At 44.3% G+C, this 142768-nt stretch overlaps 4 protein-coding genes across 6 annotated transcripts; 2 read left to right on the forward strand and 2 right to left on the reverse strand.

Moving 5' to 3' along the window:
* Nucleotides 1–688: 688 nt before the first annotated feature.
* On the reverse strand, nt 689–18940 carry LRRC40 (leucine rich repeat containing 40). Its single transcript, XM_059821819.1, has 15 exons — nt 18790–18940; nt 17948–18129; nt 17366–17439; nt 16288–16417; nt 15781–15904; nt 14814–14956; nt 13546–13718; nt 13156–13246; nt 10613–10658; nt 8382–8490; nt 6510–6617; nt 4783–4893; nt 3037–3114; nt 2089–2274; nt 689–1079 (listed from the first exon to the last, which is right to left on the reverse strand). The coding sequence occupies exons 1-15, from the start codon at nt 18938–18940 to the stop codon at nt 974–976; spliced, it is 1812 nt and encodes a 603-aa protein (XP_059677802.1). The 3' UTR covers nt 689–973.
* A 2535-nt stretch (nt 18941–21475) lies between these two features.
* On the forward strand, nt 21476–42951 carry SRSF11 (serine and arginine rich splicing factor 11). Of its 3 annotated transcripts, none has more exons than XM_059821686.1 (12): nt 21476–21661; nt 27568–27701; nt 31675–31784; nt 33819–33911; nt 35419–35468; nt 36922–37049; nt 38057–38138; nt 39303–39434; nt 39885–39974; nt 40562–40696; nt 41373–41511; nt 41625–42951. In XM_059821686.1, the coding sequence occupies exons 1-12, from the start codon at nt 21534–21536 to the stop codon at nt 41817–41819; spliced, it is 1416 nt and encodes a 471-aa protein (XP_059677669.1). In that variant the 5' UTR covers nt 21476–21533; the 3' UTR covers nt 41820–42951. The 3 variants fall into 3 exon arrangements, with proteins under 3 accessions (XP_059677669.1, XP_059677670.1, XP_059677671.1); XM_059821687.1 differs by having other exon boundaries at nt 40601–40696; nt 41622–42951; XM_059821688.1 differs by having other exon boundaries at nt 40601–40696.
* A 3088-nt stretch (nt 42952–46039) lies between these two features.
* Nucleotides 46040–74540, reverse strand: ANKRD13C (ankyrin repeat domain 13C). The gene is made up of 13 exons (XM_059822005.1): nt 74189–74540; nt 67858–67899; nt 63049–63153; nt 61945–62030; nt 60414–60459; nt 58647–58713; nt 57009–57153; nt 56115–56246; nt 55046–55207; nt 54212–54291; nt 52578–52676; nt 51827–51927; nt 46040–50687 (listed from the first exon to the last, which is right to left on the reverse strand). Exons 1-13 carry the CDS (start codon nt 74538–74540, stop codon nt 50557–50559), a joined length of 1548 nt encoding a protein of 515 aa, XP_059677988.1. The 3' UTR covers nt 46040–50556.
* Nucleotides 74541–79064: 4524 nt separating this feature from the next.
* CTH (cystathionine gamma-lyase) lies at nt 79065–96374 on the forward strand. The gene is made up of 12 exons (XM_059821842.1): nt 79065–79226; nt 80962–81043; nt 81585–81680; nt 84492–84601; nt 85260–85391; nt 87401–87458; nt 88262–88339; nt 89526–89678; nt 89892–90013; nt 91818–91870; nt 93083–93221; nt 95648–96374. The coding sequence occupies exons 1-12, from the start codon at nt 79065–79067 to the stop codon at nt 95666–95668; spliced, it is 1206 nt and encodes a 401-aa protein (XP_059677825.1). The 3' UTR covers nt 95669–96374.
* The last annotated feature ends 46394 nt before the right edge of the window (nt 96375–142768 follow it).

Genomic DNA, 142768 nt, shown 5'->3' on the forward strand with positions numbered 1-142768 from the left:
GCACCCACCCCACCCACAGCACCTACGCGGTACGTACAGCGATGCGGCACTACGGACAGTCAGCCGCTGCCGCTCCGTGGTCTTACGGCAGCGCTCGGTGCAGCCTGAAAACCAAACCAACCAGCACACGACACCCCAGCAGCGGGAATCCGCCTGGTTCCTGCTGCGATTCCAGTTCCAATTCCTAGGCCTGGAGCAGTCTAAGAGAGAAGCGATGGACCTGCAGTCACAGGGCAAGCAGCATCAAGCAGCCCTTCCTTTTCTATAGTTAATAACCATGACGCGTTACTGTCATTAATAAAGGCTAGAAAACTTAATTACAGCTTATATAGTATGCTTAAAAAGGCCCCAAACATACATCCAACAGGAAGCATTTATTGTTTCAGTGCAGCTACCAACGTCACATTTTGTTTACTTTTACACGAGACAGGCGTGCAGTCTGCCGCGCATCTCATACCTTATCCTTATCTTCATCTCACAGTTTAAGGGTTCAAGCATTTTATCACACACAGACCTGCAGCCCATTTTTTGAGGCAGCAGTGAAGAGAGACTACATATCTTACGGGAGATTATAATACAGGCATACAAAAATCAGAAAGTTTACTTCTGCCTTTTGCTCAAACACGTTGACAATTCTTTTTAAAAATTAGCTTAATTGTAGAAAAAAGATTGCCGCTATTACTGAAGGCAGCTTTCAATGGCATTCTTTATTACAACAAGTGTAAACATATGTTGTGGTATTTTAAAATGCGCTCTTGGAACATGCAGCCTGGAGGGGAAAATTGTTTCATAGGTGAGATCTTTAACATGCAAACCAGAGACAATATTACAAACTCTTTATGGCACAGGCCAGGTTAACAACCAGCTGACGAAGGAGGAGGAAGGCAGTAAAACCATACGGCGCTTGGTCGGACAGGGAAACACTTTGCTTGTACTTTGATTCCCGAGTCTGCCAAGGAAACGGGCTAGTGCATCAAGCAGGAATTCGGCTTCTCAGGTACTCCAGCACGGCAGCTGTTCCTTTTGCCAAAATGGCTGCGCGGGGAGTGCGGAATGGATTTCCTTCTAACAGAAGTGTCCTGGAAAAACAGGAAGATTTTGAGTTACTGGTATAAAGGTTTTTTTTGTACCACCCATTCATGCACTGCACACAGATTGTTGAATCTTTTGAATTCGTAACTCATTCCTCTTCTTTCTACTAAAAGAATTTTAATTTCTGCTTCCCTAGTTCACACTAACTTATCTTCTTTAGAGACATCTGAATTTTAATCTATGCTAATAAAACAGCGGCGGTATATTACTGTAGACACACAATACACATGTACCCTACTTCTTCAGCAAGAGAAAGAGAACTTCTGAAATACATAAAGGGCACAATAAAAGGGGAAAACGATGCTGAATTGTAACCCTCCACTTCCTAGCTTAGCTGCTAGCCCACTCTGCTTTGGTACACATCAATCTCCGGAGGTTTTTGCTTGGGGGCGTGGCAGTGGCGTTTTATTTTTGAAGTCCCTCAAGAAAGCATCCTTAAAGGGGAAAACCACAGGGACCAGTAATTTGTGGTCTTTGAGATGACGGACTACTTATGTGTAACTGTCTTCTTTGAGCTGTATTATGTAAGGATATTCAAAGTCACGTCTCTTTATGCATTATTTAGAGACTGTTATCCTGTCTCTTTTGTAGCAACGTGAGTTACGCAGGCAGGTAAGGAGCTAAGCGTATTAACTGACAGAGAGGGCTACGGCTCACCCACCCGGCTAAGGGGGCTTGTCTGTAGGCGCACTAGCAGCGTGTCTGGACATACAGGCAAGGTAACTGACTTCGACTCTAACAGCAGATTTACACAAACCAACGCACCCTTCCCATTTTTTTGAAAATCATGAAACAACTCCCCCAGTTCTCTACAATACTGAGGAAATACGGAAGAGATTGCATTGTTTTACAAATGGTAAGAGAGCGCCCTTTTATGCACTGAGACCCACAGACAAATATTCTGCCAATTAGTACTTTTTCCTCTGACAAAACGTGCCCTGAAGGAATTGGTCAGAATATATTTTCATAAAAGAGGTCACCACTTAAGACACACACCTCAGAGTTTCACAGTTTCCAAGTTCTGGTGGCACCTGGAGGAGGTCGTTGTTCTGAAGGTCCAGTGTTCCGAGCTTGTCCATCTTCTTCAGCTGCAGAGGGTCTATGGACCCAACCTGATTGTTACTGAGCAGGACAGTCTCCAGGGCTACGATGCGATACAGGACACTGGGAAATACTTTAAATCTTCAGTGAGAAAAAGGAGGCAAACCAGTCAAAGTCAGAAATAGGGCATTCAAAAAATTAGCAGCCTTTAAAATCAGACGGCATTTTAGTTTTATTTAAGGTAAATGCTTAAACACGCTGCTCTGAAAGGAGAAAGCATCCATCATCTTACCTTGCACGCGGTGAACAAGCTGAACGAAACGTGCTCAGTGAGAGCTCAGCACCTCTAACGGAGCTGCAGGCCACCCAGGCTCATTTGACAAGACCGGCAGGTCACACGGAATGCGACTCACCAGTGTAAAGGAGAACAACAGCCGGTTGTTCTCCCTGTACTTCAGAAATGCCCTGCTGAGTCAGCGGAACGGCGCTTCCGCCCAGTGCTGCGTCCCCGCTGTGAGCGGCAGCCGGCAGTAGCCGGTGGTCCGCAGGGACACTGCTGGTTCCTGCCGGCCATTCCCCTCATACTTCCCCATCATTCGGAACCGCTGTATTATGGATGCCAAAGGGTAGCCCTGTTGGTATCCATTTCTTGATATATTGTTCACAAGATTGCTTAATCCCTTTTTTAACCAGTTGCTACTCTCTCTCTCCAGAACTTTTGTGGCAGAAAGTTCCAAAAATACACCACCCATCGGGTAAAGAAGTACATGCACTTCATCGGTTTTAAGCTCACAGCTGGTTGATCAAGTGCCTCCTCATTCGTACATCACAGGAAAATCATACTGAATTTGGCCCAGTTCTTTTTATTATTGCATAAAAAAAAAAATCTAAATAGTTGCTCACCTATTAAAAGAAAGATTTATAATTTGCAGTCTTGTCAGTGCCTCCATTTCCTCAGGTAAAGATGTCAAAAAATTATTTCTGTGTACCAAATGAAGACAAACAACAATCACTAACTTCTACAAAGTTTTAGTTAAGAATCCACAGAGACAGAATATGCAAATTTATCAGGGCTAACATGCTGTCTTAAACCAATTAATTGCTTCATAAATGGGTCAAGACCATGCTCAAGTACAGATGCTTGCTCATGCAAGCCAGGTTTGCACTCTCATTTCTGCCAGTAGGAGATTTAAAAGTCTGTTTTCTAAAGATTCCCAAGAGTTTCAAAGCATCTAACAACTCCACAAACCCACCTGGCTCAGCTCTTCGGGTTTCAGAGGAAAGCTTACAAAACTGCCCAGATGTCGGTGCCAAACTGAATCAGTAGAACCCTAAACCTCTTCAAAATTTATTTTGCCTGGTATCCAATTGCTGTAACAAACTCATTTATGGCTACTGTTACCCCAGCGTCTCCCACAACAGGACGCCTTTCAGAAGCTTCTTAAATACAGGGAAGACAGGGGTTTGTAAGGACAAACAAGGTATTTCCCAAGTGTGACACAAAGAGCTGTTAGAGGAAAATGAAGACCACTCACTAAAAGATGCCCAAACTTACACCTAAATTTTTAATCACTGAGATTGTCAACCTCATTCCCTCATCCATCTCATATGATCATCCATTTCTGCAGTCTTCAGCCTAACTCCTCCATCAGCAGCACGTATGTCACCGCACCACAGAGCGGCTGAGGCTGGCAGGGACCTCCCGGAGCAGGTGGCCCAGGACCGTGTCCGGCTGGGTGCTGGATATCTCCAAGGACGGAGGCTCCACCGCCTCCCTGGTACTCGGTCACCCTCACAGTGAAAAAGTGTTTCCCGATGTTCAGAGGGACCCTCCTGCGTGTCGGTGTGTGCCCCTGGCCTCTGGTCCTGCCCCCGGGCACCCCTGGGAAGAGCCTGGCTCCGTCCTCTTGGCACCCTCCCTGCAGGTGTTTGTACAGGCGGGTGAGACCCCCCTGAGCCTGCTCTGCTCCAGGCTGAGCAGCCCCAGCTCTCCCAGCCTCTCCTCATAGGAGAGGTGCTCCGGTCCCTTCAGCATCTTGGTGGACTCTCTGCAGGCACAGGCAGATTACTTTAAACCAAACCAAAGAAAAAACCTGTGCTACTGTTCATTTTGTGAAACACTACAGATAATAAATGCCAGCGAGCTGACCCTGATGTCCAAACAAATGCAACGAGCATTTTTCAGAAGCAGAGAAGGTAAAATGACAGTAACTAACTATCTATTGCACGTAAAATACCTACAGACAGCTTCAGCTTCAGGCAGCACAAAAGGGTTTGTACCTTCACTGTACTATTTCCCAGCCATCCTCCAGGACTTTTTGGCGTGGGGGTTTGGGGTTTTTGGGGGGAGGAGGAGGGGCTGGTTTTAGATAGCAACTTAACATCTCCGAGACCCTTTTACGACTGAGACAAGGCCTTTCATCACAGCAAGTCTCAGAGCTCGTCCACTTGTGTTTTGTGTTTTTCTTTAACCAATGCCTAAATCTAGGCCACTTGCTATTTCAGATCTGCCGGGCATTCAACTGTCATGGAGGCATTTTGGGAAATGAAAAATTATTTCAGTACTGCTATTCCACTGTAACAGATGGCTGGTTAAAAAAGGCATGAAAATAAGTTACCGAGAAAGGAAGTCCAACACACGTCACAAACCTGATATCCAAATGTGTCAATTTATGGAGCGTGCAAAGCTCCAAGGAAATAGATGAGATTTTATTGAAGCTAAGGTTGACATCACAAACCGAGTCTTTCAGCTCCACAATCCTGAAACCCAATATGAATATACTTTTATTATGTAAGCTCAAGTTTGCATTCTATTTTCTAAGTTATTGAAAAAAACTTGCTTTATTCTACAAATAAAGGACACACTATACTACTCGACATTTCAGAAGCAATTTTGTGGAGTGAAGATAATGGAAACTTCACCTGTGAAAGCTGCCTGTCCAGGAGTCTTACACTTGATGTAAAGACAAAGCTCAGGATCACTTTTCTAGTTATTAGGAGAGTAAATTTTCTCTCAGTGATTGGGAGAGTAAATTTTACTGCAAAAGGCTACTCGCTTAAATGCAGTTAAGAGGTTTTTCAGAACTATGGCACAGATGACCATCACTGCCATCTCCTGCCCCGTAAATGTTTTAACAAAAAGGCTATCCATCTTCTTTAGCAGTCAAACAAACAGAAAGAGATTGTTATTTTATTTCCATCTTTCAGTTCTGTTCCACTGTTCTGCTATGACAAATTCCAGGAAACACAGCATTGGCTGCTTCTCGTAAAAGGGTATTATATTAAGACGTTTTGGTGTAAAATATTTAACAGCTCAAAAAGTTAGCTGTTGAATCCCTGTAACAGAATCTCTGTTTTAGCCCTAAACCCAAAAGGTAATTAAATGAGCTAAATACTCATCTATCTGGATTGCCACTGAATTATCTGACACCTAGCAGCTGCACACCTACACCTTCCTCTTCACTGGATGCAACAGCCTCTAATACAGCGAAAAAGCATGGGAGGCACAAGCATTATCTCACTGAATTGATTTTCTACAAATTGTACTGAAAAGAGACTTTTTCCTATCAGAAAGAGACCGCACCTCTTGAAGTTCTATGTGCTAAAGGTTGAATGTTCAGCACACTTTGGTTCAAGAATGGAAATAAGTTACCCCCACAAATGTGGCGGTATCCTTAAAAATCAGCTTTCAGGATTTTCTTGGGCTACTAGAGATGCAGTAACCTTCCTCCTTACACAACAAGACTATTTCTTCCCATTAATGTCAACAGAAAGCTTTTCCTTGACCGTGGATGAAGTAACAAGTGCAATAATATCAAATGCTATGTGATGGGACACAAAACCTATCAAGAAGAGAGGCCTGGAAATTGTACAGGCTTCCTTAAAAAAAAAACACAAACAATTAAGCTGTCTGAAGAAACTGAATTTAAATAGAACCTCAGCTATAGAACAAAGCTATCACCCAATAAGTGGTGAATCCACACAGAGTATCTTCCTGTGGGAAAAAGGCCGCTTTGCAGAGAAAACAATACTACACTGTAGTCAAGTACAGCACTTCATTATTATAAGAAGTCACATCAGTCTCCCCTCATTCAACAACGCTTAGCAAAGCAAGATGCAAAACAACATTGAGTACAGCCAACCTTCTTTTTACTGCAGCCTTCATGCTCACCACTGAACCCACCCGCATGCTACTCGTACTAGAAATGCAAGTGTATTATTCAGCATCTCAATTACACTTTCATTTTGTGTGTGAGTGTATACACACACACACATAGCATAAAGTGTAAATATACTTGACTAGGAAAAACACAAGATGCTGAGGAACAGAAGTAGAAAAGAAAGCAACAAATAGGGAATGACCTTTACAAAAGTACCTTGGAGGAATTTCAGTCAGCTGATTTTTGCTGAAGTTGACAGTGGCGACAGGATTGCTTCTGACCGCATTGAACATTTCATCAGGAATCACAGCTGCCTGTTTCTCACTAAACAATGAAAAGCATTTAGCTGAGTAACACGAACAAGTTCATCATTTCCTATTTACTAGCAAGACATTTTCATCTTCTTTTAGAAAAAGATGAGTAGTAGAATAGATACATAAATATCTACAGTTTCAAGTCCTTGAAGGACTGTTAATCAGAAAGCTACCAATCACTGCACCATGCTACACGGCATCTGGGCGGTATCATCATTTCACACTGGCACCCTGAACTGTTATCTTGCTTAAGAAAGACAGGTAAGAGCTGAGTTATGTCACTACCTCAACAAACGTGCAAATGCTGCACACTGGGCCAGAAAGTGCAGCAAGATTGGCATTAAGCAGATTTCCCCCACTCAGCTCAGAAAACATCCCCAGCACAGTGATGTGTAACTCGGGTAACTACTCAATTTGGAGCTCCTGAACATTTGTGGTGACCAAAGTCATCCTGGCCCTTTCACCACAGTGAGGTCCCTTCCACGTTCCAACTCTCAGCAGGACTATGCACTTCACCCGGCAGGTCTCAGCAAACAGGGTTCCCTTCCCCTTTCCCAACCTAACAAGTGACATTGTTGGTTACATTTAAGAAATAACTGAAGACATACTGAGAATCACAGAATCACTATGGTTGGAAAAGACCTGTCAGATCACCAAGTCCAACCACCAGCCCAACCCCACCATGCCCACTAAACCATGTCCCGCAGTGCCACGTCCACACCTTCCTTGAACACCTCCAGGGATGGGGACTCCACCACCTCCCTGGGCAGCCTCTTCCAGTGCTTCACCGCTCTCTCAGGAAAGACATTTCTCCTAATATCCAGCCTGAACCTCCCCTGGCGCAAATTGAGGCCATTTCCCCTTGTCCTGTCACTTGTCACTTGGGAGAAGAGACCAACACCCACCTCCCCACAACCCCCTTTCAGGGAGTCGTAGAGAGCGATGAGGTCTCCCCTCAGCCTCCTCTTCTCCAGACTGAACAACCCCAGCTCCCTCAGCCGTTCCTCATCAGACTTGTGCTCCAGACCCCTCACCAGCTCCGTCGCCCTTCTCTGGACACGCTCCAGCACCTCAGTGTCCTTCTTGGAGTGAGGGGCCCAACACTGAACACAGCATTCGAGGTGCAGCCTCACCAGCGCCGAGTACAGGGGCACGATCCCCTCCCTGCTCCTGCTGGCCACACCATTTCTGATACAGGCCAGGATGCCGCTGGCCTTCTTGGCCACCTGGGCACACTGCCGGCTCATATTCAGCCGGCTGTCCATCAACACCCCCAGGTCCTTCTCGGCCGGGCACCTTTCCAGCCACTCGTCCCCAAGCCTGTAGCGTTGCGTGGGGTTGTTGTGACCCATCGATCCAGCCTGTCCAGATCCCTCTGCAGAGCCTTCCTACCCTCCAGCAGATCAACACTCCCGGCCAACTTGGTGTCATCTGCAAGTACTGTATGTAGTATTCGCCTACTACAAGATGTTCTGAGACGTCATGAAAATTGCTAAAGAAGTTTAAAAGGTACTAAAAGCACCTGAAGGTCCTAAGCATTTCAGTGAGTTAAAAGGAATGTTACTGCAGAATATTTGATAATACAAAGAAATAATTAAAAACCCCTGCAATTCAAATCAGCCTATTCCTGGGCACACAAGTTAAAGTGAAAAATGCTCAAATGCAGCAGGATTTGCAGGCAGTTTGGTATATATGATGAAGAAAAAAAAAAAAGGCAAAAACTAGGAAAGGGTTCTTACAACTTTAGAAATAGATAATATTTCAAAATACATACCTATATTCCAATAATTTTAGTGAAGTTATGGCATGCATGTTAATCCTTGACTCACTTGGAAGAGTCATGGCTGTCACAGGAGGCTCTTCATTTGGGCTAGTTACATCATCTAGAGATAACAAACGTATATAGTCACACAAACTACAGGCTGCAGTCAGATATGGTGTTCTGAACGACCTAGATGGAGAGGTTTAGTGTTCCTAGTCACCAGCCATCACCCTTTTTAACTATTCCGGTATTCTGGCTCAATTGCATATAATCTGATTCAGATAATTTCAAAAATTTTCTAGTAAAGGTTTTTTTATAATCTTGGGTTTCTGGGTTGGTTTTTTTTTTTTGCGGGGGGTGGAAGGGAGAGGGGTTGACTTGGATTTTGAAAAAATAAGTCTGGAAGCAACAGAGACATTCCACTAGCAGTAGCTAGCTGTTACGTTCGGCAGTAGCGTCCAAGGGGCGGGGAGCTAGAAACAATGATAAACAGGGAAGTCAGGCTAGAAGTGACGATCCAGATCACCTACATCCAGAACAGCAAATCTGACCACAGCAATAGTTAAAATATTAGTATTTATAGAAACCTTCATCCTACCCTCTTCTGCAGGGTTCCTTTTGATTACTATCTACAATCCACATGAAAAAGCTCTTGCTATGGCAAGGCTACTTTGAATGTTTAAGAAATGTAACAGATTAAAAGTGTTGTTCTGCACATCTGAGCTGTGGCATCACATCCTAGGGATCCACACACACCTAAGTCAGGTGAAGCTTAGCTAGAAGTATGATAAATCCAACTTGCACTAAAAGAAGTGGAACAAAACTCCATGGAAATTCAGCAGCATTCATGAATAGAAGTCTACTAAGAACTGCACCCAACCCCAATTAGTTATCCTTTCATTAAGGAAGGTCAAAAGGGTCAAAAACAAGTAAAAAATGGTCTTTTTCCAATTTAAACCTCTACAGAAATAGGACTGCTGCTGGTTTAGCTCCAACTTAGATGCCATAAGAGGTAGAGAAAACTATAGGCATTGTTATACATGCAAGACATTAGCTAATTTTATTATCCACAATTATATTATCTATTCTAGTTCACCAGGTAAGCTGCTGAGTTTGTACTCTAGCATCCAATTAATTTTTGTCAAGCTAATAGTATGTCAGATTTGCATGGAACCTGACATTTTGAAGTGATTTTATACACTGCAGTAACCCAAATAATGTAATACCGCCATCCTCTGGCAGATGGAGAGAAAACCCCTTACAAAAAGAGGAAAATTCACACATACCACTTTCAATGAAAGTTGCCTACATGTATCATCAAGATCCCTTCTAAACTAAGAGGTTAAGCAATTTTTTTGCCATTTAAGTACAGCATAATCATTTCCATATTATATTTAACATGACCCGTGAACTTGGTCACTTCGCCTACTGTATGTCTTGGAATTTAAGAAAGATGAAAATTTCTAAAGATCATCAGGCAGAGCTCTGAATCCAAGAGAGGATTCTGCGAAAACATACAGCATTTGTGCAGGGAAGTAATCCCCTTGAAATATTTCATCTGATTTTCTGCTTTACGACTTTTTCATTATTTCTATAGGGAATATTGAGATCAAGACTATTAGATGGTAGAAAGATGAATTCTAACAGGCCAGTATTAGAATGATGTTTAAAAATAATCAGTTACTTTCTCCCCCATAACTTGTTACATTCTTAGCCAGCTACGCAGTAGGCTTCATGGCATCACCAAGACTTTAAGGCAGATTTTTTCATGCACATATTTTCTGAGAATCACAGGACTGTACTGCCCATGTTATTACATGAATGAATAATACAGAATACCTTTGCAAAATCTCACCTATACTTCTATACTGTGACCAAGCCAGTAGACAGATGGCAAGCTTAAAAAGAAGAACCCCTTATGTAAACTTCCCATGATGTTCAGGGAAAAAATAAAAAAGCTACTGAAATTCCTTATGCAAAAAGCATAAAGGGACCAGGGGGAAAAATATCTAAGATTATTTTTCTAAATTATAATCCTCAATAATGATTGATTGTTACGCTGTATCTAATAGGATAAGAAAAAGAAACAGGTCTGAAATACAAAAGCAAACTGTTGAGTAAAGAAAACTTTGTTATTGCAGGATAACTGAAAGCAAGTAGATTGAAACAGCTACCCTCCATAGGTTCTACTTTAGTTTCTTAGAAAGATTCTCTTTAAAATGCAATGCAATAGAGCAACATACCTTGGATTTTGCTTCTTAGATATTTCAGAAGTTCCTGGGTGCCTTTCTTAAAAAAAAAAAAAAAAAAAAAGGCAATAAGCATTTGCCAGCCAGTATTTATACAGCTCTATGACAAAGAAGAACAACAATTCCAGTCACACAGGTGGAGCCCACAGCATTGCTGACTATAAAAGGCACCTAATGCTTCCTGTAGAAAAACCCCCTTTGCAGCAGCTAATGAACTTGCTTATTTCCAATTTTGTTTATTTATTCCAGCTGAAAATTTCCAATCCTGTGTCACCACCTCAGGCTCCACATTTTTCGCTTTTTATCTAAAGTAGTTAGCCAGTTCCAAAAGCAAGGAAAAAAATGTTCAAATAAACTTAATCCTCTCTTTAAAAAGGTCTAAAGCAACTATGCTTTGGAGAAGAGATTTAAAATTTGTGAAGGAAGCTGACTGTTCAGTGTTCTGGTAACTTTTTATGTCCAAAATTATAAACTCTGGGAAAAACACTGCAGTTTACCTAATTTGCACGGATTTTTAACAGCTGGATTCTCCCATGATTTGACTTTCAATCCTCTCATAGCAACTTCTACTGGTCAGACACAGTTACTATCTGCATCACCTATGAGTAAATAAGCATAAACTGAGCCATAGCTTTTATGATAAAGCTATGTTTTCCTTACGATTCTACATGCTTCTCCTCGATGCTTTAAAACCAAGGACTGACCTGAAGCGCTGAGTATGAATTAACATTTCTCATTCTAGCTGACAACTGTATTACACACAATAAGAGACTGACTGATCTGAATGCAGAGGGGATAAAGGGAATGTGGAAGTGGGAAAGGAAGGAACTCTCACAAGGAACCTGGCGAGACAACAGAAGACAAAAGACTGAGAAAGAGAGGCCGGAGGAGACTGGGAGCGACTGCAGGCATGACTAGGCGTGGCATGTGCCGAGCTGAGCAAGACAAGGGAAGCCAATATGGAAGAACCTGGAAACTTTCAAGGAGAAGGTGAAGGTCAAACAGAAAGCTGACTAACAGTCACGTGGCTTGCGTAGAGAGGAAAGCAGACAATGAGACAGAACTCAACAGCCAGGAGACACTATGTTATGCAAAAAGGAGAGACTAGGATTTAACAGAAACTGACTGGAAATTCATCAAGAAACAAGAATGGGTTTGGGACTTGAATGAGAGGCCTGAGAAACAGGAAAAGATGAGACTGAGCAGGGATGGACAAGAGAAGAATCTGTGCCTGCTAGACTATACTTACTCACCAGTCCTTGCCAATCCTTAATCACCTGGTGCTAAGAAGTGCCTGGGGAACCCTACAAGCTTTATCAATTACTCTAAATTAAGTGGGAAAAAAAATCTAGATAGGCATATAAAATTCCAGTTATATGAATTTACAGTGTTGGTAATGGATCAAGACAGTGTAAGTATAAAAGGTCATAACAGAATCCTTGTACCTGTCGTTTGCTACAGATTTGAAATACACACAAGAAATTACACACATCTACGCTCCTACATTTCAAAGACAGCAAATCCTCAGAAGCTAGGGAATACCAGAACTAAGGTAGCCAGGCAGCCCAAACTCAGACTCCTTTGCATGTATATTTTAAGCCAACTTTGAACTCTGGAATCATGTATGACTTCCGTCCATGAACCCCTGCTCATTAATTTAGTGCATACAATGCTCATTTAATCAGATACACGATGTTTTCCCTCTTCTAACAGGTATTACAAAATTCCACTTCAACAGAGAGCCTTCAGCGTTGCTTATTTTTAGAGAATCCCATTGCCCTGTAAACATTTATTTTGTAACACTGGCAAAAGCACAGAAAGAAGTAATGTATAGCACCAACAAGAAGAGGGGCCTGCTGGGGAAAAAATAAAAGGGAATTCTATAGCAGCAGTAGTGCCCACGCTCCAGCCTCCCTGCTGCCCTCCGTACTTGTTTTCTCATGCACAACTCACACCTTCACTTTGCCGGTTACCTACAGAGAGAACGCAGATCTGAGGTGTAGGTTATCCATACAAAAACATAGTACGTCAGATTGTCATTGCTCAGAATGCATCTGCCATCAAATACGCTTTGGAAATTAAATCCTAGATCCTTAATTCGGACAAGCAGGAAATGAAAAACAAAAATCCACGCTCATGTAGGAGAAGCCTGATGTAAGGTACTCGCCCAGCACTGCAATGAACTGCGACTGCAACAGGATTAGGCAGCAGACAGCTGCCTTATCCTTTTTTTCCCCAAACATCCATTGCTTCATTTGCAATATATATTACAACTTTGGTAGCAAATCAGAAACAGGTCCTATAAAGCAACAACCTCCTCTATTCCACAGTCCTCATGATCTTATTATGCATTACATCAGACTCCTGTGGAAAGAGTACCCGAACCACAACACACACAAACGAAAGAGATGGATTCAAGTTGCCCAGGGTACTTGAAATCTGGATGTTTTCTAATTTTTTAAAATGTTTTGTCTACACAATTTGGATAACGCACATATGCGACATAACCAAACTTTATATACTGTCTACATGCTTACTTGCAGAAGGTCTCTTCGAATGGTTCTCAAAGGATTTCCCTCTAATGCCAGGAATTTCAACTGAGGAAGGTTCCCCAATGTGTAAGGCAATCTGCAGATGGAAACAACTCATTTCAAAGCAGCTTCAAAACAAATTCTAAAGAATCTGCAACGGTTTGTCAGATGGCCTGGTTATTCCGAAGCTCAGGTTCAAATAAAAAAGATAGAGAACATATTACATTAAAGAAAGGCACAGTCTGATCATAGCATTTACACAATATAAAAAGGGTTCCTTCATTTTAAGATTGTGTCTTTTTTTAATTACATTTTACAAAGTGAAATACATCAGCTATAGAATTAGATGTCACTAGCTATGCCTCATCACAGACATAATGCAGTTTTTAATATTACCTACTGATATCATTGTTGGCGAGGTCAAGTCGCTCCAGCTTCTGAAGCAAAGTAATTTCATCAGGAACTGATTTTATCTTGTTGTCTCTAAGTTCCAATACAGAGAGGGAATTCAGATGCTTCAGATTCTCTGCATTTAATATTTCAATCTGATTTTCACCAGCATGTAATTCCTATGGAAACAAAGATCACCTACAATTATGTTACTCTAGTAAAATTACTTTATAAGTTACTAATCTCCTAAATCATGGCACTGGCCAAACCATAGGGTGACATGGAGAAAATACAGATCTTGATTCCCTTTCATCTGCTTATGAAATATCAAAGCCTCCAAAGATCCAGAGACACAAGTCTGAACTTAGCTTTTCTGAAACCACCACAGAACCCTCAGCTTTGAGTTCCATTTCCAACCTAGGAATAAATTTGCTCTGCATTTGTCATGAACTTGTCAACGACTTCTTTGCTCAAGAAGTTTCTTAAATTCCAAGTTGAAGAGGGCAGCGCTCCATGTCCCTATTGGAAACCTTTCACTTACAACGGAAAAACTGAATGGTTCTTTAGACCAAAAAGAGCATACACATGCTGCTGGACATAGTAAGACACTGAACTTCACATACCAACAATTTTGTTAGAAAATGCTGAAATAGCTTGGGATTATAACTGCTTAGTTCAGAGTTATGCAGAACTAAGGAGGTGTCTGCATTCTTTGATGAATTTGGACATTGGAAACAACACAGCCATACAGGCATTCAATTGGCCCAATCATTTTTCTATTAGTTGAGTAACAAATTTCTGATGTTCTGAGGCTGGCAATTTTCGATTTTAAGACTTATTGGGAATGAAGGGTACAAAATACTTGGAAGATCTGACTATGCTAAAAGGAAAAAAAAGTATACTTTCTCTGCAGTTACAAAGAAAAAAATATAGTGAAAAAGTAAATTTATCTAGAAAATGTTCCTAGAGATAAAAAATAACTGTTGCAGGCAATATTAGATCTAGTTTTTCAGTCATTCCTCTTCTAAATATGTCTTTTATTTTCCAAATCTGATGAGTACTGCTGCAAATTTGTTTTCCAAATGACCTTAAGATTGACCGATGTGGACAGTAAGAATAATTGCAAATGGGGATGTAGTAAAAAGAGTTCTACACACAGAATTATAAACTTTTGATCACAGCAATTCACAAAAATTTGTGTTTAAAGCAACAGCTATTATTTTAAAAGTTTACAGCAAATACATTTACAGTATACCAACCATTTCAAACCTTACCTTCAGTAATTTGCACGAGGGAAATTCTGGTAAGGAACGTAATTTATTTTTTCTCAGATAAAGTTGTTCCAAAGATGCCATAGTCGCTAATTTAGAAGGTACAGTTTCCAGGTAGTTTTTAGTACAATCCAGTTGTCTTAAGCCTATAGGAGTAAGCGTGCAAGTGACAAATGGGAAAAAAAAGAGAAAATAAAAGTTGTTTTCTACAGAAGCATAAATATCCTGGGTTTTAAAATAAATATAACAACATTTTGCCAATCAGAATTCTGGAAGAAATCAAATCAGTTAGCATCAACATTTCTGAAAGCAAGGCATCCGCTTTTTGTTTGTTCTTCACAGGACATTCTGGAATGCCTTCAATGACGCTGCCAGATACTAGCTCTTGTCAAGCAAGGGTCTAATATTGCAGACCATCTCAGAAAGATCTCCAGGTAATTTCTATCGCATTTATAAAAGCTGGCAGTCTACTACTTGTTGCTGTAGATCTGCCACAGCTATTAAATATGCATTTCATACCAAGCACTAGTCAGCTTGGTATTTAACATTCAAATATTAGAAGTCAATTTTATCACTGTCTAATTTGTGGGGTTTTTCTCTCCAGTAATTTCTACTATCCCTCATTTATGCTTTATTTTCCACTCAAAATATGTAATGAAGAAAAAAAAATTGTCAAAGTTCTTATTGCAGTCTTAAGGCTAGTAACTTCTAAGCAGAACAATATTAATCCTTACACTTTTCTGATCATTCCGTGTCCCATTTATCGAGAAATATGAACCATAAAAGTAAACAAGTTTGATATACAGTAGCTGTAGCTGATTTTTTTAAATAATTCTGAACTAATATTCTTGAGAATACATTAATTCTTTAAGAATATATTTTTAAAATCCTGAATAATACATACTACATTTCTGAACATAACTACAGAACTGGCTGTACGGCATTTAATAATCTGAGGAAACTAATTTACTTTTCATCGCACTGATATCTGCAGGCAGGTTCTTGAGTTGATTACAAGCCAAATTGAGTCGCACTAAGTTAATGAGCAAAGCAAAACTTGTTGGAATGTCTGTGAGACGGTTGTTGGACAGATCCTGAAGATTAAAAAAAGAGAGAGAGAGGTTAGAAATAGAGATGTTTAAAATATCCCACGAGTACTGCTACTGCAAAGTTAATTACTGGAAGAACATTAAAATTAGATGGCTGACATCTTCAGGATCTCCCTGGCAGAATTGTGAATGGAAGAAACAAGGGATTTGATGTTTCCTAAAATATTTGGCAAACCAAGAGCAAAATTTGGTTTCAAACAAACAAACAAAAAAACACCGCCATGTAATAACTGACAACCTACATATGTCATTAGAATATTCACAAAGTTCTGCCATCTAAGCTATGGGTTTTTTAATTAGCAGTAGCAAAATATCAATAAATCAGCCCTTCTGCACAAATAAGTATTTTTCAAAAAGTTGTAATTTACTAGTTCTTCTAAAGTGACAAGCTGTCCAAATCCGTCCGGCAAGTGACTCAGCTCATTGTGATGAAGAAGAAGGCTCTTCAAATGTGACAACTGCATCAATTCTTCTGGGATATTTTTCAGTTTGTTGTGGCTAGTATTAAAACATGGAACACAAAGGGAAAAAACAGTTACTAAGTATTTTTAAGAACCTAACTGCATAAAGAACACTTCTGCTACATATGATGCAATCAGAGTTACAACACTTGCATCAGCTGGATTATCTTAGCCACACACAACCTGTTGAAACACAAACTCTTCAGACCCTTGAGCAAGTACGAAGCACATCCAGCATCAGATACACTGGCTATTCCATGCTGGCATGGACTAACTGGTAATTACATCTGCACTGAGACAGGCTTCCGCAAAACATTCTCACACAGCAGCACCCACATAGGCTTGCTGTTCAGGGTACCGTCGTCACCTTTAAGAAAAAGCTGCCTCTTACAACTGTGACAGCCCTCTACAGTGGATTAGTTTCCTAGGAGGAATTAATTATGTTTGTTTATTTGTTCAAGAATACTTTTAATCCTCATCTGAATTTACAATATTCCAGATGGATTTTACATTCTTTTGGTTTATGTAGTTCACACACACAATGGCAGCATACCCTCTTCATCCCTGTGCACAAATTTACAAAATTACTCCAGTAAACAGAAGAATTTGAACTTTCCAGCATGAACAAGATCTATACAATTATTTCCAATGTATACCATTCATGACAAAAAGCATTTTTGTTCCTTTAAAATTGCCAGACTGAGACACATGAATGTAGATATTGCTTTTGTGCAATTATTCAAAATACCACTGTTTTCACCTTCCAAGTGAGACTGTGACTTTGAGTATCAGTGAAAATAATTTTAACAAACCTAAGACCATTAGTTTTGATCCAAAACTTACGATTCTCAATATACTAATATTCTCTAGTTCAAGATCTGAAATTAATTTTCTGAAAGAAAATGTGATATACTGCAATCTCTCATTCATACTATGAAAGTCACTGCAATATTTCTCATGTTCCAGTTTTGTAACATGTACTTACCTGACATCAAGTTTTTGAAGATTTTCTAATTGTCCTAAAGCAGAAGGAAGCGATGTCAGCTGATTATCATGCACCTGGAAAATAAAGCTTTTAGAATGCAGTTACTTATTCGTATCTTGTAGGGTTTTTTTTCCCTATCCCAGGAACAAATCAAACTAACCTCATAGACAAAATACTTTTGCATACAAGCAATAGCTACATATATGCCTCACTGCAGTATCCAACAGCAGCATGCAACTGCCAATCTGGCAAAACTCTATTTGATTGATAGTAAACGCTGAGAGATTAGATGGGTGAGGAGGTGTGTGCAGGAAAGGTAGTTGCACCCAGTAACAGCTCTTCCTTCAGTGTCCATAATAAAACTTCCTAGATCTTTCTACAGAACAGTACCCACTGCCAGTGTATAAACTGGTATATTATCCGAGTGATCTGTAACAATCTTTTCTTTATCCTGAGAATACACCAACGCCACTTCCACACATCCACCACTGCAGGAAAATGGAAAACAAAGATCTAAGACCACGTTTTCCCACCTCCTACAGAGAGAGTACAGTCCCACCATAATGGGATCATTGTACTTACGTCCAGAACAGTGAGCGCAGGCAGAAGTTTGACATCCTCTGATAGACACTGCAGTTTGTTTGAGGCGAGTATCAGCTTGGTCAGATCTGTTTGCTCCCACCAGCGATCCGCAGCACCAAAAGAGAGGTTTTGATGAGCTTCCTCTGGAGTATCCAAATTTATCCGCCACACATGTTGAGGCACTAGATACACAAACATACAGGCATCAAGTAAATTCTCCTGATACTTACTCTCAAAACTCCACTGTCATAATGCTTTTCATACATACACACGCAGACAGTCAACTGTTTTTCTAGAAACATTTTTCCCGAGCTGACGATAACAAGCTGATGGAAATCTGCCAGCAACAGCCAAAAGTAAGTCGCGCTGCGAACAGATGGCAGGGAATACTCATTGTTGTTGCTCCCTTTGAACTTTCCCTGTCCTTCCCTGGTGGCATCGCCAGCCGTAAACCCAAGGCACAGGAAGAACACCAAGCCGGCGGAATCGGCCAGCAACGGCCAGCAAGCACGGCGCCTGTTCCCTCATCAGCTGAAGCGTGTGTGGTTTGCTGGAGAGCCGAGGGCTCGGCACAAGGACAGCCGCTCTCCCCCGGGCTCGCACCCCGCCGCAGGCCCGGCCCCGGCCCTCCGCGGCGGCACCGCCGCTCCCAGCGAGGCAGCAAACCCGGCTTAGCGTGGCCGAGGCGCGGGGAAGAACGGGTGTAACCGCCCGCTACAGGGGAGGGCAAGGAGCAGCGCGTCCCCGCCGGCCCCGAGCTCGCCCACACCGCCCCAGGGCGGCAGGAGCCGCGGCGGGATCTCGGCCGCCCCGCGGGCCCGGGGCCGGCCCCCCGCGCTCACCCTCGCTGAGGCTCCGGCCCGACAGGTTTAACTGCCCGCTCTTCCGAGCCGCCCGGATCAGCCCCTGCGGCACGGCGGGGCCCGGCTCCGCCGCCGGCCGCCTGAAGCCAGCGCGGGGGTCTCCCGCCCGCGCTCTCCCAGCCGCCGCCATCCGTCGCCAGAGCCAGGCCGGTGCCGCCCCGCCGCCCGCCGAGCAGGCGGGGCCTGGCGGGGCCCCTCAGGCGCGGCCCCTCCGGCGGGGCCCCGGCCCTGGCCCGGCGGAGCGCTGGGCGGGCCACCGCCTCCCCCGGGTCGGCGCGGCGGCACGGCCCCGGCCCCGGCCCCGGCCCCGGCCCCAGCCCCGGCCCCGGCCCCGGCCGCCGCCATTTCCCGCCCGGCGGTGCAGGGTGGAAGCCACGACGGCGAAATGGTGCCCCGACAGGGAGCGGGGCCGGCCAGCAAACCCCCCTCCCACCCCGGAGAGGGTTCACCCGGTGCTGCGGCTGCAGGCCCAGAGGGGCCGTCTGCAGCTCCCCGAGGGGCTGTTGTTGGTGTACCAGCCTGCTCCGACTCCTGCAAAACTGAACGGCCAGACTGTCACCTTTGTGCAAGATGAAAACTGCCGTTTCCATACTGATCTCGGCTCACAGCTGGGCTGTGTACGGTTCTCGTCACCCAGATCAGCTTGCAGTGTTGGCTGTAACTCCCTCCAACAACTGCGAGGACAAAGGAGAAGTCCTGTCCCCTCAACAGCGGCGCTGCCCTGAAGAGCAGTCTGAACGTTTGGTACGAATCCACGCAGCCTGTGCATGGTGCAAGACTAGAAACTGCAGTTGACGACACAACGGAGGATGTCAAATTCTTACTAATTATTAGAAAGGAGACTCAGCAACAAATCAGCTGGGCACGCTTATTACGCAGATCTCACTTCCCACCCTTCTCCCCCATTTCTTTTTGCTGAGGTCTTCACCTTTGTCACAAGTGTGAATCCAGATCAAATAACCTGGGAATATTTTATACATAGACACGAGGTACACCAAATATAAAAGCACTTTCACATCAACTTACTGTTTTTCCCTTTAGCCCAGAGTTTGCAAACTAAGTAAAAATATTACAGATTGAAAAGTTCTGGCTGCCTACCAATACTTCAGCTCAACAGGGAATGGTCACTGCTTCTACTGTTTAATCCGTGAGTCAGATCGATGTTTGCCCAATCCTACCGGCAGTTCCTGGTGAGAAGTAAATGACAAAAAAAGGAGTGTTTCCCCCGTAGTCATTGAAGTTTTTAGCTGTAGCTCCTTTCAAACACCAGCTTTGTGTTTCAAACACTACCCTTTTTGAAAAAAGCTTCTACTAGTAGTTCCATTGAACTTAATTAGTTAAGGACCAAATACCACATTAGGTAAATAAGCATGTAATTCAAGAAACTGGCATACTTCAGGCACTAGCTCTTGACTAAGAATTTTGGCCTCGTTACTTTTTTACCACTGTTCCTTAATTCCCGTTTTTTCTGTCTCCTCTCTCTTTGGGAGTCACCAGGCAGCACTCCGTAAGGAAACGCTGGGTTTCTGAACTGAGTGTTAAAAAAAAGTGCTGGAAAACCCAGAGTTTTGAATGAAGTTGTCAAGTCAAGTTCATGTTTGTTCCCACAAGAGGAAGTTGGATTTGGAAGGGCCAGAGTTAAGCAAGCTGAAGCTGGCTCGTAACAGGCAGAAATCAGGACAATGGATGGGAAGGGCTGGGGGTAGGGCTGAACTTCCTGGAATTATTAATATTCATTACTTAAAAATCACTTTTATGGACTTTGGAAATAAATGATTGCTTTATTTACGATTATACCAGGAGCAACAGAGCAGAAAATGCAGAGAGGAAAGTACATTCATCTCAGTGAACCCAGGCAACAAAACACCTATTCCACTCATCTCTATGTGAACACAATTAATTCATGTACTAATTGACCTAGCCAGTCTAAAATGCAGCAATTTTAAGCTTACAGCTCTGAAGGAGCCAGCAGCATTACCAAGCCCATTCGGAACACCTCGGGCAGGGCACTGTTAGCAACACGGCAGCCCAGCTAGGGTTGAGGCCTCTGAGACCCACCCGCCCCTCTGGACTGACCAGAACAACTCTGGAACCCCAACCGCCATCTGGATGAACTCTCGTGCTACCGCCACAACGGACAGTTTGGGCTCAATACTCTCAGTCAGCATTAGGGTCCTTCAGGCCCCTCAGCCGCTGAGGCAACAGGCAGGACGCGCACGGAAGCAGCCGCAGCCCCCTCGCGCCTCTCCCGCCCCCAGCCAACCCCCTCCCCTCTCCCGCTCTGCGCATGCGCGGCGCGTCCCGCGCGCACGGAGCGGGTAAAACGCATGCGCAGAGGCGGAGCCGTTTCTCCCCCCCTCCTCGCGGGGGTTGGGGCTTAAGTGCGCACGCGCCGTCCCCGCGCGTTCCCGGGAGAGGCCGGGGCCACGCGCATGCGCAGGCGCGGCCGCTCGGCGCGGGCCGCGGGCTGTGAGCCTGCGTGGGTCCACGCGCTGCGCGCAGTGCGCTTGCGCGGGGGGCGGCGGCGGGGGATTGTGGGATACTGCGGCCCAGGCAGGCTGGTGAGGCGGGCGGCGGTTAGTGCGCGGTGGCAGGGCCGGGCCGGGCAGGAGGCGGCGGCGGCGGCAGCAGCGGCAGGAGGAGCTGCAGCGAGGAGCTGCTCGGGCCTAACGCGCTCTTCCTCTCCCCGATGTGTTTGTAGCAGCGGAGCGGGCGGCAGCGCAATGGCTTCAAGCAGCGGCACCGACGTGATCCAGGTCACCAACGTCTCCCCCAGCGCCAGCTCCGAGCAGATGCGGACGCTCTTCGGCTTCCTCGGAAAGATCGAGGAGCTGCGCCTCTTCCCCCCCGAGTGAGTGGCGGCCCTCTCCTCTCTCCTCCCCTCCCCCGCGAGGAGCGGGCCCCTTCCTCCGCCTCTCCGCGGCCCGGCTGCCGCCTCCGCCTTCCCCTCCCCTCCCCCAGCGCAGGCCAGCGGCCCGCCTCCTGCTTCCATGGCGGCCGGCAGCGGGCTCCCGCCGCGGCGAGACTGCCAGGCCTCGGGCTGCCCCCGCCCCCGGCTCGGCGCTGACTCGCTGAGGAGCTCGCCCGATCGTGAGGCGGCGAGATCCCCGCTGGCCCCCGTCGGTTGGCACCATGTGGGTGTGCTTGGGGGACTCTTAGTGAGGCGAGTCGGAGCGAGCCGTTTTCTATGCCTCTGCAGCCTTCTTTCTTTTCAGAGAGAGCTGCTGTAAGAGTTTACGTGCTTGTTACAATTGTAATTATTCACATGGTTACCTTATGCACATATGTGGGGAAAAGACAGTAATTTATGGCATGCAATTACATGCGAGATTCCTCCTGTCAAATGCGCATTTTTCTCTAGGAGCTGTTTGTTCTAGGGCTGTCTAGCTAACTTCTGCTGTCTAGCCGACCTCCAGAACTGTTGGCAGTTTGGTTGGCCATAAAACTAAAATTTTGATCTAAATATGCATTCCTTGCAAAGAATTCTCTGCAAAATAGGCAGGTAATCACTAACGTACAAGTAATACACATTTATTACGTTAGTTAGGTGTTAACATTGATTATTGTCATGTCGGTTTGATTTGTTTTACAGAACTTAATGTCATTAAATGTTGATCTTTTGCATATGTATTATGTAAATAAAAAGGTTTCTTTTTGCCATGATGAGCGAGGATTGTTTGGAGAAAAATCAAACAAGAACACAGTCAATTATTTTTAATACCCAAGACTATTTGAATTTTTTTATTTTGGGGGGGAAAAAAAAAGCTATCATAAAGCATTCTTTTTTTTCATCATTGAGTCTTCAATCCGTGCTAGCACAAATCCAGGAAAATTCACCCGTCCTGTTAGCTGGTTATATATGCAAATTCAGAAACAGTATTTCTGGTTTTCTTGCAGTTTCTTACTTTGGGTCAGATTTTGGTAATTTCGTGTTGGAAATCGAAGCATAGAAGGAAATGGAATGTGTATATAACTGAAACTGAGGGTCAGTTCCAGACAGAGTTGTGTCGTTGATAGCTGGGATAACTGTATTTTAATGGCAGAACCATTAATGCTTGGCAGCCAGCAAAGTAACTCACCTTTAAACAATGCAGTTATTTGATGTGCTGCTTTGTATTTTAGTATTTTATCCTGTTTTTAAGGAAGGTTATTATAGGTGAATTTGTTTCTGAAACTTTGTAGTTTTGGATACATATTAACTAATCTGTTGAAAGATTACTTTTGTAGTATCAGAATGAAGTGCTCTACAAAAAAATCCCCAAAGCCCAGCCCAGCAACTCTCCTTTTACCATACCCCAGACTGTCTATACATTCCTAATTTGGCTCCTTTGCACAAATGTGCAGTGAAATACTGGCCCTGCAGGACCCTGCTCGGTACAAGCATTGCATCTGTCTTGGGGTTGTGCGCTGGAGAGAAGTCCGTGCTGGATATGTTGTAGAGCTGGGCTATGGGAAGACAAGAGGTGGCTTCAGGGAGGTCTGTGTTCTACCCTTGTGTCTGTAATGTTGGATACTAGTTAGATACTAGTAGATACTAGTCTTGAGGGCAAACTTACTGGTTTGTATCCTGGTGTAAGTTTGTTTCTGTAAAAAGACCGGGCTCCTGCATTTGACTGCTGACTTCGGCCTCCTTTGTTCTGGTGCTGGTGTTCTTGTCACTTCAGCTGGGTCATTTTGTTGGTATAGAAAAACACCGAGTTGACTGCCTTTACAGCTGCCTCGATGAAGGTTCTGAACCGAGGGAGAAAAGGCAACAAGATGCAAATAACTCCAGTAACCCAGGTGCCAGATACCTCAAATTGGATGACCAAAAATTCCTTAAAACATTTGGCTTAAATTTCTTTTATATTTCAAAGCCCTAAATGAATGAGAAGGATAATACTTCTTCATCCTGTTGGGATATTGTGAAGATTGCTTAGTATTTATGAACAAGTTATAACCATAGAAAAGCCGCTGAAGAAATTAATAGGGACAGGAAATACAGTGTAACTAAATAGGCCTTGCGCAGAAGGTAGTGAAAATATTGAATAGCTGTTGAAGTGAGCATTATCATATATCTTCATTCTAGAATGTATGTCTTGGTGGAAAAAAAAGCATTTTTGAAAACTGTATGTAAAGGTTGTGCAGTTGATACTAGACTAGGCACTTTTTCAGACTGGGCTTAATCTTTAACCTTACTATTTTAAGGAGGTTTTGTGTCATTTCCTTTGTGTTGCTGTCCATACAGAGATGCCAAGGCCTTTGGCACCTCTAGACGCACTGCGAGTCTCTGCTGGGGTGTTCGTGGATCTGATCTCAGGATGCTTTAGAGTCTCAATTTCATTTCACACTGAAGAAGTGTGTATTTTCTAATAGTGCCAGGTTCTTTTATCTGTTTCTTCTAAAGCCTTTCTGTTCCTTCTGCATTAAACTTCAGGTCCTGACTTTTCCCTGCTTATGGTGTTCATCCATTTTTTGAGGGGTACAGGATATAAATTATAATGTGTAAATTCCCTCCATAATCTGAATGTTTTTATGTCTCAGATAATACTGGGATTCTTTCTTACATATAGTATTTCTGAGTAGCCAGTCCCATTTCCATTGTTCTGCCTCCTTATTTGATCTTCCTCTCGGTCACTCTGATTCTGCTGTCCCCTGTAGAAGTTCCTTATGCCCACAGGCTTCCAGATCAGGTATAACTTCCTGAGCTTTTCTACACTTCTGTTTCTCTTTCTCTCCCCTCATCCATCTCCTTATCCCAGTTTATCTAATCAGCTGTTGCAAGTTTCATATTACATCTTTAATCCACAACCAGCACTGTGACTTCTTCCATTTTTCCACCTCAAACTCTTGCTTCCCTCCTTCTGCTGGCATTTGATAGAGAAACCAATGTGTTCTCTGGTCTTGCTCTTTAGATATGAATGATCCAGTCAAATTTTTATGGACAGAGACTTTTACCAAGAAAAAAGCACATCTGACAGAAAATATGGTCTACGGAGTTAAAGCTTGATAAAATTAGGAGTGTACTTAATACTAATTTCATATGTTGGATGGCATAGTAATTGGCAAGATCTTTTGTCTTCTCTAATAACAGATGATGAAAGTTACACAAGGACTCCAGAATACTGGCATTACTTGCTATTGCCACTGGTAGTTGGTCTGCTGCGAAAAGGACGACAACTTCTGCTTCCAAGTTCTTTTTTGGGGGTTTTGGTGGTGTTTTGTAAGTGGCAGAAATATCCCTTAAAAAAATCAGATTTAATATTTAAGATGCTGGTTGCAATATGAGGGAACTTTGATGGAGTGAATAGTTAGAGGTTATGAAGGTTGGGTTTCCCTGTTTATCTGCCATATTTCAGAGTTTGCTGTACTTCAGAATGGGTACACTGTTTGGACACCAACCACAGTAAATCGTCATGTCTCTTAGCATTCATTGGCATGATGTCTGGGATCTGAGAAAGAATTACTGAATTTTTCAATTTCTAGTGACTTAGAATAATGATGGCCTTTTTTTGGTAACTGTTGAGAACATTCTGTTCTTGATGAATTTCACTCAGCCATAGCTTGGATTTTAGAGTGACTGGAAATACATTTTTAAAAATGAAATACACTCATGGATATTAAATGTCAAGCTGCATGAGCATAGCCTTACGTATTTTCAGTTGGTTTTGTAGATTCAGCTAGCTGTACAGTTTAGCATGTAGTGGTAGTCATGTATATAAACAGTATCTATTTCGTTTCATGTGCCCATGTTATCACAGACATTTTAAGAATGTTTGAAAATATTGTACTGCATTTATGTACTAAATTGTTTAATTTTTTTAGGACTTATACTAGTATACCATTCAGGTATGCCATAACTCCTTGATTTACATTTCTTTAAAATTTTACTACTGTGATTTTGTTAAACACTGTCTGCTAATGGTGCTTTGGTTTTTAGGTTTTTGTACAAATGGGTTAAGAAAAGGCACTCTTTTGGCAAGGTACTGTGTATCCGTAGATACAAAAAAGGTGATCGTTTCCATTTTGCTATCTGTGCCATTTATCGCTACAGTGTTACTTTCCAATATAGTAAATCTGCAAGATGATGGATGAAGTGGATGTTTCTAACTTTAATATTTTAAGATCTGCAATACGCTGGCTTCAGTCTAGTTTTTAACGTCAGGTTAAATTTGAAGTACGTTAAAGTGTGTTCTGATAGGCATTTAGGGCAGTTCTTGAGTTTGCGTAACTTGCATGTTGGACTGAGCCTGTGCTCAGTGGTGGTGAAGGTTAGATAGCTTTTGGCATTTGCACTAACAAAAATAGATCTTGAATGTCTTGTTGATGTCAAAGTCGTCCTTTCTCCTGAATTGTGACAACTCTGCACTTCCAGTGCTTAAAGACTTGATCGACCGTCTTCAACTCAGATAAAATTGTTTTGGCAGTGGGGTGCATTTTGAAGAGCTAGTCTTATAACCGTTTCTGGGAATCTGGTTAGTAAAGGTAGATCTTTGTCATGAAGAATTAGTGAATATTTTTCAGAGCTACCTCTTTAGGCTGGTTTGTACCTCTGGTGCTTGAGGGCAGAACTGAACAGCACACGTACCCTGGCCTCGTTTAGGAGCTGGAGTTTTAGGACTCGCTACGGCTTGCAGTACCTGCCCTGTGCCTCCTGGAGGCAGCTTTTAACTCATCTGCTGCACACTTGTGTCTGCATAACAATTTTTCTTGCTGTCTTTTGGTTTATACATCTCATTAAAAGAAAATCTGCACCATTTTCAGGATACATGGACTTTTGAAACCCATTCTGGACCTTTACCGGGTTGATTCTGCCTCTGGTTTTGGGGGGTTTGGTTTGATTTTGTTTTGCGGAAGGGGAGGGAGGCACAGTTGTATGGCCTACAATTCTTTCCTATTGGTGTAGGAAATAGATATTTCTGTAGTTTTTTTTCAAGTGACTCAAAACTTCTGCATTCTTTTCTGAATTTTCCATGTCTGGGATTTTTTACGCAGCTCTGCTGGCAGACGCTCATTTTGAGCTGTGGAGTAGGTACAGACCTATCTTGTAAGGTGGTATATGTTTCCTCATCGGTTGTTTTGGAACTTTTCACCTATTAGTGAGATTTCAACTGTAGTGTTGCCTACCTGAGCTTCTTGAATTTCTTTGTGTTTAATTCTGTTACTGCTGAATGATAGACACAGGTTTAGCAGTGTACATCCCTTCAGAATGAATTTGGCAGTTTCTGTGTGTGTGAGAAAAAGCATGATCAAGTTTGGTCTCGAAGCTTTTATGAAATTGTGTTGATAAGTAGAATCATAGCGGTCTTTTAATCATTACCCTCTTTGTTTCATAATTTACCTTAATAAGTAATTTGGGGTCTAAAGCAGTGTAAAACTACTGGTTTTGTTAACTGATGCGGTATACGTAGTAGGTAACTTCATCTTTCTTGAGCAAAGTTTTTCTTTGTCTCCTTCCCTTTTCACAGGCAGGTCATGAAAACTTAATTTGCATTTAGGTGACTGGTCATAGATACATTATGCATAATAGAGTTAATGTCCAATTACAAATGAGGCAGTAAAACTGTTTTTTCAATTTTACAGTGAATTGGTTTCATGCAGTGTAATTTCATATCTGTGCTCATGCAAAATGGTGTTCGATACAAAACCTGAAATCGCGTTCTTCCATAGTCCCCTGTGACTTCCAGGTTTGGTGAAAGTGGGGGAGACAATAGATGTTACAAGTTTCATACTGTCAGACTTGCTTCCATCTAAGTAATTTATTTCTTTCTTTTTCAGTGATTCTCCTTTGCCTGTTTCGTCGCGTGTCTGTTTTGTAAAGTTCCATGATCCTGACTCGGCAGTTGTGGCCCAGCATCTGACAAACACTGTATTCGTTGACAGAGCGTTGATAGTCGTACCATATGCAGAAGGTTTGTGAATTGTTTAATGGCCTATGAAGCCACCATATGATGGCATTTTATTCCAGTATAGCTCACAAAAATGAGGATTAATAAAATGTCAAACATATAAGATATTCACATTTTGAAACCCTTGGTATATTGCCATTGGCCCATGGATTAAAGAATTTTTTTAATCTAGTGACACTGAATGAAAGTGGAAAGTTTACCTCTTACTGGTTTTGTGTGTCTTTAAGTTTAGAATATTAACGTTTTAGACAGAATTATTTGCAAATTTTGCTCTTTATCAGTCTCAATGAAACATTTTCCTAAACAGACTTATGCAAACAGGTCAGCATTTTAAGGAAATTTTGGCTTAATAATTGTTTGCCACTTTCACATAGGCGTAAATCTCTTCATGAGAATGGTTTCTCCCTCCCCAAGAGTGCATGGGAGAGTAGATTAACATTTCTTTGAGATATGCTGCCACTGCATTTAGTTGGGAACTTCCCTGAAAAGGCACTCACTGTCATTGTGAAGTCCAGTATACCAAGGGTTTAAATAATTATGGTTTAATTTGAAAGTGAGCTCTTCCAAGAGGTGCCACATGGGCACTGGTACTAGTTTTTTGTTCCAAGTTTTCTTGTTCATCCTTGATATATTTGATAGAATTTCACTAAATAATAAACTCTTCTCTCTGTTATTTGTGTGTGTGATTTTTGTAGTGGAGAAGGCAAATGCAAAGCCCTTCCAGATGACTGAAAAACAGTGGGTCCTCTGCAGCTACAGGGGATTCTAGACATTAACTAAAGGCCAGCAAGCACTCAAGTCCCCAAGTGTTTTCCTGGTGTAACCACTTGTTAACTACATTTTCTCTTCTTCTTTTTATTTTTACATTTTAGGGTGTTACAGTAATTTGAAAGGCAATGAGCAGGGTTTTTGGAACTTACCTTAAAAACAAAGTGCTGAGAAGACACCTCTTCTTACAGAAGTCTTATTAAACTCTTCTAGACTTGCTTTAGAAGTAATTGATTTCCATTGTACTGTTTCTTGATTTACTTCTGAAATAATGGATTTTCCCAGATCGCTTGAATTAAATAAAATCTCTGCAGATTAAGTCATACTACAGTAATAAATCTGGTACATGGCCTGGGTTCAGACCTATAATCAAGACATTGAAATGTTGTAGGCTGTCTTTTGAGGCCTGGGGAGCTATCTTGTCTTTGTATTCCTTAAAAGATATGAAAGCTTAATTTCTGGAATGTAGGAATCTGCAGCATGACCTTTGAGTGAGACGTGCTGCTTTTTGAGAGTACAGAACACGTTCTGAAATTGTCATTGAGTTACTGCTTCTGCTTTGGCTAGTTTAGGTATAATAGCATAGTTGAAGGCATCTTGTGCTCATCTTTATATTAAAGCATGATGAGTTAGTACTGAAATATTCTCCAAGGCCCATGGTGAAGAATGTTAGTGTTTAACTTTTCCAATAAGGATGAAAATATTTTTCTCTTTGTCAGTCTGACTTTGTCCATTGTGCTTGATGGTGGATAAATCTGGCACATAGAGAAATCTGCCCAGTAGTTTTGGTTCTGATTGCGTAAAGAAAATGAAATTAATAAAGTAGAATATTTTAATGGGCCTGTTTAAATCAAGGAGTTCCTCATGGGCTGTTTCTTGTGGTGTTCTAGTGGTTCAGAATGTTGATGTTTTTGGCATAATGATGTGGCATATCACAAGAGATGTTCAGCCAATAAAGTTCTGCCCCCTGGTTTTGTAATCATATGCTTTTGTCCCTGTACTGGAGCATAGTTTTCCCTGCAAATGCATACTGCCAGGGTCCCAATTCAACAAGCTGTTTAAGCACGATACAGCAAGATTCTTAAAACCATAATGAAATTGCTCATGTGCTTAAAGCCAGGCATATGCTTAACTACTGTGCTGAACTGGGCCCTTTTATCTTTTATTTTCTATTGTGATAATTCTGTATTAATATTGCCTGTCACTAAAGTGAATGTTTATTATCTGTTTAGTGCAATAATTATCCCCTATATCACAAGCGCACTCCAGTTTTAGCATACACAGACATTTTGGTGTTGGCTGTTGCTTTGTGTTATAGAACTATACACAAAGTCTACGGTAAGGTTTAGTATTTGTAATTTTCACTGTGATATTCCTAGATTTGGAAGGAACTCTAAGATTAAAGATGGCTGGGGGGGTATTTAGGTTCTTTGGTTAATGTTTGTTTCTTTTGTCTGTTTCTTTTTCTTTCATTTCTACACATTCATGCAGTATTTCATGGTTCTAACAAAGCAGCAGTAAAAAAAACTCTTGAAGCATGAAAATTAACTGGTGAGGGGCCTCATTGCTTTTTTTAAAATTGTAGTTTATTTATTTCTAAATACTTTTTTAAAAAACAATTAGAGGATCAGATGCATGATTTTTTTTTTAATGGATGCAGATCTTCTATGAGGTGTCTCAAGATAAGTCTGAGGATTTGTATTTAGATGCCAGAAATGTTGTAGTTGCACTAATTTGAAATGTTTAGATATAATTTATAAATATCCTCTGAGACATAATTTTGCATGCAAAATTACCCCATAATCTCTCTGTAGGTATGTTAATATATTTATGCATTAATGCCCTTTATCTAAATGACCTTTTTCCCCCCTCTCCCTCCATAACTTTTGGTATCTAAATTGATGACAGCTCAATGACACAAGCAAGATAACAGTGCTGTGTATTATACATTTGTTTATATTATCGGCACTTCTCAGTATAGGTGGAAGGAACCATTACCTTTATTTAACAGTGGTTTTTCTTTTTTGTTGTTGTGTTTTACAGTTCTTTTCCCTGGTTCAGCCTGAACTATATACCAGGCCCTGCTGAAAATACCACCCAACAGTTTTCTTCTGCAGCTTATCCAGTTTCTCTTAAGTGCCCTGTACATATTGTATGTTTTATGATGAGATGCAGTTTCTTAATATGTATTACAGAAACACTACTGGTATTTGCAAATATATAGTAAAATTGTTTTATTGAACTCTCATTTTGGGGGCTTGGGCACATTAACAAATTAATCCATCTGTATAGGGCTTTTGCTGTTGGATAGAATAAAAATACCTACATAATTACTTGTTTCATAGTAGGACCCTTAAAATTATATGTGCAGAGCAGGCAGTAAAATAAGACACTTGTCTTAGTTGGCTGCAAGATTTTGGGCCAGAAGTTTCTTCTGAAATGGCAGTATGTAGCAGCATTCTTGGTACAATAAGCATGGCACATATTGGAACAAATGCATTTTACTGCACAGGTAAGGAATGTGCCGCAATATACTGTATGTATGCACCCATCCACCCACAGACACACATACACAGCGTGTATTTGAAGATCTGCAGAGACTTTCATTTTCATTTGACAAGTCAGCAAAAGCCCTACGCTTGATTCAACAAAAAATATTTCCATACCTTCTCTTAAGTTTTACAAAATTTATATGGTAGGTGTAAAAGAAAACATAGTGAACTGTACCATATTATTAACCCCTAAATCAAACTTTTTTTGTCTTGTGTATCTTGATTTTTCTGTGTGCTTTATAGTGAAGCAGCCGACACGAGTCGTTGTTCATAAAACAGCTTTTGAAAGTTGAGAGCACACCCCTGGAGAACCGACTGTGCTTGCTTACGTTTGGTTCATGACTTAAAAATCGAGTACAGGTGATGAAATCTTGGCAGTGTTAACAAAAAAGTAGTGTGTATTGTGCTATTTTTTTGCTCTAGAAACTTAACCATTTGTAGAGAAAAAGGAACAGTCAAATTTTCACACATTGAAGTTTCATTCTGACAAAAAAATTAATGATAAATATTAATAGACATCAAGCTTTGTATTTTAGCCAACATAAGTACTTTCAACAAACTCAGGTGGTGTATCAGGGAGACATTTTCTGGGTGTATTTGTGTATTTTCTGCCTTTAAAATGGAATGCATTCTAATGCAAGGCTGTTTCTCTGCAGGAGTTATTCCTGATGAGACTAAGGCTTTGTCTCTCTTGGCACCAGCTAATGCTGTGGCAGGTCTGCTGCCTGGAGGTGGACTCCTGCCTACTCCCAACCCACTTTCTCAGGTAGGCTTTCCAGTTAGACTGAAGTCAAGGGAAACGATTAGGTGTATTCTGTTAGATTCTAACTTACTTTCTGTTGTTTTATTCAGGACAAATAGACTGATGTGCTAATGCTGATTCCTAGAATGTTTTTGTTTATATACCTTGATGGATTGTTACAGCTATCTGATATGAATTGTGGCAAAACGGTGATAAGTTGCTAGAAGGGATACTTCTATTTCCCTAATATGATGCTTCTGGTATCTCAGGGGCCCTGTGTTTATATCTCTCTCTCATCCCTCTTTTATCCATTGTACAGTTACAGACAGATTTGACAAGCAGTAGAGATCTCGTAGATTTTAAATTCGTGAAGTTCAAGGAGTTGACATGCTGTGGAGATACCCTCTGTTAATGCTCCAGCCGAGGGGAAAAAATTGTAGCCTGTATTTGCTCGTTATCTAAATACACAAGAATTCCTGTGGAAGATGAACAGTAAGAATAAGACGTTATGGAAGAAGTTTCAGTCAAAGCATGTATCTTATTAGAGAACAAAGAATCAAAGTACAAGAGGCAAATTAATAAGAATAAAGTTTCATTAATTCTGCAGTTCTCAAATCTGGTTCTTCAGCTTGTGCTTTGCTCTTCTTTGTGTAAGCTGTGTTATGATTTCTGATTGCATGAAAGATGTACTTGCCATTGAGTTGTTCAGAAGGTCTCTTTAACCGTATGTAGAGGGAAAAGTCTAAAGTTTAACTTTGAAGCTTGAGGAAAGGAATGGAAGAAACAAATACTGTCTTAAAGATTTATTTCACTAAAAACTGTATGTATATAAATTCCTGAAAATGGTTGTTTGAACCACCTTAATTTTAGTTCTGTCACTCTGAATCCCAGCCTACTCCCAATCCACTTGATGGTAGAATTTAACACACCCATGTTATGGAAGATCATGGTGGATGGTCAGCTCCTTTTGACTATTACTGGGAGTTGGGTATCTAAGCCGATAAAAATTATTTTGAGCTGTAGTTTGTGTTCACCAAAATCAATGTGTGGGAATGTGCCTTTTTCTTTTGACACTGCACGGAGAAGCCTGTACAGTTTCAAGAGATCAGCTAACTGAAAAACTCATTGTCAAAAAGTGGAAGGTTCTGCTCCCTTGCTCTTGACTACGTGCTCTTGCTGCTGCTTTTATGCTGGCTCTGGAGCTGATCAGATCCTTTTGTGAACTATTGTGTTAGCTTGATGCAGACAGCACAAAAACAAGTTCTCTGACAGCTCAGTGGGTTGAATTGGTTGACAAATGAGTCTCAGGTGCCAGAGCAGTCAGAAAGGAGGCAGTGAGAAGGAAGGAAGGGAGATCAAGACCTCGTAGCAACAGCGCAGCATTTGATTAATGTAAGATCATGTGGTTTTTAGCACTGTGTGTTTTGTTTCAGTGTATGTTTTGATCTTCTCACTTTAAATGGTCAAAAAATTAGGTTCTTTTATGAGTCTTTGAGATTAATTTCTAAAGGAATTCAGATCTATGCCATCATCGTACTTACACTTCCAGTAGCTTTTCAACCCATTTGCCAGTTTTCACCAAATTTGTGAAATTTGCAGAGATGTAATAATGTTATATTGTCTTTTAACATAAAACATGTTAATTTCCATTCTAAATTTATTTGGACGTGAAGTAGTTGGCTCAGAAACTTTTAGTGACTTTTCATTTTAACTCTGGAAAAGAATTTCATTTTAAACTATTTCTTGGATGTAGTGGAATGCTTTACTTTTTTTACTTCTTTTTTTTTTTTCCCCCCCCTCCTACCTGTTGGGATGCAGAGGAAACAGAATTTAATTTTGGAATATTTATAGGGAAAAAATCTTTCATATACCAAGCTTTGGAATACCTGAATAAGAAAAACTAAAATTCTGTCACTGACCTTAGTATAATGTTTCCTGTAGCTAGAAGCCTAAGTAAAACCCAGTTCAAGTTTCCACATGTGTGATGCTTGGGAATCTTCACCTAACAGCTTTTTATCAGCTGAATATGGCTTTGTCTAATTGCTGTCTTTGTTACAGATTGGTGCTGTTCCTTTAGCTGCTTTAGGAGCTCCTGCTCTTGATCCTGCCCTAGCTGCTCTTGGGCTTCCTGGAGCAAACTTAAACTCTCAGGTATGTCACGTTCTAAAATGTTCTTTGTTGTCCCTAGCGTATATGTAGTTTGACTAGCATACATGACGCTCTTAATGTTCGCCAGTATATTTTATAACAAGCTGAAGATCTGGAAATACTATACTTAGGTTTGAAGAAGTGTTAGAAAATACTACTTTTTATTAAAGGCTTGGCTCAATGTAGTCTGCATAGGCTGCTGGTTCTTTAAACTTCCTAGAATTGTTACAGAATGCAGACTTTGTTTCTTGGCATAGCAGGTTTATATATGAACACTTTTCTTTTGCTACCCTCTTTTCTGTTTTAAAAGTAATTTTCATTGATAGCAGTTTAACAGCCACTATCTGAAAAATCCAATGATTGATTTTTCTGAGCACCTGTTTGGAATAAGTAGTATCTGTAGGAGTATCAAATTAAATGCTGGAAGGACCTAAAAAATAATTTGGAACTAGTAATGAAATACTTCAAATACGTGTCATTATCAAGCTATGAACCTGTCTTACACTAAAAAACCAATTGTTTGACTTGTTAATTTTGTAGCTGTAGAAAATACCGAGGAGACTTTGTTAGACTGTAGTCTTTTTAAAACTGAATAAAAAAAGACTTTAAGTACTAAGTAATAGTGAGTAGAATATTGAGTTTATATTAAAGTTATAACAACCAAATACTGTACAGAGAACATGTTTTACAGGTACAAGAAGTAGTAATAATTTAACGCATTGCTAAGAAATCCATCATTTAGCATTCTCTTTATGCATGCCATGTGTAGTAACAAGCAAATAATGGTGATAATAAAATAACAAATGAAAAAAAATAAGCATTCTATAAATGCATATTAGAAAAATATAAATTTGGTATGGTGAAGGATTGTTTCCTTTGTCCATTAAGCCAGCTGATTCTAACAAACTGGGTTCAGCACATGGCTGCCTCTGTATAAAGAAAATTAGTGTGGACTAAACATTTTGTTGTTAATACACCACTGGTACAGGACGTGACTAATTGTAATAATATCTGGATTTTCTTAAGAGCTGTAAAATACAATTTTTTTGTGGAATTTTTAGAGCAAAGAAGCTTTTGCTAATTGTTCATAAATTGACATAGAGGATGTCCCATGGACAGGCAACTTACTTCTCTAATGAGGTCGCTCTTCTCTTGAAGTAACAGAGTGAAGTAACACCTGTGAATACCAGAAGTGTATTTTTATTTTAAAGTGCTTTGATTCTGTCCAGGAACGGACCTATGTTTGGTCACTGTGGAAAAAAACAAAAGTACTTAGGCACCACTGAAATGCGATGTTCACACCCTCACCACCATCCGCAAGGTTTAAAACAGAACAGTATGCCTTTTCGTCCATAACTTGTTTGGGGTGTGTTTTGTTTTGTTTTTTTCACCTATAGAGGCTTTTTGCTTTAGCCACTGCTGAGGGTACATTCAGGGAAGATAATCTTCTTAAGCATACACATCTTCCAACATGGTTTTAACTTGTTGTTTTTTGTTTTTTTTCTCACAGTCTCTTGCAGCAGATCAACTACTAAAACTTATGAGCACAGTGGATCCCAAGTAAGCATCAGTGTTTACAAATGTTTGTATTGCAGTACATTTGATTGTGGGAATATCTGTTGTGATTCAGTATACAATCTTTGTCCTGCTGGTTCTAATTAAGGTTGGCGAAAACTAGTGTCTTGGGGATGTTATGCAGACTCTTTTCTGTGGTAGAGAGAAGAGGGGGAGGAAATGAAGATTATTCAGCCTTGCATCTACGGAGTAACACTGATTAATCTCTGGGATTTCATTTTGCTAGAGACAGAAATTCAGGTTTTTGTATGTCATTTTTGTCACTTCTGTGTCCGTAATGTAAAGGTGCAGCTGGCACCTTACATCCTGCAAGGCTGAAATGAAAGGGCTATGGTTGAGAGTGACCCGAGACCAGCAACTGTTGTAAAAGACAGTAATAACAGTCTATGTATGTTACAGCTATCAAAAGATAACAAAAGGCAGCATGTCTTATTACTTGGTAGAAAAAGGGAGCAAATAACAGCACAAGTATTTGCTGATTTTTATTTCAGTATTCAGAAAAAGGATAATTTTATTCAAAATCATGTGGCATGGGGACAGCAAGTAGGGAAGGATTGTAGCAATTAACATGCCGTTAAGCTGTTGATAACATTGCAATAGGGTGATGAAAGCATATGCCATTGGAAAAAAAGGTATTAGACAAATTAGTAGATGAAAAGCATACTAAATGCAAAGAAACGACATCTGCCTCAGAAAGCCCTTGCACTGCAAATTACAGGAAGCTTTGGAGAGAATTCTTTCAACTCTCAGCCTCGGGAAAGCATATCGATGTGTGCTTGCCCTGCTGCTGTATTAGCTAAGTAGACTTCTTCTAACCCTGTTTGGTTCGTTTTTAATACTGTTCTGGCATATTGTTCTCTATATTAAATTGATGTTTCTGTAAGCAGGAAATGCACAACTGATGGAACAAAATAGTTACCCAAGATAATGAGTTAGATAAACATCAGTCAGGTATATTGGGTATACCTGGTTGGCTTCAAAGCCACCTTGTAGAACACGTCTTCTGAACTTTAAATTTCATCACTGTTTGTAGGCTTTTCAGTATGCCTTAGAAAACTGGAAATGGACTTTCTACTGTGTAATATACTGTTTCCTGTGGAGTTGCTCTTTCAGGTGATGAGAATTGAAATTGTGTTGTACAGAAATGTTATGAAAAGTGTCACTAGAAGCATATCTGTGCAAGACAATACAAACTTCCCTGCTATTTGCAGTTTACTGGAATTCTAAGAGCCGTATGTGCTAGTATCTTGTGCCACTGTTTTCAGCACAGATATCACATCCTAGACTTAGTACTCTGTTATCTGACTGGTAACAGAACACAGGCAGATTCTGATTCACTTAGATCAGTGACTTTGAACAGGCTGCAAACTGACAATGGAGGCATGTATTTCCTGGATTCGTCAATACTGAGTTTCTAAAATTCTTTTTTATTTACCAGGTTGAACCATGTAGCTGCAGGTCTTGTGTCACCAAGTCTGAAATCAGATACCTCCAGTAAAGAAATAGAAGAAGCTATGAAAAGAGTACGAGAAGCACAGTCATTAATTTCTGCTGCTATAGAGCCAGGTAATTTTAAATAGTAGAATACCTCATTGAATTCAAGATGGAGTTTTGACGTAGTATATGATAAAAGCTGATGGTCTGCAAAATACTGGCTTAATGCTTTCATGTTCTGTAGTGACTTAATTTATAGTTGACAGGTTTTTAATTGTCCTATAGTGTGAGTGCGGCATGTGTCCTGCAGAATGATGCAGGGAATTAATCATCTGTTGTTTTTCCCACATCTCGATTGGAAGATTGTGAAATGCTTGAGCTTCCCCTGTTTGAAGTTCATACTGCCACCTCTGAGATTTCATTGGAAACAGCAAGTGGCTCAACCACTTGACCTCCTAGTGATGTTTGTTCTTGGGGATGGTTTCCCTTCTTTTAATTCCTGATCTGTGGAATTTTGTAAATAATTATTTTAAAAATTTTTTTGTAGCTTATTTCGGTAGATTTTATTTTAGAACAAGATGCAGCAGTTCATCCGCAAATGTCAGATCCACCAAATCTGAGAAACAGTAACTTGGAACACTAAAAATAGAGTTTTGCAGCCTCCTGATCATTTTCAGGAAAGAAAATAACAGGAGCTCTATTATATACCAGAAAAATGTGCTGATTGTTTTGCTTGAGGCTTTTTGTGGGAAATTCAAAACAATTTGGGAGATTCTTTAGTCCACAAAATGGCAGAGACTCTGAGATTTTTAACTGCTGCATTTTAAGCTGCCCTGCATCTATCATCTTTTAACTGACTTATATTAAACATTTTCTGAATTCTGACTTCTTCAGTTCTGCATAAAACTTTATGTTGGTTTTATGTCACATACATGTCTTTGTCATGTGTTAATTCTTTGTGTCATCTTTTGAGGAAACGGATAGATAAGCCTTAATTTCAAATGTCAAAATACTCCTTAGGTTTTCTTTATCTTGTTTATATCTATAGCATGAAGCTGAACTTCCTTTCCTCTATAAAATCTTTTTGAATACTGAAATAACATTGGGGGTTTTACTATGCTTTTCCTTTTTAACTCCAGACAAAAAAGATGAAAAACGAAGGCATTCAAGGTCAAGGTCACGCTCAAGGAGGAGGAGGACACCTTCTTCATCTAGACACAGGTAGTTAGCTTATTTACTTTAAAAAAAAAACCCATGTAGCTGAAACAATCCCTTCAAAAGTACTTCTTGGAAGTGACACTTCCCTCACGGAGGCTGACAGATGGAAGAATGCAAATGGTCTGAGGAAAGCTGAGGCTGTGATTTGGCTGGACTGTAGTGTGAGATGGAGGCCTACCTCTGTTTTTGTAGAAAGCGTTGGAGAGAGATGATAGCACAAAATACCTCAAAAATACCTTTAGCTACTGCAGAAAGAACTTCAGGACACATAGTCCTAGCAGTGTTTGGACTCTGTTTTTATTTAACAATAAATTATTTCTTGTGTCAGATAAGAAAAACCTTAGCACAGACCCTTGGTTTTTCACAGCCCTCACTACTATGAGCACCTAAGCTATTGTAGACTGTCCATTTTACAATAGTTCCTTAAAGCTTTGTTCGTTCTTCAATCTCTTTCCAGTGTGCTCATGTGGTATTTATAATTTGTCTTAAAAACAAGTACTAGGAGGCTTGTCTGAGCATTGTTACTTATCTGCATAAATGTTTACCTGTTGGGCTGTTTGCTTCTAGCATGTGCAACAAATTCAGCTTAGTGGAAGTATCTGGGACAAAATTTTTTCCAGCATTTTCTAGGTTATGATTTAGCTGACAATCAGGTCTGTTCGGATATCCTGACTAGAGATCTTAATATTGTCCTACCCAAACAGAAACACATACGGCTGATTGATGCCATTGGCTTGTCAACTCCAATTAGACAGTGCGTGCCAGTGGTCTGTGCAAAGCCATTTTAACTATGGCCTTCCCATTTGTACTTCTTTGCTATTCGCATATTCAGTAATTGGCTTGTATTTGGTTTAGTGTTCTAAAAATTTCTTCACGTTTCAACATGACTTACCAGTTTTCCTCTACAATAGGACTGAGATTTTCTTAAAAGGAGAGTAATAAGAGAGCTGATTGAAACATCATTGTTCTTTGACTTTTAGCATTTGTGCACTTCCTTTTTCCATTTCCTTGGTGGACTCAATGCGACTTTTTTGCTGTTTTCTATGTTCTTTTTTCTGTTTTCTGTATCATTGTGCATTACAATACCATTAGCACTGAGCAGTTTGATTCTGAATAGTATATCAAATTCCATATATTTAACTCCCATGTACAATGTGTTACTGGTAGACGGTCAAGAAGCAGATCAAGGAGAAGGTCCCATTCAAAATCGAGAAGCAGGAGGCGATCTAAAAGTCCAAGGCGAAGAAGGTCTCATTCCAGAGAGAGAAGCAGAAGGTCTAGGAGCACATCCAAAACCAGGTAGTTGCTTCAGTAGATCTATTCTATTTTCTAGAAGTTAAATTATTAAATTTTGGTGCTTAATTAAAAAAAAACACCACCAAAACCCACAAACAAACAAAACACCTGGGGTAAAATGAACTAGTGGCTCTTCTTAAAGTCACAGTCTCTTCTAACATCTTACAGAATTATATTACACTTGCCCTGTACATGTGCACAGTTAGTGTGCACAGATTTTGTGCTGTTCGTACACAGAGGCTGTAAAAGAGCTGTCCTTTTATTTTGCTGTAGATAATTGTAATCTTTTGTTTTCCATTAATATAATGTGACTGGCCCCAGAAATACTAAACAGTATATGCTCTCCAGTGTAGTCATCATGTCTTCATTCATTTTACTACATAGCAAAAGTAGTGAATGCTACTTGGATAGTTTGAAAGTGACTTAAACTTAAAATCTGTATTTTACTAAAAGGGATAAAAAGAAGGAAGAGAAAGAAAAGAAACGTTCGAAAACTCCCCCCAAAAGCTACAGCACAACTAGACGATCAAGAAGCACAAGCAGGTAGAGTAACAAGAGAGCTTTCCTTGGTCTCTTGTTTCCAGCATGCTTTATCCACTTTAATAGAAAGAACGTTCTTGTACGTAATAGGGTGATGATTCTGTTGTGGATATATTGGGTATCTGCACAAATGCATGTATACTCTCTCTACCTATGTCTATAAGATGCTTTTTTTCCCCCCGATACTGTAATTTTCTGGAGGTATTGTTTGAGCTTAGAATAGTTTCTACTTGCTCTATATCAAAGGGAGTATGATACGTTGAGGTCAGTGTTAAACCCTTTCCTGATTTAAGGAATAAATACATGCAAAATGTGTGCCATTCTTTTCTAAAAAACTTCCAAAATTAACTTGCAATATTAACAAGAACAAACTGTTCTGTTTCTGCGTGCAAAAAGAGTCAGTAGCCCTCATACAGTCTAAGCTGGCAGTTTGTTCATGAAGGTGGAGGCAGAACAGGAAGCAACTTCCTCTACTGATCAGCAGCGGTGTGGGCTTTGCAGTACTGCTAATAGTGAACATTCATTTGGAGTTACACGTATTTACTACCTTTTGAGCAGTGCTGGTTTTGGAGCCAGAGATGTATTTGTAGCTTAAAAAAAAAAAAAGCTTTGATCTCTCTTTCCTGCAGAGAAAGACGACGTAGAAGAAGCAGGAGTGGGACACGGTCACCTAAAAAACCCAGGTCTCCTAAAAGGAAAATGTCCCGGTCCCCATCTCCAAGAAGGTCAGTAAGCCTCTTGGCTAAAAACAAAACAAAACAAAAAACCAAACAAAAAAACCCCAGTGTCTCGGTGGAAAATTCCCAAGATGTGAACTATCGCAAAGATCACAGTGGGGTAATTTTGAAGACGGTGTGTGTTTTGGTTTGTTCCTTGTACCTAGCCCGTAAGTTGTCGTCTTGAGAGACAGTGGGTCTCTGCTGCCTGCTACTGCTTTTATCGTAATTTAATCAGCTTCAAGCGTAGAGCTTCTCTGTTCGTGCCCAAGCACTCCAAATGTGAGGTGTTCCGGGGTGAGGAGTGGGAGATACCCAGAGTTCCCGGCCCGTTTGGCTCTGTACAACCGGAGTCAACTGACTTTGGGGTGGGCCTGGGCATTTTGTGATCCTCTCTCCCTGAACGGGGAACTTGAGGCGCTCCTTCACAGAACGCTATAGTGTTGCTGTTCTTAGCACAGCGTTTCTCAGACTTCGCTTTGTGGTGGTGGTGTTTGATCCAGAGCTAAGAAATCGGGATGTTGGGCTATTTTCTGGAAGTGAATGGTATATCTTAGTTGCACACCGCTGTTTCTCCCTTTAGATTTGTAATGAGCTATGGGTAACAGCCTGGGCACGGTCTGCGTTCTAGTTATGGAATGGTGCGATTGTGGTTTTCATTCTTCTATGTACTTTATCATTGTAGACATAAAAAGGAAAAAAAGAAGGATAAAGACAAGGAGAGAAGTAGAGATGAGAGGGAGCGGTCAACAAGCAAGAAAAAAAAAAGCAAAGACAAAGAGAAGGATCGAGAACGAAAATCCGAGAGTGATAAAGATGTGAAAGTATGTTTTAAAAACGTGTTTAACTTCACTGCCTGCACTGTAGTATTAACCCTAAACCGACAGGGACTTTGAAAGCAAGTTTTACTCTTTTTTTTTTTATCTCTGCAAAGCAGGTCACAAGGGATTATGATGAGGAAGAACAAGGATACGACAGTGAGAAGGAGAAAAAGGAAGAAAAGAAAATGGCAGATTCTTCCTCCCCTAAAGTTAAGGAGTCTGCTGCTGATAAAGGAAGTGGAGACTCAGCAAGGGAATCCAAAGTAAACGGGGATGATCACCATGAAGAGGACATGGATATGAGTGACTGAATTTTGCCTTTGCAGTGAACAGAGCTGCAGACGTGCATCAGTGTCATTCCTGTGTGATTCTTTTATGCTGTACTTGTTAATCCTAAATCTAGATGTATACAGCTCTTAAGCTATACATGGTTTGTAAATCTCCTGATACTAACTCACGTCAAAAGCTTTCTAGAAAGGTAACCATTCTTGTTATGGCCGAAAGGGATTGCGTAGCCAAGCAATTTTTACTAACTTGGTGATGCTTCAAGCAAAAGTAAAAAAGCTGCATGCATCTACAGCAGGCATGGACTGTTTGTTGTATGATCTCCTTTAGTAAATCAGCTCACTTATGATAGTGTTTCTAGAATTTGATTCATTGCAGTAATAGAGCAGTATAGGGAATGCACTGACTGCATGTTGATTGTGGCAGAAACATCCTAAATGTTCTAAAATCCTACAACATACGGTGGATCTACTTGAGGGTCTTAACTGTGACTACACAAAAAAATTGACAGTCCAACTGAAAATAAGCATTCTGATATAGATAGTTTTATGTTTTGGGGTTTTTTAAGCCATGTGGCTGGGGTTGGTTTGTTTTCTTTTGTTTTTCCCGGTGGGTTTTGTTTGGCTTTGACAAAGTTAAAATGCACTAACCTTTTTGAGGGCTTTTCTTAGTCTGTCGGTTCAAATCCATCTCAGGCGAGCTGTAATGGTTCTTAGCTTTTCTTCTGGAGCCTTGGGAAGTGAAAATCTCTGCTTGATGAGTGCCCAGTGATTAAAGGTTGATTTGTGCAGTTTTCATAATCCAGGTTGTTTCATTTGTTAATGAGCTGAATACATTGCGAAAAGGTAGTGCATTTTAAAATTGACCTTCGTACGCTTTTAAAAGCAAGTCTACTTGATAATGTACTTTTTACTTGATCTCAAGTTGTATAAACTAATAAATTTGTGTTTACTGTCACTGCAGTAGTAATCTTATGCACACAGTGATTCCATGTTATATGCAAAGTAGTTAGGCAAGCTGTTTTCTTAGTTACCGAAGTTCAAGAGCTTTTACTTTTGTGCAGATAAAAAGACAAAAGTAGGCTACAGTCTGTGCCATGTTGATGTACAGTTTCTGAAATTGTTTTACAAAACTTTGATAATAAAACCCTTAAACTTATACTCGTGTTCCTATAAAACTCGACTGGTATTTATTTACAGCACTGAATGTATGAAACTTTACCTCATTCATTTAGAGTATACATTTTTCTTCGTCTGCCTATTTTAAAAGACCGTAACAACTCCGTCTCTTCAAAAACTGTAAGTGCAGTGACAGAGCTGATGAGTCGGCCATTTCAGCTCTAGTTAAGTACGTTATGCTAAAGAAAGTTATTTTACTTTTGGGGGGAGTGAAGGGAATGGGCTTAAATGGGAATCTAGAGGTATTATGGGACAAGTACCTTTAAAAACAAATACATATTTGTAAAAATTTTTTGTATTTTCATTGAAATATGAACATTCACCTCACCTTCAGGATGGCAGTGGAAGACTAGCAGGAACAGGAAGCAGCGAGTGCTTTGTGCGTATGAAGGAGCTGCTAATGTCAACTAAAAACTTAGTGGTTTAAGCTGGTAACTTTTGGAACAAAGCTGTAAGTCGTGCTTGAACTTATTGAATCTGATGAGTCAAACCACCTTTTTAAACTGTCCTGCCCCAGGCAAGGTGGAACTTGCCATTTAGATATGCAGAATTTGTAGAAATGTGAATTTTTGCCAACTGTTTTGAGTATTTTGTCAATACAGAGAGATACTTGTCATACAGCCAGTTTAGGCTTTTACTTCTAGTGGAGAGTGAGTGATAGTTCTTGTAATAAAACGAAAATAGACACGGACAAGGCGCACCACGTCTTCATAGATGTGCCTTTTTTCTTGCCAAGATATCTGTATGTGAAGTACAAGAACGTAAACTGATTTATAGTAATAAAGTAAAACCTCCTTGATCCTTAGGCTTGTTGTGAAAGTCATTCGCATGCTGTAATGAAGGACCCAGATGAAGGACTGAGTCGGGGCATTGAGCTCAAGATGGTGGATCCAGGGCTATCTGTAACTAAGTTCTGTTGTTTCTAGTTGATTTTACTAACAAACCAAGTGTGTGTTGTGTACTGACTGTGTACCTCCGGCTGCCCAAGCCCAAATACACACTGGAGAAAGAGGGGTGTGGTGTTAGACCACATTTGCTAATTGTGCACGCACAACCTTGCCTCGTCTTGGTTTGTTGCCCTTCAGGGCCGGAGCACATAGTGGCTGAGCCCGCAGAGCTCAGGGAACCGCCTGTACCTCCTCATATGAGCCACTGCCCTCCTGCATCGCTTGAACCTGTATGACAGCTTCCTCTCCCACGTCAAGACACGCCATGTTGCAGTTAGAGCACTGAGCTGGAAGAACAGCTTCATTTTAGTAATTAGAAGTTGGATTGCTAATTATTAGGGAGCATAGCCTCGCCTGCCTCTGGAGCTGAGGCTGTCCAAAAGTCATGTACCATCTCTGCGTTACTGAAGAAGTTTAATCCTGATGTAGGAGCAGCTGCTCCTGCCCTCTGGCATTCACACAGGTGGATTTCACTGACAGTGGTAACTTGCAGGAGTTTTTCCACTTTAAATTGTAGTGAACCAGGCAGCACCGGTTGGCTGTGGAGGCAGCACCCATTAGTACTGGTCAGCTGGGTCACAGAGAGAGGATGCAGAGTAACTAAAACTGGCTAATTGTGAGCTGAAGAGCAAGGGGATGTGGTTGTGTTTCTCCCCAACCAAAGAGGGGCAACTATTTTTAGACCAAACCTGAAGTTGTTGGAACATGCCAGCTAGGAACCACAGCTGCATAATACTCTTTTGTGGGTTGCAGTTATGAAAGCCTGTGCTGTATTAGATGTTTCAGTAGTTACTGTTTCTGCTACCAGAGTTCTTCAAACCCAAAACATTTTAAATTCAAATAGGATTCATTTTTGCCTGTAATGCATCAGCCTTATGTTTGCTGTTGTCAGATTTCAGCTTTCATGCCAGCTGTTCCATTTGCACATCAGCATCAAGGTGGCCAAAAGCGGGTGACCTTGAGGAACGAGACCTCTTTTCCTCTAAAATGAAACTAAAAATGCCGATAGTGATTTTGTTCCAACTTCTCAGGTACCCATCAGCACACAGCTCATGCTGCAGTATTTCATTTGGAATGAAGGTATACGACAGGTTTCATGAGAACAAAGGAGCACAATCGGATGGAAAAAGTTATGTTCTGCTGTTGACGCTGCAGACTTCTGTTTCAGTCGTTGGGCCGTCATACACAGGTGACTGACTTACCGTATGCAAAAGAAAAGTGTCTTGCTCAGTTGTACCTTCCCAGGCATCAATCTGGAAAGACCCTAGCACCCTTTAAAAGTACTTCATCACAGCCAAGGCCAGGCTTGTAGCTACCCACACTACTTAATGGTGTGTGGTAGCAACATAAAGGCTCCAACTGCACAGTTTACCAAAATCTTTTGTTTCTAACTGGTAATGTTTCAAGCACTTTCTGTAACTCCAACCACGAGTTCTCCTTACCCTTTACAAATTTGAGATTTTAAAAGTTACCAAATCGTTAACTCTAGAGGGATGTCCTGATCTCTGCTCTGCAAGCTCAACTTTTGATGCTTGCAGGAGGGAAGAGCAATTTCTAAGTAAAAAAAAAAACCCAAAAAACCTTCCACAAGGCAAAGTGAAACTTGAAGTTCCAGGTTTTGCTCTCCAAGTCACCCCCAGTTCTTCTGAGAGATTGCTGTTATGACCAGTTGTCATATCTTGTTATTTAAATGAATGCATTTCAGGATTTCCGAGATAAGATGCTTGTAATCACTGAACACAGGTCAGCAAGCTTGAAAGGTCTCCCTCCCTCCCTCCCTCCCAAGTAACTACTCCTAAACTGCTGCCGCCCTCGCTCTAGGTAAATGCCAGAGCTACTGCCCCTGTCCTTCCACCACTGCTACTCCACTGTGTACTAGACAGTCTAATAACATTCGGAGCTTTACAGAGGGTAAAGAACAGTCTCCAATGAAAATGCAGGATTTTATTTAAAAAAAGACCAATAAAATGCCCTTGCAGAACGTGGCAGCGTGAGCTTGTCCCCTCAGATCGAATCCCTGCTCAGAGCTGCATGTCCACAGTGTATAAATATCCTGAAAAGTACTGTGACAGGAGAGCTAAAACTTGATTTTCACATTGAACAGTTTCAGAATCAAACAAACAGCATATTTTGGTCTTTATTCTAACAAATGATACAACCAAAAATTACTATTAGTGAAGGTAAGTTAAAAACATGGACGAGACAACTAGTAAAATGCAAAGAAGTGACATTGTTTCCATGATAATTACAAATTGTAAGGAAAATAAATGTGAAACTGCAGCATTACAGGAAATTTGTTAATACAGATTAAGTAATGCAGTCATCCTTGCATGAATTACAAATCAAGAACAAATACGTTTAAAAAAACAGTTGCTTTGAATATCAACTTAACAAGGTGGGTTTCCAGCACAAATATATCCAGAGTTTTTTGTAACAAATCATTTCAATACATAAATCAAGAATTGCAGTAAAGTGAGTACAGTGACTACAACAGCAGCTCCTTGAAAGGAAAAAAAAACGCATTCCCTTTGCCACAAATTAAAGCAATATTTTGGAAGACCAGTAAGACAGTTTGGTTAAGAAACAACCCCAGGAATTCTTTTGCAACAATTTCTTATTTCAGTTTACCAAAATTAATGGCTGTCTTTTAATACTTATTCATAAAAAAACCTCTCACAGCCATCAGAAAATAAAAAAGCAAGTGGTGAGATCAGAAAGAACCAACGCCCCAAGCTCTGAACTGAGGCATCTCTCCCACAGCCCTGGTACTGAGGTTTCCTCCTCCACGCGTGTCGCTCGCACCGTTGTCAGCTTCACCTCAAAGAGCAGCAGGGTGCCAATGCCCATCTTAGTACAGTGATTCTTACCCAACCTGTGCAACCCCCTTGTTCATCCCGCTTGTCTTAACCATGGGTGATACTGCACACCCCGGCTGCTGCATCCAGAAAGGCGGTTTTAGTTCTTTAGTATTCTTACATTCCAGGGTATCTTGTTGCAGTGGAACTCCCTACACGTGCACCAGTCAAATTAACAAGTTAAAGCTGACGTGTTTCTTGCTGCGCAGCGGTGATGGGACAACCTCTGTAAAACCACTGTGGATATGTATTCACTCTACAGGGGACCAAACCTTCCCTTAACACCCAACATGGTCTTAAGGAAAAGACAAGGGGAAAACCAAAAATGAAGTTCTGCTAGATCAATCCTGCTAGAAAAAACAAATTTCCAAAAGATATCCGAACAGGAGATCGCAAGTGGTAAGGACACCGGTGCCCACAGCACAGCTGCGGACTAAGGCTCCCTCTATACTAGAAACACTTCACCCATCCACAGCGCTGGCCAAGCTTCGGTGCAGACACATCCACACCGACAAACACGCTCTCGCTGTCAGTACAGCACAAAACCCCTTGCAAGCAAAACAAACGATAGTGGATAAAACATTTCTCTCAGTGTGGACAGTGTCAGCACTAAAGAACTGCACCAGCACAGCTACGCTGCCAGGATCACATCTCTTCACGCCTGTGGACTGTTAAAGTTGTGCCAAGACGCAAGTCCCTAAGGTAGGCTCAGCCTAACATCATGCTCGCTAATGAGGATTTCTGCAGCGTATCTGTCAGGAAACCATGCCCCAAGTGTCCCCATGTTTTAAGTTTCAAAACTCATCACTAGGAATGTTTCAGACAGAAAACACATCACCCAAAGTTGGAAGGAAATGTACCGAGAGACAGTTCCCCGAGTCTTACTTCATGAGGCTGTCAGAGGAGTCTGAACACAGTCACTGAACTGGAGAGGACAACCTGGCTGGAGTCAGGTCATTCAGCTCCACAGTAAGAAGGAAAGAAGGAGCAGGGTATGTTCACCATAATAATGTAAAAAGATACAGTCAACCAAACCTGTGTCCACTCTTCTCTGCTGACACTCCCAATTAGAGCAAGCCTTACAATAGCAACCCACTATAAAAAGTTTCTGCAAATCTTAAAACATATCAAAGTTAGTAGTTGCGTAATCATGAAGGTTAAAAAAACCCACAAAATCTGCAGCCGGAGTCCATGGAAATCACAGACAACATTTCCACAAACTGCAGCAGGCTTTGAGTCAGACACCTCATTTGCCACCAGAAGACGACATGGGCTGTTCTGTAGGCAGATGGAGATATACATGTTTTCACGTGAGGCTACATAAAAAGCTTTGTTCTTAAAGATTTTTAAGTCTAGAATCCAGTCCATTGCAGTTGCTGTATTGCCTAAACCATGTAGCTCCAGCTACATGTTCGCCTTCCTACATCAGCAAGCTCTGTGATGTAATTTAGAATAACCAAAACTGCAGAGTTATATGAAACACATGGTTCTTTCCCTGGAACACCGAAAAAACTGACTTCTAACATTCACCGTAGGGAGAAAAGTTCTGCATTTGCTGACACTTCCAAGCAACTCGGCACTCCTGTACGGCACCTGCACCCACTTCAGTTTCAGCCCCGGCACAAGACCCGATCCAGCAGCACTACACAAAACATTCTACCCTGCAACGGGCACCTGTGAAAGAGGGCGACAGGAGAAACCTGTATTTGGCCCCACTGACGTTTAATCCTGACCTCCAGCACCGACAGGATAATTCAGTCTCTACATACATTCAAGCCTGGTCTCTCACGGTAAGGATAGCAGCTGTGTCTAAGGAGGAGCACGAGGTGGGTGTCAATTTATACCACAGACGTAAAACACTAGGAATTCATAATGACTTGGAAGAACAAGTTCTATCATTCCTACCGAATGTTCAACATCTGCTACTGATACAGTACTTCAGAAGTAGTTACAATTCTACATTTCCCATTGCTTTTTCCCCCCCCTATAGTTTTATTTTCAATTTGATTTTGAATTAATAACTCCAGTGTATCGATCACAGCCTGCAAAGTAAACGTTACTCACCTGTCAAACTTGCAGGTTTATAGTGATGCTGGAAGAGGATCAACCTCAACTTCTGATTTTCAGTTTATCTGTACTTTGCCGATAGTGATTCACTAGGACTCCACTGATGGAGTGGATTCTGTACTTCTCTAGAGCAGCCTCTTTGGGTTTTATACAGACGGATTCCAGAATTTTTTAAAGAACGTCTGCTTCAGACATGTATTTCCACGTTCTGTCGATGTGCCTGACAAGTCAGCTTTTATTGCCTTGTGATAGGCCGTCTCTGTTTATCACCTGCACGGTTAGTTAGGTTGGTTACCTTTACTAAGCATTGATGGTACTCTTTATTATAAAGTTTGATACTTAACTCTATTGATTTCCAGAAAAAGTTTTAACTACAGTGCACAAAGAATATAATTTTGAAAATATTTACATTTTTGTACAATTACACCACAGCACTTTAATCTAAATTTCTTAATACAAACAAATAGCACCATTAGCCTTTGCACAAATTCTTTCTAACAAACCAAAAAGCTGGATTATTGTCAAATTAGGAGACTGGAACCACTTGGAATGAGAATAAGCTCACGAAGCCAGAGTACTGAAATGCCTACCTATTCGAGATATTAAAAGGAAGGAAATTAATCCGGAAACAATCCTAAGCATTTGCAAATAAAATCTTCCAATGTGAGCCCTATTCAATGTGCACTACAATTAAACTAACTTCAAGAGAAACTTTTTCTTATATGAAGATTTATGCTTGAGCTTATTGTTCTACTAACTCTTTATATGCATCCCATGTTTCCGAGTGGCTGCTGAATACAAATACAAGATAACCCCACTGATGTTCAACCATTACGGAGCAAGTCTCCTAAGTGAGTGTGAAAAAAGAAAAGTAGTAATTTTAGCTCATGAACCTCCGAGCATGCTTGCCAACGCAGCATCATGGACGCAGCAGGGACTTCCAAGCCAGTGTGATGAAGAGAAGTTAAGCACAGAGCCAACAAAAGGAAGATTAACAAGCAGCTCAGTGCAGAAATGAAGGATTCAGAGACATGGGTAGCACCACAATGGATTGCACTAAGGTGCTAGAAGAGGTACCTTATTCCCTGCAGAGCAAATGCTATTTCTGAAGTGTACTGCAGTATGAAAATGCAAGTGTTTAATGGTTACCATTTGGTTCATTCGTCTACAGAAAATGCATTCCTTCTAATATACGTTCAACTAACATTCAAATTACTGAACTATACATAATGATACATAGTTTACAATTCATGAAAACAAAGCTTGAAAGAATATAATATGGTCATCTGAAGTACTGTGGGATGTTTTATAGGGCTAATATCCAGCTAAGACATTTCAACTTTGACGCTAATGGTCCAAGAGTGCTTTTTGTATCACCAAGAAATGTAAAAAAATTTAAAAACGAATGATAGTCCTCACAGCTGTTACGTATTCTCAGTGTCATCGAGGTGTCAGACTACCACGCTTGCAGTACTGGATGTATAAAAGTGTGAACGACGCGTCAGGAGACTTGCTGTAAATCAGGAACTAGATTAGATGCCCATTATAGTGAGTATCAGTACACCAGTCATTTGATGCATGTTCCCTTTTCTTCTGGATTATTAAGTTTATCCCTTCCTTTATGACCCACTTTTCTATATCTGTAAGCTATTTGCATCCATTTGCTCTCACTGCGGTACGCTGGTATTGTTATTCACCATTAACCTTCCAGTTTAGTTAGAGATCAGGAAAACGGCTGGGGTCCTCCTTGTAGTCATCAGGAATAGTGAAGATGGATTCATCAAATTCATCGTAACGGAACTCCTGAAAAGTCACAGTGGCTGTGATGGTGGGAAATACAGGAATATCTAGATAGGAAGCAAAACGGTACAATGAAGAGCAAAGAAATACAGGCTTACCAATAATTACCAACTGCTACTTAAAGATTTGTAACTCCAGGCTTGCTAAAGATGTGGAAGCTTCTTTAGTATTCTATACAACGGCAATTCAAAGCTCTTAAAGGAGGTTATTTCAGAATATATTCAGATATCCTGAGCACGGAAACAATACCAAACTCAATACACCGTTCAAAAAACTGTTAGTATGATTAATTCAGTGGTTTTCCTTTCTTGACGCAGACTGACAACATCAAAACCAAGGTGCTGTGAACATACAGCTTGATCTATTAAAATAGAGGACACTGGCCTGAAGATGGCACAAGACAAAATAACCTTGCTACACATAGGCTTTAGTTGAGCAAATCGACATGAAAAGACGAACCTTTTTAATGTTTGCTTTAAAATATAACCCTTTTCCAATTTGAATTGAGGTTGAACACTTAAGAGTTATCCTCAATAAAACTGGCTTGCCCATGAACTAACTGAATGAGCTACGCAGAAATTCAACCCTCAATAAACAGAGCTGTGCAAATGTCATAGGAGGTAGAATATAGTCCAGTCAGAATTGTCTAGCGTAAACAGTTTACCAGTATGCAAGAAATCTGGTAACACTTAGAAAAGGTACTACTACTTTTTGGCGGTTTATGCTGTAATAACCTATACCACGAATAAATTGCTTTACACATTTCCATTTCTTAGAAGTGTAATAGTTTCCTATTTATTTGTAAGTGAAAAATATATCACCAGTAATCCTTGAGGAAAAATAAATACGAAAATGCTACAAAATACTTAACTCATGACTGAGATCATCCTTTAATGCAAGCATAATTGAGCATATCTACATTACTCTTAGAGCAAGACCCTAGCATTAGGAAAATGTGAATTACAGAGCTCTCTTCCTGACTAGGACTATATTCACCTTTTGCTGCAGATTTCCTACCTCACATTATTTCCACTAACTTAACTACATTCTTCTGGAATCTACAGCAACACACTCTTAAGTAAGAGAGTTCTTTTCCAAAATTCAGCAGAAGTTTTGAACATACTGCATGAGTAAGTACACACATTTTGGAAATACAAAGCCACAGGAGTCGTTGTAGTCATCTTACCTAATTTTACAGGAAAGCCTGGTGGAAGCTTCATTTGAACAAATTCTCTAAGTTTGTTAAAGTGCTTGAAGGGTGCAATTACTTCTAAAACATTCAACAATCTGAAAAGCAAAACAGATTTCATTACAAGTTCTTGTTTCACAAGCTTTCCCTCTAGAAAAGCATGACCCAAAGAGCAAGGTGATAAACAAGGAGTTGAAAAATTACATCATGCTTATGTATCTATCTCCTTAAAGCTTCAGTACCAGCATCCTCACACTCAGTTCTTAGTGATCCATATCGTATTACCATAGGTGTACAAACAAACATCAAGATACTAGTTTCTTGTCCTCGTTTTACACAAGAGACTGAAGCATAAAGTACCACACCCTCTTCTCCATGGACGTAAGGAACCTGACATGGTTTTGTGTTGGTTTACAGGACATAACTTTGTGCTAAAACTTGCTACGGGCAAAAATGTTTTAGAATTCTGTAGAATCAGGCACATCAGTATTGTGACGAGTTAATGATAAACCTGGACAAAGCTCTGGTCTTATCAAGTAAGATAAGCGCTGGGCTTGTCCAACAACAGGCACACCAGCACTCAGGTCTCTCACTGTAACAGTTTACTTGCTTAGCAGCATGACTTCATTCACAGATTTTAAACTGCCAAATTCCCATATCTGAAGATATGAAGAATTTTGCAGTTCATAAACACATTAAAACGTTTCCTATATGTAAACAACATTCATAGCCAGTAATTTTGACTTACGATTCAATTCCTAAGGGAAATTCCTGGCTCATAGCTATCGTGGCTTTAAAGGTTTTCTTGCTTTCTTTGCAGACCAGCTCTCGACCCAGATGAGGAGCTCTGTAAGGGAGGGGAGAAAGACAGAGTCAGTTTTTCTCTCAGTGAAACCTTGGTTTTAAAGAAAGGAAGACAGACTCAGGTTTGAAAACGTCAGTAAAGGATCCCTACAATAAGGCAAATACTTCAAAAGTAAAAGCTGTGCGTAGTAAAGATTAGTCAGGAACCATCTTAATTTAGATTACTATGAGTTCTGCTAAACCAGGAGACAAGACAAAAACAGTTAAGGAAACAACTTGAGAAAAACCTTCAAATAATTCCTCATAAACTTTATATTAATAAACACTATAGAAAGACATGACAACTACCCAGAAATACATACAGCTGATCTCCGATGTTAATTAAAATAGTCTGTTTGTGAACAAAGTATCAAGTTGAACTAGGAAAAGGTTAATTTGCTTTCAGCCTAAAATATGAAACAATCTGAGAGTAACCGGAGAAGTTACTCTACTATCCATAGAAAGCAACACTGGAAAACACAGGACAGAAAATTCTGTTATAGGAGAGGAACAGACAGGTAACAAATAAGACAACAAATCTTTTCCTCTTTTGCTTTGTATTAGCTAGAAACCTAGATTTCCTATTAAACTCCTTTCAGTCAATCAGATTATTAAACAAAGCAAAATCTTACACACATATGTCTGTCCCAATAGTAATAGCTGTTCAAGCATAACCTATTTATTCTGCTTGAATATTGATGCTCTCTCAAGTACATTAAAAACTAAATTAGTTAGAAAACCGAAAAAAACTAACACAGATCCATGTGCCTTTTTAGTAAGCCTGTACTGTAGTATCATCATACTCCCTGGTAACATCTGACTATAGGCTAGTCCAATATCTTTGGAGAAAGGACTTTTATTGACACTCTCAATACGTTTTTTGGTCCTTCTACATTCAACAGCTAGACAGCATGCAGTCCTAGAAAATAAACTCAACTGCTTGCATCTTCTACAAGTGAAGCTACTGTAAATTAATTTAAATTATAGCTGTTTGCTAGTTACACACCTAGAGGAGAGTATCTTGCAAAGATCTAACCAGTAGCAGGAGATCTGTATGTCCTTGTATTCCAGAAGTGTGCATTTTTGTACACCGCCACTGCCACTAGAGCCTCATTAAATCACAAACTTTTATTTTAAACATGGTGAAGTGGATTATTTATTACTATCGTAAGTAAAGATAAATGAATTACAGCAATGAATTTGCTAGAAAATCTTCCTTAAAAAAGGCAGCTTAAGTATGCATATTTTCAGAATGTTTAAATGTCAAGCCATGGGTATCGGGTTGATGCCCATCCAATATTTTTATCACCAGTTGATGCAATAATACTGTTTACGGATACAGGTATCAGCTTCCTAGCCAGCCTAGTGAAGAATGTTAAACATCTGAGACATCAAACCCAATGTTCCCCTGCCCCCAGAAAATGATAAGCAAAAAGCACCCACAAACTAGAGAACACAAAAAAACCCCACCCCACAACACCAAACCAATAATCTAAAGGTGTCTATGGAAGATAATGTCAATAAAACAAAAATACTTACTTTCCATTTTCAGCAGATATGTACTCTTCCCATGTAATTGTATTGGGTGATGGCGGAGTAAGTGACTGCCGTCTGACAGGCTGTTCAGAAAAACATGTCTTAACTGTTTACCTTTGCTTACATTCTCTTAGAATTTTGCCATTCAAAAGATATAACTGTACTTTAATTCTACCAAGGACAGCAATATAGTTTATCCAGTTTGTAGCTGATACTCCACTGGGCTTTTCCATCTCCAGCTCTCATAGTCTCCATTTAGGCATTTGGCCTCAAACTGTATTTTACATAGAAGCTGGCTGTTTTAATACACCAGTTAATAAGATAATTCAAGTGTCTGAATGACAAGTAATAAAGCACAAGCTAATACAGAAATAAATTAATCATTTTTAAAAGGTTGTATGTGTGTCCCCAGACGATGTCTGGCTCATTCTGAATAGCTCTTGATTTCATGGTGATAATAACAGGCTTAATCCATTTAAATGAATCTAAAGGAAAACCCAATTGAAAAGAAAACCAGAAAGGCATTCTAAACAATAAACATCTGGTCTAAAGAACTTAAAGTGATTTGCCACAGACAAAACCATCATCTTTTACTACGAGACAAATTAAGACTGAAATATCCCATACAATCACAGAAAATCCTCAATGTGTGCACTAATCAGGATAATTCATTAACATCTCACCCTGATTATACTTGTAGGTCATATTTATTATTTTAAAATTAAGACAATCAATATAGAGTAAAAACATTATCTATAGACTTTGCTAAATGACTGGTGTGGAAGATTATTCTCCTATGCAAAAATTCACATACTGTGAAGAATTACTTAAGTATACCTCAAAATTTTGTTCCATTAAGTTGCCACCTTTACTCAGGCTCTCCATGATAGCTTTATTTCGAAGAATATCCTCCTCACTGAGATGTTCTCTTCTTTTCCTTGATTCTAATACAAGTCCATTAACCAAGTAGAAATCTGCCAAAAAGTTTCCTACTCTTTCCTGCACAAAAGGAATTGGACATTAATGACTCACAGAAGATAAAATAAAAACATTTAAATTATTGTATATCCAAATAATTGCACTTCAGTGCAGTAAGATTACTTCAGGATTGAAATGTAATTTACACAGCCAACCACACGACTTATCAGTGGACAAACCCAGTAAGGTATGTACAGCACAAACACAAGAACTCCATCAGAACCAGATACTTCCTATCAATGGAAACTTGAAGACAGAAAATATTGCTTAAGAATTTAAGAGTGGCCAAGGGAAATCTGACTAAAATCCCCTTCAACAGCAAGCTGTGTTAAAGGATAATTTACACATGTAGAATATGGATTTGGTATTCAAAAGGAAAAAAGTTCTGCAACACTAACTCAGATGAAAACTTGCGATGAATGGCACTACCTGAACAGATCCAGATGAAAACAAAATCCTTCAGAGCTAGTCGCAAGACAGCAATTTCCTACTCAAAGAAGTTACGACGGTGGCCCTTTCAATTTTTTTTACAGCTGAGAACTGGTACTGCAGTCAGACTGACTGTACCGCAGTCTTTCTCTGACACGGGAGCGCACAGAATCCTTACTGTACGCCCCGGAATGAATTTGCAGAGACCATATACTCCTACAATAAAGTAATTTTCAGTACAATCTGTTCTCCCCTCTGCCCAATAGCTACAGTTTCTTATCCTTCTTCCAGGCTACTTTTTTCTTATGAAGGCAGTCCATCACATATATTCTATGTGGTCAAACTAGCGACAATTGTAGGGGGTAGGGGAAGACATTTTTCCTCCATCCTGAACATTTTATTCTTTTACTTAGCATTTCTTCCCAACCATGTCATCATAAGGCTGTCTGAACTATTTTGTCTCCAGTAATGCAGTCCGTGAAACTTTCTTTCAGCTTACTGTTTTGTCTTCTCGAAAAAGCCATCCCGTCTGGGCACGTGTGAAGGTAATTGATTTGGTTGATAATGTTGCTGAGTAAATATCACTGCTCATCAAAATGTCAACCTCTTCTTCTGTTTCCATCTCAGATTCCTAGAAGAAAAATTCCCAAATACTGAATAGAACTTAATAATAATGATTACTTCTAAAAAAAAAATAATAAAATCAGTAAACTTTTCCTTTGGAACTTTTCCAAGAACTAGCATTTCCTGAATTTTTAAACTATTTTATAGAAGCTCTGACCAAATGGTTACCAAATAGTTTAATCTTAAATATGAAAGCAAATAAAGCATCCAAAGTGTGATTTATCCAGAGCTCAGCAGCCACACCCTTTCCACAGGCACAGATCCACATGCTTAAGTGATTGGTGGATAAAGCTGTAATTAAAAACTTGACTAAATACAAGGGGTCCAATGAGTCATAGCCTTGCACTGCTAACAACTAAACTGGCCACAGAGTGACTAAGTGGATGCAAAGCAGTGGCAAGCAAGTTTGAAAACCCACCTGAGGACACCTAAATTAAGTCCACCAGAAAGATTAAAAGTAGCATGCATCATAACTTAAACCATATTTGCCTATTCAGAATGAGAAGAGATTTTTCCAAAAGATACACATTCTAGCTTTTTCCTCACTTAGAAGTCTGTATTCAAAAGCGCTGGTTTTCATAACAAAATTTTGTGTCACCTGTACAGCTTAAGTTGTAACAACTGAAGAAAAAATTATTTGGTTTGCCTCTCTTTGGAGCTTGTTTGAGCCTTTTTGAGAGGCACGTTTTGATTAATAAAATAAGTCAGACCTCTGACGTGAAGTAAAAGCTTGAGGTATTTCACACCCCACGTTCACACAGATCTTTACCTCATGATGTATTCGCTGGTAAACTTTTTGTTCATTGTCTAAAACTACAAAAGATTCAGAGGGTGCGGCATCACCATTAAAAATGAAGCTTAAATCCCCTCGTTGGCACTTCATGTCGGTAAAGTCTATGAGAGTTGTGTCCAGCCTGTGAAAATATACCAAGACTTTAAAAGAAGTGACCCATAAACACTCAACTACACTAGTAAGTTCAGTTTGCAAGCAGAAGCTTTTTTTTTTAATCACAGCAAAACACACCAAGGCCTAAGTTTTCATAGAATACTTCATAAGTGAAGCCTGCGTGCAGAAATAAGTAAAAAAAAAATAAAATCGCTATTAACAATTAGTAAGTTTCACATTATAACATCTCTCCCATTATAAATGCATTCCAAACTATTCTTATGCTAACTTCATAGGAAAAGGCAAAGTTTTCTTCGGAAAACTTGATTTCAAAACTGCCAGCATGAGGAAGTGACAGAACTTATATAGCCAGTATGTGCTACACATTGAGAAATACAACTACTCCATGTGATCAGCACCCTCTTCTACAAGAAGCCGCCACTGATCTGAGTAACAATATTAGGACATGACCCAAATTATGGCGAGGACTAAGAAACAGAGTGATTTTTTTTTATTTGACTTATTTTAGTTGCTATTTCTATTTTTTCCCCCCTCACCAACACAAAAGAAATGCTTCTGCTGACCTGAATAACTAGAAGACAGAGCCAAGGACAAAGATCTCTCTAGCAATTCATATCTGTTATTGCCAGAATATTTACTTCTTTAACAAAGATCTTTAAAGAACCTGAATTTAGCAACGGCTTCAGCTCTAAGGGGTGATTGCTTAATACTTATCATATATTGGCCGCTGATTTCAAGAAAGAATCTGTAGCTATTTCTACTCAGTGCCAATCTCCTAACTCCCAGTCTCATACAAGCAGAGCACACAGACATGAGAAGGGAAAAAATGGTCTCAGACTCAAATTCGACCTCAAAAGTCAGTTCACACACCTCTGCTAACAGCGTTAACAGAACAAAATTTTCTACAAATTGAACCTTCCGAATCATATTCTCGACTTTTTGTTTGTTTTAAACTTTGGAACCTAAAGAAAAAGACAGAAAAGACATTTGAATCCAAAACCCCAAACTAAACCAGTTAAAGAGCTGAGCTTGGAAAGACTCCTGGAAGCACTCTGTTGAGTTTGTGAATCTGTCACACGAAGCATTCTAAAAAGAGAAACTACACCACTTTTTTAACTACATGGACTGGAGCAGCAACATTTCTCCACAAAATACTGAAAGCTCATTTATTTGAAATTGCGTTAAAAATATCTAATTCCTATTTTTCAGTTAATCATTGTCATGTCTGGTAGATAAAGCCTTATACAGCTTAACTGCTTTTCCTTTATATTTTAAGTGACTCAGGAGCTGAAGTTAAATTCAGATCAATAGAGAAAAACAGTCAGTCTGAAGTTCAAATCACTTCTTGCCTCTAAACGCCAATGTCCAAACACAATGCTGTTTCACAAACATTCGCAGACTCCTCAGCGATTTCTTTTAGACCATGCTGGAATCCAGCGTTTTCACTAACATGCGGGTCTTTACAACTTAGATAACACACACTGTAAAATCAGTACTTACCTGATATTTATACCTTGTTTGTGTATTTTACATGCATCAGAAGGCAGAATTCGGGAAAGTAAAGGCACTAAAGGTAGGGAGAGAGAATGTAATTAGGACATTGAGGTTCCTCTGCAAAGTATTTCTATTAAAGCTATACATCAGTTTGAATCTCAGTGTATTTTAATACAAATACAGCATACCCATTTTCCATCATAACCTCAATACAAATACAACTGACTAAAACCAGGGCTATTTCTAGACAATAACTGCAAAACCGATTTGTAATTGTACAGACTACTTTCAGCATCAGGATGTAATTTTAAGTGTCCTCAGCCACAGCTAAATCATTTATAAATTCTAGTAACTCGTCTTCTAGCTGTTTGAAATTTTAATTCTATGATCTGATAGTTTACTGATACATTATACCAACTGAAAGCCTAGCTCCAATTAAAGCAGAACACTCACAAACAAAAAAAAATCCAATGCTCTAAGCTTAAAACATCAAGCAAACATTAAACCACCAGTGGAACTGAGAGTCAGTACAGTATTACGAAATGGATATATGAGACTACAGCTGTTCTTATTCTGAAAAGGGCGTTTAACTTTATAGCAATAAAACCAATTCAACCCCAAGGCATTTCAACACTTTCTTCAAAATGAACTACAAAGAATTAAGACCACCTGTAAAATATAATTAGCCTAGAGGACCAATAATTAGGACAGAGGTACTGCCCAGAGCATCTTTTGCCTTTCAAGAAAGAGAATATATAGAACAAACTAAATAACGTGAACAGAGGCACAGTGAGACTCCTGGAGAAGAGGACCCCCCAGAAGTTGGCTTTACCTCTGGCATCACTTTTTCTGTGCGGTGTCTGACTGCCACCATCATACTCTGCAAGCCAGGCTGCAGTCTCATCACTACGCTATGTCTCAGCTTGCTCCATGTCTAGCTCTACTCTCTTTTTTATGCTGACTCTTCCATGACAAAGCCCACACATTACACGTGCGGCACACAGTAGGCCACCTAGAAAAATGAGGGTTTTGTTCCATATCTGTTCAACATTTTATGGCAGCCTGGCTGCTCATTCCTCCTCTGATTAGCAGAAGAGGCATATAGTGCAGCAAATGCTTAGACTATGCCTATATGACACTACATAAAATTACTAACTTAAATTTCAGTCAGTAACAGAAGGTATCACTTAGGTATTTTGACATTATTCAGACATGTTGATCATTGCTAATACATTTTTGCTAATTTATTTAGGTTTTTCTTCTAAAGATGAGGTGGAAATTGAGAAAACACTAAACATTATACAGTCACATAAAAGAAACATTAAGGTGAAGCTAGGGTTTGAAGAACCTACCACATAGTTGCACTTAACTGACAGTCACTATTCAGAGTACAGGCTGAAATTCAGGAAATTAAATGCCCCAAGTCCAGTTACTCAACTAAATTGTTCCAACCACTGCTCTATAGTGACACCAATCAACCAGATAGAGACATTTTAATATTTTACTCTTCTAGTAATCAATTTCTTAAACAACAGCTTGCTCCCCCCCCCATATTGTGTCACTGGATTACAGAATAGATTTCAGCTCCAAAAATGAATAAGCAAAAATAATTCAGTGAAAAAGCTGCCTGTCCTTTCTTTATAACTTAGATCTTGAGAACAGGATTGTGAACTTTCCAAAATGCAAACCAGAAGAGAACTTAAGCTTGAGAGAACAAGTGTGCTGAAGACTGATTATATTATCTCCCCAAGAAAGGAATATGCAATTGCTTACCCCAACTTTGAAAATCCCAGTGAAGCTCTAGATAGAAGTCACCTAGCTGAGATGAAAAGAAGAATATATTAACAAGCTTTTTAGTCTAAATGACAACTGTAAAATTTGCCGAAAGACGGGCAGAAGCTGTGTTTTGCCAAAGAAAGAAAACTTTTTCTCTAATGATAGTATTTGAATTTATACTGAACTTAAACATTTCTGAAGCTTTAACTAGAGTAGAATCAATAATGATAAAATTACGTAATTCATTTGAACTACCCATTTTGAATTATTTTTTTTAAAATAATAATTTACACAACTATTAAGCTGTGGATTGTAAAAGATTTCTTGTAAATATGTGTTTAAAAAAAGATCTATGGAGCTCTCAGCTTTCTTTGATTGACCACATCCAACCCCATGGAATTATATGTTCTGACTTAAATTAATGAGTCAAGGTTCGGCTAGAAGTATTCACATACACCAACTTCAATTTGCTTTCTGAAAATATGCTTAAGTCATTATATATAAATTCCTCTACCTCCATAAACACATGCCAGCCAACTCCTTTAAACTGTATGCAAAGCAAAAGCAAACTAAGGGGTGACTTGAATAAAATTAGCAAATGTTGGTAATACATTGAGGTAGCCACATACTTCCACTACACGCAAGAAGAAAAATAGGCAACTCTAGGCCAGGTCTGGCACCAGCAGGAATAAGGAACAGCAGAGCTGTTTTAGTAAGGCTGTGTCTGCTTTCTGTTTGCTCTTACACAAAAACTGAAAGCTTTTCACTGCTAGACAGACAGCAGGTGGTTTTTTTCTTGGATCAATGAAAAACACAGGAACATTGGTAGCACATATTCATAGAGTGTATCACTGATGCAGTTTAGCTCAACTTTTCAGATGTATGGTTTAATTAACTTCAGATAAATAGCTGGTTTCCCACAAACCCATTCATATTTCACCACTTGAAATAAACACGTGCGTTTTATAACCACAGTTTTTGCACACTAGCAGCAGTTTGAAATGGAGGAAACTGAGCTTTTCTTCTTGGTTTCCCTAAACTGAGGAAGGTTTCACTGTGCTCAAGAAGAATTGGCTGCTGCATGTACATGGAGAATTAAACCCAAAATCTCTTTCATTACTAAGCAAGAAAAGAAAGTGTCATTCATGACTGGTGACTAAACAAAACCAGTAAATTATTCACCAAAACAAAAGATTTAAGAAAGCCTTAAAAATCTAATGAAATAAATACAGATTAAAATTACATTCTTTAACTTTTAGATTGCAAAGACGACTAGCAGGTCTGTCTTACATAAACTCTTCTATTTGAATTTCTACAAGTTGAGAAGGAAGTATTATCTTAAAAATACACATAATTCTCTGATACCTTAAAATGGATCACAAGTCAAACTGCTATTAAAGAGCAAAAGAGATTTGTAAAAGCAAGTGAAAAAAACTTTTTTACAGTTTGCCAGAGCATCCATACTAAGAACACAGCAACTGCTTTCCATCACCATCTGTTTTTGTCAACACAACTGTCCTGAACTTACCTCTTTCAGGGCTTTTAATAATCGAGGTCGCTTTTCTTCAACACTTTCCCTGGACTGCTGTTTAAGCTTCCTTAGGAGTGCTGTAACTAAACAGAAATTAACTATTAAGGTAAAGCTACTCTATTTGTTTGTTAATTACAGGTTAGTGTCATTATTTGACATCTTAAAAAAAAAAAGAAAAAACAATGCAAATGTAGTATTTCATCAGACTGGAGAAATTCACTTCAAGTCATAGTAATTATACACAGCCTACTCTGATCACAACAGGGAGAAAAGCCTCAATAACTGTTTATAATATAAAGTATACAATCATGTCAAGAGGTCCTTTACATGTGTATTAGTAAACATGTGGGTACACATGCATATTATTGAACACGAGCCTATAGACTGCATAACATCTACTCCCACTGAGAAAATTCTTTAGTAGTGAAGAGCTGACATGCAGATGTTGTTAGTATATTACAAACTAGTGCATTAATATATTAGTAATATATTAATCATTTACTATATAATATTTTATTATTATATAATTATTATATATTAATATATACTATAGAGTGAGTTTTCTGCTATGAGACATGGTAATAACAAATACTGTTAACATCCACTAGTGAGTAGTAGCAGAATAATCTTCCCTTTACTACTTCATATCTGAAGTGAGTAAGTAATCACTATATTTGCCTACTGGCCTGTTGAGATGCAACATAAAAGCAATATCCCATTGCCAACTGATATACCAAACATACATATTACCACATGAAGCAGTTCCAATTAGATGATCCCATACAGCTAAAATCCATTCTGACCTTGTAACTTCAATTTTAAATACAGAATGCTAGTTTATAGCTTTTACAATCACTTTAAGCAAAATCTTAACTCTACTTCGCATTATGTATCCTAATGCAACTACTTTCTTAACAAAGAAATGGATGTGTGTAGAGCTTGTCGTATCATATTTAGATACAAAAAAGTTCAGCTGATTAAGATATACTCCTATTTCAGTTCTCTTCAGAGTTTTATAAAAAACCCTAGCTTGAAAACCTTTGTTTTCCTGTTCTGAATAAGGCCTCAATTTCTGATTAATTGGGAAGCAGAGGTTCTTACTCATTTGTCTGTCTCCATAGCTGATGGCTTCTGCAAGAGGGCTCCATCCCTGAGCATTTTTCACCTTTACTGGAGCATTATGGGCTAAAAGCAAGTGGGCACATTCTGTAACAAAACAGTAATAATTATTTACAGTAAACATCAGGGATGTAGCAATATCATTCATAATAAAGGACACAATAATAAAGCAAAAGTAGTAGTTATTCAATATATTAAACAGTTTATCAAAATACATATCTGGATTCTGACTCAAACTTTACACAAACAAAAAACATTTACTTAAGTACTTTGCAGCACTTCCCTGTTAAATATTAACACTAAAAATATAATTGGTGATCAACCACCAATTACATAACCACTGAAGAAATGTCCCTTCTGCTTCTTACATTTTGCTTTTTATAAAGCTATATTTCTGTATGTGCATACACACACACACACAACTATGTAACAAATATTTTTAAAACATTACATCAGCTCTCTCTACTTAATGCACAAAACCACGTACCAAGACATACTTCATGGTCTTCCACACATGGAAGTTGTGCACAGCCTTCCCCCTCTCCATCTCAACCCCCTCGCCCAAAGGTCAATGGTGAACTGATTTGCTAGAAATGTGCACGGAGCCACAGACTTTAAGCAACTCTTGAGAACATCGCGTGGGAGAACATGGGAGGCAGAGAGGAAGCTGCGGCACTAACGCATCCCTATGTGCTGTAACATCTTGTGGTAACGTGGCATCTGAAGCAGGCAAACAAGCACACTCTGACCTAGGAAAGTCTCAGAATATGTGCATATCAGGCATCGTAGGACTAACAAGGTGGGTATGTGGAGCACTGATAACAGAGCACACAACTCATGGCCCTGTGCTCCATCAACAGAGAGGTACGCTTGCAACGTGCTACATTTTTCATCAACAGCATCAGTACCAGCGTGCATCAATGCTATCCCTGACGCTTAGCATGCACACGCAGTGCCGATAAAGGAACGTTAACATCTCATCAAAGCCACACAAGTTCCTAGCAGAGTCACAGCTCAATTTGCATTCCCTTCTCTGTCTATGGGTAAAAGGTGATGGTGGAATGACAAACAATCCTTAAAATTAAGGAGAGAAGAAAGTTTTCAGTGTTTCCATGTTCTGAATAAGCTGTCCTCATTTGAAACGGTTCTTCAGTTTCTAACTATAGAAAGTCTCCTCACCACATCTCATTAAAACCAACCTGACCCATCTGCAAATGATGGAGCAGTATCAAGCCAGAGCTGGAGGCTGAAGAAATGTCTCATTACGAACAGGGTGGGCAGGCGTGACAGATAGAGGAACTTCCTGAATTATTCTCCTACTATAGGTGTTACAGGAAACCGTACAAGTCATTCCAGATGCAACAATCGTGAGTCACTGCCAAGCACAGTGTTTGGAAAGGAAGAGATACTTCACTGGTGAATATACTATCTTTTGTGGTAAATAAACAAAAGCCCTGACTACTTTGTCAGCAAACACAGAGAGGTATTTTTATGGTTGCTTAAACATAGTCCCTAAAACAGTAACAACACTGTACAGCGACCAGGCAAATAAGCTTGCATTTACCAGCCAGACTGCATTTTCAGTTAAACAAACAGGATGTAAATTCACAGAATCACACAGAATCACTAAGGTTGGAAAAGACCTGTAAGATCATCAAGTCCAACCATTAACAAAAACAAAAAAAACCCCACCACAAACAAAAAAACACACCACACACCACCATGCCCATCAAGCCACATCCCACAATGCCACGTCCACACGCTCCTTGAATACCTCCAGGGAGGGTGACTCCACCACCTCCCTGGGCAGCCTCTTCCAGTGTGTTACCACTCTCTCAGTGAAGACATTTTTCCTAATATCCAGTCTAAACCTCCCCGGCGCAACTTGAGGCCATCTCCTCTTGTCCTGTCACTTGTCACTTGGGAGAAGAGACCAGCACCCACCTCCCCACAACCCCCTTTCAGGCAGTTGCAGAGAGCGATGAGGTCTCCCCTCAGCCTCCTCTTCTCCAGACTGAACAACCCCAGCTCCCTCAGCCGCTCCTCATCAGACTTGTGCTCCAGACCCCTCACCAGCTCCGTCGCCCTTCTCTGGACACGCTCCAGCACCTCAATGTCCTTCTTGGAGTGAGGGGCCCAAAACTGAACACAGCATTCGAGGTGCGGCCTCACCAGCGCCGAGTAGAGGCACGATCCCCTCCCTGCTCCTGCTGCCCACACCATTTCTGATACAGGCCAGGATGCCGTTGTCCTTCTTGGCCACCTGGGCACACTGCTGGCTCATATTCAGCCGGCTGTCGACCAACACCCCCAGGTCCTTTTCTGTGGGGGAGCTTTCCAGCCACTGCACTTTCACCCTGCACTTCAGAAAAGACTGGCTATAATGCTGCTATATACAGCTGAACAGTCTATATGCATCACCCCAGAAAGACAGAAAACTGACCTTCGATATCAGTGAGACAAACTAACAAGGCAGGAAAGGACCCAGGGTTCTTGGTGGATCAACGACTATGCAGGCTTCAAAGTCGAAACAGTAAAACCAGGTATTGTGCTGGATGTCACGCACAAATAGCCCTGCTCTAGGTAAGCTAGACAAAGGCTCACCACAAGCATCCCAAAGGATTTGGGGCTTTACACACAGGATGACTGATTATATGGAAAGAAGCCAAGAGGTGAACTGCAAACTGAAATCTCAAACATGCAGCCAATGAGAAAAGGAGTAGAGGGAAGAAATAAGAAATGCCTCTCCTCTCCTCACTGTACTATACACGAGGATAACTCCTATTCAAGGAATCTGTCAGCACTGAATAGAATGTTTTTTATCCTAGAGCTGAAGCATAAAATAACCAAATTTTAAGAGACTTAGAATAAATATTCAACCATACTGAATTGAAGCTGGTAAACTTTTCTATCCATTTTATTACAAGAAGCATCTTTGATCAAAACTGTTTGTATTTCCTAATATGATATGATACTGTTGTAGCTATATGGAAAGTGTCCCTTCAAGACAGCTAATCGCCTTTTAACCAAAAAACACACAACCCCTTCTACAGCCAACAGTGCAAAACTCGTCAATATTAACTGATGACCGTGACAGACTAAAGCTTGAAACAAACACTGCCATAAGGCACAACAGAAGTCATATACATAGCTGATCGGCATTGCTTGAAAACACCAAGTAGTTACAGAACTAAAATCTATCTTACAAAGAAAAATGCCTTATTTAAGGCTGAGAAATTAAAGGACGGCTTCTGCCTCTGTTTCCTTCTGTTGCTCCAAGCCTCTAGTCTAGGACCCTCACTGGAAAACAGCAGTTCTGACAAAGCACCATTTTTTGCAAGTTGAAAAAAAGCTTCTATCTGTGACTTCTCATAGGCAGGCACTTGTAAAACATATTTGTCTCACGGCCATCTCAAAAAGTTTCTGCATATCTCCTTTTTCCTTTTTTTCTTTTTTTTTTTTTAATATGTGCTTAAAAAGTATCACAGGCTAGACCAATACTGGCAGATTCCAGCAAGCTCTACTGCTTCTTCTTCTGCGTATGTCACCTCTCTCCCTTCTTCCTTCAAAATTACTCCCCACTCTAACTCTCAATTATCTTAGATCACTTCATAGCTATTACCAAAACATCCTAAGATACCTTCTTGCATTTCCTGCATTCCCCTCTCCAAGTCTGCCAGGTGGTTTGGTTAACAACAGCTCTCTCATGGAGCAGTACCACGTACCAGGCACAGGACTCACATGGCTGAATGAAACCAAGCCATTCTTGTTTCAGTAGTGAAAAAGAATTTTACTGTCACAGAGTCTGAACAATCATGCTCCAGGTTTCTTCCCACTCTTGAAACATGTCTACTTCTATACTTTCTATCTGAAATAGAAGTTTAAATCCTGTGCCTTGAAATTCTGCTGTAAAGAAATCCTCAAAGGGTATCTGCAAAGACGAGAGCCATGGTGAATCAACAGACTGCACAGCCCTGTAGGCTGTCCTCTGCCCACATAGGGCAGTCCTGACACATGAAGAAACAGCGAGGCAGTGGGTCAGAAACTCGAATCAAGTGAGTGAAGGAGCATGCAAAAAGCAGGTGAGCAATTACATTTCCACTCACAGAGTCATTTTATTCTAGAGGATGTTATTCTGATTCACTTCACTGGGAAAAAGCTAAACGGGGTTGTGCAACACGCCTAGCGAGCAGACCAGCAACAAACACAGTGACGTTAATAATCAGAAAAGTGTTGACAAAGAGAAAAGGTATCATCACACAAACAAATTAATAACCCTTCCATACCATGAATTAATTGCACATTAAAATAGAGATCTGCCTGGATCAAGTCCCCTGCCTGCATATACTGAGTATATACCTCTGCGCCAGCTGCGTGGACACCAAAGGGGAAGCAGGCATGCATATGCTTGCCTCCACTGCTTACAGCTGTTTCGCAATCTTCTATGATATTCCAAGTTTCCCAATTTCCTCCTAACCCTGCAAAAAGAGAGGAGCTGGGTCCACCCACTGTTCTTGTTCTAGGCTCATAACGAGTCCAACGGCTACAGCTCCTTTCCATCCTACCCCATTCACTACCTAGCTCCTTGATTGTGGCCTAAAGAACAGCTCTGATTTCCTCTCCAACTTTTCTCTTCTAAATCTGCGTGGCGTTTTTTTTTCAGAAAACCTCAACTCTGAACTAGCTTGAAACACAAGTTCATGTTCAGGAAAATTGAAAAATCTTTTCTCCCTCTTGCCCCTAAGTCTTCAGGATAAGTTAAGAGCTAACAAAATTGATGGTTTTACCTACCTTTATGTCCCAACATTACAGCAAGATGTAAAGGAGTGTTTCCTAAAATAAATAATAGAAATAAAAAGATATTAGATTCAACGTAACAGAATCCATTGCAATTCCTTCAGGCGTTTGCACATACAACTCAAACGTTACGTGCTAAGAAACTTCAGTTACATGACCTAACCAAGGAACACACTAAAATATACCAGAGTAGTTACGTTTTTCCAAGCAAGCATTTGGATTATACTTGTTAAAATAAACATAATCTGAAACACATTTAATGGGCCAAGAGAGCTTTTTTTGAAGACATCTTGAAACTTACTCCAACCAAAGAGGTCCAATTGTATCCTCAAGAAAGAGATAACCCAAACCCCTATGCTTATCATGGTCTGAAAAGTCTGATATTTCACAAAGAATGATGTATCTAGGTTAAAAGCCACTCAAAGATATGATACTGATTAAAATTTTAAGAGCCTATTTTATTAATTTTTCAAAGATTTAGTACAAAATTTTTACTAATACAGTATTGGACAGATTGTGAAGCAACAGTAACTTCACTACAAAAAAGCCTTTTGGTTATTTTAATGCCTTGTTTCCAAAGAAAGCTTCCGAGATTATTAGCAGATATTACAAACATGACCCTATTTTCCTGGCTATGCATATGACACATTTTGTACTTCTGTTCTTAAATATGCACTGTAAAGTACAGACAGTTGTTTTTCTAGATTAATGCTGCTACCAGAATTCTGACACATTTTATTCATGTAGCTTAAGGATGCAAAATTCTTCCATTTAACTGTATTACTCTGTTTATATGTTTAAACATTTTCTTAGTGGCGTTAAAAGAAAAATGGATGGAAAACAAATTCATTTTGCAATTATAACAAATGCACTTCATTTCAGGGTTATTTTACAGTATCACGTTAGCAATAAGTACTTGTGACATGCAAAAGATGATGTAATGTACATCTAAAAGATACAAACCAAAAGACTGAGAGGTTGCTATACAAAGTAATTGCCAGCATACTATGGTATCGTGAAATCTCTGATCAAGATAGAAACTCTGCCTTTGACGGCTTGCCTAAGTGGTTTTGAACGAGCTATTCAACACATACTACAAATTATTCTTGCAGGTCACTAGCAACATCACAGACAGCAATATCCTAGTTCATTATGCACACTCTAACTAAGCTAACCTCAAATTTTCTATTAATAGATTTTGTAACATCTGTGAGCCAAAACATAATTTAGAATACTGGATGCAGCCATTCTTTGTTAAGTGACTGAAATAACAACATTATTCAGGAACAAACTTGATAATGAGCCAAACCACGTACTCAGAAAATTCAAATTATGCAAGCCAGGGGTAAACATTTTCCTCACCTTATCAAGCACTTCAACAGGAGAGAGAGAGAGAGATATATATAGATATATGAAAAAATAGCTCTACACTAAGTTTTCTCTTACATTAATAAACCTTAACATTTAAAAAAACACCCCACCTTTCAAACGGTGCATAAACCAGAGCCAGACAGCTCCAGTAGCTATGACAGCTTGGTATAATGGCAAGAAACAACAAAACAAAAGCTAACCAGGCCCCTGACAGCTTTCCTGAGAACTTTGTTGGGCTTCATTCAGCCGATAAGCAGAAAGTGCAGTTGCGCGATAACACACAATTTCAAAACTTCTCTGGACAAGGTTCTGAGCAACCTGATCTAACCCCAGTGTTATCTCTGCTTTGAGCAGGAGGCTGGATTAGGTCACCTCCAGAGAGCTCTTCCAGCATAGATTTTTCTTTGATTCAATCATGGTCTTCACACCAAAAAGTATGCCATTCAAAAATGAGACAGGAAGCGTGGATACAGCAGAGAAGGGGAAGAGGAGCATGCAGAAAAACAGACAGTACAATAACTGATAAAGCACAGAAACTAGAATCTATCAATTCCAGAAGAAAAAAAAATAAAAAGCTTTTTATGAGGAAGCTGAAAAGAGGAAACATCCTGCTTGCTGGTCTTTAGACAGTAAATCCCTGGAAAGGAGGAGTCTAAGGTTTAACAAACATCAGCAAGAGGAAATAAGAGGTTAGCTGCTGTACCAAAGGGAGAGGAGCCACACTAACAGGTAAGCCAGGAAAGCACCTTCAGCAATGGAGGTAAGAAGGAGAGGCAAGGCAAACACATAGAAAAGGGACATTATAAAACTTAAAGAAACACTGTAGTTCCTACAGTTCTGGACTACCTGGCCAGTCAGGCCTTTTTCTCACTGCCCATGATAAACTCTTCTCCAGACAACTCTTAACCCGGAGCAGGCAAGCTCAGCGAGCACGGACACAACAGTGCATGGCCGCTTTGGAGAGCCAGCTGGAGCATGGTGACAGGACTGCGGATGGAGCGGCCTAACAACGTGCACACAGCACACCAAACCCTGTAAGCACCACAGTAATCTCACGTACGTTTTTATTCCATCCAAATTCCACTGCTACTTTTCAAAAGTACCTCCCTGACCCCCTCCCCAAAGGACAACAGTCTCAGCAAGAGCTGAGACACAATGCTAGCTTTGGCACATGAGAAAATCAAACCTGGAACAGCATTTTGCACAGTTCCGTCACTAATCATCTGTCTTAAGCTCTGATAAACCCGGGGAGGTCTTGACCCTCTTTGGGCCAAAGAAAATGGGTTTTATCAGTAGCTAATTTAACTCTGACTTATCAAAATAAGCCACCCAAACTATGTAAGGTTGTATGTCACAAAATGAAGAAATTACGGTGAGGAACTACTCAGCTCACGGAATGCCTCCATGCGATCTTCAGGTTCTTTCCCCCAGCAGGAGAAAGGGAAGAGCTGTCCAAGCAGAAAGACTCCTCTTTTGTCTAATCATAGTCTTAAGCAGAGGTAAGCTTTCGCTCTGCCCAGGAAAACTGAGGGAAGACAAACGCCTTGGAAAAGATGAGCCCAGTGCTGCCTCAGTCTCCCATCTAGCAACAGCGGCCAACCACCAATACCAAATAGCAGCGGCAGTACTTATCAGGGTCCGAAGCGGGCAGCTGCCAAAGACTTTCCACGCGTTTCATCTCAGAAACTTGGCTGGCAGGCACAAGGGGCCAAGTTAACTTCTACTCCTTTGGGAGAGATGGGATCTGAAAATGTAAACCCAATCCCAGCAGCTGCTGAAACAGAGCTACACCATCATGCTCTTGCTAGCATTTGGATGATAAAAGTCCCAGACTAATAAATTAATTAGTACCAGTATTTACAGGACCCAAAGGGAACCGCTCCACTGGAATCCTGTTGCGCTGCAACCTCAAGTTCCACTGATCCTAACACACAAATCACATTTAGTTGCTTCATCATGGCAAGAACAGCTGCGGCTCCTCTAGAACGTTTACTATCCAGAGCATACAAAGTAATTCTAGGTAAAATTAGTCCGATGAAAAAAAATAGTGAACTTTAACACTAATCAGTTTTTCTTAGCCAGTGCACATTGCAACTAAGCATTTCTGCCAGGATAGGCAAGAGGGTGGGAGAGGGCAGCTTCCCTTCTTTCAGTTGCATGGATGGTTTTAACAGCTTGAGGTTGTCTATGAACCACAGCAGAAGACATAACAGCAAGTGTTAGATTCCATGAAAACAAGTAGCTTTACACAAGAGGGCTGCTGGAGAGAGAGAAGGGTGCAAATACACAACTATGTCGTTTACCTACGCAAGAGAGCTGTAATAAAAAGGGCACTGTAAATAACTAAGTGGCTGACGTGTAGTTTTGATGACTTCCATGCAATTTAATCATAATGATAACCTGTTTGATATGATCATTTCTAGAGACTGACTAGAACACGAATAGGCACATACTTGAACAGTTGCAATCAAATTCATTCTCTTTTGGCAACAGTTTGATTCACCGTATATACAAACCTCCATCTAAAGACAACTTCATGAGTAACTATAGCTTTGGGAAGAGAGCGCATATGCTTCCCTCCCCAAGTCACATAGCCTACAGCGCCTTATTTCAAGAAAAAGCAGTGATACAACAGTGCCTGAAATCCTGCACGTGCACATCCAGGGCACGCGAACAAAACCACTTTGCACAAAAACGCACATAAAATACAGCACTTGTCCACACGTGCGTGCATGTGTGGCTTTTAACCTTTCGTTAGGCAGCTGGCACACCTACAAGGAAGCTGAGTCTGTTTGCCAAGAGTAATTCAGCAAAAAGATTTGTCTATTCCAGAATATAACATGTTTTTATTCTGAATGTATGTTTAAGCTCTTAAATGCATATTACAGTAAAAATAAAAGTAATCTCGTAGGTATACATCCAAGAAACTCATCATTTTTGGAATAATGATACTGGCCTTCCAATAGGTAATGGTTTTTGAGGTTAATTTAGAGAGTGAGGCAGGCTGCACTCAATTTACAGACACAGCCAGCATTTGTTTTATCAGACCACCAAGAGTTTAACGTTCTACAGGGCTTGGCTTTTCTGCACACAACTGCACACTAAAAACGGGACTGAATTATAAACTATAACTGTTACTGGAAGTTCTTCCTCCCCACTGTCACTTCCGTATCATGTACTAGGATTCTTCTGGCTTATTTCTGAGTGTAATTGTAAGCTGAAGTTATCTACCCCAAATAACTCACAATTCAAATATGTAAACAAGTGACAGATGGATTCAGGCAGAAAGAAAACAATAACAAGGAAATACTAGTCAGGCCTTTGGTATGTCAAGACATCAAGGGTTTTGTTGTTGGGGTTCTTCTGAAAACTTAATAGCAAAGGAACACTTAAAGTACAAACTTGGAAGAAGGTAATGAGACAGAAATCCCCAAAACGTTCCTACCATAAACAGCATCGAGAAAGCAGAAGGATGTTAATTTGAAGTTTTTTTATATATATATATATATGCATGTGCATGTACATATATAAAAAAAAGGATAGTATCAATGTTTGTGATGGACATTGAAGATGATAGTGCAGCAAAGAAGGATCAGGAAATGCCTTCAAAGTAAAGATATTAAGCTTATGATGACGAGTTATTTGAGGAGGAGTTGGAAGAGGTGAAGGGGAGAAGTCAGCAGAAGGAATACACCGAGTGAGAAAATTTCTTCCCAAGTCTGTTGCTTTCATTCTACCAGTATTTGCTGCTACATTTGGAACGAAGATGACAGGATAAATATATCTGTAGCTATATTTATAACAACGTACTTAGAAAAATGTTATGACAGTTGTAAGAAATACACCTCCCAGTCTTAACTGGGAAACCTGAGCTGTGTATTACTCCGCATACATTAGTTTGTGTTTCAGAGTGCCTAATGTTATCATAAACATGGCTTTTAATTTCCAGTTACATTATTCTTCCCATTGTACCAATCCCAAAGATTGCTCTACCTTAACGTTCCTTTTTATTTTAGGTAACACAATTAGGTAAAACAAAAGGAACATTTATCTCTTAATCAGAAAAAGAACGTAACTGTACTCTTTAATCACAACTTCTCCAGATACCACATACGGTATAACTTAGCATTCTCCAGCAGAAAACATATCATGTTACTCTTGAAATAGGTAGGAAACAGGGAGATAAAAACTAACCATGGAACTTAAGCTGACTTGACAGGCTCATTTAGTTTTTAGTAATGTAAAATATTCCCCAAATTAAACATATTAGTTTAAAATGTCCTAGCAAGATTTTAAATATTTATGCACTACAGAGTGGCATGAGGATCGTAGTTCTGCCTCTGCTACTGCCACTTCTATGTCCAAAGCAAGCTTGCAGAGGAGCAGGGAACAAGATTTTGGCTCTTTCAAATCCCAGAACTAAAGCATTTTTAAAAAAAAAAAAAACTTTTGTTTTGTTTTTAGCCTGAGGAAAAATCAAAGATAGTTCCACCAACAGCCAAAGGAGCCACTCCTGAGTGCGCCCGTCATCTCCGAAAGCAAACAGGTGACAGTTCAGACACTTTAAAAAAAAAAACTACTTTTTTTTTTTAATGAAACAGGTTTTTGGACATGAAGCACCAGCCGGCAAGAGGGAGCTCTCCCAGCATTACGCCGCTTCAAAGCCGGTACCGTGCTCACTCACATCACGAGCGCCCCACGCACCTTCCCCGCGTGCGGCCGCGCTACTCCGCAGACCCCGCTGCCACTGCCACCCGCAACTGCCCGGGCCCCGGGGAGGAGCAGCGGCCGTTTTCACAACACAGAGGCGCGGGCTCCGGCCGAGGGCGAAGAGGCGGCGGCTCCCGCGGAGCCCGGGGGAGCTCCCCGCGGCGCGGCGGGCGAAGCGGCCGCCGCCTCCCGCAGGCCGGGCACCAGGCCCGCGCCGCTGCCCCCCGCCGCCCCGGCCGCTCACCGTGACTGTCCTTCTGGCCGATGCCCTGGGTGCGGATGAGGGCCGAGAGCCGCCTCACGTCCCCCTTGAAGACGCACTCGTGCACGGGGAAGTGCGCCGGGCACTTGTCGGGCTCGGCGGGCGGGCCCGTCCCGCCGGCCGCCGGCCCCCCCTTCAGCGGCAGCCGGTGGTGGTGGTTGCTGAAGATGCGGTGGCCCCCGGCCCGGCCGCCCTTGCCGCTGCTCCCGCGCCCCCCGGTGAAGATGCCTCCGGGCGCGGCGGCCGCCTCCTCCTCGCCGGGCGCCAGCAGGTCCCCGTCCTCCTTGCTGGGCTTGTGGTCCCTGCGCAGCGAGCGCAGCTTCTCTCCGGTCATCGCCAGCGGCGGCCCCGCGGGCGGCGGGGCCCCGCCGGGAAGGCTCGCCGCAGCCGGAGGGTCGACGCGCTCAGAGCCGCGGCGGCGAGTCCCGTCCCGTCGGCATCCCCCGCCAGAAGCACCCGGAGCCCGCCGCGCCGAGGAGCCGCCCGCCCGCCCGCGGGGGCCCGCTCAACGGCGCGCCGCCGCCGCCATCTTGGCCGACTGCTCCCGCGAGAGGCGCGGCGCGGGGCGAGAACTGCCGCCGGCACCGCGAGACTGCGCGGAGGGCGGGAGGCGGCGGCGCGGCGGGCTGCCCCCGCGGCTGAGGCGGCGGGGCCCGGGACCGCCCCTCGCTCGGCTCGGCGGGCGCCCTGGGGCCCGGCGCTTACACAAGCGGGCTCTCGGCGGGGGCGGGAGCCCGCGGGCGGCCGCCGCGGCGGCGAAGGCCGAGCCAGCGCTCGGGGTACCGCGGGCAGCCCCTGGCTGGGCGGCTGTGCTGGCTCTTTAGGCTGGGGCTCGGGTGTATGCTTCGCGGGATTTACGCACACGCTAATGTATCTGCGGCAGGAGTACCTCTGGCATTTCTAGGGAAACAGCTCCTTGCGCCGGCAGAAAGGGCCTGCTGTTGTCTCACGGGGACAGGCAGAGGGAATACCTTGTGGGCCAGGAGCTCGCCATTCTTCCCTGAGGTGACTGCATTTCACAGAGGGCTGCGCCTTCCTGCAGACCTTGCATCCCGTAGCCTTGGACCGTTGCCGCTGCCACAGCACAGGCTCTGCCTGTTGGGAAGTGCCTCTGGCTACCCGGGCTTATCTCAGCCTGCCGAGGGAGAGACGCAGCGTCTCTGGTGCTGCGTATCACGAGGGAAGGACACAGACTGCAAAAATGTGTGGTGACTCCTATGGCCTCCCCTTGGATTCCTTTGTAAAGTGGCAAGGTGGATCCAGGAGCGTTTTGGTTTGAGGTTTAGTTACGCAACTGTGTAGATGACAGCGTATGTTCTGTACGTTGCTGCGTGCCGGAGGTGTAAACAAAGCACACAACAAGGAAATAAATGAAATGAGCCAATTCCCCTCGTTTGCTAAGAGAACAGAAGCACTGGGTTACTTCCCGGGTCAGGAAAGGTCAAGGGCTTTCTCCACACGATCTCAAATCAGCACTCGTGCGCCTCTTCCGCTGCTCCTTCCGTGAATCCCCTTGTGAGCCAAGGAAAAGAAACGGGCTGCTAATGCTGTTCTGAACAAAACGTCACCCAGTCGCTTCACTATTCATCCACGCGCCTCGTTTGCGTGGCTCTCTCGTTCACCGAGGGAAAGGGAAATAGAAGGGAAAGACCCAGCGTGGTACATGACTGTGAAACAAGAAGTTACCTGGAGAATGGCGGGATCTGTACCAGTTGTCTTCCTCAAAAGCACATGCAGGAAAAGGGAAAGGTGAGGCAGTCATCCTGCCCTTATGTCAGTCCTTGTAGATGCATTATCGTCTTACAAAGTAACTGCGTTCAGAGCTTCCAGATTTCCCGCAGGAGCTCCTTCTTCAGCACTAGTTCTGCGAGTATCTACTTACAATAGTGGAATGAATCATTTAAAAAAATTATGAAGTGTCAAATTCCAGGTAAACTGGATGTTTTACTAATGCTTCCAGGGGAAACAACCTACACGTTGTCAGGAAGATTAGATCTGCTGTGATAAAAGAACTACCTTTCTGGGTGACCTCTTTCTTCACCCAATTTGCATCATCTCCTCTCATACTAAGTGGCTAAGAAGAATTCTAGGCAGAGATGGGAACTATGAAATACGATTTCTGTGCCTGCTGTCTTCAAAGTGACAGCACAGCTGCTTCCCGCACAGCTATTTACAATTCTAATCGGAATTTTAAATAATTCTAGGGAGAAAAAAAGGTCACCTTTGCTCTATACTCCATTGATCTTTCCAACAAGATTTTTCTGTCTCTTCTTGTTTTTAGAGAAAATTAAAACCCATTTACAAAGAGAATTTGAGAGGTTGACACTGTCAGCAATTCTGGTGTCTCTTGTCCGTTCTCCAGCGCTGCACAAGAGGCTGTTTGCCCCGGTGCCCTGCTGGAAAGATGTAGGGTGATCGCTAGTCTTGTGGAGGAGATGTACTAGCTCAGGTTCTAGCTGATGTTGGAAGCTTCATGTTGCATTTGTAATTACTGTAAGCCAGCTAAGGGGAGACAGAGGCATGAAGTCACTGTTTACCAGCTTATTATGGAGTCCCTGATTCAATCCAGAAATAGAATAAATGCATTACTAATGGGAACTCCTCTGTGAAAACTGGTGTTTGTAGTGAATCCAGATGTCTTCCTGTGCTAGGGCGGTACTGCGTCATTATTATACACCTACAAATTCTTGAGAATGGTTTTTTTTTTTTTACCATCTAACAACAGAACTTTGTCTTGTTTATATTCTCCATCTTCTTAAATTACTTAAATTGCTCTCTTCCAAGCATTAGGTGATTTAGATAAAAGCAGGATCAGATATTGTGGCAATGCGGAACTGCATTTTCTACAGTTTCTGGGCTGTGAGTCTATGGAAACTTCACTTACGGAACTCCTCGTGTAGGAACTAAATAATGGAGGAGTAATTGCTCACGGGTGTATTCCTCCAGAAGGAATGCTGACGTTTTTAGTATATAAATAAATAGGTCAAAAAGGAAGGAATAAAAGACTAAATTTGTACAAAACCCAAAGGTAGGCAGTGAATGAAAATTATATACTGGAAGTGTGCATCTGCATTTATTTTAGCTGTAAGTCTAACAGTAACATTTAAACTCACGAAGAGTACCTAATAGAATATTAAAAGCACCCGCATATAGAGAAATGCTCTCCGGTTGCCTTTTTCCTAACTTCCACAAGGCAAAACAAAAATAAATGAGGTTCTGGAGGACAGTGAATGAAATTTGCCAGCTCTGGAGAAATTAACTTCTGCTTCTCCTGGGCATTCAGAATGACTGGCTTGAGAGGTGCTAGAGAGCAGTACATTTTTCAAAGTGACAAAGAACATTTAAGGAAATTAAACTTAATGGGAAAAAGTAGGTCAGAAATTTTAAGACCTCGTAGCCTCAATGGCTTCTGTTCAAGTGGAAGTATTAATTCTCCTTTCCTTTCAGCTGGTGCTGTTCTGAAGCACTTCAGAAATTTTTATATCTCCTTAAAAAGAAAAAACTACAAGCTATTCACTCGGGTTGCTCAGACTAATCCACGGGACGAGCATCTGCAGAGTTCCTTTTTGTAACTACTCAAGTCAAGTGCTTCAGCAGTCAGTTGTGGGGATATTGGGGTGAGGATCAGTGTCCGTGAAAGGAGCAATAGCACCAAAGAACTGTATTCTTACGGACAGGACAACCTCCTCCAGAAGTAGTCACAAGAGACTATTGTGGGCTACACAGATAACCACAACGTGAAACTGGAGGTAGAGGAAGAAATTTTGTATGACAAGGAAGTAATTCTGTTTTCCCCTTTGTGTCAGCTCGACTGTTCTGGATTTCATAATACAAATTACTGTAAAAGGAAAACAGACCCTTTACGATGCTGCCTGAGATTCGCTGGCCACCTGAAACTTTGTGACGTGGTGCCCTGGCAGTACGGTGGGTTCAAAGCAAAGCTTAGCCCCAGGGATTTATGTAGACATTTTCAACAGGCTGATGGGAAAGAGATTTGTCGCCAGAGGGTTAAATTCCTCCGTCCGAAATTTCAGCTTTCTACTATGTGCTGAGGCTGAAAAACGGGCTCGAGAACAATCCCTGTATTTCTTCCATGTAGATCCAGTTTTGCTCTAAATTTACCTGCAAATGGTATGAAAATTCTTTCAAACTCAGCGTGAAACGCAAGAGAAGAGGGTGTTGGCATTAGGAAAAGCTCCCGGACCGTACCCGTCTCGGTTCGGTTGTGTGACCTCCCTGGGCCCACTGGCGTACGTGGGGCTGATGGCCTCAGGCGCCGAGACAGGCGGCAGCCGTTCCCCGGGGACCGCTCGGTGGGGCCACCGGGCCCCCGTCACCTGCCGCCAGGTCCGGCGGCCGCCCCTTGCCGGCTGCCCTACGGGGCGAACGGCTCCCCGCCGTTTGGCCTTCCGCCTCCGGCCAAGGCCACCGGCTCCCGGGCTGCCAGGCAGCCGCTTCTCTTCTGGCAGGAACGGCTGCTCTCAGGGCCCGAGCCACGCTGACTCACTGCCTGACCTGCCCGCGGGCCGCTCCGGCGGGCCGTGGGCTGGGACGGCGCTGCCGTTACCGCTGCAGGCACCGGGGCGGCGGAGGGGCCCCAGCCCGGCCGCCCGCAGCCGCCGCCGGGACGGGCCGCGCTGGGGTGCGGCGGCGCCCCCCGGCGGGCGGGCGGGCGGTGCCTCAGCGGCACGTCGCTCCCCGCCCTGCGGCGCGGGCGCTGCCCGGCCCCGCCCCGCCCCGCCCCAGCCAATGGGGGGCGGCGGCGAGGCCCCGCCCGCGCCGGGCCCCTCGGGGCGGGGCGGGGCGGCAGCGGCGGGTCGGTGGTGCCGGCGGCGGCGGCGGCAGTCGGAGCGCGGCCATGGAGCGCGGCGGGGCGCGGGGCTTCCTGCCGCCCTTCGCGCACTTCGCCACGCAGGCCATCCACGCCGGGCAGGAGCCCGAGCAGTGGCGCTCGGCCGCCGTGGTGCCGCCCATCTCCCTCTCCACCACCTTCAAGCAGCGGGGCCCCGGGCAGCACGCGGTGAGTGCGGCCGCCGGTGGAGCCCCGAGCCGGGCTTGTCCGCACCGGCCCGGCCCGGCCTGGCCCGCCCGCGCGGGGGGCTCCGGGGCGGCGCGGGGGTCCGGGGTCAAAGACATCGCCCGCGGCCGGGGGCTGGCGGCGCGGCCGGGGGCACCGCGCGGGCCCGCGGCCCGGCATGGCCCGGCCCGGCATGGCCCGGCCCGGCGGGCTGCCCCGGGAGGTGCTGGCCGGCCGGGGGGGGCCCGGGGAGACGGCAGGCCCCGGGAAGGGGAGGGGGGCTCCCGGTTTGCAGCGCGTGGAAATATTTTCCCTTGTGCTAGCTCCTGAAAAAACCCCAAATATCTTTCTCCCCCTGGAAGAGAGGGGCTGTCCCGCAGTGGGCCGGAAGGCGCGTTTGGGGGGGTTTTCAGTGTGAAGGGCGTTTGGGGGGGTTTTCAGTGTGAAGGGCGTTTGGGGGGGTTTTCAGTGTGAAGGGTGCATGAGGGGGAGCACCCAGCGCCCCTCGGGCTCGGCAGCCTCCGCTCCACTCCGTGCGGGCGTCAGGTGCGGGAAGCTGATGACCGCGTGAAGGTTCAGGCCTTGGTGGATGGTTTGCATGCAGCCGGGAGCTCTCTTGAAGGCTACGTGATAGCAACGCTTTACTTTGCTGCTGGGCCCAGGCAGAACACGTTTTCTCGTTTACACAGATTGTGTGAGAGGCTGCTTTGGTCGTCCTTCCTGACCGAATTAATATTTCGTAAGGATTTTGTGGATGTATTATAGAAAGTACTGGGAGTGTTTGCGTTGAACTGTCATGAAGTTTCTGATTGCTGCCGTGCGTGTATGAGGGAAATGACACAAACCTCGCAACTCATAAATCAGTATGTGTTCCAGCCCTGAGATCTGAACATCACAGTGTGCTGATTGGGCAATAGGAATTTGCCTTGTGATCTTTGATTCTGCACAACGTCACTCACACGGACTAAAATTGTGAATGCTTGTAAGTAGGTAGCTGTGTTGAAGACCACAGAAGAAGGAGTCACACGCTGCTGTATTCACGTACTGATGATAGACTGGCCACGGTCTTGCCGGAAGCTCCGTGAGAGCGGTCTGCCAGATTCCTGAATATGATGAAGTTGTCATTAAACAGAAATCCTGAAAGTACGCGAATACCAGGATGCTTAGCCAGGTTCTCTCTGTAACACGTGCATCTGTGCATGCATGAGTGTTTTTTTTTTGTGTTAAATCTTCTTAGTATTTACATAAAAGCTGTTGCTCTGAAGTGTGGAACTTGGCCTGATTGCATGCCAGGGAAACGTTTGAGCTTTCAAGAACTTTTGATGGGTACAGGTTGGCACTGGCTAGTGCCCTGTAGCATCTGTCAAGCAGAGCGTCGTGAAGATGGGACACATTCTTGCTGATAACATAAGGATGAGTGGACTGTGTCAGACCAAGGCCTTTTCTCCCACAGTGACCGGGGGTGGATATTTAGGAAAAAGTAGGAGAGTGTGGCTAGCAGTACGATACTTCCCCTAGTGCACCCCTAGAAACCATTTTCAGGTTGGGGATGCCCAATCGGATGTTGTGTGCGGCAGCTTGACGTGGCCAGAAAACCAGCCTGCTGTTCTTGGAGGATGTGGGTGCGTAACGTCAGTGTTGAGAGTGAGGACTTCTTAAGGAACCTAGGACTATTACTGTACAAAACTTTCTCAGTGCTCTCTCAAGTTGTTTTTTTTTTTTCTTGCTCTCACAATAGGGTTATGAATACAGCCGGAGTGGAAACCCTACCCGGAATTGCCTGGAGAAGGCTGTGGCAGCGCTAGATGGAGCTAAATACTGTAAGCAATTAGTAGGTTCCTCAAGCAAGATGTCAGCATGTGGGTCTCCTGACAGTGTCTACAGTAGGCATAACTTGGGGAGCAAGGACGCTGAGTTGTCAGCAGCAGTTCTATCACCGCAAGGCTTTCACAGCCGCTGACTACTGGTTATGGGCAAGAGCTGCTTCGTGGTGCGAAGAGTCCAACACTTATCGTTCGGGAAAGTCCAGCTCAACCATGGGACTTTCTGTAGTGACTTTGCTTCCTCTCGCTGCATTTGATGCCTAAGCTAAACTGAATCTGTCCGTGTGCAGCCAGTGGGGAGCGGGAGCCCTGCAGCGGCTGTTACCAGATTGTGTTACTGCTGTTCATCCTGGGTTCCACCCTATGTAAAATCAGGCTGCTGCTTTTACTGAATCCACTTAATGAGTGAGATAGCATAAGTTGAGAGTGACAGAACAGGTTCCTTTTAAAAGCAAAGCAAGGAAAGTGAAGGCAAGTTTGACAAGGTTGTATCACATTAAAATTCAGTCTGTCTGCCACTTACTCTTTTTTGTTTTAGGTTTAGCTTATGCTTCTGGCTTAGCTGCTACTTTGAATATTACTCACCTGTTAAAGGCAGGGGATACGATTATCTGCATGGATGATGTCTATGGAGGTATGTAAAGCACACGTGTGTTTTTGATCTTCATTGTACAAATGACTAAATGTACCTATTTGTGATTCTCATGAACTTTCTGAATTTCACATAGTACCTTACTTTTCTTTAAAGCCTTTTCACTTCATGACAACACAGAACACTCCTGTCTGATTTTGGTGTTAGAAATTCAAACACTGAAAGATTCTGCGGCACAACATGGAGGTTTAAAAAGTATAGCTAACTAGTAATATTTGCTTGAATGAGGGGAAAATAGCAACATTCTAGCCTTGCACAGATTTGTTTGCAGAGCAGGACCCTCTGCAGTCCAGTGTAGCAGAGCTTTCCAGCTTCTGGTGTGTCGACTATTCCTTTCCTAGGTTTACCAACCAGCATTTTGTCTGCGCTGTTTCAGGCAGCTATTCTGTCATCTTCCCTGAAAGCACAACTTGCATCTGTTATGCCCATGTCTTCTGAATGCTTCAGTGATGTTGCAGCCCACATTAGGTTTTGATCTTTCATAGTTTTTTTTGATCCATTCTTCCAAGAAACTCCCCAGTAACAAACGGAGTGCATCCACCTCTGCCAAAGTCCTTCAAAAGGTTGATGCCACACAAAAGTCCCTAGTAGGAAGGTCTGCCAGGATGCCTTGTGACAATCTGTGTCCTCAGTGCCCGACCCCTGTGTTTCACTGATCAGCAAAGCGTGTTGTCTCCCTCTGTCTGCTTCAAGGCCTTGGCACAAAGAGATCCAACTGCTTTGTTTTCAAAGGAAGGTTAGAAAGGCCAGCAACAGATAGCGTTTTCCCAAGCAATAGCTGGAAAACCTTTTAGCAAGAATAATCACTTTTCCCATCGCTAAGAGTGATTACTGTTTGCCAGTCAGTTCTCTCTGTTTGTGCACATCAAATATAAATGCACACGTTTGCTTTTAATATCTTAGTTCTGTCACGCAGATAGCTCTTCTCCAAAGTACATCTGGGGCCAAGTTGAGTGAAGACAGCAGGAATCCCTACTGACAATCTGCTCCTTTAATTCACGGCCCTCCCACCACAGAACTCGGTAAATCAAAGTCATTTGGCCAAAGCATATTATCAGTTCCACACTTCAGAAAGGCCCGTGGGTGTTTTTTTCAAGCACAACCAGTTTACCTTCTCATTAAAGCCCCAGCCTGTGGTGGTTTCTGCAGAGATGAATTTCATTGTTTCTTCCCTGAATTTTTTTCATACTTTTGTTGTAAAGAAACAGCCCTCCCTGCAGACAGCCTTATTCAGTAGAGTTCACACCCCATGACATGGTACATCTGCAGATCTGCCACTGGCCGCCGTGGCCAGTGTGTCTTCAGCCCCTTCATTCTTCCCTCGGATGTTAGGGGCTCCTTGTCCCCTAAGTCCCTGCTTGCTTTGCTCCTAGGCTGTGCTCTTCTGGCTGTTCCTAGTCGTCTTTCCTGCTCATGTTCTTGCATGCTGCAGCCTGGTCCTTTGTCAGCCACTTCCTCGCTGTTGCCTGCGCTGACTCCTTTTTGCCGTGCAGGGTTTATTCCACCATGCTTGCCCTGTGCAGCCTTTCACACTTCAGCCCTGTAACAGCAACCTTTGAGTCACTGGGTACTGAGTGCTGGCACGTGTTCCTGCTCCCTGGAGGGCACACTAGCTTTGGTAAGCTTTTAGTGTGTTTTTGTAAAAAGCCTGGTTGGATGGGAAAGCCGTACTGCACTTCCGAACTCAAGTAAGTCCCCAGTGTATTCAAGGTTGTCAGAAAAACAGTAAAAAACCCCAAAAAGCTCTTGGGCAATGCTGGAAGGCATACTGCCTGGGCCATGTTTAAGAGACACTGAGTTTTGGGAGGTCCGAGGAGGAGCTGTAGGTCGTCAACCCCTCTGAATTCTGAGCCATTGCTGTAACTTCTTAAAAGGGCTACTTTTAGTGTAACCTCTCATTTCCATTTAAGGTTTTTGTAGCGTGCTATTATTAAAAGTATGTAAGACTACTGTAAAGCAACTTTTCTGGGGTTTGTATTTGCAGAGTTGACAGCCTATGTGAAAATTTCCCATGCTTGAATAAACCTCTTACAGAACAAGAGAGAATATAATATATAGTTTATTGTAGAAATAAAAGTGTTTCCTTAAAAAAAAAAAAAATATTCAGACATATCCTTCAGCACACAGACTCATACCCTGCATGTACTATGACTTTATGGCTAGATGGCAAACTGCTGTTCTGCCTAAGTGAGTAAATGTTGAATAACCTTGGCAAAAAGACCTAATGAATTAATTTTTAATCCAGGCAGCATTGCCAGATAGTCAGTATGTTGCACATCTAGTGATCAACTGGTTGCTTCTGGTTTCTTCTTTTAATCTTTCCAACAAAAGGCTTCAAAGACAGAAAGGAAGGAAATAATCACTTTTTTATGTTCCTCGCTACATGTTTATTTAATGGAATGATAATGAACACAGTAGCTGGAGTCTTCCCCTAGATTCTTTTTCTCCCAGATTCTCAATTAAGCTTATTAAATAGAAAAAAGAGTTTGAAAATATGTGGTAGAAAAAAGTTATTAAAAGTGGGGTGGGGGAAAGAGGATATGAAAACTGGAACCGCTAGCTTGTGCATGGCAAGGGGCTGTAGGAAAAGTTAGAAGCAGGCAAACTATTTAATTTTCTGATTAAAAAAAACCCCGAACAGCTATTATGTGCCATTTGTGGTGTACAGCATAAAACTCTACCCTCCTGACTTTCCGTGGATGCATACAAGAGACTGGAGATCAGTGAAGGAGAGTTAAGGAAGTTGTTCCATTTTGTGTCTCTGATTTTTTGTTTTGTTTGGGTTTTTTTTAGGCACAAATAGATACTTCAGGAAAGTAGCCATGAAAATGGGTTTGAACGTAGTTTTTGTTGACTGCGTGAAAACAGAATGCCTGGAAGCTGCAATTACACCAGAGACCAAGGTAGGGGAGAGGGAGATTGCTAAACTTACTTGCTTAATGTCATTAAATCATTCTATTCTTGCTCTTTTGTATTGGGTGTATGTGTCAAGCAGAGGGGGCTGCAGGGGTGGCCTCTGCGGGGACAGGTTGGAGCACAGCTGGCTCCAACACGTCCCCACCACAGGCCACTTGGTGACATTTGTGGTGCCTCACTGAAAACATTTTAAGGGCAAAAAACACCATAGAGAGAGGAGGAGGGAAAAGGTAAGAAACAGCAGAGGGAACACCAAGGTTGGAGGAGGAGGAGGTGCTCCGTGGCACTGGAGCAGATAATCCCCTGCTCTAATGGAAGATAATTCAGCTGGAAAAGGCTTACAAACTTCTGGGCGTAAAGACTTTCTTCTGGCTATGTCAGGCCTTCTTCAGATGTGATGCACTTAGGTTTCAAAAGCTTCGATGTTCTTCCCATGTATCAGTTGTTTTTGTGGAGAATATTACCTCTCCCAAGAAACCTTGCCTTTCTTCAGCAGGGACACTTTCTTACTGCTACTCTGCAAACCTGCATGGGAAGCTGACAGTCAGTGAGTTAACGTTTAAAAGCACTTAGGACTTACACATGTATCATCACCAGCGTTGTAAAATCTGTAAACTGATGTTTTGTGTTGTTGAATTACTGCAGCTTGTTTGGATTGAAACGCCCACAAACCCCACACTGAAGGTCATTGACATTCAAGCCTGTGCAGATATAGTACATAAGCATAAAGATGTTCTTCTAGTGGTAGACAACACTTTTATGTCTGCGTATTTCCAGGTAAGCACTTTACAGTTTACGTTTACAGTTACCCCATTATTTCAGTGTATTTGAAGCTACATTTTTAAAATGGAAGCATCACCAAGGAACTGTAGTTTTGATCTACGCGTTGTAAAATTACCTGTTCTGTTTCTAAATACAACCCAGGTACTGCTGCTGTTTACATTAGTAAAGATGGTATGCAAAGTATTTTACGGCTAGGAATATACCAGTATGATACCAGCAAAACCAATATAGCTCAGCAGTCAAGTAAAGACATTGAATGACGACAGTCAGGTAAGCCATTGGGAGAATGGCTTCTCTGGCATTTGAAAATCATGGTTTTTAGTTCTCACTGATGGAAATCATAACAGGCCGGTTAAAGAGTGTCCTGCTTTTTAACTTTGGCCTTTTTATACCAATTTCTTTCGTATATGCTGTTTATGACCTGTTCTGAACCACTTGATAGTCTAAAAAAGGTAATGGAAGAAAAAGTTAAAACAAGCAAAGTTTGTTAAATTGTTCTTTGAGACATTCAAGTTACCTTTTTCTTCAATATTTTGGTGAATGTGTGGCTTAGAAGTTTGTAATTTTGATCTTGAACAACTGACATAACTTTTCTGCTTTTATAACTAGAATACATGAAGTGAAGGCAATTTCTTAAGTTCTAAAAATGCTTTGGAATAATAAACTCTGAAGTCTTGTTCATCTTAACATGGGCTAGAAATATTCATGTATATTTCCCAGGAGACCAAGCAAATCCCTTGTATTTTAGGTCTAAAGTAAAACTTTTTAATGAGTGCAACTTTTTAATGAGTGCAAAAGGCAAGGTGTCTTTGTTTTTGTTAAGGGTACTGAGTTCTTCATAAATTAAGAGAGCTTTAGAGAAAGTGTTAATGCTTAGCTAAAGCAGCACTTGAGTTTGTCTTGTACATACCAAAGGCTTGGTGAATTCCCCCCCACAATGTACATTACATCAGAAAGACGTGTGTGAACGAAGAAAAGTGAGCATCTGGATATATGAGCTAGTTAATGTATCTTTTATTGGCCTGGTGCTGAGAGAAAGACAGTTGTAATGATTAATTCTAGTAAGTGTAATAGATTATGTCTCTAAACCCCTCCAGACTGCTGCTGATTCACTGTACTAAGAAGGTCATAATTTTAGAGTGATTTATATAGCAATAGTGAATGTAAAAGGCACTGGTGTTTATGCTACTGTTCTCGCTGGGCATTGGGAATGCACATTATCCATGTTCCTTGACCAGACGTCCGTGTTTAATCTGACAGCAGCAGTCTAAATCTGCTTGCTTTGTTACCTCTTAACATATTGATACTCTTCAGTCTTTATAATATATTTATATTATGTGCAAAGTCTTTTACGTAGTGACTGATTAAAAAAAATACATGTTCATTACTTCTTGTCCATCAACATCTCGGTTTGCCTCACCTTAAAAACGCTCGGGGAAGAAAGCTGGGAGATTAGGGAAGAGAGACCTGGCAACAAAACCCTTTGCACTTTCTTCAGATTTTCAGTTGTTCTTTTGGTGCAGTGTCACCAGTACTGATATGTAGAAAACAATGCAATTTTTTTGCTTTGCAGACTGTGTTGAGGTCTTCATTTTCTAAGGAAATATACTTTAGAGTAAATACCATTACTTATCCCTGCCTCAGCTAAGCAATATAACTACTTTTTTCACAAATATGAACGGGCTGTATGTTAGATGTATTCAATCACTCCTCTCCCTGAAGCTGGTGGGAATCTAGTGCTTTTAAATCACATTTTATTGTGGGTTCTTTTTATTGTGCTTATCTTGAATTCAGAGTGCTTTCCTGTACTGTTGTTTTTGTCACATTCTATCTTCATTCTCAGGTTTTTGTGTTTAAGGTGTTAAGTTGGTTTTTTTTTTTTTTTTTTAGTTTCTCCGCCTGTTGTTATTTTCTGTGTTGGATCACAGCCGTTCTAGGTAGCTTGAAATGAACCAGAGTGCACACAAGCTTTAATCAGACCTATTTTTTTAATTTCATTTCAGCGTCCTTTATCTCTGGGGGCTGATATTTGTATGTATTCTGCAACCAAATACATGAACGGTAAGTATGTGGGTTCAGCACAACTCAGACTGGCTATTCAAAAGCCATTCCAGCTGTGGGCAGTTCACAAATGCCAATGTGGTCTGCCAGTAATTCTTAGATGGACCATTAGAGGAGATGGACCATTGAATAGACCATTAGTCTTCATAGCTCCTAAACTATTCCTGGGAGAGGGAATATTGACCTGACTTCAGGTAATAGACCTAGAGGTGTTTATAGCTATGTTGGCTTTAATTTGGCTACAACAAAGCGAGTGGCTTCAGTAGAAGGTAGCTGCCAGAAATTATATTAAGGTTCAAAGGAGGTTTCATACAGCTGTGTTGGAGCCTGTCCAAAAGCACATTCACTGTGTCATTTCCCAAACAGCCCAGACTTGGAGCTAACGTGACTGTAGCTGTGTTGTAACCACGCGTCCCTGGTGGTGCAGATGGCAGTGGAAGTTTTCTAGCTGGTGCTCACTCTCGCTGAGACAGCAGCCTGGTGCTGCTCCGCAGGACACCTCTGAGTCCTGTACGATGTCCTGCTCTCTGGCAGTTAGCGGCGGCGGGCTTGGCAAGGGTCTGGGGGCACGCGTGCAGCACAGAGCAGAGCACACTGCTGACCAGAGCTTTAGAAAAAGCTGAAATCTGCCTTATGACTCATGTGCTGCACAGGAAGGACAGCTGTAGCAATGAGAAGGAACCCAGGGTCTCGCAAAAATGGGACTGTATTAGCACCAAGACTGAGAAAGTGGGGGTTTGTGGCAGAAACCTGGAGCAGATGCAGTGGCTGATTCTGTTCTTGTCTCCTCCTTGCATTTTTAGGGCATAGTGATGTTGTAATGGGACTTGTTTCAGTAAACTGTGATGATCTCTACGAAAGGCTCAAATTCTTACAAAACTGTAAGTAGTCAATGTAGGAAATACCTTACAATGAATAAACCAGCTCGTAATGAGAAGCATGTTGCATGCACACAAGTATGAATTTTATCTAGAGATGTAGTTCAGGCATTTAAACGTGCAGAAGTGTAAATGACTGGAGAGAAGCTGGTAACACAGATGTAGGAAACCTGAATTCTCTTCCCTGCCTTTCACTGGTACGTAGGGTGGCCTTATTCAAACACGATAGCTTTCAGCATGCCTCTGTGGTTTCTCTCTCCCATAAAGTTAATGACACTGGTCTCCACTTCCAAACTGCTTCTAGAAGAATGCTGAGAGCAGTGTGAGTTGTTCAACACTTGTTCACCAGGGGCTGGTGAGGGGGGTGAACTGCCTGGAGGCAGGCAGCACTCTTCACTGCAGGACTGTAATTCCCCTCTATCCCTGCTTTCCCCTGAGAAGTGTGTGCCCCGCTGCTCCCGAGGGAGGACTGAGCCACAGAGCCTTGCTCGAGTGCGCTTCCCGGAGCCATGCGCTGGTGTGGCGTGGAGAGCTCTGCCTGTGCTCTGTGCATCATGGGCAGAGGCAGGAGATGTGGCATGTCCTGAAAGCATCAGATGCAGAGCGGCTGTGGTCTGTCTCCCATGTGCAGCACCTGCAGCTACATGGGACGTGATGGCTTACAAAGTCTCTCTTCAGGTTATAGTTAAGACCATGGCAGAAAGAGCACCATTGTTTCCTATATTCACTTGATGTCTTATATGAAGAGGCATACAAACATTTAAATTATGCCTTTATTTAATTTCGTCTAACTCGTGCCAGTTACATCTGGGTTTTTTTAAACTCATTCACACATCAGAGGATACACCTAATGCAGAATTTTCTTATATAGGTTGATGTTAACAATTTTACTGCCTCTTAATTGTAATGAATAAATTTCTGTCCAGTCTTCTGTTTGCCCTCTGTCTACAACAGAAAGAGTAAAGGTATATTATGTCTAATAAATGTAATCCTTGAGTCTTCAGCTTGTTAACTCAGCTCATTAATTGGCTTCCCATGTGTGTGAGATGAGGAAGACAGATTGCATCAGATGTCTTTCCACTTGTCTTGTTCTAACTTTAGAAATTTTGGAAATTAGGACTATATTTAGTTTCACTAAAAAAAACCCCAACCCTTTGTTTTACGTGGAATTCTGTTTCAATTTCTGTAGCTCTTGGAGCTGTTCCATCTCCCTTTGACTGTTACCTGTGCAATCGTGGTTTGAAGACACTACAAATCCGGATGAAACAACATTTCCGCAACGCATTAGCTGTTGCTCGATTTCTTGAGTCAGATTCCCGGGTGGAGAAAGTCATTTTCCCAGGTAGGTTGGCAAGACTTCAGAGCAGGTGACGTCTTAGAGTGAGGCTGGATTTGGGTACTGTAATACTACGTGTCGCTCGTGCACCCTTCACATTTGGTGACTCTGGCTTAGGTGTCCACCTTGGCAATGGGCTGTTTCTACACAGCGGAGGGTGAGCTGCTTTAGCCTTTGAAGTGATGGTAATTAACTTAAAGCAACTTCTACAAATTTCAGGCTTGCCTTCACACCCTCAGCATGAGTTGATCAAGCGGCAGTGTACTGGCTGTCCTGGGATGGTAACCTTTTATATTAAAGGAAATCTGGAACATGCTGCTACCTTTCTCAAGAATTTAAAGGTAAAGGATGGCAAACTACCTTAGAGGGACTTGAACCTGTCCTTCTGAGGGTGATAATGGAAGGAAGTGGTTTTTCTTGGGGGGGAGTCTTTCTCTGTACTTGCAGAGCTCCTGAAGTCTTTTGGGTGTAACCACCTCTAAATAATAGATTATTTGTAAATGGGAGGCTAATGAGAGGGAAGAAAAGGATGCCTCAGCTCATTTGAAGTATTTGTTCACACAGTAGGGTACAGCATATCCAGGTTAGCCCAGGCATTGCTGTAATAAAGGGCCTTCTGCAGAAATACCTCTAGTCTTTGAAAGCAGAGAAGCTGTGGCTGGTGTAATACTGTTGTAATATTTCAAAGTACTCATCAGGAGAAAAACCTATTGAGAAATGACATGAGTCATGAAGCAAAGAGGGAGTCCCTCAGTTTGGAGAATAGTTGTTTGTTTATTTTACCTAAACTATAGGCTTTTGCTTTTGTCTTTGCAATGTATTAATTCTGCCTGTACTTTTTAATGTGTTTGCTGGTCTTGATCTCTGGTTAACTTGCATCCTGCTCTTGTGATTTTGCTGTTTTTGTTCTTGGAAAACAAATCAGTAATAATTGGCAAAGGTAAATTAGAACTTCCTTCTCCTCCCTATCTTACTTATGTGCCAGCTAGTGTCATTAACTGAAAATGAATTTACTAAAAATACGGGTTTCCCACAAAATATCCTTTTGCATGAGAGAGAGCATTTAATCCTGGCACAGGAGATCCACCAGCTTTGACAAAAAGCATCGGAGAGTGCGTTCCAGAAGTGGTCCCTTATGAGTATATTCACTTCAGCTCTTTGACTTGGATAACCATCATTTGTCACTAGGTTGGTACCAGGCTGAGAAGAGGATTCTTTGGTTGATAGGTTTAGTTGTATTTATTTTTTTTAAAGGGAAAAAAAGTCAATATGAGCAACCAGGGCTGGAGAGAAATGTTCAAGGCAGTAAGTGCATTCACAAAAGACAAATCATGAATCCGTGTTTGAGTGCAGTTGGCTCTCTCTCGAGCCTTTTTGTCATCCAGGAATATATGTCCATAATTCAAAGAGCAGTGCTAAAAAAACCCTTAACTAACAGTAAGCATTTCACAGACTCTAGTCCTGCTAGGCACTGAGAAACTTAGGCTGGTTTTCAAAATACTAAACTAACCATCATACCCAAGCAATGAGTGATAAAATCTCTTCAGCCTTATGAGGAGAATCTTAAATGTTTGGGGTTTTTTCCCCATCAAGTCTGCTCTTTGCCAGCCTGAACTGCATAGGCGTTAAACATGAACATTGATGAGTGATACGGAAAGAAAAGCATGCAAGGGTAGGTTATAATCACTTCAACCTTAACTGAAATTTTTGAGATCTGACTCTTATTTTGTTCAGGCAGCCGGCTCTGTCCTTCCTCTGAACAGAAGGGAAGCTCTGACGGTGCCCGGGCAGAACCTGCTCCCTCATGTTGTGCATTTTCCCTCTGCTCTTCCTCCATTGCTGCCCATGCGTTGCATTTGTAGGAACTACTCCTGAGTTATTTCAGTTTTGCATCAGAGTCTCTTTAGAGCCTTTTTAGAGTGAGTCTATTCTAAAACTTAATAGCTCTTACCTGCTAAATGTACATTTTTTTTTTTCCGAATTACAACTAATACCTTTCATAATATAAAAGTTATTATAGAAAAACTTAGGGAACAAAAAGCCAAAACCCCAACTGCTAAACATTCCTTTCTCATTAACTGTCTCTTTCTAAGCATTCATAAACTCACACTTCTTATGTTCACTTCTATTTAATTTTTCCTGTAGGTTTTTGCACTGGCTGAGAGTCTGGGAGGATATGAAAGCCTAGCAGAGCATCCGTAAGTCATTCTTCATCTTAAAAGTCTAAAAAAGCTGCAGAGTAGCAAAAAAGTTTCTGCTCTATTTTGATGTGAGCACTAAAATTTTCTAGTACACAAAGCTAAGGTATTTTGAATATAATTGAGATTCGAGGATAGACTGTTGTATAGCACAAAAACCAGTGGCTACTCCAGAAGTGAGTGTGACTTTTGTGAATATAAGAACACAATGATGAAAGAATTTCCATGCTTCCTTGTTTTAACTGGGAGACTGAGCCGCAATTTCTTGCTGTGATAACAAATCCAGGAGATCAGCGTGTGTTTGAATAAGTAGTATTGAGCAGATTTGATCACATTGTTGACGAAAGAGGTCTGCCATTCTGCCTGCTTACACAAGAGGGCATGTTCAGTATGCTATACCGAACGGCATCTGTCTCCATGTCAGGTAAATTTTGTGAGGATTTTAGTAATACTTAGTTGCCCCCCTGTCTAGGTTAAAAGGCTAAAATTAGGATTTTTATGGGATTAGATTATTTTACTTAAATCCAATTTGCTTTTCAAAAATATACCTGGAAAGCTATGACTAAACTTATATGCTAAATCATTTCAGCTGCTCATTTTAGAATAACAGCAAATCTTAAAACACTCAAGCAGCTGAAAGGTAGTTGCTAACTGGTAGATGTCAGTGACTGAGCATATGGGGGAAACAGCTTCTTACCTATATCCTTCATAGCTGGAGAGAATAAACTCTTCAATGTAAGTGGTACAGTTTGACAAGTGATCTGAGAAAACAGAAGTTAAAAAAAAAATCGGGAGATTTTATACTGCAGATTGTACACTATAGCTGTTTCTCCACATGCTTAAAGTAGAGCTTTTAGATACTGTTTTTCAGAAAAAAACTTAAAAAATACCTGGAAGGAAGAGGAATAGGATTTTTTTTCCTCCTTTTTCATTTCCGGATTGTTAAGTATCCACTTCTTATTCATTGCTTGTAGATTGGAAATACTGTATTGAAACACTGGAAGATACAAGTCACTGACTTCTCTGCAGTTTGCATAATGTACAGTAACTGAGGGTAGGATCTCTTTCCGTCTGTGGGTTAACCAGCAGGTGGTACACAAAAGGTGTGAAGTCTTCATGGAGTTTCAGGGGATGCTGGCAGGAAACCAATTTGATCAGTCTTTGCTGGTAAAAGTAAACACTTCTTAGAAAAAAGGCTGTTTTTGCCTCCAGGGCCATCATGACTCACTCTTCGGTGCCTAAAGAAGATAGAGAAGCTCTTGGAATCAGTGATACATTAGTTCGCCTGTCCGTTGGTTTGGAAGATGAAGAAGATTTACTGGAAGACCTAGACCAAGCTCTGAAAGCTGCGGTAAGCGGGTTGTTACTTTAGTGCCATCACTCTAAAAATAATTTCCCCTCTAGTCCTCTGCCTTTCTCACTAAATTGTCTGCTGGTAATTCTTACCTCACTTAATTTTTAAACTACTCATAAGTATACCCTGCAGAGTGCGTGTAGGGTTTTAAAGCTTTTGTTGTTAGGTTTCTCTTTGCAGCGAGGTTTAGTCCTTGTCAGCCTTGAATTCACGTGGATTATTCCTATAGCAGATGGGATGTCCCTGGCATCCGAGTGACGGGGATAGCTGCTGAAGTCAGGCTGAGGGGAGGCTCTCATATAGGCATCAAAGTGCTTAGTGTGTGCTTCAGATTTTTCATGTCGTAGTTTTGGAGACGGTTGAAATATATTAAGGAGCTTCAAGAAGCGAGCTTCTACCAGACAGTAAGTCAAATACTTTGAGTAACGCTGTTTCCTTTACAATCTCTACTTTTACTCCTCTACCCACAGTTCTGTATTTCAGACAATAGATTAAAATTGTTCTTTACACATTTTAATTAGTGTGATGCCATACTGTGTCTCTTCTTCTCAAGGCAGGTTTCCTAAAATACATGAGGTGCAGATGTGCTTGTGTACGAGTATACACACATGCATATGTGCAGGGGGGAGGCTGGTTAAATGCGTGTTGTCCTACACAGCTTTGCGCTATGCTTTGGATCGGCTAATGCTGTGACTGAAGGAATAATGGGGTTTTTTGCAAGCTTTTTTTTAATCGCTTTTTTTTTCTGGAAGGGATTAGTTATAACTGAAAAATATGAAGTATGGGCACTTGACTTTGAATCGGTACATCAGTCTGACAGATCCCCTTTGGCAGCTGCAGACTACAGTTTGATGTGCCAGTATTTCATTGCAGAATATGCCGTGTCGTACTGTACCTTGTTTTTATCACGCTGTGACTTATCAAGGGCATTGCCAATGTCTTTGGTTTCTGCAATTGCAGATAAGTTGTTAGGTGAGTTTCCCAGATGATCCTAGGAAGCCGATCACATTGTGTGAAAGGTCCTTCCTTTTTCCCAGAAGGAGGTCCCTGACCTTTGGGTATGCACGAGAATTCCTTTTCATGTGAAATCTCAGGGCGGCTTTAGATCTGAATATGTGAGCAAGGCATGTGAACCAGATGCCTTAAGCCTACCCAGGCACTCTGCCTCAACCTCTAATTTTGTCTGTTCTCCAGAGCTTCAATGGAAGACTAAAATCCCTCCAACCTTCGTAAGGATAATTATGTGTTGGAGAGAGGAAGGAGAATATCCTCTCGATCCTGGCAGGCAACAAACAGAGCCCAGAGGTATGGGATGGCTGCAAGCAAAGTGTCAGCCAGTCCTTTCAAATGCTGTTGGAGATCTCCGAATATCCATTGCTCAAGGATGCGTACTAGATCTTTGGATCTTGTTGCAAGCTTAGTTTTTGTTCTCAGGAACTGCCAACTACTGTCACACAATCCCATCCATAAAATTTGTTATTCTGTCTTTACAATGTTAGGTTCCTTTCCCAAGTATCCTGTTTGCCTGATATAAAGCTTTGCTCCTGGAAAGTCAAGAACTTTGACTTACAAAATCTAAACGTACTCCTAACCTGTTTGTGTCCACTGTTGCTCCCACACTGGCAAATGTAGGTATTAGACATGTTGCTACCAGGCGGTGAAAACGTTTCATCAGGGCAGCACGCTCTCTGCCACGCCGTGGGGTGGGCAAGGGGGTCAAAGAGAAGGAGACAAACCGAGCACAGCAGCAAGGCACATGCTTAAGAGGGACTTCAGCAAGTATTGGAATAACATTTAATAAATAACCACACTAAAAAAGCATGAGTTTCCTTCTTCCCTTCTCCCAACTTGTACTTCTGTACTGTAGGAGCACCATAACTCTCGTTGGTTTGTCTGTTTGTTTTCTTTGAGTGGGAATTCTGCAAATTTGGTGGCTCCTCGGTAACCCTTGCAACGCCAAGGACAGAGTTCACAGTCTTTGGTGGACCTTGAGTCAGCTCCAAGTCAATGGCTGAGGCAGAACTAGGTTCAGCACTACCTTGTTCTTCTCTGCCACCTCTGCATCCCTGCAGGCAAAAAAGAACTAAAAAAATAAAGGTGTTGGAAAAACAGAGTTTTGTCTGTGTGAGAGAACATGGTGGTATTGGTGGGTAAGGTATAAGTTTGAGCCCCGCAGGAATTGTAGCAGATGTATAGTAGTTTGATATACTGTACAGACAGGAAATTTTTTGTCGCTATTTTTGTCTCTCTGTTTGTTCTGTGATAGGGAAAAGTAGCAACAGTAACTGCATGTGTTTCTATATGCCAGCACAGAGCATGAAGATAATATAATGCTAAAACGTGTCTTATTTATGAAAAGAAAAAGTGCATGGTTGATATAGGTGCATAGGATAATTATCTCTCATTTTTCCTTCTCATTGCAGTTTGCAGACCATAAGGCTTGACGTTTAAAACCGGAACTTGGAACTGAACGTTGAAATGGCTAAAGAAGATGATGCAGAAAGCTAAATTGCTGATGATTTTCCTTTGATTTGCCTTTGAGAATTTAAATCTGTTCAATCCAATGCTGGATTCCTGGGGAGTTCTCGGTTTGTGCTGTTACGTTTATTCTGCTGATGTCTGGCTGTACTTGGACTGTGCACTGTGGCACACAGCCTGCGCTCTCCTGTGCCTCTGTTTCTGTTGCATTGCAATCCTTTGCCTTTGGATTTATGGAGTCAATAAGTTGGGTTTGAGAGCAGCCATGATGCACACTCAGGAATATTATCCCGGTTCTCTCAGTGGAGATTAGTGTTTCTTATTTGTCATGCTAGTGCTGCAGGGGTGTTAGGTGAAAAGGGTTGGTTTCTGTTACTGCTCCTCAGGATGCACAATTAATTTTTCTCATGTCTTCTAATCCAACAGTCCAACTTAAAAACTTAGAATTTTTTTTTTTTTAATTAGGTTGGAAATATGTTAAATGCTTTTCACTTGTTGATATTTTATGGAGTATTGAAAACGAAGTTAAGTCCAATACCTGGTAAACAATAGTAACTTTCTAAAGAGGATTCCTTCCCTTTTTAAAAAAAAATCATGTAATGTTAATTGTGGTAATAAATTGGTTTATAGTTGGAATGGGAATAATTTTAATTAAAATATGCTTTGAATTTCCCTGATGTATTACTTGTTTTAACGTTTGCGTATACTAGTTGTATTCAAAATCAGGTGACAAAATGACACTGGATTTGTTTAAATTTTCCTATGGGAAAATGATGTCATTGATGTTTTACTTTTGTCAAGAAAAAAAGATACAAATTCTTATGTATAACATCTTATCGTGCAGTATTCAGGCAAGGAATATTCAGGTGCTTCAAGGCGCTGCTTGCTTGGGGTAGGTGGCAGGAGCTGCCTGAAGCGCCCTGCAAAGTGTCATCTCTGAGCAGACCTCAGCCCTCCTGCCCGCTTCCCCACGGCTTATCTAAATATCTCTGCTGAAGAACCACAGGAGAGGCACAAGTACCATGGGTGTTTGTTACAAGACGGACTACACAGATCATTCTTGGTAAAAACATTTGGCTTTCCCAAACTAAATGATAATTAGACTCTCTGGGGGTGTCTCTTTCATTTTATTTCTTTCTCAGATTGAGAGTTGACATGAAATGCGAGTTCGGTGACTTTCACTCGCCAGCTGATTAAAAGCTACCTTAGATTATGGTATGGAACACCCTAACGCGTGTGCAAGTGAGATGAGAAGGCTGTAGCCGGCTACCAGTTGCTGTGAGCGCCGGAGGTACACTGAGCAGGGATAACTGTCGTCTGCTGTTGCTGTGGGAGAATTGAGCCCTTGGGGTTCTGCACGGCCGGGGCAGAGGCCGAGTGTGAGATGGAAATGAATGTATTTCATCTAGCCCTCAGAGTGGTTATTCTGAGTCATTTTTGATTAGCCTGTCTGTAGAATCAGTGAAATGTTGCAGGTAGCTTTTTATTAACTTCTACTATCTGGATCTGGTTTTGACTCTAAGCATAAGCAGCACATCAGTGTCGATTTCTGCGGAAAGGCTTCAGCAAATAGCATTTGCCTGTATGAGTACAGCTTTAAAAGCCTTGGCAAGCTCCAGATTAACTGCATTGGCATTTATGCAGGCGCGTGGCGCATCCGTGAGGCTGGTGGCTAAGTCGGAGGGTGGGAAGGGGCTACGGCAGGGGACATGCACCAGCAGACGGACCCGGTGGGTCAGAGAGCGGTGGTGGATGCCAGCTGTGGTGCGGGCAGCGCACTGAGATCTGGGGCCTGGGTTTGGGACGATAAAGCAGGTCAGAAGTGGTGGGGCTGCACTTGGTGCAGCAGCGGTAGTGGTGCGGGCATGCTGAACCAGTGTCGCGGTGCATCCGTCTGCCCTCCCTGAGAGGGGAGGCGGCACGGAGGGTGCCTGTGCGCGTCGGCTTGCAGATAACTGCAGAGCCCTGCCTGCCTTGCATGGTCCAGCACAGCCTCTGAGCTCGGGCAGAGCTTTAAATAGGTAAAGACTTCTATTTGCTGTAATTAAAATTGAGACTCTGCTTTCCGTACCGGGTCAATACGGCATTTCGGTGTGAAGTACAGAGTTACAAAGACAATCCTGTCAACCTGTCCAGGCACTGTGCCTTCGGAGCAGCGAACAATTACATATATCGACACAGAAACAGAATAGTCTTGATTATCTAGAATGATTAAATCCTGGGAAAACTGAGATGAAGGTATGCATACCCAACAAACACCTCATTTACTTATTTGCATATGAGTAAATTATGAAAGCATGTGCAAAATGAGTAAGATGCTGTAGGGGATGTAGGCTGGTGGGTGGTATGAAAATGAGGAGCTCTTGCTGTTTTTCGAAAAGCCCACAACTGGTGATGAAAAGCCTCAAAGACATCGTGGTTGTATTGTGTGAGCTAGTAACTCTCCCTGCTCTAATGAAAACCATCTTCTCTTCCATGTTAATCTCTCTTTTAAATTGTCATGTTTGTGGTTACAATGTTTTTTGACTAAATATCTGATTTAGTTTCTATATTCCCAGTCTGGGTAGTTTTTGTAGTGTCTTCACTAACAAGAAGGTAATGAGCGATGAAAATGGGCAGTTTTAGAAAGGATAAACTGAAGAGGAAGCTGTGCCTGTGCCTGTGAGAATTGATGGGGAGATGAGAATGTCCCAGGGACCATATGCACCCTTAGGTGACAGTGATCGGCTGGAAACCCCAAATTCCTGCTTGTGCAGAGTGAAGCAATAAAAGGTGAGCTGCTTGCATTTTTCCCCTTCCCAGGAGATCAGGAACCAGAAGTAATTTCTCCATTATTCTTTATTCATCTGAATATCCTTGATCAACGTTTCGAAATTAGATCACAAATGCCAAATAAAATTTCACTGAAATGTCGAAGACGGGAGCTGCCATGCTGAAATGATGCCTGTGGTTGGTTCATGGCTGGGCGCAGAGGGGAGAGCTCAGCCCCGGGAGGCTGAACTGCAGGTCAGGCTGTGGAGGGGACAAGAAATCCACACCAACCAGTCCTGGGGCAGGGAGCAGTGGTGGTGATGGGCTGGGTCCTGCTGTCCCGGTACGACCTGCGGTCTTGATGTGGCTCGTTTTGGTGGACCAGGGGTTGAGCTGACTCCTTCCAGCCTTGCTCCAGCTCAGGAAGTATTTATCTTCTTGCAGTCAAGTCAACAAGTTTTAAGTGTTGCTACGTAAACCAGCTTTACAATCGGGATACCCTTCCTTCTGCTGAGGTTTTCCCAGGTCTAGCGCACAAACGTGAGCACTCTGTTAACCGCAGTGGTCTTTGCACGGACCACTCATGAGGATGATCCTCTGAAGAGCTGCGATTTGAGGGTTGGGGAGACCCACTTGTGTGCTGGATCAGTTGGCCCTGCCGGAGCCGCCAGCCTCTCCAGCCCAGGCAGGACACTCTCTGCAGCTTGCGACAGGGTCAGTAAGGTTGTTGGGTGTTGTGTGTAACATTTTGGGGTTTGGTTTAGTTTTTCTTGTTCCTCCAAAATGTTGGTTACTGGTTACACCAGGTCAGCAGCTAGTAAAAGCCCATCTGTAGAAAGTCTCTCAGATACGTGTGTTTTTCTAGTAACTGTGCAGCCGCTACGTTGTGCAACAAGCACCAGGTCCTGGTGTGGGAACAGTTGGTCTTCAGCTGCTTGCGAAGGCGCGTGAGTGTCTGGTTTCCATCAAAAGAATATCTACCATGGGGTGAATAGCTTGTGTGTTTCCTAATTCTTCAGCTACGGCCTTCTGCAGACATGAATTTCCTTTATACCATTTATTTAGGGAAAAGGACAGATGAAACCGCCAGCAGCTAAATTCTCAACGAATTGTTCAAAGATTTTCTTAACACACGCAGTATTGGCCTGAAGCTGGCTGTAAGGTTGTCCTCCCCATGACCGGGGGCTGGCCTCACGTTGGACCTGCCAGAAACTGCTCTCCTTATGGGGAGGGGTTGAAGTGAACGGTGGGAGAATGCAACAAGCTGATAATACATCTGAACAGAAGACAGTCCTTTGAGATCTCCTCTAAATATCCTTTCTTTCTATGACTTTCCTGGAGTCATCCCATCTGCCCCCTCTCATGGGCCGCCTCCAGATCCATCATGTATTTCACATATCACATTCTTTCTGAAGTTAAAAGGATGTGTTTCATCCTTTGATTAGATTTTGCAGATGTGGATTCAGATTGCATTACACTTCAAGGGGAATTTCTTTTTTATGTTGAGGCCCAGATCACACTTGTATTGAATAAAGATTACACGTGTTCCCTGGAAAATAATTGTATAGCGTTAGGCCTAGAAATAAGACCAATTAAACCGCGCCTGTTCTGAGAAACTGCAGCCTGCAAGGTGGCTTAATGGCGTTAGGGGGAGAGGGGAAGTGCTGCGGTGTGGCAGCTCCTGCACAAAATCCGGCCCTGGGCTTGCAGGTCTGGTCCTTGCCCTGTGAATCTGATGTGCTGCGAATCTGCGTGGTGGGGGATGGCAAAGGCAAAAGGGTCCTTGTCCTTATACTGGTGGGAATCTGCTGAGGAGAGTGGGCGTCTCGGGAATAAATGAGAGCAGAGTCGGCCTTTGGCACTAAATGCTCTGCTGGCACCAGCCCTTCCTCTTCTGTAGTGCACCGACTCGCTGGCCCGGGTCAGAAAGCGAAAGGCAAATGCAAAAGCCCCGCCGGGGCGGGAGAGACGCCTGCTACCAAGAACGCTGGGCATGCGTTTACGTATTTGCACGGGCGCTGGTGGTATACGCGTTTCACAAGAGTTTCTCCGTTTGGGGTGCCCCACTCGTGGACACGCGCGAGCAGTCGGGAGCAGAAGCAGGCTGCTCCTCGGCAAGCCTCCGCCCTGCCGGCTGCGAGGAGGGGGTTTCCGCTGGAAAAAGCTAAATCCCAAATCACGGAGATCGCTTTGTTTTTGCCGCAGGTGCCGCTCCTGCCTTGCCGGCTGCGGGGCTGCGCCCACCTTCCCGCTCTGGCTCATTTGCTCTTTGCTGGGCTTGGCTGTAAGGGTTAGTGGCCTGCGCTGAAATAAAATGCCACCTGTGCAGCTTCTGCTGAGAAACTTCATTCTAGAGTGTCATTCTAAGCTGTATACAAGGGCGATCCCCATCTGGCTGTTCTCTGACTTTTTTACCATCCAGAAGGAGAGGAGGTGCTGCTCTTCCCGTACCAACCGACTGCCTTGCACCCGAGGCAGACGTGGCTGCGAAACCCCCCTCTGCGGCCAGGAGAGGCGGTTGGGGAAGGGGCTGCGTGGGCTTCTCCATCCCGAATCGCCCGCAGAGGACACCGGGAGCAGCCAGGGCACGCCGCGGGAGCTGCTGAGCGGTGTGCGACCGGGCGAGCGGTGACATCCTCCGCGGGAGGTTTTGGGACCTTGGTCCCCATCCCTGCAGCGCCGCGCAGAGGAGAGGCAGCACCTGGCTCCTGGCTCCCAGCGTTATAAATGGCAGGAGTCGGCACCTCCTGCGCGCTCTCCCAGCCTCAGATTCCCCTGACTTGAGATTTCGTTTGGCGTTTATCGGCTGCAGTCACTGTTGCAACCGTTTGATGAAGGGCTTTTTTGTCTTCCAGCCGTAGCACAGCCAAGAGCTGTACCACATTAGTCAGAATAGTTCTTAGAAACTTCCAGCTTTTACTTACAGGAAAGTTGCTGTAATTGAAATCCGCTATTTGTCATAATTATATAAACTTGTATATATAGAAAATGTCAAGTGATACTGTGCATACTTTCCATTTCAGCGGGGACACTCACCCATTTTGCAGATTTGCAGCCCTTGCTATCACTACTGACCATGAACACAGAAATATGAAGATGCTTCATCTTCTCCTGCTGCTGTAGGTCCGTGTCAGAGCACGAGCTGGGAAACGGCAGTTCAGTATCCTGCATATTTGTGGATTTAGTGGACTCAAAGGCATTAACTCCAGCAGAGCAGATGCACCTCCGTATTACTACAGCTTCCTAACCATTGCAGGCATGTCTTTGTGAAACGCTAAACTGAGTTGGAGACTGATAAAAAAATTATGAAGCACTTACCTGCTGTTTTGTGCAGTAACTGACTTACGTATGCAATTTTTGTTCCTCTCTTTTATCGTCTTCCATTAGGAAAATAACGGTTCTCTCGTGTCTTGCTGAAAAGCCAGGTGGTGTAAAATGGAAACCGAGCCGCGGCTCTTGCCCTTGCAGCCTCGCCGCGGCCAAGCCCAGCTCTGCGTCCCCGGAGTTTCCCTCTGCTCAGCTCGTGCTGAGGCGAGAGCATCTCGGTCTCCGCAGACACCCAGGTTGCTCCGGGCAGTTGCTGGGGTTGGAGCCACATCCCCACCCCACCGGCTGGGTCCCCGAGATGTCGGAGCAGGGAGTGGGATGGAAAGATTTTTCTCCCAAAGCTTTCAGCCATCGTTTCTAGCTTTATAAGCAACCATGAAAATTTATTTTTCCTCTATTGCGTAACAGATTTTTCACCTATTAGATCATACGCCCGCTTTCTAAAACCAAAAGGCTGTGTAACCGCCCGTGTTTCCTCCCCGTGTGTTTACCTACACAGGTGTTTGCGCAGTGTCCGGCGCTGCTGTCCCCAAGCCTTACCAAGGAGGGCACGAGCCTCGGCTCGCCTCCCCTTTCCGCCCTTGTCTGGCGGCTGCTCTGCACCCCGGGAGGCAGCGGAGCCCTCCCCAGCGCCGGCTCCCCGCGGAGCAGGGAGCTTTCCCCCCTCGCCTCGGGAGGAAACAGCGTCCTGGCTGTTTCTCTCTTGCCCGAGAGTGCTGCTTCCTCCAAGCGAGCGTGTTTAATGGAAACACTGACTTTCTTGGGGAAGGTTTTCTGGTTCAGATGGGGGCTGTCAAGGCATTGCCAAGGACAGAAGTGGAAAGAAAGGGGAAGATTTGATGAAAACAGAGATGTTTTGAGTCTGACACTGTTCTCTGAAAAAAGTCCAACCTCTCGGGGCTTTTTCTGTCCCTGTGGAGTGGGAGCAGACGTTTGCCTCTCCATCGCTGCCATGAAACCAGCCGGTCCCCCGCCAGCCCTCCCTGCAGCCCCCGGCTCCCCTTGCACCCAGGACGGCCCCCCCGACTCATTTTCCCCCACTCTACGGGTGAGCGACACTCCCGCATCTCCGACAGGGATTGCAGAAATGGAAACAAAAATGTATTTTTTTGCAAAATGGAGACGAGACTTAGTGAGGCTGAAGCACGGGGACTCCTGGCTCTCCGGGACCCTGCAGCACCCAGCCCTCTCCCAGTTGTGCACGAGGAGCAAATCCCAGTCCGTCCCTCCAAAGTGCGAGTCGCACACAATTAAAGGTGGTGCATCCTTGCAGGGCGGTCCTGCCATTTACAGAAAGAAAAAAAATTCCATTAGCAATGCTTATTAATTGAGAGTATTTGATCTATTCACAACGAAAATTCATTTGCCGATCGATGCGCAGTACTTGAGAGAATGAATGTGAATTAATGACTGTAGATATTGATGTCTTTTAGAAATCACAAAGGATTCTGCAATCATTTCCTCCCGCTCTTTTAATTAGGTTGGTCGATAGAAATTTTGGGTACATTTCTTGCATGTGGAATGCTGAGCAAGCCGCTCTTAAAAAGTCTAAAAATCCTAAGTCTACATTAGTGTCTAGAATTAATGAAGAAACTGGAGTGCATGGCTTGAATTTCACCTGTATCTTGACTAAATGTCAAGGTTATTTGCAATGAATAAATTAAGTCTGAACAGCTTTTTAGTTGGATGCGACAAATGGGAGAACTTGCAGCTGCACTAATATGGAGGTGGCCACAAACGTGTCTCATTTTTCTCCTCTGTCCCTAGGGAATGTTGTGTTAATTTTTTTCAATGGAACTAAAAAACCTCATTTTCCCCCTACTTTTTTGACTAGTGCTAAAATGGGCTGCTGTGGGACCCCCCGCACTCCCCTCCTGGGTCCTCATCCTCTCAGGAGCTCCACAAACCCACCTGCCGAAGCGAGTCTGGGGTAGCAGAGATGCGGAGCTGTGACTCCTCGGAGGCGTCGAGAAGGTTTGTCAGGGCACCAGCAAGACACGTGTCGCAGATAACGCTCCAGCTTCAGTGCGGTGCTGCATCGGCACAGAGTTAATTCCTAAATTACCAGCCCTCCTTCATAGAAAATTACTTTTTTTTTCCTGATTTGTCGTTACTGCAATTAGTAAAGCTATGCAACTTTTCTTTAAATGTGTTTCTGAACTATGTACAGGTATTCATTGGATCCCAAACCTGTGATTTTCAGAGGAGCACAAGAAAATGAAGATCACCAGTTCCCTGAGAAATTGGACACCTACTTTTCTGAGCATAATCTGTAAATCCAAGACTAAACTGCATTTTACTCTTAGGAAATGTGTTGCGCTTCTTAGTGGCAGTAACATTTATTCAAGGTACAACAGCACGAAGTTCAGATTGTCTTCCACGTTCAAGACTAAATCCCAGCTGGTTTCTCAGACATCTATTTTTCTTAACTTCTTCAAGTAACTGTCCACGATCAGTTTATTTAGATTTGCAAAATCCTCACTCTGGAGACCACTATATATAGCTGAGACGGTCACGCTGGCAGTAGCAATTTCAACGTGAATTCATCCTTTGGCAGATGAGCTGGAAAGGATCCTCCGGGGTCCCGTATAAGGAGTGGGAATATCCACTCTGCCCCGCGGCTCCCCTCGTGATTTATAGCCCAGCTGCGAATCTCATTTAACGCGAAGTTTAGGTCAGGTCCACCATCCGATTGCACGCAGTGTCTTTCATGACATGTTTATTGGTTTTGAGTGTGTAAACCCTTTGCACAGCTCGCTCTCTGCCATATTGGCATCTCTTCATCCCCCAGCCCTGCTGTGCTACCGACCTGGGGGGAAGGCAGAGGGGTCGGGGCCAGGGGAGGGGACGGGACCTGTGCTTGGTCCTACCGAGAGCGTGAAGAGCAGTCCAGGTCTCAGTCCAGGTCTCACAAATTCTCAGCGAGTGTGGATATTTCCTGGCAGCGCTCGGAGGACTGCATGGAGCTGGCCTCAGCTTCGCCCTTTTCAGCAGCTCAGAGCTGCAGAGCGGGAGAGTGATGGGGGCTGGAAGTCCCGGCGGCAGGGCCAGGCTGGAGCCGACGGCCGCCACGGCACTGTGATGGGCCGCAGCTGGAAACCGCTGCCTTTTCACAAGTCCAACGCTTAAAATATTCTGATTAACAGGATATTGAAACACAGCTAAGGAATTTTATGGTCTGATAGCTGCGTTTCAAAAACCACCTGACACGCGGGAAGAAGGCAGCCAAGCCCTTTCGCGGGTCGCGCTTCCCCTTCTTTAGGCAATTTATTGATTTGGACAAAATCTATTCTACGGAGTGCATTTCCTTTCCCAAGCACGCGAGGCACTCTTTTACGTGTCAGAAATCGCAGTGCCTGACTGCAACACGGGAACGGGAGTTTCGGCAGAGTCTTCAAGCGGTCTGCAGGTCTGCACCCGCCGCTGGAGCGGGGCCACTGCGCCAGTTCATGTGTATACATAGATTTCACCCCGACGGACCTTCCCCCAGATCAGCCGGAGAGGGGAACGGAATGAGGCCATGGGTGCTGGTGGTGCTGGTGCCATCGCAGAGTGTCTGCAGATGAAGCGGTTCCCTTCCCGCTGTGCTGCAGAGTTTGGGTAAGAAAGTTTAATAGTCAGGGTATTTTTTTAAATATTTCCATGTCTGCCTGTATTTCCAAGATGCCTGTGTTGTTCTCACCAGGGCACAATTATCGACACCATAATTACTGACTTTAAAAGGCTTAATGTGTTTCACAAGAGCAGTATGAAATCTGTGAAGAACGGAGTGAAATTCCATTTCAGTTGGGAATATTTCCCAAGAGACCGTGTCACAAAGGCTCTAAGAATGAAGAAAATCTTTATATTTAGATTATGTTAATCATTTATCTCTTCTCCTCTTCTAGGCTTTCATGAGGACAGATGAACGAAAAAGGAATTCTTTCACTCGGACACATAAAGAAGAGCAGAAACAGATCAGTTCCAGCCACAAGTAATGCTTTCTGTTCCCAGGCTTCATTGCAGAATCGGTACGCCTTCTTTTGGCAAGTGATTTCATCCAAGCAGCAAGTTCACAGCTAGTTTTAGCAACATGTTAAGATGAGGAAATGGGAAGTTTAGATTTAAAATTTAGAAACACTACCATTTGAGATATCAAAACAAGTATTTGTCTGAAGAGAGAAGTGTCTTGGAACATCAAATTAAGATGCTTCTGCTTGTAGGCAAAATAGAATGAACGGGAAAGGCAGCAAAGGCAGAGAATAGTATAAGTAAAAGCAGAAGCTCTCAGAGATCCCAAATCCTAAAAATTTTCCCAGATTCCAAATATTTGGCTCATGGAACTTGATTTTATCTTGTTGCTTTTTAGATGGGATGTGGTCTCCTTGAACTCGTTTTGTATGTTCTACGGGTTCATGTTCTGACCGGCAGCCTGAGGTCTGCGGTAGGTTTGGCTTGGCGATAATGTCCTTTTACGTTCACCACTTCCACAAAATAACAACTGCACAGCGAGTTCTTACTGAGCCAGGTCCAAGAGCCCATCCTTCTGCCCAGTTCTCTTCGCAGACTCCCTAGTACGGCCACGTCGTCGATGCCTCGCTCGTTGCAACCTCACGTGAAAAATGAAGCTAATGAGCTTCGTGACTAACTCGGTTAAATCCCTTCTATTCTTTCATCTCTAAAATGTGCATTGCACTGTTACTAAAATTCTGTTCTGATTTGTTGAGCTCCCTTTGCAGCAAACGTGAAGGCAGCTGTGTCTGTCTTTCAGCATCAGGAGGTGCCTGTGCTTGTTCAGGCTTTTGCTTCTGCGCAGCACTTCTTGTCCTGCATCTCACATGTTTGCTTCCACAGGCAGGGGGGAGAAACTGATTCACCGCTTTCCCCGAGAGCAAGGCTGCCTTCCTAAAAGAAACTAATTATTTTTTAAAAGGAAAGAAAAGTTTAACTAGCAAATTCAAATCCACTGAGAAGTGCCCTCCTTTTCTCCCTTCTCCCTGCCTTTCTTCCAGAAATGTCCGAACTTGGAGAATTGGGCTGGTATCCTCCTTCACGCGTGGGTTTTCATTGGTGCTGTTGCCTTTTCCAAAGGCTTATTTTGAAATACCTTCGGTTCCTAACATCAAATCTTACCTGAGGGCTTCAACACTGGAAAAAATTCACCGAAGCTTTAGCTGAAGTGGTGTCTTTGCGAACGGCCACAGCTCTGCATTAGCAGCACAGCATGGATTTCTCTGAGCAGCTTCTCCTGAAGCTCTTCCCAGGAGCTCCAGGCACGTCTCTGGCAGGAGTCCTTGCTTTCCCTAGCAAACTGGTGCCACCAGAGCCCTGCCCTGGCACCTCCAGTCCTTGGTGGTTGGACTTGATGATCTTACAGGTCTTTTCCCACCTTAGTGATTCTGTGATGAGGCAAACCAGAAGATGGAGGACCACGAAGCACTTGGTGGGACTCAGTCCAACCTCAGCATTGCCTGGGAGAAAAGAGCAATCTGGACACCCCTCGCTGGGAGAGGGGCTTTTCTGCCCCAGGCTCGGGGCAGGGCTGGACGGGAGCTCCCTGCTGCGGGCAGGCTGCCTGGGCGGAGGAAGGCTTCTGCACCTGGGTGCGTATTGCGGGGCTTGGGGGGGTCGGGAGGACCACAGGCAGGAGGAATTGAGTCCGGTCCGTGTCAGGCGCTGCCGTCCTGCAGCAACGGCATGTCCCCGTTAGAGCTCCGTCCTGCCTCTGCTCTCTGCAGGCAGCTTGCTCACGGTGCCTGTAATTTCCAGACACTTTTCAGGTGGCAAAATTCACTGTTAATCCCTAATGCTGAAATATGTTATTTTTTTCTGTTGTGTACGAAAACCATACTGAAGTCTATCTTTGGCTTGTTTTTTTTCCCTTGGAAACAAATTTCTTGCCAACTTGGCCATTGGGCTCAATATAATTCATGAAAGCTCCCCTTGAGACTCAAAGAAACAAATGCCTGCATTTACAGCAAAGGTTAAATTCAATTTACTCTATATTAAACCCATTCTTCAAAGAAAAATCCAAACAAAACCACTGCAGGATTTTTAGTGCAGATGACTGGTGCCACACATTGCATATGTCCCCCACTCACAGAGTTAGGAGAGCTCTCCACGTCCTTAGACATCCGCTACCGTCCCATCTGAGGACGGTGTTTGTCCAGCCGTACGTCTGTTCCTTATGACAGGGAGTGTCGACCCGGCTGGTGGGAACAGTGCCATCTGCTCCATTATTTTCTGCAGAGAATTGTTCACACGAGCCATCCATGTAAGGATGTGCCTGTGCTGGGAACCGAATAATGAGATATGAGGGGACATGCAGGGGAGGACGAGAGCTGATTTCATCAATTATCTGCATTACTGTAAGTGGACGCGTACTATTTCATTACCTATTGAGAAATGAGTTTTATTGATCCTGTTAATAAAGGAGATGGGGCTTTCTATTAGGAGGCTGTGAAGCAGGTAATGAGGCAGCAGCTCTCCTCTGCCCTCGGATATTCAGGTACATCGCTTTTTACCACCTTCTTGAGCACTGATCCTTTTTGACACCAAATTTCCCCCTTCAGAAAAGACACGAACTTCATCTCGTCAAAAACCGTCTCCTGCAATCTCCCCGCACATTGTGTGCTCTCATTTACCTCTCTGCGAGCGCAGCCGCGGCGGCAGAGCATCCTTTCTGCCTTTGAGGCTTGAACCAGAGCCCTTTAATTTGACGACATCTGCGGGAGCTGATAATGCCGGAGCCAGATTTAGTCCTTCCAGGGCTCCTGTGAGCAGCTGAGCCCAGTGTGGTAGCGAGGGTCCTTTTGCAGTTTTATTTCGGAGCTGCTAAAAAGTCCGGGTGGGTGGCCAGCCAGAGGGTGCAGGAGTTTCACACCTCCTATGACCCGTCGGCCGTTCTTTCCCTGAAATGTGAGAATCCCCTATGGTGCAGCCTGTACAGGTTCCCTTTGCCTGCTGGCCTGTTTTCCTGACTGTATTTCCATCCTGCACAAGGTTTGGTAGCAAGAGCAACTCCTGCTGAAGGGACCCCTGATCCCGGGGCCACACTCCTGCTCCCAGCGGTGGCCAGGCCAGCAGCGAGGTGGCCCCGGGGGGGTAACACGCGGTGCAAGGAGCTCTGCTTGCAGGGACACGCCAGCACTGTGCCCTCCTTGCTGCAGGGGTAACCCCGACCTGAGCAGAATCCAGAATCACAGAGTCACAGACTGACAGGGGTTGGAAGGGACCTCTGGAGACCATCCAGTCCAACCCCCCCCAGAACAGGGTCACCCGGAGCAGGTTGCACAGGAATGTGTCCAGGTGAGTTTTGAGTATCTCCAGAGAAGGAGACTCCACAACCTCTCTGGGCAGCCTGTTCCAGTGCTCTGCCACCCTCAAAGAGAAGAAGTTCCTCCTCATGTTTAGGTGGAACTTCCTATGACCAGGTTTGTGCCCATCACCTCTTGTCCTGTCACTGGGCACCCCTGAAAAAAGACTGACCCGATCCCACTGGCACCCACCCCTTAGGTATTGATAAGCATTGATAAGATCCCCCTCAGTCTTCTCTTCTCCAGACTAACAAGACCCAAGTCCCTCAGCCTGTCCTACAAGAAAGATGTTCCAGTCCCCTAATCATCTCCGCAGCCCTTTGCTGTACCCTCTCCAGCAGCTCCCTGTCCTTGAACCGGGCAGCCCAGAACTGGACACAGCACTCCGGATGTGGCCTCACCAGGGCAGAGTAGAGGGGGAGGAGAACCTCCCTCGCCCTGCTCGCCACACTCTTCTGGATGCCCCCCAGGGTGCCGTTGGCCTTCTTGGCCCCAAGGGCACGTTGCTGGCTCATGGCCACCCTGTTGTCCCTCAGGACTCCCAGGTCCCTTTCCACAGAGCTGCTCTCCGGCAGGTCAGCCCCTCACTGCGCTGATGCAGCCATGCATCTCCTTCGTCATACTCTGCTCATCCTGGTTCTGCACAAGCAGGCAGCTCTAACTACCAATGGATGGGTTGTGCTGCCTAACGATGGCTCAGTATCATCTCGACACGTGAGCGACACGTGACATCAGTAGCATCTCGAACAATGAGGTATTAAACCTCTAACGAGGATGTGTGCAACAGTCCTGTGAGCCTCCTTGGCCCGTTGATCCTGGTGAGTGAATCCGTAAGGCTCCATGAGGTGGACGGGTTGCTCCGTTGGAGGTGATGCCCCCATATATCAATCTGCAGCCAGTGGAACGGGTAAACACCAGCATGACAAATGCACTGTTAACACTTTGAATTAAGCACATTTTACGGTGAAATATAGGAAAGCTGGTGGCTAGCACCCTGTCAAAGCCATGTTTGGGATCCTGTTTGCAAAAAGTCCCTCCACATTTGGGAAGGTATGTGCGAGTCCCGTCTCAGACTTGCTCTGGCAGATTCGGACTATGGCAGAAGTTCGGCTGCCCGCGGAGTTCGGTGCGGTATGGCTCTCGTGGGGGCATGCCAGCTGCGGTCCATCCGCCTGCCCGCCGGCTCTTTTGGGTGGGTGCCACGAAGAGCCGGCCAGCTGAAAGGTGCCCTGCTCACCCTGGGCACGCGGGACTGTGATCATTTCAGTTGTGTTTGGTTTTCAGACAATTCACAGGATATTCCCTGGATTTCCTCCTGAGAACGACACTCATCATACTGCCAATAGCATGGCAAAAGAGAAGCAGCTGTTAGGCGATGGATATTTAATACCAAAAGGAGCTTCCCTGCTCAGAAACCAGGCGGGCGAGGCGGAAAATCTCTGCTCGAGCCGATCGTGGTGCCCCGCGGGGACCCCGCTTTTCCCAGCAGCTGCAGCATCCCTACCCAGGGCACGTAAATATTTGCAGGGCGGAAAGAAATCCTTATCCTAGCATCTTTTATATGAAACCTCTCACTTGTGTTTGTTCAGCAACATTATGTTTAAATGAGAGAGCTGTGAGTGAGTAGGAGACTCACATGAAGTCTATTTGTTTTAATCTCTCACTGTCATTTTGAAACTTAGAGATATTATTTCCAGTCCTTCAATTTCCTTTGTTCTAAATCCCAGTTTATGTTTTCTTTAAAAGGTTATGCTAACACGAATCAAAAGCCCCACAAGTCAGTTTGCAAATTTTGCTGCCAGCCCTTAATGATCTGCTAAAAATACCGTGAATGATTCATCTCCTAATCTATGGAAACGGTAGTTATTTGTTCTTGGCAGCTCTCTTGGCTTTGGTCTGGGCTGCAGGAGAGGACAAACATGAGCAAATCAAGGAATATTGCAGCGATTTTTCTTCTTTGTGTTTTGGGGGAGTGCAAATATTTTCTACAAACCAAGGTGGGTTTTCCACGGCCATGGGGGATGCCTGTGGGGAAGGTCTCAGGGCTTCTCAAACCCGTGGTCCAAAATTTGGACGTGGACATCGTGCTGGTAATGTTGGGTTTAGACAGAAGTATTTAAACAGAAATAATTTGAAACAGAAATATTCTAAGCAATGTGTTTAAGAAGCCCTACAATGCTCAATGTTTTGTAATTGTTTAATAGGGGCTGCTTAAATGTCCTAATGAAAATATAAGGGCTCTTGTAATAACTTCTTTTTAATTGACATCAACTTATCAGATTTATTAAAGCTATTTAGGTTTTAATTCCGAGCCTCCTGCAGACCTGCAGCATACTTTATTGCAAAGGCTTCACAACGCCAGCCCTTTTCTGACCCCTGCCACACAGTGATGTGCAAACCAGCTTAAATTCTGGTCCTTTCTAAGGTGCAAATCCCCGTTTTTTCCAGGAGAGGGGCTGGGAAAGCCAACCCCTCTCTCACGAGTTTGTGTTGCAACAACGGCTGACTTTGTTTTAATTGGATTTGGTTGGATTTGGTCAGAGAAGAGGAACACGGGGTTAGCAAAGTGTGCTGAGCATAATATTTATTCCTCTGTCCATAACCCTTATTAGTTGTGCCCGGGGAACATTTACGTTAACTATTTTTATCTTCGCCGTGTTGGGATGTGACTGTGTTGCACAGAGTCAGCTGCGCTCACGTGTAAACGAGCGAGTTTACTGCTCACTGAACAAGTCTGAAACCGTCTATATTAATATGATATTACAATTATGTGCAAAGCTTTGGCAGCGTGACCAGAGCAGCGCTCAGTACATCAGATCGATGCGAAATTGCCTGACCGAAACAGCGCTGAACAGCCTGCAAACATACGCGGGGCTGAAATTTGTTTGCAAATTATTTTGCGGCTGCTTACTGAAAATAAATAGACTTTCAGAAATCTGCGGCGGTTTGTGAATGTCTCCTTAATGGAAAAAAAAGTCTATTTCCTCAAGTAACCAATTTGCTCTCTGTAATTGAATCATCTCCGTTAATGTCAAGCTGCCGAGGCCGTCGGGAGGAGGCTGTGCGCCCGAGCCGCGGGGGTGCTGAAGCGAGCGGTGCGGGGGATCCCTGCCCGGCTCCCAGCCGGAGCTGACCCCGCAGCCGGGGACAGCAGCTGTGCACCAGCTGGGACTCCCGGTATTTGAGCAATGTGGACCAGAAAAAACCATGGAGCGAGAAGTTACAGTCTAAGTTGCCTTTTTCACAAATGGTTGTTTTTATCGTTTAAACCAAAAGGTGACTCCGAATCAAAGGATTTGGAAAAACATGACATCTTTCCCAGATGTAACTAACGGAGCTGGGGGGTCCCACCTGTAGCACTTACAGCCAGAACATATTCCAATGAATGAAAAAAGGTGTAAAGCATGCAAAACCAAAACATCCATTTGAAATCCTGTTTATTTAAAATGTGCTTTTTATTGCAGTGCTGAGGAAGGATAAAGTGGTTGTGTTTAACCATGTAACAAAAATATTTACGTAACTCCAGAACTTCCACCGCTTCGCTGTATCTGGCTCTGAAAGCTAGTCAGGAGGTTTCCTGCTGATTTTGACATCTTCCTCGAGCCCAAACCAGTCGGCAGGAGCAGCTGTTTGCAGCACACACACTGCAGGGTAGAGGGAGCGGTGCCATTTGGCTTGTGACTTTGAGCAGGAGCAACTTGACCTCACCTTCTCCTGCCTCACGCTCCGAGCATCTCTCCGTGTCACTGAGGACACACATACGGGGGGGGAAAGCTACAAATCAGACATGACAATCAGGTTCTGGGTCTTAATTACCAACGGGGTGGTGGGGTTGTCCTCAGTCGTTGAGAAAAGAGCCACAGAAACGGGGGCGGAGATTGACGTGGAAATGATCTGGTGGATCTGGTGGTCTCTTTTCTTGGAGAGGAGTTCAGAGACGCCCCGTGAATTTAATCTATGCTACCATGGGAAGAAAACGAAAGGAGATGAGATGTCAGAACAGATACGGTCAACAGCATGAAAGGCAGCCGGCAGGGAAAGGCAGCAGAGGATGTTCATGTGCTGTAGTCAGGAGGTTGATTCTCTTATGCCTTTTCATGAAGAAAACACCAAAATGAAAAGAATTTGCATCGGGTGAAGATAGTAGTGGAAAAGCCACAAAAAAAAGAAGGTTTTTATGATTGCTATCACAGGTTTCAGGTGGGGTTGGTTCCAGGCATGCCCCCATTACTTTTTTCATTAGTTGTTTCGATGGTGATGACCATTCTCAAGACAATGTGAAGAACAGAAGTCATTTGCGGATAACATTGAGCTGGAAGGAGCTGCAGTCATTGCATTTGACAGGATCAGGCCTAAAATGATCTTGAAAAGTTGGAGTCAGTCCAGTCAAGGCATCAGTCAGACAAAATTAAGGGTTTGGCAGAATAAAAGTCAAATACATTAATGCTAGATGGGCAATAACTTGGCAGAGAGCAGAGCTGTATGCCGCAGTCCGGAGCACCATGTACTGAACAGGAGCAAGCAACTCTGCAAAAATGTCAAGTTTTACTTGGGAATTTGGACTGTTTGCTACTTTCCGCGATGCTGGTAAGATTTCAGCTAAAATACTGTGCCTGGTTCTGAATGCCACACCTCCAAAGAAACGTGGAAAAGCGATGCAATTTGCTGGGAAGCCCAGGAGAGCCGTCCCGTGGGCAGGGTGGGCGCAGACATCCGTGAGAAAGGCCAAACAAGGTTTGGGTGTCTGGGGCGGGGTGCAGAACCTGCGAGGGAGTCGTGCTCCCCACGGGGTCCTCCCCACATCTGCACCCACGCAAGAGCCAAGGAGGAGCCTGAGGCTCCGCAGGAATCACGGACGTGGCTGGTCCTTCCCTCTCTGAAGCAAGGGGAGCAGCTAAATGTATTGACTTTAATTATATGCCCAATGACTGTGTGCCTCATTTATTGACCTTAACTGTGTATAAACTTCTTAGACAGCCTTGAAGAAATGACCACAAAAAGAGTGCTGCTGCTGCTGAAGGTAATCCCAGACTGCAGTGTGTGATATAGATATAGGGAATGGTTTCTTATCACTAGGAGGGAGAAGCAGCACCACAAACCCACATTCTTCTGTCCATAAAAGTTGAAGAGACTCTGTAGAAAATGTTATGTGTTTTAAGTGTGTAGTAGAGAGATGTTAAGAGAGGCTGAGAACTCCAGGCACCCCTGGGGCCAGCTGCATCATCCGACGATGTTCATGCCTTCTGACCACTGTTGGGAAAATGCTCCTTGGTTGCTCCATTTTCTTGCTTCTTGCCAGCCATAACAGCTGGAAAAAGTAGTCATTTTGGGCTGAGGGGCAAGGGAGGGCATAAGATGAGCCCAGCCTCCAACATGCTTTGTGCCAGGCCCTTGAAGAGGGTTTGGCTGACCCTCCTCACACCACGGCTGGCTGGACCACGGTGGCCAGGGCTCTTGCTGGCTGAAAGTCTTCCGGTTGCTCCTCCAACGTGTGCGCTGAGTTCCCCTCCTATGGAAATGGGGGCAAAAATTATTTAATTAAATTAAAAAAGAAATTAAATTGAAAATTTAATTAAATAAAAAATAAAATTATTTGAAAATGGGCTTGTAGAGCTGAGATGAGTTAGGGCAGGAGTGAGTTAACTACCGTTACTGCTGTTGCAAGTACTGCTGTTGCTGATCAGGCTGTTTCCCATGATAAAATAGTGATGTTCCTGGGCACAACCCAGGATGTCGTAGGTAGCCTCAGGAATCAAAGACTGAATAAAAGCAGTCTAGCCTAAAAAACGTGAGATCTTGTGAAGAAACGATTAGTCTCAGTGTTTGGGAGGAGGAATACGGCTTGCTTTTGAACTTTTGGAGTTGGTAACAGCGTGGTTTTCGTTACACTGTCTCTACCAGCTCTTGACATGAGATTATCTATTTGCTGCTGGGTCTGCCACAAAAAGGGAATTATGTTCTGAATAATACCGAATCATGTTTAACTTGCTGCTATTGCTAGAACCAAAATATGGTGCGATTCTGCTTGAAATGCCTTTCTCTGACCTCCGGCAGTTGCATGCCTGCTCCCTTCACATAACCAGTGTATAACTTTTTCTGCCCAGTTGAGTGACGGTATCAGTGTTCAGTAGATTTTATCACTTGTAAGACCAGTTTGATGTGCCGACCATAACTCTTTTGCAATAATGAAGGATGAAACTCCTTTTATAGCACTTAATGTGGAGCTCTTTGTGGTCATCGTGACAGCTGCAGGTAGGAATCTTGGATTTATTTTATTTACTTTTCAGTGACTACTGTGCATTGTAATCCATGCAGCTTGCTAACCCTGCATTTTTGCAATCAGCTAACACTAACAAGAGTGAATCCAAAGACTTCTTGGCTTGTTAACCAGCCACCGCGCTCTGAACATCCCTCCTGGAGCAGATGGCTGGGAGGTGTTGAGGGAGGGACACTTCGGGTTTGCACATCAGTCTCTCGTGTCAGCTTTTCCCGCTGTGTTTGATGGACGTATGAGAATGCCATGAGCAGGAGGATGTACTTTATAAAGGTGGTTACTTGTGGAGATTTCTTTCTTCTCTATGTCTCTGAAGGACTAATGAAATAAACCTGCATGGAAACGCATTACCCAGGGACCAGGGAGTTAAGGAACACTTTTGCAACCCATTAGAAATGGCATCCACTTTTCGAATGAACACTTACTGCCCAGTAAACGTGTGTGAAGGCGATGCGGTGCTGGGGGCATTCCCCCCACCCAGCTGCCCCTGGGCTGGAGGGTCCCATCGCTCTCCTGTGCCCGGCGGCATTGCCGCGGCGGCAGAACCAGCTCCTCCACTCGCGGTTCCTCCGCATTTCGGTGCCTCTGACCGTGCGTGCCGAGCCCGGTGCCTGGGTACCCAGAAAAGGGAATCATCCCCTTCAGGTCCTCCCTCCCCGGTGCAGAGTGGGGCAGCTCCGCAGGAAAATCCCAGCCCGGTGGACGTTGGGCCGTGGCGGGGTCATGTCGCCATGAGCTCCCCGGAGGTACCGCTCCCCGAGGGAGACTCCACCAGGAGTATCACGGGGAGAAGTCCTGCCAGCTCAGCCAAAGCTTTAACATGAACATTTTGTTTCTGACAGGGAGGCTTCAGCGTGCACTGAGTTGTGTGCCAGTGGCTGAGTTCTGTTTTCCAAGAAAACTCACCCGCCCTGCCTGGGCGGCCGATCCCTCGCAGCTCCCGGAGCATCGCTTATGCACGCAGACGGGGCGCAGGAGGAGCCGAGGGAGCCAACACAAGATGCCCCAGGCCTTTCCTTATGCGTTTTTGGTAAGGATTCCTGAACTGGAAGAAAATGCTATTTCTTTTTTCCAGACTCAATGATGGAAAGCAAGCAGCTCATCCTCAGCAAAACTTGCAGAAAATATATTAAATATCGACACTAATTAGATTAGCCTGGCTCAGTACAATATTGTTATTCATTCGATTAGATTGAATTTAAGAGGAAACGATGTTTAACTTAATGCCCATAATAAATGAGGAGGAAGGTAGCGAAGCTTTCCTCCTCCATGAAAAGAAAGACAGACCAGAAAATAAATAACATTTTAGGGTCTGAAGAGAGATACCATTTCAGGTGGTGGGTATGACAGCTCTTACGGTGCAGTTCCCCTTCACCTGAGCCGTCGAGAGAGTCTGACAGGGACCTGCCAATCCTCTGCTGCTGAGCAGAGGAGAGCCATCCACCCGGATCACACACCCAGCAGCTGTCTGTGGATGGATGAAGTACCAGAAAAAGGAACGTCAGGGGAAAATGGGAGTAAGGCCAGGGGCTCCGTGCACAGCCCGAGTCCACCTGGCTCCAAGCCCCCCCCGCTGCACATCCATCAGCTGTGGTTGCTACTGGCCCCGGCGAGCTCTGCGGCTGGGCTGCATGGAGGATGAGCCCAGGCTGAAGACCATCTTTAGACCTTCTGGCATCTTGATTTATCCTCCCGTGGCAGCTGTTTTTCTCCTCCTTTTGGCTTTACTCCTTCCTCCCAATGAAGGTCTGGCAGATGGGAGCAAACAGGTTAGGGGAAGCAGTGGAGAGCATTCACCTTGGCAGCATGCGGAAGCCCGCGGTGATGGCACCGCTGCCAACGGCCCAACCGACCCTCAGCTGGGTTAGGGACTGCCCGTCATCCCACAGTAACCCCCCTCGGCCTGTGCCACATTTTCCGGAAAAGGAAATACCAAATCTGTTATCGTACAATGCCGTGATAGCAGAAGCAGCTGTCATCCCGCTTCGCTGAAGCAGCCTGGTCCTCCCAGGAGCAGGACCACCCCTCGCCTGCCCAGGAAAGTGAGCTCCTCTCCCTCCTGCTGACAAACCCTCTGCCTGGGGCCAAGGAAGGTTTTGGGGATGCTCAGAGTGCTTCTCTTGGGGCAACCCTTGCGCAGGGGGATGCTCCACCGGTGGGACCTCCTTCTCCAGAGGCTCCATCTCCAGAGGCTCCGTCTCCAGAGGCTCCTTCCCTTCGCCCAGCCAATCCTCCCTGTGTCTGGCCAGGAGGAAAGTACCGTCCTTTCCCAGACATCTCAGCTGTGCCACAGCCGTGACACTTGAGATCCCATTGGTAGTTTTGCTTATTTGGTTATTTGCTTAATTGTTTATTAGTGGATTTTATTAACTCTGGCACTTTTCAGAGGGAAAACTAGTTTTTTGTTTCAGAGGGAGAAACTGTCCTCTGGGTTTTTTTTTTTTTTTAAGACTAGGTTGAGTTCTATGGTTTGAATAGAGATATTTAATCCCACAAAGAAATGTGTACGACCGTAACTAATGAGGACATAATTATGTCCTGTTTAATATTATCATCTCATAATGATGAACACAGGATGTTCCTGCTCCCCTGTGCAGATTTTCTACAAGAGTATGATTTAACTCTACTTTTCTGCATCTCCGCTGCATCAAAAAGCTGCATGGTAATTGATATAGATATTAATTGTTACGGACACTTGGCATTAGCTGCACGTGACCATGCAGAGACAGCAAGGCAGAGATCCTGTGATTTGGCAGCAAGCAGGCGTGTTGCAAAGCTGGCAGGCTGGAGTCGGGAGGATTACTTGACTTTTTATTGTGAGAGCTGTGTAGAAGTTCAAAGTTGTTAAAAGCAGAGCAATGGTAGACATGAACGGTATTCATCATCCAGCCAAGTGGTCACCTCTCAACTACTGCTGCCCCTGCAGCTGGAAGCACATAAGCCCCTCTCTTTTAGAGGAACGGGAGAGAGCAGGGACCCCGGAGGGAAGAGCACCGCAGCAGAATTCGGATGATATATGGCTTGCTTCAAGATGGGATAATCTGTTTATCATGGCTTTGTTGCTATAGCAGCAAAATTTTATTCCAGAGATGTTGACTGCAGGAAGGAATTTCCGATGCTGGATGTGAGAAGGGGTTTGCAGTGGTCCTGCAGTCAGCGGGCCCTGGGAGTGCAAAAGCGAGAGGTGAGAAGCAGTACAGAAAAGTTGGGACCCGAATTCCTCCTGCAGCATGGAGGACCCCAGGGATGTACCCAAAGTGCTGCAGTGGTCACCGGGGTTTTTTCAGTGCCTGACCCTTCAGAGCTAGCCTGCAGGACCAGGCAGCCCTCACAGAATCACTAAGGTTGTAAAAGACCTGGAAGATCATCAAGTCCAACCACCAACCCAACCCCACCATGCCCACTAAACCATGTCCCACAACAGCCCTGCATTAGAACAGGGAGCTGGAGGTGGTGGTGGCACGTGAACCGGCCGGGATGAGCAGAGGGAGCTGATGGAGTCAAGCCCCTCTCGGCAGGAGTTGTTTCGGGATGGTTGGTGACACTTTGCAGGTGGTTTTTATGGTAATATTGAAAAAGTGCCTACTCAGCTGTTCTCTGGGACCCTTGGGAGAGAATTTAGTTGTGTTTATTCTAAGTGAATTTACTTTGGGAAAAGAAAAAGGACATTTTCCTTCCTTTCCCCCTTTGCATAAAACCCCTGGATTCCCATGTCTGTGTGGCCACGGGCACCCGCTCCAGCTAACGCGGGGCGTTCAGGTTACCGATCTGGTTGGCTGCTGTGTCACAGAATCACAGAATCACTACGGTTGGAAAAGACCTGTCAGATCATCAAGTCCAACCATCAACTAACACCACCATGCCCACTAAACCATGTCCCACAATGCCTCGTCCACACGTACAAAGATGCTCCTGTATCCTCCTGTTCCCGTGCGTCTGTAAAAACAGTGGTAATTTTGCTAACAGAATATGTGGAAAAATCATTTGTAGGTGACTTTGGTTTGTCCAGCTTCTCTTTCAGGTCAAATACAATGGAGTTTTTTTGATTGGTTTGTGTGTGAGTAAATTTTTTTAGTGCAACTAAGAGTGTTTTTTTTCCTTTGCTTGATCTTTTCCTTTGCTCCATCAGTCTTTTTAAAATTGACTTCTGTAGATAGGAAGGGAATTGCCAAGATCATCCCCAGACTACAGCAGCAATACCGTTCTTGTAGTGCTACAGTAATACTGGTTTTGCTGCTTTTATAAGCAGGCCATAAAATTATTGAGCAGCTGCTCATTAAAAAGGTGGATTACTGTCATCGCCCAATAAATCATCTGTATCTCTGTAAACATGCTTGACTTATAGGCAAATAACAAACTAGTTAATTTATTACTAATTCTTTACGGACTTGTTGATTGATCCCTAGAACTGAAGACTAGCAATAATTTTTAATAGACAAGACTCAGAGTCAAATCTTTATTTTCCTGACACTTTTCTGAGGTTTCCATTGCTGAATACAGCACAGAGTTCATGATGCCATAACCTGCTCCACGTGGCCGCACGCTTTGCCGGTGAAGAGGCTGCCTGCATGCTCCAGTATGCAAGCTGGGGTTTTGCAATAGGCGGGGGGGGGTGTGGGGGGGTGTGGTGTGTGTGTTACCATAACTCTACTCCCAGGATTCCTTCATTGAAAAGCTTAAATAAATAAAATGAGATTATGAATAATGTATTACTGCTCAGCTTTACCGGGAGCTTTACAGAAGCGTGAGTTGACTTCGTGAGAGTCTCTCAAAATTCGGTGATGTCCTAAGGCTGCATAAAAATCATGGGCTCTTGTTAATCTCTTGACCATTGGGACACAAAGCACCAACTTCCTCAATTACTTTACATAAATGAGAAAGAAAGAAGTTTATACGCTGCAATGGAAACACACTCTGAGGAGCTGCAACCGGAGAGCAGTGAAATGTGATTTCCTGGGAAGGACTTTTGCCAGGCTGGAACGCTGCCGTGAGAAACCCCATGTGTGTCCAACAGCTCAGAGCGAACAAGCCTCTGCTTTCAGTGGGTGGTGACCGAATGCTGTGAGGCAGGGATGCTGACGGCACAGCGGGTATCGGCACTTGCATGCATTACCCTAAACCCTGCCCGGCGGCTTTCCGAGGCGGAGGATGAGAGGATCCCGCTCGCTGAGCATCCGAGGCTGAGGGGCAGAGGGAGAGGCTGAGCGCTGCAGTGGGGTGAAGGTTTTGCCAGACCTTGTTTGGAAACAAAAGAGATCTTGGTATGATGGACCTGATAAATGAAATCCATAGGAATTTAGCTGTCTAGACAGTCCTCCACACTTAATCTCCACGGAGCGGCATGTTTATCCTATACCTTTCCTTGTTGCTATGTTGAAAATTCTTCTCGTTTCTAATACAAACTCCTATTTTCAAATGATCATTAGAAGTTATAAAAAAAGTGGTGGGAGAAGAGGGATATAATAGATGGATTAAAGTGAGAGGCATGCCTCACATGCACAAAACCATCACTGCGCGCTTCAGATGGGGTGGATGCTAACTTTTGTTAAAGGCCACGTATATATTCCTAGAGACTTTTATCTTGTTTCGCAGAGCAATAATGTATATTTATTGCCTGCCTGCTTGTCTTCACGTATTCCAGCTAAGATGACGTAGTTAAATTTGATATGGCATGCGTACCAAAACTAGCGTAAAGCACTGAAGAATTCACTGCTCCCATGGCTGCTGAAGCAAAGCAATTATTTAAAACGCCTTTGTAATACGCCTGGTTCGAGTTGAAAAGATCAGAGAACGAGGGTTTCAGGTACCATCCCGCTCAGGATCTTCTGGATCTGGCTGTAAGAATGTAATTACTTGATCATGTGGAGCAGCCAAAGTTGCCCTCACATGCACCGCAGTCCCGCTGGAATACCGGGAACCTGCCCACGTGCCCTGGCAATAGTGCAGCGAAAGGCAGTGAAACACCCCCGGCACCCCGGACACCGCAGGGAAGAGGCACCCGGAGCTGCGCTTAGGAATGGAGTGGAAAAAAGGTGCTGGACAGTTTCAGGGGTGGGGGATGCACGGACGGTCGTTATGGCTTAGGCTGGATTTTATGTTGTGTTTTTCCCTGGCTGTGTTACATTCCTTACTGCACCTCCCTGTAGCAGAAAATAATTTTCACTGCTATGAATTACTGCTATGTTATACTCCTCCAAGGGACTATTACTCATCAAATTATCTGCGTTTAAAGAGCTGTTTCATTTCTCTAATTTATATCATCTCCATACCCCTGGAAAACTCTCCCAGAGGCCCAGGTACATGCCGAAAGCCCGGCCCATACCGATGCCGGTGTTATGGGTCAGCGCTGCGCTGGAGCCTGCAGCCGCAGGAGCTCAGCACCGAGCAGCCGCTCCCGCGCTTCCATTTCCGATGCGCTTTGCAACCGGGCTGGACTCTGATGCCACAGCCATTCGCTACCCAACTTACTCTACTTAGGGCACATAAAAGCTTTCACTATGAAAACGTTCACGTTTTGCAGTACAAAAGCTGTGGCTCTGGATGTCTGCGGGGGAGGTGGGATGCCCGCTGGGATTTCCTTAGCTGAGCTGGAAAATCTGTGTCTGCACTTCCAAGGCACGGATGCCTGTCACCCATCGCTTCCGTTGAGGAGCTTTGCCGTGGGTTTAGGGGTATCGCTTTCGGCTCACACAGTGGAGCATGTTGGCTGTGGTGCTGGCTGCCCCCTTGGACTGGCTGGAGGGGGCAGCCGATGGGCTCAGGGGACCGCTGCCCTGCGAGGGGACGGGGCTGCAGCAGGCACGGCCGCCGCGCGCCTTCGAGGCAGGTCTCGGGTCCTGGGCAAGAGGTAGCGAAGAAAAACCTGTCCAAGTGAGACCCGCAGGAGGGCTGGGGTGGGCAGGGGCCTCTGGAGCCCCCCGGGTCCAGCCCTGCCCCAGCTCTCCTGCAGCGGGGCTGCCAGGCAGGCTTGAGCATCCCCAAGGATGGGGACGTCACAGCCTGCCTAGGGACCTGCTCCAGTGTTTTGATTGCAACATCTCCATAAAACAATTGCATAAATGTACTTTTCACTTTAAAACGTTTATTTTATCAATATTGAGCAAATATTGGCACATCTTCAGCTGGATTTGTTTAACAAACTGAATTAGCCTTGTTCGGCATGACTCGTGATCCTCCAGCAGACCCGTTAAAGGTAATCCCCGTTTCTCTGTAGCGAGGAACACAGGCCACAAACAGAGCCCCGTGAGTCACGGTGGTGGGTTTTGGTGGTGCTGGGGTGGAGGAGAGGCGGTCTCCTGAGCTGACAGTAAAGGGCAGGCCTGGGTCCGTGGCGCTGGGGAGGTGGGACGCTGGGGAGGTGAGACGCTGGGGAGGTGGGATGCTGGGGAGGTGGGATGCTGGGGAGGTGAGACGCTGGGGAGGTGGGATGCTGGGGAGGTGGGATGCTGGAGAGGTGGGATGCTGGGGAGGTGGGACGCTGGGGAGGTGGGATGCTGGGGAGGTGGGATGCTGGAGAAGTGGGATGCTGGGTCCGTGGCGCTGGGGAGGTGGGACGCTGGGGAGGTGGGACGCTGGGGTACTGGGTGAGGTTCGTAAGGGTCTCGGGGGAGCGGGGCAGCCCCGGGGAGCAGCAGCGGTCCTTGCTGCCCTCCGGCTGTGCAGGGATGCCCCAGCCTCCTCTGCGGCTGCTGACCGTGAGTGCCAGGTACGTCTCATGATCGGTCGGTTGTTTTACTCTCACAGCTCCCTGCCTTACAAAAAAAAGCGCACTGAGGGACTGCAATTTGTCTTCTGCTCTGGTTTAGTCTTTAAAACAAAACATTTAGCGTTGGGCCTCTGGACTCGGTCATTAAAGATGCAATTTAATAACCTATATTTTAAACTGTGGCTCATGGGTCGGAAGGCAGATATGTTTTGCCAGGCTTGTGTAAGAGCATAAATTGCTGGCTGCAGACGGGACTTGGGTTTGAACTGGTCCACAGTTGTTATAACTCCTGTCAGTGCTCAGACTGGGGACAAACCCCCTTGTTGTCAGATCATCCCTCAAGTTTGCAGGAAAAACAAAGCAGACACGGTAAATGCAAAGCCCCTCTGTGTCCGCAGAGCTATTTTTCAGTAAAGACCTGGGGTTTGGGGTCCCTTTTTGCTCCGAGCAGGGCTTCCCCGACTTCACATGGCATGTTGTTCAGGCCCCTTCTTCTGTGGTTTCTGGCGTGGCCGGGGCGTCGTGGCATGGGGCCACCCTCCTGTCCTCAGTGCGCCCGCTCCGGGCTTGGCGCAGGCAGCCCTGCCAAACTCCCGGGAATTAAGCGGCGATAATTTGGCCTTTGCAGGCTGTATTTTCGGAAAAGCAAGGCACGCTGCCAGGGTGAAACCAGCACCCATCAAACTTGTGCGTGACAAATGGGTCTTCTTGCTTCTGGAAAGGCGATGCTTGGGGCTGAGTCCGCGGGAGCGGCAATAGCAGGGGCGCAGCGCAGGCTGCGGTGCCCGAGCGGTGCTGCCGGCTCCCCAGGGCACCCAGCTGTGCTTGGAATTGTTTTGGGGAAGCCGGGGCTGCGGCGGAGCTGCGAGGTGGGTAACGTGCAGGTGAGACCCCGCTGCCGCTGCTGCTGGCCGGCCGGAGGCAGGGGCTGCCGGGGCAGCCTGCGGTCCCCCGTAAGGCCCCGGGTGACTTACGCAGGTGGGTTTGGGTGACTAACTGTGCCCCGGTGCCAGGAAGGAGGCATGGCCCTCGCCAAAGGTGGCAGGGCTCGTGGAGCTCGCCCGCACGGCTGCCCGGTGCCGATGGATCCCCGGCTCCGTGCTGCAGCTCTGGTTGCGCTCCAGCTGCAGGGAGCTTGGCCGCCGGCTGCAGCAGGATCACGTTCTCCTGCTGCATGTTAAAATGTACCGAACAGGGTGAGGCCATGGATGGCAGCTACATGACTTAATTGTTTATCGTTTGCAACTGCTGTTTGCTCGGTTTCAGGTTGGCAGGTTTTTCTCATTTGTTCTGATGCAAAAGAACATTTTCTTTACACTGTTATTTGGGTGAAATTGTTTTTCTCCCAGAACTGACAGGGATCTGCTGTGACTGTGGAATATTTTTGCATAGGCTACAGTAATGACACTTCTCATTTGCAGTGAAATGTGCCTGTTGCTGTTCATGGGAAAAAATAAAATTTGGAATTTCCAGAAGATATCCGGTTTGTAGAATCCCAAGAAACTGCTGGTAGTCTAGGGGTACCCAAGGACATGAATTTTCTGCTAGAAATAGATATACATATACAAAGAAAATATAGAAACTGATTGTTATTTACAAATGAGGAGACAATAACGTTGTCCTGAAACATGTTTCTGTCATCTTCTCCTTTACTTATTGGTGAAGTGTCTGTCCGACACACAACTGAATCCAGAAAAACTGGGCTTGGGGAGGGGGAGCAGAAAAGCTGACAGCAGAGCCAGAGCCACGCACGTTAGCTTTGTGCTGAGCATTTCGGTTCCTGGTACTCTTTGAAGGGATGACACAAAAATAATTCAGCCTTAACAGCTGGGTGAGGAAGGATGTGGCAGAAAGCATGTTGGGCAGATGTACCACAATAGCACAGCTGTAACTTTATACCGGGTTTGGCATAAAATAAGAGAGAAGCTAACTTACTATGGTTTTAGATAATATGCTGTTTAAAGAAAAGAAATGAGTACTTTCGTATTCCTGCGTATGCACTTTCCTGACACCCGGCAGGATGCCTTTCCCTTCGCCCGCCTGCTCCCCGGTAAGGAGCCAGGTCCCCACTCCTCCTCTGAGAATAAGGTTTCCCTGCAGGACCCGGGCTCTGCATCAGGGTCGTCCGCGGCTGCACAGGCGCCGAGCACGGGCTGACTCAGGAGACGTCCGGAGCTCTAGGCACAGCACTCGCTCAGGATGCTTTGCCTCTAAAGAGCCAAACCCAAAGTCACTGTCTGAAAGGCCCCTGGGATTACAAAGTAAAGCAGGGGGGAAAGGAGAGAGGAAAACCAAAAAGGTGGATTCAGAGAGTGTGGGTTGAGCCTACTTGTTTTCACCTCTTCCTTTCCTCAGCCTTGACTTGCTCTGCTCTTCATCTGCCCCCACGAGGCAGCACCGGAGCTGCTCCTCCTCCACCCCATCTGCGTGCAGCATCTACCACCTCCGCAGGGGCAGTGATGGGGCGAGGACTTTGGACATTCTGCTTCGCTGGGACACCGACCGCCAGCGCATGCCGTGGGGAGGGCTTTTGTCCCGTTTCCTCTACTCATTGCTCCTTCTTTTTTCTCTCTTATCTGCCAAGTTGCGCAGGAGCAGCCGTCCCCATGCCCCGGGGAAGCGGCAGAGTGCGATGGGCTTTGGAGCAGCCCCAGAGCCCACAAATTCATTCTGCTTCTCTGATTTTAGCGCCTGTGGCTGGTGTCTCTCCGCCTCAAGTGCTGCATGAGCGAAAGGGAAGGCTTTAGGGTGTCCTGAGCGATGTTCCAAGAAAGGGCTGGAGGGAATGAGCCTGCTGAGGATTGCTGAGGATTAGATGTGGCTACGCATAAACGTCTCTGTCAAGTTCTTCTGCAGAAAGAGCTAATACAAAATTTACGGTTTTTGGAAGATTAATTTTCTGAATACACAACAAAGAAGAGAAGCTAATGTTAATGGCAGTGTCCGGACGCTTTCTGATATCATAGCTCGGGGCTGCAGCCCAGCTCCAGGCTCCTGTCCATGGCACAGAATGTTTTCTCCAAAGCAGAGCTGCTGAAGCAAACAGGATTAGCACAGACTGCTGGGATTTATTTTATTTTTCAGGGCCCAGGTTTCAGCCTCGGAATTCATGCTCTGTTTAATATTTGCAGTTTATGTTGCAGAGGGGTTGTGCTGTAACCTCTTGTAGAGGTTGCAGCATCAGTGAGGCTTTGGTGGCTGGAGCAGGAACTGAAACAGGGCTGAGACTGGTGCTCGGCTTGTGTGAGCGACGTCTTGTAGTCCTGACTTAGCACTAGACACAGAAAACTGGCTTTGAAACGCTGGGAGAGCTCTGCTTTCCTGCAAGCCATTGATTCCTATCAGCCAGATTTCAAAGTATATCAATTGGCAGCACAACATCTCATGTTGCAGTGGACAAGGGGATGAGAATGGCTTCATATCAGATAAAGACATTATATATGTGTAATTTGATTAAAGTGAACTGAAAAAGGAAGGCCCACGGCATTCTGGTGCGTGTTAACATGGCCAGGACGGAGGGAGGTGATCATCCCACTTTCCCGGCACTTCTCTGACTGCATCTGGAACACCGCATCTGGAACACCGCCTCCGGTTTTGGGCCCCCCAGTACAAGCAAGATGGGAGTAAACTGAGTGAGTTCGGTGGCGGTCCTCAGGATGGGCAGGGGCTGGAGCACTGGCCATGCCGGGAGGGGCTGGAGAAGTGGGATGTGTTCAGCTCGGAGCAGGGGTGGCTTTGGGGACCTCGCAGCAGCCTGGACAGGGGTGGACTGAGCCGGGATCCTCACAGCAGTGCGCGAGGGGGATGAGAGGACATGGGTGGGTGTGAGCTGAGCCAAGAGAGGTCCAGGCTGGACATAAGGAAAAGCTTTCTCCCCATGCAGACTGTTGGGCAGTGGCACAGGTTGCCCAGCCATGACGTGCAGTCTCAATCCTTGGAGGTTGTCAAGACCAGACTCGGTAAAGTCCTGAGTGTCTCAGAGCACCCTACTTTGAGCGGGCGGTGGGACTGGAGACCTCCTGATGTCCCTTCCAACGTGAAATATCCTGTAAGACTAGGATTTTGATTTTCCCTGAGTGTATAAAATAATTGTTTCAAATCAGTCATCAGCTCTTGGTTCCCAAAGTCATCTTCTGAAGGTATTTCTAGATCCCCTTCTGAGGATATGGACTCAGACTGGAGATGAAACAGCTGATTCATTTTTTAAAAAAATTAAAAACCAATGTTCATAATGCGTGTCCTCTAATAAAAGTCAAAGTTGTTTTGAAAGTTTTCCTCTGTGAAATACAACCACAGAGAGAAATGACATATATTAACAAATTCTTTTTTTTTTTTTCATCTGGAAAACTTGTGTACATGGAAAGTTCTTTTCCAAATTGGGTAGGTGCTTTTTCTTATTGGTCCATTGTAAAGTAAGGAAATTAATCTCTGTGATCGTCCATTTTTGAGAGCTGCAGAGCAGGATCCAGATGACCTCATCGTTGGCCGGTGATGTTCAACTCAGCTGGGGAGCATCCGTGTGGGGATGTTGGTGTGCGTGAAGAGGGGAGTCAGCGCTCCTGAACAGGACATCACATGTGTATTGGTGATGCTGACCCACCGTGCTGACAGGTTATGTAGAAGTAAATACCGGCTGGAAGAAGACAAATGCAAAAACCTGCACCGAAGCACACACAACTTATCTTTCAGATGCTTTCATTTTTTATGATGTGATAACGACGACAAAATCATACTAAAGCAGCAAAACTTTACTGGCTCCCGTTTATAGTGGCGCGGTGCTATGGCAGCCTCCTTGCCTCTGGGTTCAGGCAGGTTTGATTTCTTTTAACTATTATTTTACCATTTTTTTACCCCCCCCTGCCCAGCAGAGTGTCTGCATCAACACCTAGTTCTGCCCGGGGGATGTCCCCGTTGGTGACAGGCGGTGCTTTGGGCAGGCGATGGGAAGCTTGGCTCCGTGGCGTGGGAGGCTGCAGAGTCCGTCGGTCCGTCCGTCTCCGCAGAGCTTGCTATACACAGCCCTGCACCGCAGAGATGCTGCCTGCCCAGGAGATGCGGGAGTCGGGGTTAGCTGGTTACTTTTCAGTTCACTACTTTAAGGTTTATAGCGAGAAAGTGTGAGTGAGGAGAACAGTCATGCCTTCTCCTTAGACTTGTTCCTTCAATGCTTGTTGCAAGCCACAGGGTCTGAATTCTGAAGCGAAATGGTTAAAGCAGTCCCCTCTGAAGGAGGGGGGTCTGACCATGGCAAGGGGCACTCGGTGCCCTCCTTTGCTGTGAGACCTTGCAGGTACCCAAGGGATCAATTCAGAGCGCTTTTAAAACTCTGGCCCTTGTTTTGGTCACCAAAGGGGAACAGCATTCTCTCTAAAAAGGTTGGTTTTTTTTCAACCTGTGCTTTTTCCCCTCCTCTGTGAAAAGCGTGGTCAGCGATGCTCGTCCGCAACACTCAGCATCCACAGCGCTCCTTGTTCCTCGTACTGCAGCTCCATAAGGACAGCTTGCCCATAGCATTTATTTGCATTAAGTAATAAAATTAAATTTAAGCATCATGTCTTTGAAAAAGCAAAAGTCCACGCACACATCCGAGGCTCTGAGGGCAAAAGTCCTCTGGAGCGCTGAATGCTTGCGTGGCCCTGGCGAGCGCTGGCAAGCTGGACTCTGTGTTTTCGGCGTTCAGCGGCGGCTCTTGGCAGCGGCTGCAGAAGGGGCCGGGGACGATGAAATATGAGGGTGCTGCCGGTGTCCTGTCCACTTGTGCAATCTCACGGGTTGCCTCTCGAAGTTTATGGCTCTTCTCAGCTTGTCTCAATAGGAACAACATTTTGCTCAGATTTATCATGTGTTTAAACAAGCTGATAACGCTTTGAAAAATGTATTTTCATGGTGGGGCGTTTGGTGTCCTTTCAGCGAAACGCAGGGAGTGCTCAAACCCTTGGCCGCGTGTGAGCTGAGCAGGAGGCGATGGCTGGCCCCGCGCCAGCGGCCACCCAGAGGTGTAGCAGATGTTCTCCAGGTTCTCCAAGGAAGCTCCGTCCAACCGTTCCGTCTGTGAATAACCAGATGTGACCCACCGTGGTACAGAAGCTGCGTGGGAGGGGAGGGTGCCCATCACCATCGGTGGCAAGTTTGACCTTTTTCTTGCCAATGGCAACTGGCCAGAGCCGCTTCAGCTTCCCCTTCCCGCTGTGCGTCAGGGAAAGCCTTCGGCAAGAGCCAGGCCAGGACTGCCGGTGCTGATGTTCGGTGGCCCGGGGCAGCATCACCCCGCCGGCCAGTGCTCTCTGGTCACAAAGCTCGGTGAAAAGCGTCTGGCGTGTTTTCAGATTTGAGGTGAGGTCCAGGTTTAGCCCAAGCTGTGCCCAGTACGAAGGTGGAAAGACCAACGAGCGAGCAAAGCTACAAATCAGTTTAGCCATCACTAAAGACACCCGCCCTGGTTTAGGGGGTCCTGGGCTACCACCAATGTAGAGGTGTGCTGATCTTTGCACCAACTTTTGACTCAAACCCCATCTCTCTTCTCATGGGATGTTACAGACACATACAGACCTGCGCTCCCTTTGGTTTTTCTAAGGCTTTTCATACCTTGTCCTCCAAAGAAAAGCTATTTGTTCTACATTTGTGAAGAAGCAAACTTTTGTGGGGAGAAAGGAGTCGTCAAGACTCTTGTTCAAAGCAGTTTAGTGGAAGAAATTCGCATTATCTTTCTGACACATTCAACTTTAACTTCTTCAGTCTGGTGTGCTGAACCCCAAGTAAACATCTGTGAATGGAAAATTTGGTCAAAAATCTGTGCTTTACAGAGAAAGATTGGCACACAGACTCCAGACGGACTTTATTAAATATTAAATAAACTGAAATGAACCGGGAGGGCTTACATGACGTTGCTAGTGCTTCTGGCAAGTAAACATGCCCCTTCCCTTGATGTGAGTCCTGGATCCGAGCTCCTCTCTGTCCTCTTCCCGGTGGAGCAAGGGCATGGTTTCAGAGCCAGAGAAATGCGGAACTGGTTTGCACAAGGATGTTTCAGAAACTGGAGATGTCTTCCCTTCCAAATACCCTCTGGCTGGCGTTGGGCTGGTGCTGCTCCAGCACTGCTGCTCCTTTCTGGGGAAGGACGAGACCTGCATGGGGACATTTGCTCTCTCGGCTTCCCCACTCGTGCCATACGGATTTGCTGGAGCCCCAATTCCTGACAGCCGCTTCTCCTACTCGATCCAGCTCTCCCGTGGCTCTCCCAGCCCCGGCCAGCACTGAACTAGGGAGCAGCAGGATGATGCCCCCGCTGCGTGCACGGGGCGATGGCCCTGGGAACCCCCCTGTGAGCACCGCCATGATCCCCACCTGTGCCCTTGGCTTTCCTCCATGCTGGCCCCTGGCATCTGAGCTCCCAACACGCTGAGGAGACCCACCAGCTTCTGGGCTCTGAGACCCACCACAAAGTCCACGTCGGTCCTCTGTATCTCACACGCTCTGTGACATGCTCAGGCCACAGCAGTGCTGCAGGCTGCCAGGTCTTCTGAATTTCTGGAAGCTGAGCCTGTCATATATTGTATATCTTGGCAGGATATTTAGGAGAACATAACCTGGCTTGCTACCAGTGTGAAAAAACTTGGATTTTTTTTCTTTTTATTTTAAACAACTTTCTTCACTGCTTTCCATCACCAGTATTGTACACAGATCTTGCTGAACCAAATACTCTGTTGTTGATTCATAACGACAAAAACAATCTATGGTGCTTAAAAAATAAGTTGAATCTCACCAGAACACAGCTCTGGAATATCTTTAAAAATATTCCCATGTCAAAAGACTCTTCACTTCCCCTCCTCCATCCTGCATCTTGTAAAATTAGAAGCAAGGACCTTCCAGCCTGGACAGAAAGAGGGATATTGCCTTTCTCTGAAGAAATAAACTCTAAAGGATATCTCAAGTTACTGAGTTTAAGTTCAACCATTTCTTAGAGGTTTGAGGTTAAAAGTCATAGGGGGTGCTTCTATGAGACACTGGTTGGAGTCCAATATTGATGTGATTATTCACCCGATGGTTTTTCAGTCTCTAGTACTGGGGTAGGACGGATATCTGCCAGCTTGCCATTTTCATGTGGCTGAGTGATCTTGAAAGATAACCTTACACTTCAAAAATCGCCCTTTTCCAGCCCACGAGGACTCCCATCGCAGTACGAGCACGGTGATGGAGTCAAATCTGTGAGACGGCTTCAGTGACATGAGGTGAAGTGGAAAGGAAATGGAAGTAAATTAATTTGGAAATGACAGCGTAGCTGCGTCACTTAGTAGGGATCTATCTATCTATCTATCTATCTATTTATTTATTTACCTATTTATTGAGTTTCCACCCATCCTCTACATGATCCAGACTCAAGTTAGGTTCATCAGACATTCTGCTTTCACCAGGAGCTGAGGAAAACACAGACCTACAGATCAGTGGCTGGAAGCTGTAGAGCTGACTTGATCTTCACCAGACGCTGTTATTAGTGTCTTGGTCCTGATGGAGTCTGAGATCATCCTCTTGAATGCGTTCGAAGCACTGGGTGCATGTGCTAATCGCCGGGCGGGGTATTCATCTCCCAAATTCGCTGTCTGCCCTTGTCTCCCTCCGTCTCCTGTGTCTCTGGTGAGGCTCTCAGGCGCCTGGTCTTGTGCTCCTGGGGCTCTAGAGTTGGTCTTTCATCTGTTTTCCTCTTTCTCTCCACCTCTCCGATCACACAGACGTGGCACTCCACCAGCCAGCTCCCTTCAGCCTTGCACGCAGGGCGTCACTTAAGATCTCTGAAGAAAAGCATGTGTGTGCCTTTTTTCTTTCTGGCTTAAAAAAGTGTGGCAATGCTCTGTGCCCTCGTTTCTGCACCGTGACCCTGCCGTGCCAGCAGCCCCAGCTCTCCCTGGGCTGCTGGGCTGGGCTGGGCTGGGCTGGGCATCTGGGTGGATGGAGGACTAACTAGTCAGTTTACTCACGCTCTAATGAACATTCTCAGTCCCTTTTGTTGTTTTATTAGCTCTAAATTGGTGGCACAGACTACTGCAAGCTTTAAATTTGAGGGTGTAGCAGCTTTGGTTCAGCTGCGGCAGTATTTTAACCCAAGCACCATTATTTTGATTTCTGGGTAATTTACTCCTTTCAAAAATTGTTAAAAGCTTTCAGCTGCATTGCAGCTCCAGCTCCCCTTTCCACCCCCCTCCCCTTCCCACCCTCCCAAATTCCCTCGCTGTGCTCGGCAGGACCGGCGCTTGCATTGCGAGCTTGAAGATGCTGGCTCTGCATCTCCCCGTGGCCGGCGCAGGAGATGCCGGCGCACCGTGGGGTCCCCAGCTGCCGGAGATACAGCCCATGAAATGATGACACGTTTGTAAGTGGACTGCTTTTGGGAGATTGGGCAAAATGGAAAAAGGTAAAGCTTTAATAGAAAGCAAAGAATGTCATATAGCGAGAAGATGGGGGAGAAATTGGATGAGATTATCCGAACGGAAAATTTTGAGCTGCTCTACCACAATTGGTATTTATGAACTAGGGGAGAGAGCGCTTGTTTGCTCGTAGATCGGTGATGTTTGGTGTCATAGCAACTGGCTAACTGCTAAATAATCAATACTCATACATGTAAATAAACGCATAGACGTGTGGGTAACGAGTTTCTGCTTGAGCTCTCTTTTTAGTTTTAAGTGCTGTTGTGCAAAGAGAGGAATAAAACTGCATAAAACCCACACAGTGTAATTGTGACAGGGAGTTAGAATTTTGTTAAATCTGTTAATATTTCCGTATCTGTGGAAGCTGCATGAATCGATGTTGGGCTGATGTATTCACATGGCAACTCTCGACAGCTGGTTTTTGGGGTCTTTAATATTTTGACTTCTGAATGCAGATACAAAGCGCCTGTAGCTTCAGATGTGACCACAAATACTGGTGTTTTTGCCAGACAGCTCGTGCTCTCTAATTTTAAAGACAGCTTATTAACAGCGAGTGAAGCAGCGATGGGTGTCGGACTGCTCCCCTGCGGGCCGGGCTCGGCACCCTGGGGAGTCCAAACCCGATGGAGATGGTTTGTGCGTTGGTACCCGGGGTCTGCCCGCGGGGTGGGCAAGCCTCCCGCACATGGGGTGGGAGATCTGGAAACACGGGTGTGAGTGGGATGGGTGAGCACCAGAGGCCTCAAATGTAATTAACCCCGTATTTAGCAGTGGCAATATTTGGATTTGGTATTCTCCCATGTGTGCGAGGGTAATTAATTAATCTCAGGAGACTCATTTTAAAGTTTTGTCATTGGGTTCTGCAGCAATAATACATGGCTAAAGCAGTCTGAGCTCTTGGGGGAAAAATACATCACTATTTCCTAAAATGTCTTTAAAAAAAAAATCATAAAATTGCGGTAAGTTCAGTTAATTGCTTTGGATATTAGAATGAAAAGTGAAAAGTCAGAGCACCTATTAACACTGCTACACTCCCTCCCCAATGCACTAAACATCTTTGGTTGGCCCAGCTTTGCGGACGGCAGTCACAGCTCTGACTCTGCTTTGTGGTGGAATGACCTCTCTACACTTTTATTTGTCTGATTTCACAGGAAAGTTTCCTGTTAAACAGGAACCCTGCCCCGGGAGGCTGTTCCCCGAGGAGCTGCCCTTGCCGCCCGCAGCGGGTACTGAGGCTGTGGGACCCTGTCTGAGCAGGTCTGGAAGAAACCTCGTAGGAAGAGGCGTAGAATCTCAGGCTGGATATTAGGAAAAATTTCTTTACTGAGAGAGTGGTGAAGCACTGGAAGAGGCTGCCCAGGGAGGTGGTGGAGTCCCCATCCCTGGAGGTGTTCAAGGAAGGTGTGGATGTGGCACTGCGGGACATGGTTTAGTGGGCATGGTGGGGTTGGGTTGGTGGTTGGACTCGATGATCTGACAGGTCTTTTCCAACCATAGTGATTCTGTGATTCTGTGAAAAATTACTTGATACCGCTCCCCCTCATAACTAGAATGAGGTGTTATGTCTTAAGCAAGAAACATAAAATTAAGAGAGAGAACTTCTAAGAAGAACGCATATATTCCTGAAAGACATTGACTGGGGCAGATCAAGCCCTCCCAACTCGAGCCTGGCCTGCAGCCCACAAAATGCCTATTTCAGCAGAGCTTCCCTCTGTTTCCAAAATACATATCCACATGACGGCTCTCCAAACCAGGGTGCTGCCTTCAGTGTATTACACCATGGCTGGTATAATTCATATTTCCAGGGGCTAATTGCCCAGATTGGCTCTCCTATTTATATCTTCATGGTTCAATTTAAAAAAAAAAAAACTTAACGAAGCAAACCTCAAGCCCAGAGTGGTGGTAAGGGCCAATGCTCCTTTTGTCTCTGAGCAACTGCTGCGAGTGCCGTGCTGGTGGCGGAGCTGCTCGTTGAGGGACGCTGGCTGCTGGCCGTGCCGTTAGAGGTGCTGCTGCTCTTTGCAAGCGCTTTATGTTTACACCAATAGGATCACTCACACAGGATGAAAACGAGCTAAATTATGAGGTGAGGTATCTGGATCCACTTACTGTTCTGACTGATGCTGCCTCAGAACTGCAGCCTCGCGAATGCGAGGAAGAAGATGGGGTGGTGTTAGCACACACATTTTATAGCAGAAGGGCTGCCAGATGACCTAATTACAGCCAGGCCTGTTTTCGGTAACCCAGGACCATGCTGTGCCAAATCCGTTGCTGTGTCTGCACTACTTGGTTTCTTAGCAAAAGCCGTGGCAAGCAAGTGAAGGAAGAAATGAGCCTTGCCTCGACCTTTTGAGATGATCTTTTGCACTTCCAGGAAGAATTCAACTGCTGTGACTGTCTGAAGGTGCAATATATCCTGCCCAAATTACAGCATACGCTCCAATGTGGTGTGCATATGGAGATTATGGGAGAAATCATCATCATTTTTAGCAGAATCAGTAAGAAAGAATCTGCTAATTGACTCATTCTTGTTCTATTTGCTATTTAGAATTTACCAATAACCATATACGTGTACATTTACATATACATTGGTGAAATACCAGTATAGCAGAGATACATGCAACTTGGCATTAACAAAAGTGAACACTTATTCTTTAATTTTTTTTTCCTGCAAAAAGCACTGACTAATAGTACTCTTGAACACAGAGTATCTTGAAAATGTCCCTTGTTCAAAACAGCCCCTATTCTTCAAAAAAAAGCCCCAAACCCCTTCTTCCCTCTGAAGTGAAAGCTCCTGGTCACGCAGAGCAGTCATGCCAGGCAGCAGCAGGCAGCACTTGTGTTAATTGTAGAAACGTTCTTGAGTCCTGCTCCTGCTCCTGCTCCTGCTCCTACTGTCACAGCCCTCATCGTCTCCCCCTGAAATTCCTCGCCACCCCTTGCCTCTTGGCAGGGCACGCCGGGTGCCGGGTCTGGTCCCCCCCCAGCCCTGGTGCTCCCGCTGGCCCCAGGCTGCGGCTCCTGTGCAGCGGCACGTTTGCCACGGGCACGCAGCCCCAGCCAGCCCCAGCTCAGCAATGAGTTTCCCCATGACAGGAGGCGAATTTTTCCTTCTTTCTTCCCCCGTGCATCTTCACGAAAAAGTGTAGTGTAGAGACAGGAGCCGCTGCTGCTGAGGGTTGCGTCAGCGGAGCAGAGTCAGGGTGGTTGGGCGCTACCTGCTCGTTTATTGTTTGCATAGACTAACATGTTTGTTTGTGGTGAATTAAGTCAGCAGCATTTCCAGGCCATGGTTTAATGAACAGAGAAACGCGTGCACAGCGAGTCTCTGAAAGCAGAGAAAAGAGGGTCCGGCAGGCGTTGCCAGGGGCTGGCAGCACCCCTCTCCTCCCGGGTACATTAGACGGGCAAACGCCAGTCATGAACACAACGGTTGTCGAAGCTGATGGTGCTCGTGGGGTCGGTCGCCCACGTGGGACTGAGCCCCGAGAGCAAAGGGAGCAGCTCATGTCCCCCCTCTTCTCTAGAAGAAACGGAATAAGCAGGTTTCATCCCCGGCCACATACAGAGCAGCCCCTGGTGCGAGGTGCGAGTTAGCCAAGCGATGCGGGTTTGAGAAAGGTAGGAGAGAAGCTCCGGGGAAACGCAGGGTGCTGGTGGTGTAAGCCCAGGTCTGCTGGCTTCTGCTGCCCTGAGGGGCCGCGGGCAGGGTCCTCGCCCGGGGTCCTGCACCGTGCTGCTCCATCGCTCTTATTAGTGCAGCCTTGCACTAGACGCCGCAGAGCTGCTCTTGTACACGAAAGGCCGTTCCTTTCTGCACTGCACGGGGAATGAATAGCCGTGTTTTGCAAAATACACTTCAGTTAATATTTAATGCTATGTTTGAAAGTGAAAATGAAAAAATAATATTAATTTATCTTTCTTTGGTGCTTACAACACTGGTTTAATTTCAATCTGCAAACACTTAGAATAAAAGAAACACTTTTCAGATTCCTTTCTTTGGAATTAATAATAGCTTTATATGGGTAAACACACTATTTATGTTCTCTGAAGCTGTAGAAATCAGCCTAATGGAATAATTCAGCTTAGCAGTGTCTGAATTGCCCCCCCCACCCCCCACCCCGCCCCAATGCATTAGGTTACTTTGAAAAGTGTTTAAAATTTAAAAGCCGACCTCTTTAGCCCTCCCTTGGGTTAGTCTGCCCTCTCTCCCAGAGCGGCACGAGGTCCGGAGGAGCAGGGCAGGGGTCCCTGCGGAGCATCCCGGTGCCCGTCCCGCCACAGGTGGCCCGGGATGGGGGACTGGGAGCATCACCCCGGGGCGGAGGGGTGGGGGGTCTGCCCAGCCCCGACCACTGCCCTCGCTAAGCACGGGACCAGTGCCCGGCTCCGGCCCTCGGGAAAAGTCAGCAGCTTTTCCCAGGCCCTCCAGTCCAGCTCTCCCTCATTGAAATCTTTGAAGAAAGGTCAGAAAAGCAATAGACAGACATAAGATGTTAGCCATCGAATAATACTGAAAAAAATCTGTGTGATGCTCTAATGAGGGATGTGGAAACCAAAATAAACAATCCGTGTGTGTTAAAATAAATGACAGATGTGGTAGCGCTGCACCTAAGTTAGGTGTGGGCAGATGGTGAAGATAACGCTGGAGCGGCCGCAGCAGAAGCCTCACCTGTCATATGCCATGAAATTGCTGGTTCATCCCCTCCGGGTCCCAGGAAAATACCTCAGCAAGGCTCAGCATTTCTTCTTCTCCAATGGGTTGGGTGGATGTAAAACAACAGTTGGAACTGGAGGTAGATTTGGAAGTTAGACCCAGCTGTGAAATAAGTAGATTTTCTGATTATGGTTTTTTTTCTTCTTGTTGTTTTGGGGTTTTTTTAGGGTTTCTTTTCTCCTTTTTTAGGGTGTGTTCATCCTTCCTCTGATCGAATCAGTCCCCAGCTGAATGCTGCAGCCTCTCAAGATGTTCTGACACGAGGAGCCAGCTCCTAATGATTTAGTGCCTCTGAGCTGCAGCCAGATAATGCTCTCTCCAGGTACTCAAGTTTCCCTGAAATTCAGACCCTTGAATTGTTTTGTTTCCTGAGTGGCTTTGAGTCTGTGGGACATTGTGGAAAGGAGAAACCTTCCACTCCAGTGACCAGGCGATGGCCGGGTGCCCCAGCTGCTCCTCTCCACCGCCGGCAGCATTCTTCTCCCAGCACCCAGGGAAATGAAATGGGTAATGAGCTCAGGCAGTTCTTAATAGACACTCCAGTGAAAAAAAGTCAGAGCAACCTTCACAATGCATGACAAAGAGAAAGGAAAAAAAGCAAGGTGAGATTGGGAAGAAAACGTTCACACAATTTTTCAGCCTGACCATACAGGGCAACAGAGAATGGCGTTTTGCGGCCGTGCATGGGACTGGGCACCGCTGGCTTGCTCTGCCTTGGAAATCCTCGTTACTTGCACATTGATGAGCTTAAGAAAATGAAATGTACTTGGCCACTAAACATTATAAAACTTAATTTTAAACCCCCATAAATAGTGAGCAATGTACAAATAAATTCTCTGCTGACTCAGCCTCAGCCTTCGCGGGTTGGGTTCTCCTCTGCCTTTGGAGGGGGAGGATTTGTTACTGGCCGGTGAGCAGCAGAGATATTTTGAAGGAGATAAAAAATCCTTCGTTCAAAACTTCCCAAAAAAGGAATAAATTGTTGCTCTTGTGCTTAATTTATGGTGCTCAATAAGTCTGCTGGGAAATCCAAGGTGCAGCCCCTGTGGCTCGGCTTGTCACAGGCTACGGCAGCTCGGTGTCAGTGCCAAAGGGAGGCAAGAGAAGGTTTCCAAGAGCACCAGCGTGTTGCAATACGGTGTATGGTATTCCATTTTTTAGCAGAAAACGGGAATCGCTATTTCAGTCGTACCTTAAAATGCACTAGAGACGGGCAGCGTATTGCAGAGAGTTGAGTCCTACCCAGCCAATTCCCAGGCGTGGTTTCTTGGGTGTCAGACCGTCAAGCTCTCTGGAGCTGTGGGGGGTTTGGGGCCAAACGGGACCACGCAGGAGGGTTCCTGGGTGGCCTCAGGAAACCGGGGCTTATGGCCAAGCCTCTCCCCCCTCGCCCCCGCTGAGCCTGTACATGAACCTGCACCAGCCTTGGCGATCCCAAGAGATCCTTAAGGTTTTCAATGCTCAAAAAATGTTGGAACTCTCAAGCTCAACAGCTAGCAGACCCCTCCGCGTCGCCTGCGCCCACCCACAGGAGACCATCTGTGGTAGCGTGTGTGGAAACTGTAGGAATGAGCAATGAAATTAAAAGGTGGAAGATGTTGCCTGCTGGTATGTCCTGTGGTTGTCCTGTCAGACAGACGCCCGAGGATCCTTTCCGAGGGTCTCACTCACCGAAGGACGGTTGGGGATATACTGTTGATGGGTGGAGAAATGGGGAACTATGAGTGACCCAGCCTCTCCCTGACAACTTAAACAAAACATGGGCTGAGGGGGAGGCATGGCTTATGGGTAGCTTAATGTCTCAGTAGCTTTTATCTACGTTTCTTTCACACAGAGTGGCTTAAACGAGTAATAAATGAGGCATTTCCTAGCATCTACATTTTACCCAGAAAAACTTCTCACATGGGGGCTTAATGTCATTTGAATTAGGGGTGCATGATGCCTTATGGGCAGGTTTAAAAGCCACTCCTTCGTCCTGTGAGAGCTGTGAGTTGTGGCACAAAGCCAGGGAGGTTTCAGGACCAGTTCTCAGTGCTCATGTCTCGTATTGTCAGTGACCCGGTAATAACATAATTCTGTAAATGGCTGTGATACTTTTCTGGGGTAAACGTCTGATACAAAAATACGCTGTTATTATTACAACGGCCATTGATGTAATTTTAGATGGCACCTCGTGCTTCCCTAGTCACTGACGCTGCATCCCAGAGGCGAAGAGGGTGAGGAGCTACCCGGGAGCTGGTTGGCACGAGGGGGGCTGCGGTGGCTGCGGGGGAGCTGGGGGAAAGGGGAGAGAAGGGACCTGGAACCCCAGGATCACCTTGCAGGGGCAGACATTCCTCTGCTGGAAAGCAACAGCAGGAGCAAAGACCCCGCTGTGGGTCTGTGAGTGAGGGGCTCTCAAACAGCCATGGCTAAGAGCCGACGTGTGCCCAGGGGAAAGACAAACCCCATTCGTCTTTCCCCATTCCTGCTGTTCTCCAGAGCCTGCTGGGCAGGGAGCTGCGGGGCTGGGGGGCTGCGGCACCACAGCAGCGGTGTGCTCGGCACTGCCCGCCGCAGCTCGCTCCCCTCCCTCCGGCTCAGCCACACGTTACCCGCCACGAAAAGTTGGCAACAGCCGTGTTCTTGCTCAAGGGTTGTGGCCATCGTCATTCTTTGCTATTTCCCTGTAAACAGTCCTCCCTTCGCACTCAGCTTTAATTTTTGCCTCTCCCCTTTGTTCCTGTTGCTCCTGAAGCCCTGCAATCTCACGTCCTTACCATGCCCTCCTCGGTGGACCCGATGAGTGGGATCCCGCCCCCGGCCGCCGCAGGGCGGCGTGGAGCTGCATCACTGCAGGTAGGACCCTGGATGGGCAAGAAAACATCTTTTGAACCCTGGCCAGGGTCTCTGCTTCTGCTCAACTTCTGTGTGTTTTGCAGGCAAAAATGGCACGGCTCAGCCAGCCGTACGAAGTGGTATTTCAACGTCAGCCGGGAGAAAGCAAACAGCTGTCCATTTTCACTTGCTATAGCTGGGACAGGCTATACAGATTGTATTGCAAGCTCTGAAACAGCAGAATCAGATGAGCTGGTTCTTCAGAACTGCAGTCTACTGCCAAAAGAAAAAGAAATCCTCAAATCCTGCAATACTGAGCTTTCACAGTTGGAGGAAGAAAGGCACAGGGGTGGAAACAGGGAGTAGTACTTCCCTGGAAACTGCCTGCAGCTGATGCCCTCGCCGTGGTCCGGCTGCGCTGCCTGTGCTGATGGGGACCTCCGTGTTGCAGGCACTGATGAGCTCCGGCACTCATTAAGCCCCTCGTTCATGCAGCCGTGACGCTGCCTTTCCCTGCGGGGCCCGGAGGAGCCAGCCCCTCCACGACACGCTGCCTTCTGCGGCTTTTACATCATCTGGAGGTGGATCGCAGCTGTGGGGCCAAAGGCAGTCTGCGGAGATGGGAACGACGGTCGGGCACAGCCGGCGGAGAGCCAGCTCGGCCGGGAGCCCGCGCCCCGGGGTCGCACGCTGCCTCTGTGGCCTTTCTTGCTTTTTGACATGCTCTTTTCAGGTCGGAAAGCACTGCTGGTTATCGTCTATATAAAAAGAGAAGCGTGGTGGTTTTCGGCCGGGAGCGGCGGCGGGTGGAGGCGCTGGCTCAGCAGCACGGCCCCGGGGACCCGCACGGCTCCCTTTGCTCTGCTCTGCACCCCGGGGTGTGCTCGGCCACCACCCCCCGTGCTTTTGGGCATCTTTTACCCGAGCTCAGCTGTTAACAGGAGAGGCTGGGAGCAGAGGGGAGGAAAATTAATTAGACCTTCAGGAAGTTGCTAAGGTTGCCTTCAGTGAAAACTGATATTGGTGTTGTTATGGCTTACCGTACTAGCTCAAGCCTTTTCAGTTTTGGATTTGCTAATGAAGAGTAAAATTCTTTGAAGTGCTTTGCTGTGATCCCCTTTACGGCTGTTCTGGCGAACTTTTTCTACCTTGATAATTTATACAGGCAGCTGGGTTGCATTCCAGACGCTCCCCACCACTCCCTGCAGTGCTAAAGCGAGGGCTGCTGCTCGCTCCCTGCCTCTGCCTCTATTAGTGATTGGATTTCTTTTTCTTTGCGAGTGGCATTGACTGAACTGCCACATGCTCAATATTTAAATAAAGATCTGAAACTTCGGTGCTATCCAGACGTTTTCAAAGTTCTTTCCCCATTAATGCTTTTTTCAATGCTTTTCCTCCCCCTCTACCATAAAACAGCAGCTTTTGAGGAAGGAGAGCCCTTTTCAACGGGAAATAATGAAACAAAAGTGCCAGCAAGCCAGGCCCCCTGGTTTTAGAGCTGCTGGGGCATTGCTGCCGAGCACCACTGCCTTGCTGGGCGGCATGAATCACAGAATCACAGAATCACTAAGGTTGGAAAAGACCTGTAAGATCATCAAGTCCAACCTTAAAAAAAAAAAAAACCAAAAAAACCCCCAAAAAACCACACAACAACAACAAACCACAACACACCAAAAACCAACCCACCCAACACCACACAGCACCATGCCCATCAAGCTACATCCCACAATGCCACGTCCACACGCAGCTCCCTCCCATCCACAGCTGCTCCCTCCGCTCCCGCTGCCGAGCCGCGCTGCCTGCCCCACAGAGAGGGAGCTGGGGGGCGAGGTCCTGCTGCCGGCCGCAGGTAACGGAGCTCAGGTCACCTCACCCCCCGCTCACCAACGCATGCGAGAGACCTCTGGAGGAGCAAAGCACTGCTCTTACCTCTGACGGGTCCTACGCGGGATGGTAATTAACGATCGCCCTTTTCGTTACACAACCAGCGTCTGGCGGAGCCTGCCAGGCTCTGTTAGGAAATGTCTTCAGTATTTCAGCAAAGATCCCTCCAAGGAGCATTGCCAAACTAACATTGCGTCCTAAAGAAAAAGGATTGCTGACAAACAACTAAAATTAAAAATAAGCTTCACCGGCGTCCAGCAAACACCCACGAAAGATATACAGAGGTTATTCTTCCAGCTGTATTTTGCCTAACCTTGCTGGCCTGCCTCAATCTTCCCCCACACATCACCTGTATCAGCTAAACTACCAGCAAAACAAGCCTGGAAGGCTTTTGACAGTGAATATAAGCACAAATAAAGTCCACTTTCAAAGCAGAGAAAGTGAATATAAGCACAAATAAAGTTCACTTTCAAAGCAGAGAAAGTGAATATAAGCACAAATAAAGTTCACTTTCAAAGCAGAGAATTAGGACTTGAAGCACGTCCCAGACAGCTTGAGGTGGGATCTGATGGTGCCTTACCTGGCTGTGGGGCTTTTGCTGGATGCCTGTGGCTGCCGGATACAAAAATGGGAGAAAACTGGTGGGAAGGCAGTATCTGGCACTGCAGTGCTGGTGTTTCCAGCTGTCTGTCTGTATATAACACATAGTTATAATCAGGTCCAGACCTAGGTATTTTTGCATGGATAAACCAAAGCGCTTCACGAATAAAACTCCTGTCTGCTGTGCTGCAACCGGGTGGTGACAGTGACAGCCATGAGGGCAAGCGCGGGGGCTCCCGTGGCTGGGGGCCGTGGTGAAACCTCGCTGTCTGCCATG

The sequence above is a fragment of the Gavia stellata genome, chromosome 10 (assembly GCF_030936135.1).
Source record: "Gavia stellata isolate bGavSte3 chromosome 10, bGavSte3.hap2, whole genome shotgun sequence".
Taxonomy (NCBI): Eukaryota; Metazoa; Chordata; class Aves; order Gaviiformes; family Gaviidae; genus Gavia; species Gavia stellata.

What these genes read in the sequence shown, in the direction of transcription:
- LRRC40 (XM_059821819.1), bottom strand. Translation starts at nt 18,940, where the DNA reads ATGGCGGCGGCTGGGAGAGCGCGGGCGGGAGACCCCCGCGCTGGCTTC. An exon ending in CTTCAAAAACTTGATGTCAG is followed by an intron (nt 16,418 to 17,365) that starts GTAAGTACATGT and finishes TTTTAATACTAG; the next exon opens with CCACAACAAACTGAAAAATA. An exon ending in TCTAAGAAGCAAAATCCAAG is followed by an intron (nt 8,491 to 10,612) that starts GTATGTTGCTCT and finishes TGTTATCTCTAG; the next exon opens with ATGATGTAACTAGCCCAAAT.
- CTH (XM_059821842.1), top strand. Translation starts at nt 79,065, where the DNA reads ATGGAGCGCGGCGGGGCGCGGGGCTTCCTGCCGCCCTTCGCGCACTTC. An exon ending in GGGGCCCCGGGCAGCACGCG is followed by an intron (nt 79,227 to 80,961) that starts GTGAGTGCGGCC and finishes CTCTCACAATAG; the next exon opens with GGTTATGAATACAGCCGGAG. An exon ending in TGCAACCAAATACATGAACG is followed by an intron (nt 87,459 to 88,261) that starts GTAAGTATGTGG and finishes TTGCATTTTTAG; the next exon opens with GGCATAGTGATGTTGTAATG.
- SRSF11 (XM_059821686.1), top strand. Translation starts at nt 21,534, where the DNA reads ATGGCTTCAAGCAGCGGCACCGACGTGATCCAGGTCACCAACGTCTCC. An exon ending in TTCTGCTGCTATAGAGCCAG is followed by an intron (nt 37,050 to 38,056) that starts GTAATTTTAAAT and finishes TTTTAACTCCAG; the next exon opens with ACAAAAAAGATGAAAAACGA. An exon ending in AGGAGCACATCCAAAACCAG is followed by an intron (nt 39,435 to 39,884) that starts GTAGTTGCTTCA and finishes TTTTACTAAAAG; the next exon opens with GGATAAAAAGAAGGAAGAGA.
- ANKRD13C (XM_059822005.1), bottom strand. Translation starts at nt 74,540, where the DNA reads ATGACCGGAGAGAAGCTGCGCTCGCTGCGCAGGGACCACAAGCCCAGC. An exon ending in TATTAAAAGCCCTGAAAGAG is followed by an intron (nt 60,460 to 61,944) that starts GTAAGTTCAGGA and finishes TTTTCATCTCAG; the next exon opens with CTAGGTGACTTCTATCTAGA. An exon ending in AAACAAGGTATAAATATCAG is followed by an intron (nt 57,154 to 58,646) that starts GTAAGTACTGAT and finishes ATATTTTCACAG; the next exon opens with GCTGGACACAACTCTCATAG.